Source organism: Oncorhynchus keta, chromosome 12 (genome assembly GCF_023373465.1).
Source record: "Oncorhynchus keta strain PuntledgeMale-10-30-2019 chromosome 12, Oket_V2, whole genome shotgun sequence".
Classification (NCBI taxonomy): Eukaryota; Metazoa; Chordata; class Actinopteri; order Salmoniformes; family Salmonidae; genus Oncorhynchus; species Oncorhynchus keta.
Window position 1 is genome coordinate 21,585,750 of NC_068432.1, and position 125,223 is coordinate 21,710,972.

General features: G+C 42.3%; 4 protein-coding genes across 4 annotated transcripts in view; 1 reads left to right on the plus strand and 3 right to left on the minus strand.

The window, feature by feature from the left end:
- Positions 1-713, minus strand: part of LOC118391677 (proline-rich protein 7-like) — a 23,368-nt gene extending 22,655 nt beyond the window's left edge. Inside the window, exon 1 of the mRNA XM_035783182.2 lies at positions 322-713. The gene's annotated coding sequence lies outside the window, so the exon portion shown is untranslated. The remainder of the gene's footprint in view (positions 1-321) is intronic.
- Positions 714-14,770: 14,057 nt separating this feature from the next.
- On the minus strand, positions 14,771-76,260 carry LOC118391130 (G protein-coupled receptor kinase 6-like). The gene is made up of 16 exons (XM_035782181.2): positions 76,049-76,260; positions 71,566-71,661; positions 54,383-54,495; positions 48,474-48,551; positions 48,127-48,233; positions 47,390-47,482; positions 45,608-45,671; positions 45,147-45,287; positions 40,099-40,289; positions 39,555-39,592; positions 38,750-38,839; positions 37,532-37,740; positions 36,337-36,474; positions 22,325-22,462; positions 21,747-21,881; positions 14,771-21,420 (listed from the first exon to the last, which is right to left on the minus strand). The coding sequence occupies exons 1-16, from the start codon at positions 76,098-76,100 to the stop codon at positions 21,370-21,372; spliced, it is 1,734 nt and encodes a 577-aa protein (XP_035638074.1). The 5' UTR covers positions 76,101-76,260; the 3' UTR covers positions 14,771-21,369.
- Positions 76,261-81,565: 5,305 nt separating this feature from the next.
- Positions 81,566-85,449, plus strand: nop16 (NOP16 nucleolar protein homolog (yeast)). The gene is made up of 5 exons (XM_035782182.2): positions 81,566-82,729; positions 83,999-84,107; positions 84,197-84,266; positions 84,574-84,680; positions 84,850-85,449. The coding sequence occupies exons 1-5, from the start codon at positions 82,623-82,625 to the stop codon at positions 84,991-84,993; spliced, it is 537 nt and encodes a 178-aa protein (XP_035638075.1). The 5' UTR covers positions 81,566-82,622; the 3' UTR covers positions 84,994-85,449.
- A 5,931-nt stretch (positions 85,450-91,380) lies between these two features.
- On the minus strand, positions 91,381-100,014 carry LOC127906270 (ADP-ribosylation factor-like protein 9). The gene is made up of 5 exons (XM_052457561.1): positions 99,767-100,014; positions 99,484-99,600; positions 94,052-94,266; positions 93,493-93,668; positions 91,381-93,095 (listed from the first exon to the last, which is right to left on the minus strand). Exons 1-5 carry the CDS (start codon positions 100,012-100,014, stop codon positions 92,928-92,930), a joined length of 924 nt encoding a protein of 307 aa, XP_052313521.1. The 3' UTR covers positions 91,381-92,927.
- Positions 100,015-125,223: the final 25,209 nt, after the last annotated feature.

Sequence of the window (125,223 nt, forward strand, 5' to 3'; positions counted from 1 at the left end):
TGTAATCCGGATTGGATTTTACATTAAATGTTAGAGCAGCCTGATAACAAACTTTGGTAAACTGAATCAACAAATAAAATGTACACTCACACTTTAAATGTTTTGTATAATCTATCTTGGAATGATAATGCCAGTGCCAAGCTTCACCAAAACGCATACGAGATGGACAATTAAAATGATGCAACAGATATGCAGCACTTGTGATTTAAAAACCTAATTGTCTTCTTTCGCATGCGCACCTGATGAATGTCAGGTAGGGAGACAGCGCGCCATTTCCATAAAATCTGACCATAAAAAATGCAAATACAATTCGTTGTTTACCTTTGTTGCCAGGACGTCTTCCTGATGGATCAGAAACACGACTCGCTCCGTTCCATTGAAATGTCAGCTGAGCGCACAGTTTATGACAGCAAGGAAATCGGTAAACCAAGGTGTTTCGGGTTTATTTAACAATAAAGTAAATACAGATTTCATGAAGTATTTTATGTTGCCTTGACCGCAATTTAAGTGAGTAATGCTACTCGTCCGTTTCACGCTAATTTCCTCTGGTTTCTTGGTATCGCCTTTAATGAACGATGTGCGGCAATCATGAGCGCGGTGTCGTGTTTAGTAATGAGGTCTGGATTATACCGTAGAGTAGACAGTAGTCTACATTCACCTTGGCAACCTGGCTCCTCCCTTCCTATCTATTTGTCGTATAGTCAGTCAATCTCTTCTCATTTCCCTCCATCGTAATCGTCGTGACCCACACAATCAATGCGGATAGGGGTTTTCCAAGGACGCAGGACACAAGTGCGTAATTGTTGTTGCATTGTGGCTGAGGCTAAAGCGCACAAGTAGGCTACATTGAAAAGGTTTCATCTTTGATATAGCAGGGTATGATTATCTAACTTTTTTTGCTTTCTCACATTTTTTTGAATAATATTTGGCGTGATATTGTATAAATATGCTACCGCATTATCCGGACCTGCAAATGGCACCATTGTGTGCGTTTGACCATGTGTTTTGTCCGTGGCTTTGTTTTCAGGATTGCATACTTTAGGGAGTTTAAAGACAAAGTTGTGAGCCCAATTATAAAACGTGATTCTGCTCATCTGCAATACATTGCATTGTAACACGCCATTGGAGAATCCCACTATTCTTCAATGACTGAGAGAGCCAGCCCGTTACATTACTCACCATTTCCACTCTAACAATACAGCCATTGTGTGTTCATTGATCATTGCTTAACACTTGGTGTCTTTTGGGACATGTGCCGATTTAAATTGAGAGGTACGCCACACAATACAGCCTCAATAACCCCCAGAACAATGCAATGAATTATCATTCAATTATAATTCTTTGTCAATAGTGGTTTGACATTTTTCTGTAGATGGCTCTCTCTCAGAGAGCAGTCTTTTTCTGTGGTCCTGTCAGAAACCAACCTCTGTGGCCTCCTTTCTTTAGCCGACTCCACTCTTGGCACTGCAACATTTGATCTCCTAATAGTCTCCAGCCATTCTACAGTTCATAACAATACTATACACTAGACCTCTTGTCTTCATCCAGCTTCTCTATCATAAAAGATGCATTTGTTTCCCAAAAAGTGATTTCAATTGGACATTTGGCCTAGCTCAATCAAAAGTAATTTCCTCTGGCTATTTTCCTTTGCGCAAACCTCACCCATGTTTTAATATGCCGTTTAAAGCTCTCTCTAAAACTCCAAGGCCATGTCAGAAGTCTCCACGACTGTGTCACAGGGTAATGAATTAGACAAACACTACATGAGGTTATGAGGGAGAGATTCTCCACAACCTCCTTAAAGCGGCAATCAGCAGTTAAAACAATAAGAAAGCATCCTCCCGCCCCTGTTTCGCTAAAAAACGGACTTTAAATGTCAATCATGGTGTAACGCTACATTTCCGCGATATAGATTGAATAGAGCCCTTAACCATGTTTTGGTGTTATCTAGTGTTTTTTTACATTTACTTTGTTTACAAACATTGGAGTAAAACAATCTTATATTTTGAGTTCTGATGGGGGTACGACAGTTGAACTACGTAAGCTGATAAGTTATATTCTTCATGTATCAATGGGTACATAATCATTAATTTATACATCCAAAAATTGATTTTGAGGCTGATCAAGATTGAGGATTGAATGTTCAACTTCAAATCTTCAAAACAGAGTAAATCTTGACTGAAAACTGGATTTTGTCAGTTGGTCTGCTGTGCAAACTCAGAGTGGTACATAGAGATGATGTATCAGGTCATTGTCAGATGAGTGACTCTCCAGTGAAATTCACAACTGTTATTCATTTTGCAGATCAAGTGTCCATGTTAGGACAACCTCAGTCTCAATATGAACACCATATAGACAATATTTAATGTAACTGAGAAAATGCTGTAGCATGTACAGGAGTTATGGATTTTTTTACAGGGACAGCTAGGCTCTCTCCCCTGCTTGTGTTCAGTGGCTTATGTGTCAGACTGGATCTGCCAAAGTACTTGTACGACATTTCTATAAATATTAATTGACGTAGTGTCCTCCTTTACCACATCTACTGTTGAATGGTATGACTAAGGCCAGAATTAAATCCAATTGCGCTTTCTGAACAATGAGTCTTTTAAAGGCAATGTTCCTGCGTTCACGGAGACCGCATTCACGGTAAATGCTGCAAATGTCGGCTCAATTGGAAAATTACCTTTAAATGGCACATTGTCAACAAAACACGATCAGATTGAATCCCAGCCTAAATCATTCTGGTAATAAAGAGAAGTGTGTTGTTGTTTGAAATATACCTAGACCACTAGATTCTATTCTAGACCATTTTATTCCAAAGTAAGGGAATCTGACTACTATAGAAGTTCCAAACATGGTCAAACAGTTTTCCTGCTCTAAACTAACAATCTGTGGTTGGGTGACCTATCATTCAATCTGGAATCTGTACAACATCACCATGAAACAATACAGACCTGAGTATCACATTGCTATGACAACACTCACAGCTGAGGGATATTACAGTACTAAAGGCTGTGAATGATCTCTCTCACTTCACCTTTTTTTTGAGCGATAACAAACATACTAGAGAGCATGCAGAGCCAAGAGGAAAGGTCACCGGAGCATTGGCATCATAAAGATGCTGTATGTTGCCTCATGGTGATTTAGTGACATAATAGCAACAGTATGCAGCAGTAATGTAGTTCTCTGTCTAGGTTTTGTCCTGCATTCGGATTGATTCATCTCGTCACTACAGGGGTAGCAAAATAAAAACCCTGGCACACTGCGTTACAGAGTATAACAGCGTTCGAAACATCTCGTTTCTAGCAGTTTCTTCTGACAATTTGTTCCATATGCCTGAGAGCTAACTTAGCTTACCTCGGCCTCGTGCGTCGTTTGAACACACACACATGCATAGTGCACACACAGGGGCGTACACACACACACACACACACACACACACACACACACACACACACACACACACACACACACACACACACACACACACACACACACACACACACACCAGCTCTTACTTAGTTCCTCTGTAGTTCACTTGTGAGGCACACTGTGCTTGGCGTACATCAGTACCCTCTTGGTTTTTAGGACCCTGGGCGAAAAGCTCCTTGAAATAGTGTCTTTGTTCTGATCTGAAAATATGCATTCTTCTTGTCGGCTTTGACCTTCGCTTTGCTGAGGGAAACCAGAGTTCAGAGGAGGGACTTGACACTTTTTCTAATAGAGGCCCATTATAAGAGAATACTAACACATTATAAGCAGTTCATAGATACTTTTGACAAGGCATATAGGGGCAGATTCCGACTTAGGTCATTTACACTTTTCCTAACCACGCCTTTCCTACGCACTTCTCAGTAGTTGGCATTGAGACACCTTATGCAGGTGCGTAATGGGCTTTGCAGGTGTGGTTATATTGAGTGCGCTGAAAACATTTAATTCAACCGCTGAAAACCCTCCCACTTGCTGGCAACAGATTTTCTCCTGGAGTTTTCATTCAATAGGGTTTTCAGTACATTTTTCTTAAGCCATCCCTTTAAATATGGTGTACCTTTTTAATTATAATTTTGGCAACAGGCTCACTAGAATACATCGAGAGAACAAGTTCAGAATATAGGAATCAATTAAAGAAAGCCATAAAAATACATTAATATTGGTCCCCTTTTCAGCACCAACTGGTAGATTTAAAAATACTCAGTCCAGTCATGGTGTACTGTGCGCCAGGCTCCAGGTTTAACCTGCTACGTGTGGTCTGAGTTCCATAATGATTCAAATGGCTACATGCCCCAAAGTATTCCACAACGTTAGCCTATTATGACCCACTAATGCTAGCGACCCTCAGGAAACACACGAGCATGACAGAGTAAAGAAAGTTAAACAGAATGAAATGGAATGATGCAAAATGTAAGCTACAAATTGACAGAATGTATGTGGGTATTACTGACGGTGGCTCATGATAGTGGCTAATATATAACATGTTACAAATTGTAAAATAAAATGGAGAAAAGTCTGGGCATATAATTACAACATTCTAAAGCGCATTCATCAACTTGGCAAGTTCAGCCCTACAGAAGCTTATTGCTTGGGTCTCCAAATTTCATCCACGCAAATTAAGAAGGAACACAATACAAATGTTGAATAACGGCACATCTATTTATAGCCTACTTCACTGTGGAAAAGGGGCCGCAATAGGTCTTGTTGATTTTTTGTTTGCCTCCATATGACAGGTTTCACATTCGTCTCCAGGGATCCTAATGAAAAATTATCCAAAAAAAGAGCTATGTGTATTTACAATCCCCTTCTCCAAATGGATTACTCATTTACCTAGCTTTTATCAATATATACACTGCTCCAAAAAATAAAGGGAACACTTAAACAACACAATGTAACTCCAAGTCAATCACACTTCTGTGAAATCAAACTGTCCACTTAGGAAGCAACACTGATTGACAATACATTTCATATGCTGTTGTGCAAATGGAATAGACAACAGGTGGAAATTATAGGCAATTAGCGAGACACCCCCAATAAAGGAGTGGTTCTGCAGGTGGTGACCACAGACCACTTCTCAGTTCCTATGCTTCCTGGCTGATGTTTTGGTCACTTTTGAATGCTGGCGGTGCTTTCACTCTAGTGGTAGCATGAGACGGAGTCTACAACCCACACTAGTGGCTCAGGTAGTGCAGCTCATCCAGGATGGCACATCAATGCGAGCTGTGGCAAGAAGGTTTGCTGTGTCTGTCAGCGTAGTGTCCAGAGCATGGAGGCGCTACCAGGAGACAGGCCAGTACATCAGGAGACGTGGAGGAGGCCGTAGGAGGGCAACAACCCAGCAGCAGGACCGCTACCTCCGCCTTTGTGCAAGGAGGAGTAGGAGGAGCAATGCCAGAGCCCTGCAAAATGACCTCCAGCAGGCCACAAATGTGCATGTGTCTGCTAAAACGGTCAGAAACAGACTCCATGAGGGCCCGACGTCCACATGTGGGGGTTGTGCTTACAGCCCAACACCGTGCAGGACGTTTGGCATTTGCCAGAGAACACCAAGATTGGCAAATTCGCCACTGGCGCCCTGTGCTCTTCACAGATGAAAGCAGGTTCACACTGAGCACATGTGACAGTCTGGAGACGCCGTGGAGAACGTTCTGCTGCCTGCAACATCCTCCAGCATGACCGGTTTGGCGGTGGGTCAGTCATGGTGTGGGGTGGCATTTCTTTGGGGGGCCGCACAGCCCTCCATATGCCCGCCAGAGGTAGCCTGACTGCCATTAGGTACCGAGATGAGACCCCTTGTGAGACCATATGCTGGTGCGGTTGGCCCTGGGTTCCTCCTAATGCAAGACAATGCTAGACCTCATGTGGCTGGAGTGTGTCAGCAGTTCCTGCAAGAGGAAGGCATTGATGCTATGGACTGGCCCGCCCGTTCCCCAGACCTGAATCCAATTGAGCACATCTGAGACATCATGTCTCGCTCCATCCACCAACGCCACGTTGCACAAGACTGTCCAGGAGCTGGCGGATGCTTTAGTCCAGGTCTGGGCGGAGATCCCTCAGGAGACCATCCGCCACCTCATCAGGAGCATGCCCAGGCATTGCAGGGAGGTCATACAGGCACGTGGAGGCCACACACACTACCGAGCCTCATTGTGACTTGTTTTCAGGACATTACATCAAAGTTGGATCAGCCTGTAGTGTGGTTTTCCACTTTAATTTTGAGTGTGACTCCAAATCCAGACCTCCATGGGTTGATAAATTTGATTTCCATTGATAATTTTTGTGTGCTTTTGTTGTCAGCACATTCAACTATGTAATGAAAAAAGTATTTAATTCATTCAGATCTAGGATGTGTTATTTTAGTGTTCCCTTTATTTTTTTGAGCAGTGTAAATTACAATGCATGGATGCTGTTGTTTCTGTCAGGAAAAAAGGAAAGTAGATCCTTTTTCCACTTGGAAACAGTAGGTTCGGCTCAAACATATTAATGGTTTCCTTGTGTGGAATTATGAGGGAATTAAGTCAAGATCAGAATATGGCACATATGTAGACACGCTTCCACCACATCTTCATTTCTTAGATCCCCACCTGAACTAATAGCGGGTGAATAGCATGCTATTCTCATGCTTAAGTTCAAGGTCTGAATATGCATTGAGAGAAAAGTGTATAACAAGGGAATTAAGTTCCATTTACACACACTTAAATAGGGTCTGAATCGGCCCCTTAATGCTTCATCATGCATTATACCTACCATTGTACCTGTACGCCTTAAGTAAAGTGTTATCCAGTATTTTGTAAACACAAACATCTAAATCATGACATATTGAGTACAGCACGTTCACGAGGAATCACGGCCATCAGCCATTGAGAGTACAACCAAGGAAATAAACAAATCTAATTTAATCCAAAATAATAATTCTCTCTCAATTGAAGCGGCTTTATTGGCATGGGAAACATATGTTTACATTGCCAAAGCAAGTGAAATATATATTTTTTTAAATTAAAGTTAACTTTAAAAAATAAAAAAGTTTAAAGTTAACTTTATACTCCCGAACTTCCAAAAGAATAAAGACATTTCAAATGTCATATGTCTATATATAGTGTTGTAATGATGTGCAAATAGTTAAAGTACAAAAGGGGAAATAAATATGGGTTGTAATTTACATCTTGCACGTGTGATTGCACACTGGTATTTCACCCAATAGATCTGGGAGTTTTATCAAAATTGGATTAGTTTTCCAATTCTTTGTGGGTCTCTCTCCTCCCAATGGATAGTGTTTTGACAGATTGACTTACACTGTGGGCTCAGTGGTCAGATGCAGTGAAGGAAACCCATTTCCTAAATATTGACAAGTGATATTTTTATTTCACAGCAAGGGTTAACTGTTCTGGGTGTGAGATGTGACCTAATGGTTATGTCCAGTGTTGTTCTATAGGGAACAGGAGAATGGGGGTTGGTCATAATTATGTGTGTGACTCAGGAAAATGTGACCTTGTGAGTGAGAGAATTGAAAACACCTTAACAGTAACTTTTTCCTAGTCAGAGACGTGAGCATATCATGTGCTCACTGGAGTGACATTCAATTCACTCTGTCCATTGTGATTGGTTGTTGTGACTCAGTGTGACTGTGACACGTGGCACACAGAGGTGTAATTCAGATTGATAGCATCAGTGACACAGCAGCATCACGGAGGCCAGGCCGGGGCACAATGAAAAGCATTGTGTCGTTACGTCGGGTCCCGCTCACTCTCTCTCCTCGAGGCATTCTTAGGTATTCTCTGGAAGTGGACTCAAGTGAGGTCCTAATTTTCCAGTAATTAGAGAATACTTCAGGGACACAAGACATGCGGTGTGCGTGATGCCTGTAGCCAATGAGAGGAGATAAAGCTATAATTCCTCCATGGCCCTTGCTGATGAACCAGCTGAGAGTTGGCAGCATAGCATCATCTCTGGCTAATACAAATAGACAGAGAGGAGGGAAACAGCTGTCTTTCTCACCTTGTGAACTTCCTAGTATCAAATCACATTTTATTTGTCACATGCACCAAATACAACAGGTGTAGACCTTACTGTGAAATGCTTACGTACAAACCCTAAACAAACAATGAAGTTCAGGAAGTAGAGTTAAGAAAATATTTACTAAATAAACTAAAGTAAAAAAAATAAATACAAGTAACACAATAAAATTACTTGACAATAACGAGGCTATATACAGGGTGTACCGGTACCGAGTCAATGTGCGGGAGTACAGGTTAGTTGAGGTTAATTTGTAAAGTGACTATGCATAGATAATAAACAGTGAGTAGCAGAAGTGTAAAAACAAAGGGGGGTCAATGTAAAATGTCTGGGTGGCCATTTAGTTAATTGTCCAGCAGTCTTATGGCTTGGGTGTAGAAGCTGTTAAGGAGCCTTTTGGTCTTTGACTAGGCACGCCGGTACAGCTTGAGGTACAGTAGCAGAGAGGACAGTCTATGACTTGGGTGACTGGAGTCTTTGAAAATGTTTTGGGCCTTCCTCTGACATCGCCTAGTATATACAGTGGGGCAAAAAAGGTATTTAGTCAGCCACCAATTGTGCAAGTTCTCCCACTTAAAGTGAGAGAGGCCTGTAATTTTCATTATAGGTACACTTCAACTATGACAGACAAAATGAGAAAAAAAATCCAGAAAATCACATTGTAGGATTTTTAATGAATTTATTTGCAAATTATGGTGGAAAATAAGTATTTAGTCAATAACTAAAATTTATCTCAATACTTTGTTATATACCCTTTGTTGGCAATGACAGAGGTCAAACGTTTTCTGTGAGTCTTCACAAGGTTTTCACACACCATGCAGATCTCCTCTAGAGCAGTGATGTTTTGGGGCTGTTGCTGGGCAACACGGACTTTCAACTCCCTCCAAAGATTTTCTATGGGGTTGAGATCTGGAGACTGGCTAGGCCACTCCAGGACCTTGAAATGCTTCTTACGAAGCCACTCCGTCGTTGCCGGGGCGGTGTGTTTGGGATCATTGTCATGCTGAAAGACCCAGCCATGTTTCATCGTCAATGCCCTTTCTGATGGAAGGAGGTTTTCACTCAAGATCTCACGATACATGGCCCCATTCATTCTTTCCTTTACACGGATCAGTCGTCCTGGTCCCTTTGCAGAAAAACAGCCCCCAAAGCATGATGTTTCCACCCCCATGCTTCACAGTAGGTATGATGTTCTTCGGATGCAACTCAGCATTCTTTGTCCTCCAAACACGACGAGTTGAGTTTTTACCAAAAAGTTATATTTTGGTTTCATCTGACCATATGACATTCTCCAAATCTTCTTCTGGATCATCCAAATGCTCTCTAGCAAACTTCAGACGGGCCTGGACATGTACTGGCTTAAGCAGGGGGACACGTCTGGCACTGCAGGTTTTGAGTCCCTGGCGGCGTAGTGTGTTACTGATGGTAGGCTTCGTTACTTTGGTCCCAGCTCTCTGCAGGTCATTCACTAGGTCCCCCCGTGTGGTTCTGGGATTTTTGCTCACCGTTCTTGTGATCATTTTGACCCCACGGGGTGAGATCTTGCGTGGAGCCCCAGATCGAGGGAGATTATCAGTGGTCTTGTGTGTCTTCCATTTCCTAATAATTGCTCCCACAGTTGATTTCTTCAAACCAAGCTGCTTACCTATTGCAGATTGTCTTCCCAGCCTGGTGAAGGTCTACAATTTTGTTTCTGGTGTCCTTTGACAGCTCTTTGGTCTTGGCCATAGTGGAGTTTGGAGTGTGACTGTTTGAGATTGTGGACAGGTGTCTTTTATACTGATAACAAGTTCAAACAGGTGCCATTAATACAGGTAACGAGTGGAGTACAGAGGAGCCTCTCAAAGGAGAAGTTACAGGTCTGTGAGAGCCAGAAATCTTGCTTGTTTGTAGGTGACCAAATACTTATTTTCCACCATAATTTGCAAATAAATTCATTAAAAATCCTACAATGTGATTTTCTGGATTTTTTTCCCTCATTTTGTCTGTCATAGTTGAAGTTTACCTATTATAAATTACAGGCCTCTCTCATCTTTTTAAGTGGGAGGACTTGCACAATTGGTGGCTGACTAAATACTTTTTTGCCCCACTGTAGGTCCTAGATGGCAGGAAGCTTGGTCACAGTAATGTACTGGGCCATACGCAATACCCTCTGTAGCGCCTTACAAGCAGTTGCCATGCCAGGCAGTGATGCAATCGGTCAGGATTCTCTCGATGGTGCAGCTGTATAACTTTTTGAGGATCTGGGGACCCATGCCAAATCTTTTCAGTCTCCTGAGGAGGAAAAGCTGTTGTTGTGCCCTCTTTACAACTGTCTTGGTGTGTTAGGACCATGATAGTTTGTTGGTGATGTGGACACCAAGGAACTTGAAACTCTCGACCCGCTCCATTTTAGACCCATTGATGTTAATGGGGGCGTGTCTGGCCCTCTTTTTCCTATAGTCCACGATCAGCTCCTTTGTCTTTCTCACATTGAGGGAGAGGTTGTTGCCCTGGCACCACATTGCCTGCTGTCTGACCTCCTCCCTATAGGCTGGCTCATCGTTGTCGGTGATCAGGCCTACCACTGTTGTGTCGTCAGCAAACTTAATGATGATCTAGGAGTCATGCTTGGCCACGCAGTCGTGGGTGAACAGGGAGTACAGGAGGGGACTAAGCACGCACCCCTGAGGGGCCTCAGTGTTGAGGATCAGTATGACATATGTTTTGTGAAGACAATTGCCAGTTGGTCCACTCATGCTTTGAGTACACAACCTGGTAATCCATCTGGCCCTGCGACTTGTGATAGTTGATCGGTCTAAAGGTCTTGCGCACATTTGCTGCGGAGAGCGTGATCACACAGTCGTTCAGAACAGCTGGTGCTCTCATGCATGCTTCAGTGTTGCTTACCTCGAAGTGAGCTTAAAAAGGCATTTAGCTCGTCTGGTAAGCTCGCATCACTGGGCAGCTCACAGCTGAGTTTCCCTTTGTAGTCCATAATATTTTTCAAGCCCTGCCACATCCGACGAGCATCAGTGCCGGTGTAGTAGGATTCAATCTTAGTCCTGTATTGACACTTGACCTGTTTGATGGTTCGTCTGAGGGCATATCGGGATTTCTTATAAGTGTCTGGATTAATGTCCCGCTTCTTGAAAGCTGCAGGTCTAGCTGTTAGCTTGGTGCGGATGTTGCCTGTAATCCAATGCTTCTGGTTAGGATATGTATGTATGGTCACTGTAGGGACGACGTCGTCGATGCACTTACTGATGAAGCCGGTGACTGAGGTGGTATACTCCAATGCCATTGGATGAATCTCAAAACATATTCCACTATGTGTTATCAAAACAGTCCCGTAGCGTAGCATCACGTCAACTGACCACTTCTATATTGAGCGAGTCACTGATACTCCCTGCTGTAGTTTTGGCTTGTAAGCAGGAATCAGGAGGATACATTTATGGTCAGATTTGCACGCATCTCTGTGTGTGGAGTAAAGGTGGTCTAGAGTTTTTTTCCCCCCCTCTGGTTGCACATGTGACATGCTGGTAGAAATTAGGTAAAACATATTTAAGTTTGCCTGCATTCAAGTTCCCAGCCACTAGGAGTGCCGCTTCTGGATGACCATGTTCTTGTTTGCTTATGGCCTAATACAGCTCGTTGAGTGCGGTCTCAGTGCTAGCATCGGTTTGTGGTGGTAAATACATGTCTACAAATAATATAGATGAGAACTCTCCTTGTAGATAGTGTGGTCTACAGTTTATCATGAGGTATTCTACCTCAGGAAAGCAATACCTTGAGATCTCTTTAATATTAGACATCGCTCACCAGCAATTATTGCCAAATGGGGACACACCCCCTCCCCTCGTCTTACCGGACGTAGCTGCTCTGTCCTGCCGATGCACCAAGGAGCCAGCCAGTTATATATTATCAGTGTCGTCGTTCAGCCACTTCTCGAGAAACATAAGATATTCGTTTTTAATGTCCCATTGGTAGGTGTTTGGTAAAACTAACCTGTCTCACGACGGTTAATCGTAGATCGTCAAATTTGTTTTCCAAGGATTCCAATAATACGGAGGGTAGTGGTGGTTAATTCTTACAAGGTACCCCTCCCTCCCCCCTTTTCTCTGTATTTTCTATGCGCCGATGACAGGAATTTGGGCCTTGTCTTGACAAAGCAGTATATCCTTCACTTCGGACTCATTAACAAAAAAAATATTCATCCAGTTCGAGGTGAGTAATTGCAGTTCTGATGTCCAGAAGCTCTTTTTGGTCATAAAAGACAGTAGCAGCAACATTATGTACAAAATGAGAAAATAAAATAGCAGTTGTTTAGGAACTCGTAAAATAGCAGCCATCCCCTCCGGCGCCATTATACTTGAAGAGAACGTTCTAAGATCCACATACTGCACTCTTCTATGATGACAAAAAGTACCTGAACATTTTAATTAAAGGTGCTAATCCAGACACAGGTGATCCAGATCTATGTGATTAAATAAATTATTTTTTGTAAAATTAGTGTTGTACCAGCATTGTTCAAAAGCTGTAAAGTTGTTAAGGTAGCAACACTCTCTATACCTGAAGGAACAGTAGCTAAGCCTAAACATTTGTTTTCTGTGCTCTACATCATCGTAGTCACCTGTTCTAATCAGCAACTGACCACCTTCAAACATAAGCCATCAGTGGTTGAGAGGGGGTTGGAAGAGGGGAGAGGGGGTCCTGGTGTTACATGCTTCAGGAGACTTTTAGAGTGATGAAAAGAGTGAGAGAGGGAGGCTCTGAGAGAATGAATGAAAGAGGGGCGCCAAATAGCACACTCCCAATCAGCTAATGTCCACGTAAGAACAATACATTCAACGTCCTTGGTGATCCACGACTGGGTGAGGAAAAATAGAAAAACATTGTGTTGTCTAAGCACCCTCTATCTCTCTCCCTCACTCCTGAAGCATGCAACACCCTGATGATACATTCATGCCATAAAGACAGTCTGCACTGGGCACCCTGTGCCTCCTTTCAATATAAAAAAACAAGTCTATTTGCAGCATTATTTATTTATTTAAAATTCCTCTTAAAGAGAGTTGCCAGGCAACAGAGGGGAGGCTAGTGAGGAGTGAGAGGAAAGAGAGATGTGAGGGAGGGAGAGGCATAGATTATGGTTTGGAGAGTAGGATAGACTGTATCAGCCCTGTATGGTGAAAATAAGTGCTGAAGACAGAGGCACTCTGGTAGAACAGAGGACAGGGGATATGCAGTGCTGTGGGTGCTACACATCACGAGCCTACGGGGGGTAAAAGTTCAAATGGATGGTGGTTACCAACATGTGAGCAGTCAGACTGTTATAATGTCAGGTGATGCATCTGCTGCACCAAAAATGTGTCACATGCGCCGAATACAACAGTTGTAGACCTTACCGTGAAATGCTTACTTACCAACGACTTAACCAACAATGCAGTTAAGAAAATAGAGTCAAGAAAATATTTACTAAATAAACTAAAGTAAAATAACAATAATGAGGCTATATACAGGGGGTACAGGTACCGAGTCGATGTGTGGGGGATACAGGTTAGTTGAGGTAATTTGTACATGTAGGTAGGGGTAAAGTGACTATGCATAGATAACTAACAGTGACTTGGAGCAGTGAAAAAACAAAGGGGGCGGGGCATTTGATGAATTGTTCAGCAGTCTTATGGCTTGGGGTTAAAAGCTGTTAAGGAGCCTTTTGGACTTAGACTTGACACCACTTGCTGTGCCGTATCAGAGAGAATGGTCTAGGACTTCGATGACTGGAGTCAGACAATTCTTTGGGCCTTCCTCTGACACCGCCTAGTATATAGGTCCAGTGATATACTGGGCCGTACGCACTACCCTCTGTAGCGCCTTACGGTCGGATGCTGAGCAGTTGCTGTACCAGGACGTGATGCAACTGGTCAGGATGCATTCGATGGTGCAGGTGTAGATCATTTTGAGGATCTGTGGACCCATGCCAAATCTTTTCAGTCTCCTGAGGGGGAAAAGGCGTGTTCCCTGTTCACCCTCTTCATGACTTTCTTGGTGGGTTTGGACCATGATAGTTTGTTGGTGATGGAACATGAAACTCTCGACCCTCTCCATTACAGCCCCGTCAATGTGAATCAGGGCGTGTTCGTCCCTCCTTTTCCTGTAGTCCACGATCATCTCCTTTGTCTTGCTCATGTTGAGGGATGGTGTTGGACTTGTGCTTAGCCACACAGGCGTGGGTGAACAGGGAATACAGGAGGGGACTAAGCACGCATCCTTGAGGATCAGCGTGGCAGATGGGCTGCCTCCAGGTGGTAAGGGTAGATAACATCAGGAAGTCCAGGATCCAGTTGCAGAGGGAGTTGTTTAGTCCCTGGGTCCTTAGCTTAGTGATGAGCTTTGTGGGCACTATGGTGTTGAACGCTGAGCTGTAGTCAATGAACAGCATTCTCACATATTCTCCTTTTGTCATCTGTGGATCTGTTGGGGTGGTATGCGAATTGGAGTGGGTCTAGTGTTTCTGAGTGGGAAATCAAATACCTAAAGGAATGCAGGTGTAGCGGAAATTATTTAAAATCACACTGTGATTGCTAGCTCTGCCTGAAACGCATAAGCCAAATAGTTCCCCCTTGGACCAGGGGATTTCTCTTTAGTCTACTGGTTGACTTAATTTAGATTCTTGAGCTACCAGGTACGAATCCCACCTGTTAGTCTGTCATCTATATTCTCCTGGCTCCTCCTATCTTAATTTCAAACTGTCATAAATCTCTGTTTGCAAGAATTACATAAGACAAGCCAAAGCTAAAGAAAATGTTTTATTGAAGTAAAATTCTTATGCAAAAAAATAATGTTACATGGAGGTCCAGTATGACTGTCCATGACTAATAAAGTTTCACAGGCACCTATGGAGACGGGTCAGTCAGACAGTATGAGTTGATTTCAGAGGAGAGCGAGAGAACCAAAAGAGCTCAAACAAACACATCACAGTGATACATAGCATGCACATGGCACATTTACATATCCACATGATCATCACCTCCAGGACATTTATGGCACTTGGTGTCAAAGGAAGGCCAAGAAGATCATTAGGGACCTCAGCCACACGAGCCACGGTCTGTTCACTCTGCTACCATCTAGCAGACAGAGAAGGTACAGGTGCATCAGAGCCAGGACCGAGACAATGAGAAAGCTTCTATCACAAGGCCATCAGACTGTTGGACAGCCATTACTAGCCGTCTACCTGCCAGGTACTCTGCATGGTGATACTAATGCACCATGTACAGAGAGACATTGAACACGGGTCAATTCATATACTGTTGTTTACTCACTATGTATATATTGTATTCTTGACATAGCTCATCCTAATATACCTAATACTTTACATACCATTTTATTTTCAAAATTATAAACTGTCTATACACACCACTTATTAATATTTATATTCTGGATTCTGACACTGCTCACCATCTACTTTGGATTGTTAATTGGACTCATTCTGACATTTATTTGTATACTTGAATTATTTGTGTATTAGTATTGTATTTGCTAGACATTCTACTGCACTGTTGGAGCTAGTAACATCAGCATTTCACATCTGTACACGACCAACACGTTTTTATTTGATTATCATCATTATCGACTCCTTTCATCAATCATCATCTCGGTAGCTTCCATTTGGCATATTAACACAGTAGGACAACAGACCTAATGGTCTCTAGAGACACACACAGTATGACATGGGGCCTAGCAGAGGACAGGGTGGGAAGGCAATTGAGTAACAGAAGATGGTTACATGAATGAAGTCTCCAACCTTCCACACGGAACGCCAAAGCAGAGCTGCATTACAATGCAACGTTGCAACAAATTTGACATGGATTCAGCTACAATTAATCAGACAATGAAGACTAGTGCATGGTTTAATATGGTATTTAAAAGGATATGGACATTGGACACAATATAATTTCAAATACATTTTTTTCACCTCATACACTTTTCAATTCTCTCCTCGTGAACTGTAACAAAGCGTACCTCCTAATTGTGAGGGCTTAGTGCAGTCTGAACATAGTTGGCAAAATGTGAAGAGTATGGCAACATCAAAAAAATGACTGAATATTTGAACTGAAACCAACAGTGTAAGGTAAAAACTTTAAGCACATGGTCAAAAAATAAATACTGAAATAAAATGCAGATGTACAGGTAGATAATGTAAGGAAGCACCTTAATAAGGACATGGCAATTTTGAATGCCTAGCATTAGCATAACCTAGCATTACAGTCTAGACTCACAGAAGGCTATAAAATAGTTAAGAGCGCAACATAAAATAAAAGCAACATAAATATTAAAAGGGTAAGCAAACGTCCCTGAATCCTTAAAGTCAATGTACTGTAACGTGTGTGACACATGAACCCGACTTCATTATCCAGCGCTAGCAGATGCTAACCGCCATTTCCGCTTCACAGATAGAGCCTTTTTACAGAGGAAACAGCTCAGTCCATGACTCAATACAAGACAAGCACTTCATTAGTTTTGACCCATTATTGTGCGCATACATTACATGGCCAAGAATATGTGGACACCTGCTCGTCGAACATCTCATTCCAAAATCATGGGAATTAATATGGAGTTGGTCCCCCCTTTGCAGCTATAACAGCCTCCACTCTTCTGGGTTGGCTTTACACTAGATGATGGAACATTGCTGAGGAGACTTGCTTCCCTTCAGCCACAAGAGCATTATTGAGGTTGGGTACTGATGTTGGGAGATTCGGCCCGGCTCGCAGTCGGCGTTCCAATTCAGTCCAAAGGTGTTTGATATCAGGGCTCTGTGCAGGCCAGTCAAGTTCTTCCACACCGATCTTGACAAACCATTTCTTTATGGACCTCGCTTTGTGCACAGGGGCATTGTCATGCTGAAACAGGAAAGGGCCTTCCCTAAACCGTTACCACAAAGTTGGAAGCATAGAATCATGTAGAATATGCTGTAGCGTTGAGATTTCCCTTCACTGGAACTAGGGGGCCTAGCCCAAACCATGAAAAACAGCCCCAGACCATTATTCCTCCTCCACCAAACTTTACAGTTGGGACTATGCATTCGGGCAGGTAGCGTTCTCCTGGCATCCGGCAAGCCCAGGTTCGTCCGTCAGACTGCCAGATGGAAACCCATTTCATGAAGCTCCCAACAAACAGTTATTGTGCTGATGTTGCTTCCAGAGGCAGTTTGGAACTGAGTAGTGAGCGTTGCAACCGAGGACAGATGATTTTTACGCGCTGTGCGCTTCAGCACTTGGTGGTCCCATTCTGTGAGCTTGTGTGGCCTACCACTTCGCGGCTTTCCACAATAACAGCACTTACAGTTGACCGGGGCAGCTCTAGCAGGGCAGAAAAATGTCCTTACTGACTTGTTGGAAAGGTAACATCCTATGACGGTGCCCGGCGATTTCACTGGGCCATTCTAACGGCAATGTTTATCTATGGAGATTGCATGGTTGTGTGCTCGATTTTATACACCTGTCAGCAATGGGTGTTGTTGAAATAGCCGAATCAACTAATTTGAAGGGGTGTCCACATACTTATGGCCATGTAGTGTATATTGTACTTTGACTTATGTTGTATTCATCCTTTTCAGTGCTTTAATTGTTGGTACTCTACTGTATTAACTACGTCTTTCTTTACTGAGGTAAAAATTAAGTATGTGTTTGGTAAAATGTAACTGTTCTCATACCCACTGTCAAAACCTGTTGCTTAGTGCTCTCCTGTTGGGCTTGGGAAACTAATAGAGATTTAGACATCCTCCTGACATTCAGAGAACGTTCAGAGAACTCCCTTTAGTACAGTAGCATGTTCACTCATCATGAGCAGTACCTTACCCACTGGGCACAGACATCAGTTCAACATCTAGTTTTGAGTTAAATTTGGTTGAGTTGTCAACTAATGTGAATTCCACACCAAATCTCACCATGTCATTGGATTTAGAATAAATGTTGGGTGAAAAATCCACTCTGTTTTCCACGTTAATTCAACATCACGTGGAAACAACATTGATTTAACCAGTTCTTGCCTACGTGGGTACCCACTTTGCTCAACGTTGAGAATTCTAGAAATCGTCAGGGAGGTACTCAGATCCAGACTCATTGAAATAAACTAACGTTTGTGGGCATGGCGTTGCGTTTGGCTGGAGCAAAGGGTTTGGGTAGCCAGGCAAGAAAATCTCCACAGACCTGCGACATTTGCATGCTATCTTGAACATGCACACTTTTTATAATTACATAAGACATTTGTTGTTACAGTAACCTCAATGTGGCCAGGGATGTGATACTCATTTTACTGTATTACAAAAGAAATACAATTGTTTGGTTGACAATGCAAACAAATAAACATTTAAAGGAAATATCTGCTGCTTGTGTAGTTCCATCTGAGCCACTTGCTTAAATATATTCTCTAACTTCTATTTTCTGTTGACATGAATTGTGTGATTCAGGTCTCCATTTGTTAACTGATCGACAAGTTAATAGGATATTTAGGATATATAACCAAAAATAGACATATGAAGGAGATGTGTCCTTAGTTTCATCCGTGCCACTATCTGGCTTTAATTCCAGTTTGTCTACAAATGTATACTTACAATTTGAATTAATAGGGCTAAATCAGATAACATTAAATGCACTTTAAATACAATTTGATTTAATTTAGTCATTATTTAACTTACATTTTTGGTTGAGATGGAGACATGAATCCAACTTTATATTTTACTAACTTGTAGATTCCATTTGAAATCAACCAAAGCTTGAATCGTGTGTTGAATTGAAACAATAGCGGTTGATGACTTTAGAAATGCTATATAGGCCTAAATATCATCATTGATGATATATGGTCATATTTCATTTGCTCTGTTAAACCTACCCTTGACTTTGATGACAACGGTGAATATATCAACAATCATTCTCAGAATAGGACATTAGTAACAGTTGATGACATATCAAAGTTTAGCAGGGCTTGGTAAAAAAAATCCTTAAGTGCGTCAATCTAATTAACAAACAAAAAAATCCTGTTTTTTTTTGCATCTCTATCCGCCTATTTCGGCCTCCCGCCACTGCAGTAGAAAATGGCAGAGCTACGGTGCTGTTTGTCAGACCAGGACACATCTCAGAAATCTGTCTTCTTACAAAAGCGTCTGAACGGTTTGGCTTACTAAGGAATATAACAACTCTATGGAAAGATTAAACTAAAGAACACACTGGTTTTGCTCTATGATCCCCACAAGTGTCACAGGACTGGTCTGAATGTAAACCAGTACCAGTTTTAAAAAATGAACAGAAGGTTGGAGGTAGTTTTGTGCCAACAATAATAGGGGTTAAATGTGTGTTGAAAAAACAAAAATATTTCCTGAGCTTTCTTATATCTCCTATAAATAGGACAGACACATCAAAACCTTATTCCTTATGTCTGTTTTCCCACGTATGAATGCGTTACTCAATGCGCTATAGTGGTGAAGGCCAAAATCAAGGGGGGAAACCTACAGGGGTCCTAAAATTTCAAATCAAATAGTCAAATGATGGATCATTTAGCTAACTTAAAACAATTCCATATGTTCGCTTAGTAGAACCCCCCCCCCCCCCTACAGTTGTTTTCTTATAGTGGATATTACGTTGAAGATCTGATGTTTCAAAAGGTATAAATTCAACATATTTTGAAAATTGGTTATGATATATTCCTGTGGTTGAAATTACAACAGTTGATTACTTTTTTCAAATCCAGTGTATTTTCCACGTCACAATACGTTGACTTAACCAGTTTGTGCCAAGTGGGTACAGAGTCTAGTGGTTATGGTGATACATACGTGCCCACACAAAAAACGTCAGTGCATTGCAAAAAGAAAGTGTCAGAGGTGTTTCATGGATGCAGAGACAGACAGACAGAAGCCCTCCCTCTCAGTGTGTAAGCTTGGCTCAGGAGCACATTGTAAAGAGAAATCATACTCATCTTACTTTCAGTCCTATTCTAGTTTCATGGTGGAACTGTTATTGTTGTTGTAACTTTACACCGGTAAAAAAACATTGCAAAATAAACAAAAGTAGCATAACTTTACACTGTACAGTACGGTATAGACTGGAATGTAGGCAAGTTAATTTGAGAATCACATACGATAACATGATTTGATAATGAGAGACGGGGATGGTAGGAGTTTGAGAGTCTCTTCCAATTTCCGTCGGAGTGCTGAGCTTTACATTGAGATGGTGTGACCCCTCCCCTTTGAACCTTCTTCCTCAGTCTGATAGTCTCTGGTAAGGAGGGTTCAGAGGGTGATACCATAGTCCCATAGTCTGTCAGGGAGCTCAGTCCCTCAGTCCTATTATAGTCCCACATTTACAAGGAGAATCCCACTGAGTTATACGATGCAGAGGAACACATGAGGTTCAGCAGAGGGAGGGAGAGAGAGACGCAGCATGGTCTCAACCTAGACAGACAGCTTTGTTAGATTTGATAAAATATGGTAATTATATAGAGTACCATAAACTATCAAAGGAACCTTGAATGGGAAGGAATTAACCATAAAAAATATTTGGAGGATGAAAACAAACCGGTTTAGTCATAAGTGCATCGCTTAATTAAACTCAAGTGCTCCGTGACAAACGTGTAGCCATCTAGAGGATGTCATGGTAGAGGAAACTCCAGGCCATTCTCGGCTATCCACGTCTTACGAAAAAGGTCATTTCTTACAACTGAATTACTGTATTACAATGCAGTTTTTTTTGTTTGTCAATTCACTTCTCTAGCTCATAATATGGTTGGGAACTAACATGCTTTCTACCTAAACTCAGATTCATTGGAAGACACACTTCGGACGCGAGTGTCACAAATTATACACTTGTTTGCACTTACATATGCAGTGTTTAGTCATATCTATTTCGTTTATATCAAGTGTCTCGAGATTGAACCCTAGAATGTACATAATGTATCACCTCATACCAAAAGTTCACCTTAGTCTTCCATTTCCTTTAAGCCTAGAGTTCACACAACATTCCTAATTTGATTGCCTAGAATTACATTAAGTAAATAAAAATAAAATATAAATATAAAAATAGTTGTGAACGTACACTTTTCATTCATCCCCCATTCAGAAACACAGTCCGAGCACGGTCAACACTTTTTAAAAGAGAAAGAAAAGCTGACAACACTATCAACAGATTTGGGGGGGGGGACCACAGCAGTGTTAGGCTTACCTGTTGTTGCCTCCTATGATGGGTTCTGAATAATGATTACATTTAAATGACATGGACTTTATGGCTATATACTGAAAATATACATTCCAATATTTATATAGAACTATCTTAAAGATACAAATGTGCAAAATTTGTAAACAAATGAGATCCTTGGTGTAATTGGTTGGAGGGAGCTCAGTCACAGCCTGGTGGGCTCGTCGTCACTGTCGCTGCAGTTCCCACAACAGTCCTGACAGGGGGTGATACAGAACAGATTTATCAGGAGGCCCAATAAGAAGTTAATGAGGGAAACATTGGAGCATAGATAGACAGGACACCAATATGTATGCTTCAGGAGCATGATGTACTACAGTACCCATACTGCTCGGTGTGAGATCTTACACGGTGGGTGCATGGTGGGTTATGTAGTACATAACAAATGCTAAAATAGGTGTATTCTGGTTTATTAAAAAATTGCAGTCGTCAATAAGAATACATACACTTACAGCCAAAAACATGGAGAGTCAATGACAAACAATACTTAGGCTTTCAGTTTAATAAGGTTGAAGAGCTCACCTGTCTCCCAAAGAGCCTCTGCAGCAGCCCTTGTTTAGGTGGTGGCGAGGGCTGTCCTCTCCAGTCCAGGTCCGGGGGAACTGTCCCGTCTGTGTGAAACACATTGAGCTCCTGAAAGCACTCAGACTCGATCATCTGGAAACAGAAGAAACAACATTGATCGCAACGTCAAACCTAAAATCGTTTGATAAAGTGGCATATCAGGGTAAAGGGGACTTTGAGATGCGTACCAAATGGCACCCTATTCCCTACATTGTGCACTAATTTTGACCAGAGCCTTAAGAGCCCTAGTCAAAAGTAGTAGACTACATAGGGAATATGGTGCTGTTTGGGGCAGAACCCAAGTGGTTTTTTGCCAGGCCACTGACCAGCACATTAGTATGATAAAGGTGAAGGCCATCTTGATAGGACAGGGAAGTGAAAGCATTTAAAAATAGAGCTGATTTGCCCAGTGTCTTTGTCTGACATAGCTGATAGGAAAATAAATAAATAACTAAAAGTGTTTTAAAACAGGCTGATGACAAATCAAACCACGGCAGTCATTTTTCCTTTTGGTGCATGCGTGTGTGACCTCTGACCTCCATTTGCCAGGGGATGGACACGCTGCCTGTGGACACTTTACAGTAGAAGGAGTCATCTTTGGGCTCCAACTCCACCCCCTTGACCGTGGAGAACTGCTCGATGTCCAGTACGTCCTTACAGTAAATGGCCTGGGGCTGGGGAAGCAAACATTTTATGTCTACTGTATGCACTGTACATTTATGTGCTCTGACAATGCCTTCATTACTCTTGAGGGTATTAATGTCACATGGTATATACAGTGGGTATCATAATTATGAATCTCCACTGAATTAACATTTATGTCAATCTACACAAAATACTCTGTATACTCTGGAAGATTGTTATTTTTAAATGAAAAATACAACACTAATATACAAAAGTATGCGGACACCACTTCAATTTAGCAGATTTGGCTATTTCAGCCACACCCATTGCTATTTCAGCCACACCCATTGCTGACAGATGTATAAAATTGAGCACAAGCCACGCAATCTCCTTAGACATACATTGGCAGTAGAATGGCCTTACTGAAGAGCTCAGTGACTTTCAATGTGACACCGTCACCTTTCCAACAAGTCAGTTCATCAAATTTCTGCCATGCAAGAGCTGCCCCGGTCAACTGTAAGTGCTGTTATTGTGAAGTGGAAATGTCTAGGAGCAACAACAGCTCAGCCGTGAAGTGGTAGGCCACACAAGCTCACAGAAAGAGACCGCTGAAGTGCGTAAAAATCATCTGTCCTCATTTGCAGCACTCACTACAGAGTTCCAAACCGCCTCTGGAAGCAACTTCAGCACAATAACTGTTTGTCGGGAGATTCATAAAATGGGTTTCCATAGCCGAGCAGCTGCACACAAGCCTAAGATCACCATGCGCATTGCCAAGTGTTGGCTGGAGTGGTGTAAAACTTGCCGCCACTGGACTCTGGAGAAGTTGAAATGCGTTCTCTGGAGTGATGCCAGGAGAACGCTACCTGTCCGAATGCAGAGTTTGGTGGAGGAGGAATAATGGTTTGGGGCTATTTTTCATAGTTCGGGCTATGCCCCTTAGTTCCAATGAAAGGAAATCTTAACCCTACAGCATACAATGACATTCTAGATGATTCTATGCTTCCAACTTGGCAATGCCCTTTCCTGTTTCAGCATGACAATGCCCCCGTGCACAAATGCAAGGTCCATACAGAAACGATTTGTCAAGAATGTGTGGAAAAACTTGACATCCCTAGCCGCTTCCTCAGAGCAGGCGCAGACCAGCTGGCTGGTGTGTTTATACAGACATATTCAATCAATCCCTATCCCAGTGTGCTGTCCCCACATGCTTCAAGACGGCCACCGTTGTTCCTGTTACCAAGAAAGCAAAGGTAACTGAACTAAATATCGCCCTGTAGCACTCACTTCTGTCATCATGAAGTGCTTTGAGAGACTAGTCAAGGATCATATCACATCCACCCGACCTGTCACCCTAGACCCACTTAAATTTGCCTCTCACTCAATGTCAGAAAATAACCTCTCACTCAATGTCAGCAAAACAAAAGAGATGATTGTGGACAGGAAACAGCAAAGAGAGCACCCCCCTATCCACATCGACACGACAGCAGTAGAGAAGATGGAAAGTTAAGTTCATATCACAGACAAACTGAAATGGTCCACGCACACAGACAGTGTGGTGAAGAAGGCTCAACAGCACCTCTTCAACCTCAGGAGGCTGAAGAAATGTGGCAAGTCACCAAAAACCCTCACTCACTTTTACAGATGCACAATTGAGAGCATCCTGTCGGGCTGTATCCCCACCTGGTACGGCAACGCCCACAACCGCAAGGCTCTCCAGAGAGTGGTGTGCACAACGCATCACCAGGGGCAAGCTACCTGCCCTCCAGGACACCGACAACACCCAATGTCACAGGAAGGCAAAAAAGATCCAAGGACAATAACCACCCGAGCCACTGCCTGTTCACCCCACTTCCATCCAGAAGGCGAGGTCAGTACAGGTGCATCAAAGCTGGGAAAGAGATTGAAAAACCGCTTGTATCTCAAGGCCACCAGTTTGTTAAAACAGACACCACCAGCACAGGGAGGCAGCTGCCTACCTACAGACTTGATATCATTGGCCACTTTAATAAACGGAACACTAGTCACTTCAATGCCACTTTAAAAATGTTTACATATCTTGCATTACTCATCTCATATGTATATAATGTATCCTTCACTATCTATTCTTTACCATCTATTGCATCTTAGCTGCTCTGTCACTGCTCATCCATATATTTTATACTTACATATTCTTATCCCATTCCTTTACCAGATTGTATGTATTCAGTTTTGTTGTGGAATTGTTAGATACTGCTGCACTGTCAGATCTAGAAGCATTTCGCTACACTCGCAATGACATCTGCTAACCATGTGTATTTGACCAATAAAATTTGATTTGATTTGACTAGCCTGCACAGAGCCCTGATCTCAACCCCATCGAACACCTTTGGGATGAATTGGAATGCCGGATGCGAGCCAGGCCTAATAGCCCAACCTCACTAATGCTCTTGTGGCTGAATGGAAGCAAATCCCCACAGTAGTGTTCCAACATCTAGTGGAAAGCCTTCCCAGAAGAGTGGAGGCTGTTATAGCAAAGGGGGGACCAACTCTATATTAATGCCCAAGATTTTGGAATGAGATGTTCGACGAGCAGGTGTCCACATACTTTTGGTCATGTACGGTGATTAGATAAGTATTCACCCCCCTGAGTAACATGCTAGAAACACCATTGGCAGTGATTACAGCTGTGAGTCTTCATGGGTAAGTCTAAGAGCTTTGCACACCTGCAATATATATATATATTTTTCAAGCTCTGTCAAGGTGTTAGTGGTCATGCACCAACTCTGCACTGAAGTCATTTACCAATAAGACTGAATGTTCCTGAGTGGCTAAGTTAGTTTTGACTTAAATCTGCTTGAAAATGTCTGTCTTATCAAAATGAAAAGAATCAAATAAATACATTTACTCAATAAAATTGCATGTTTTAAATTGGCTTTCTCAAAAACATTTGTATATATTCCTATACAATAATCTGTTTTCTTAATATTCTTCTGTAGTTTAAATTTTGCTAACCCCAAAGCAGTTCTCCTGTCGCAAATCCCGACTTTGAATAACACTGCTTTGGAGAGACTGATGGCGTCGACGGAGATGGCAGCATCATGACTAGCTCTTAGGAGACTTTGCAGTATTTTGTTTTCTTATGTACTATTTTTTACGTTATTAGCTCAGGAAATGGGTCATACTACATACATGAAGGGCGCTTTTTGAGATTTGCTGTATGATCGATGAGAAATTCCATATTGCAATTGTACGGTCCCTTACTAGACGTTCGCGAATGTTTGTAAAACAAGGCCGTGCACCGGGGCCAGATCTTCCGGAAAATCATCGAACGAAGTCTCTCGGACCTTCGGTTTCCGTTTGATACTTTTTTCAAATTTTGGTCATTTTTCCACCAGATGGCGAATGGAATCTTATTGCAAATGTACAAAACATCACCAATCACGACATGGCTATTTCTCCTAAACGGAAGAGGCCTCGAAGACGAAACTTGGTGAGCATAGGTTTGGACTAATGGGCTGTTAGCCCCGACAAAGATGGCGTCGAGGACTCAACGCTTTTTGAGTTAAGGCCATTTTTCTGGGATTAAAAGGTCAAATGAAAATAGAGCGCTAATTTGACTGCGTCACATCAAAGTACATGAACCAACGGTGTCAGGAAAAAAAGAAGCAGCCATTTATCTATTGTAATTTAAGAGAAATCGTACAATGTACAATTGGTGATGCTAAAAAAAAATGTCCCCCCCCCAAAAAAAAAAGTAAGATCCAGTTAGGCGTGTTCAGACGAATCTGTTAAGGTGGGTTTCGGAGCTCTGCGAGATTTCTGTGATTTTCTGAAATCACACACACTCATTCAACCCTCTGTAAATCAGTCAGTTAACATAGACTTAAAACTCAAAATTCTGTAAGAGCCTACCCCAAAGAGGATATGTGTTCACTTTCAGCTTCCTGTGTCAACCGGAAGTGCCTTAAATTGGGGTCATCGGGGCTGTTTCAAAGGGTTAAAAAGGTCAGATCTTTTCAAAACTTCATATGTGTGATTAGGCAACCCTCATGAACTGTAAATCAGTAATTTCTCCCAACAGATGTCAAAGAAAAGCTCTCACACACAAACACAAAACAGCAAGGATGGAGTGACACAGTGAAGGGCTTAAAGACACAGAGGCTACAATGGCATTACCATAATCTCTCGGCTGTGCCGAGTTCAACGGGATGCCCCGCTTGACCGTAGCTCGCTCGGTCTGAACGCAGCGACCGTGAAAAAAAAGTAGGCCCATAATGAAGCCTGGCTCTAAATGTCAGGTGCTTTTGGGTGACAGCGGGAGAACCGTTAGGGTTAGAAGCACAATTCAACCACAGGAATGTTCCTAAGGTCCTCCCGATCTGTGCAAGCCTAACCTTGACCGTGTGGCATTAACCCTTAACAGATTACAATGACATCTCACCCTATAGGAATACATTGCCTGCTCCCTTAAATTCAACCTGGAGCCTAATTGGGTTATGAATGTCGTATGAACCTGTCTTCGATGACAATTCATCAGGCCACTATGAGCTCTACCTATGTTGATTCTAAGCTTCCTGGAGCAACCGGAAGTGGTTAAATTCACCCCGAAGGTGTTTCGATATACCCAACCTGCATATTCTGAAAACACTGCATTCAACCCTGTGTAAATCAGTCAATTCTTAACGTAAAGATTTTCACCAAATTGTCAGTCTGAAATCAACACCAACAAGCGATGGAGAGAAACCAGAATCACTGCCCGGCCATCCCGAGTTTATCGGGCCAGTCAATTTCGCATTCCTGCAGGATTTTTGAGCATGTCAAATTCGTGATGGTAAATGCCCATTGAAACATATTGCAAATGGACAGCCGTGCGGCTGGTGATTAAAAATGTGCTCCTGGTAACCCATTACAAACCTTTTTTTAAATGCCTTTAGGGAGGGGGTCTACGGTTGGGTAGGGAGCACGCCACACCTGTGCCCATCCAATAGGGGGCGCCCCTGGTCATTTTGGACATTTAAAAAAAAAATCATAAACAAACAACAGTCCCACTGCTCCCTCATCATACATGACAATTAGACCATCTAGGTTGATTCAAGGCTTAACATAGTGCTATATATCATTTGGGCAGTGTACATGCCATTTGGACATGGTTCACTGACCTTTGGGTTTGTAAACCGACTTCCTATGATCGTACATGGCAAATGGACATAACATCCTGATTTGGCACTTTCAATACTTTCCTATTGCATTTGGACATTTATGGCATTTGGCAATGGTTCACTGACTTTTGACTTCTTATGAAATCATATTGCAAAAGGACAAACCATGTCTTATGGACAATTAAAAGAAATATGACAGTATGTTCATACAGTTCTTATACATGTATAATTGACCAAATAAATAAAAAAATCTAAAGAATTTCTAAAAATGATCCAGAAAGCACTTTAAGAGCAATAAGTTTAAAAAAAATGTTCTTCTCAATTTTACCCTTTGGTCTTGACTTGATGTGCATTTGCAATATGAAAATTTACCGTGGAGCGCGCCCGCCATCTATTGGATTTTTGCTGTGTGACACTTGGCATTTGCAATAAGTTTTTGAATGAAACAACGTCCATTTGAGTGGTATTGTACATTGTGTATATGCTTCGTACGGTGCCAATAAGTTCCCATTCACTTTTGTCCATTTCATGGGAGTATTCCCTTACATACAGCCGGGAAGAACTATTGGATATTAGAGTGGTGGTAACTCACCAGAACTACCAGCATTATGATTTGAATGACATACCGCTTTCCCGAGAACAGGCTCAACTGCAAAATCTTATGCTTCACGGAGTCATGGCTGAACAACAACATTATCAACATACAGCTGGCTGGTTATACGTTGTATCGGCAGGATATAACAGCGGCATCTGGTAAGACAAGGGGTGGCAGACGATGTAAATAACAGCTTATGCACAATATCTAAGGAAGTCTCAAGGTTTTTTCTCGCCTGAGGTAGAGAATCTCATGATAAACTGTAGACCACACTATCTACCTAGAGTTTCTGTATTTTTCGTAGCTGTCTACATACCACCACAGACTGATCCTGGCACTAAGACCGCACTCAAAGAGCTGTATTCCGCCATAAGTAAACAGGAAAATGATCATCCAGAGGCAGAGCTCCTAGTGGCGGGGGACTTTAATGCAGGTAAACTTAAAGCTGTCTTATCAAATTTCTATCAGCATGTTAAATGTGCAACCAGAAGGAAAACAAACTCTGGACCACCTTTACTCCACACACAGTGACGCATACATTTGCAATTTGGCAAATCTGACCATAATTCTAGCCTCCTGATTCCTGCTTACAAGCAAGAATTATAGCAGTGACTAGATCAATCAAAGGTCAAATAAAGCAGATGCTAAGCTACACGACTGTTTTGCTAGCACAAACTGGAATATGTTCCGGGATTCCTCCGATGGCATTGAGGAGTACACCACATCAGTCATTGGCTTCATCAACAAGTGCATTGATGACGTCATCCCCACAGTGCCTGTACGTACATACCCCAACCAGAAACCATGGATTACAGGCAACATCTGCACTGAGCTAAAGGCTAGAGCTGCCGCTTTCAAGGAGGGGGTTCTAACCCGGAACCTTATAAGAAATCCTGTTATGCCCGCTGATGAACCATCAAACAGGCAAAGCAGCAATACAGGACTAAGATTGAATCGTACTACACCAGCAATGATGCTCGTTGGATGTGGCAGGGCTTGTAAACCATTAGACTACAAAGGGAAGCACAGCCGAGAGCTGCCCAGTGACAAGAGCCTACCAGACGAGCTAAACTACCTCTATGCTCGCTTCGAGGCAAATAACACTGAAACATGCATGAGAGCACCAGCTGTTCCGGAAGATTGTGTGATCACCAGCCGATGTGAGAAAGACCTTTGTACAGGTCAAAATTCACAAGGACGCAGGGCTACCAGGACGTGTACTGCGAGCACGCGCTGACCAACTGGCAAGTGTCTTCACTGACATTTTCAACCTCCCTGCTCAAGTCTGTAATACCAACATGTTTCAAGCAGACCACCATAGTCCACTAAGGTAACCTGCCTAAATGACTGTGCTTCTACACCTGCATTGCTTGCTGTTTGGGGTTTTAGGCTGGGTTTCTATACAGCACTTTGAGATATCAGTTGATGTACGAAGGGCTATATAAATAAATTTGATTTGATGACTACCGGCCCATGGCACTCACGTCTGTAGCCATGAAGTACTTTGAAAGGCTGGTCATGGCTCACTTCAACACCACTATCCTAGACCCACTCCAATTTGCATACCGCACCAACAGATCCACAGATTATGCTCTCTCTATTGCACTCGACACTGCCCTTTCACACCTGGACAAAAGGAACCCCTACACTGCCATTCAAAAGTTTGAGATCACTTAGAAATGTCCCTGTTTTTTAAAGAAAAGCTTTTTTTCCCATTAACCTCTCTGTGATCGTTCGGGACGCTAGCGTCCCACCACGCCAACAGCCAGTGAAATTGCAGGGCGCCAAATTCAAAACAACAGAAATCTTATAATTAAAATTCCTCAACCATACAAGTATTTTACACCATTTTAAAGATACACTTCTCATTAATCCAACAACAGTGTCCGATTTCAAAAAGGCTTTTCAGCGAAAGCAGAACATATCATTATGTTAGGTCAGCAACTAGTCACAGAAAGCATTCAGCCATTTTCCAACCAAAGAGAGGTGTCACAAAAAGCAGAAATCACTAACCTTTGACGATCTTCATCAAATGACACTCCCAGGACTCAATGTTACACAATACATGCACGTTTTGTTCGATCAAGTTCATATTTATATCCAAAAACCTCAGTTTACATTGGCGCCATGTTCAGAAATGCCTCCAAAACATCCGGAGAGCCACATCAAATAACAAATTACTCATCATAAACTTTGATGAGATGTTTTTCATTTTTCACTTGTTCTTAATGCAACCACTGTGTCAGATTTCGCAAAAGGACAATATTTCATCATCTGAGAACAGCGTTCAGCCACGAATGCAAGCCATACAGTTACCCGCCAAGTTGTGGAGTCAACAAAAGTCATAAATAGCATTATAAATCTTCACTTACCATTGCTGATCTTCGTCGGAATGCACTCCCACAAGAAATGTTTGTTTTGTTCGTGCGTTTAGTTCACTATTCCAAAGGCACAATGCTCGAGCACAAAATCCAGACAAAAAGTCAAGAGTTCCATTACAATTTGTAGAAACATGTCAAACGATGTTTACAATCAAGGGGCAATAAAGACCCTTAGACTATTTTTATAATAAATCTTCAATAATATTCCAACTGGACAATAGCGTATTCATTAGATGAAAAAGAAGGCACGGCGCACCCATGTTACCACGCAGTAAACAACTGATTGGCCTCAGCCTAGTCCACTTAGCTCTTATTCGACACCCTTCCACAATAGAAGCCTCAAACAATTTTCTAAAGACTGTTGACATCTGCTGGAAGCCTTGGGAAGTGCAATTTGGTCCCATAGACACAGCATATTGGATAGGCAATCAAGTAAATGAAACTACACTGCTCAAAAAATTAAAGGGAACACTAACATAACACATCCTAGATCGGAATTAATGTAATATTCTTATGAAATACTTTTTTCTTTACATAGTTGAATGTGCTGACAACAAAATCACACAAAAATGATCAATGGAAATCAAATTTATCAACCCATGGAGGTCTGGACTTGGAGTCACACAAAATTAAAGTGGAAAACCACACTACAGGCTGATCCAACTTTGATGTAATGTCCTTAAAAAAAAGTCAAAATGAGGCTCAGTCATGTGTGTGGCCTCCACGTGCCTGTATGACCTCCCTACAACGCCTGGGCATGCTCCTGATGAGGTGGCGGATGGTCTCCTGAGGGATCTCCTCCCAGACCTGGACTAAAGCATCCGCCGACTCCTGGACAGTCTGTAGTGCAACGTGGCGTTGGTGGATGGAGCGAGACATGATGATGTCCCTATAAGCACAACCCCCACCTGTGGACGTCGGGCCCTCATACCACCCTCATGGAGTCTGTTTGTGACCATTTGAGCAGACACATGCACATTTGTGGCCTGCTGGAGGTCATTTTACAGGGCTCTGGCAGTGCTCCTCCTGCTCCTCCTTACACAAAGGTGGAGGTAGCGGTCCGGCTGCTGGGTTGTTTCCCTCCTACGGCCTCCTCCACGTCTCCTGATGTACTGGCCTGTCTCCTGGTAGCGCCTCCATGCTCTGGACACTACGCTGACAGACACAGCAAACCTTCTTGCCACAGCTCGCATTGATGTGCCATCCTGGATGAGCTGCACTACCTGAGCCACTTGTGTGGGTTGTAGACTCCGTCTCATACTACCACTAGAGTGAAAGAACCGCCAGCATTCAAAAATGACCAAAACATCAGCAGGAAGCATAGGAACTGAGAAGTGGTCTGTGGCCACCACCTGCAGAACCACTCCTTTATTGGGGGTGTCTTGCTAATTGCCTATAATTTCCACCTGTTGTCTAATCCATTTGCACAACAGCATGTGAAATGTATTGTCAATCAGTGTTGCTTCCTAAGTGGACAGTTTGATTTCACAGAAGTGTGATGGACTTAGATGTTACATTGTGTTGTTAAAGGGAACACTTAATTTTTTTGAGCAGTGTACAAACCTCAGATTTCCCACTTCCTGGTTGGATTTGTCTCAGGTTTTCACCTGCCATATGAGTTCTGTTATACTCACAGACATCATTCAAACTGTTTTAGAAACTCCAGAGTGTTTTCTATCCAATACTACTAATAATATGCATATATTAGCATCTGGGGTAGAGTAGCAGGCAGTTTACCCTGGGCACCTTATTCATCCAAGTTACTCAATACTGCCCCCGTCACCAAGAAGTTAAAATAACAGCAAATTGTTTAGAAATACAGTGTAGACATTGATAATGTTGTAAATGACTATTGTAGCTGAAAACGGCAGATTTTTTATGGAATATCTACATAGGCCCATTTTCAGCAAACATCACTTCTGTTCCAATGGCACGTTGTGTTAGCTAAACCAAGTTTATAATTTTAAAAGGCTAATTGATCATTAGAAAACCCTTTTGCAATCATGTTAGCATGCTGAAAAGAGAAGCAATAAAACTGGCCTTCTTTAAACTAATTGAGTATCTGGAGCATCAGCATTTGTGGGTTCGATAACAGGCTCAAAATGGCCAGAAACAAAGATCTTTCTTCTGAAACTCAGTCTATTTTTGTTCTGATAAATGAAGGCTATTGCATCCGAGAAATTGCCAAGAAACTAAAGTTCTCGTACAGCGCTGTGTACTACTCCCTTCACAGAACAGCGCAAACTGGCTCTAGCCAGAATAGAAAGAGGAGTGGGAGGCCCCGGTGCACAACTGAGCAAGAGGACAAGTACATTAGTGTCTAGTTTGAGAAACAGAAACCTCACAAGACCTCAACTGGCAGCTTTATTAGATAGTACCCGCAAAACACCAGTCTCAATGTCAACAGTGAAGAGGCGACTCCGGGATGCTGGTCTTATAGGCAGAGTTGCAAAGAAAAAAATCTCAGACTGGCCAATAAAAAGAAAAGATTAAGATGGCCAAAATAACAGACACGGACAGAGGAACTCTGCCTAGAAAGCCAGCATCACAGAGTCGCCTCTTCACCATTGACGTTGAGATGGGTGTTTTGCAGGTACTATTTAATGAAGCTGTCAGTTCAGGACTTTTGAGGCATCTGTTTCTCAAACTAGAAATTATATTCTTCGTGTCAGACTCATTAAAAAACAAATCTTCGACCAGGTCGAGGTGAGTAATCGCTGTTCTGATTTCCAGAAGCTCTTTTTGGTCATAAGAGAAGGTAGCATCAACATACTGTACAAAATAAGTTACAAACAATGCGAAAAAACACACAAAATAGCACAATGGGTTAGGTGCCCGTAAAACAGCAGCCATCTCCCCTCCGTCACCATTCTTCAGGTTGAAACTACAAGATCTGTACACCTGTATTTGAGGATTTTCTCCCATCCTTCTCAAGCTCTTTGCTAATAAGCTATTTTTGTCTCTTTTTAACCATTTAAAAAATAAATTAATAAACAGTAAGGACCTTCATTGTTACCGAGATAGAAATGGCTGCCTTTAAAAGAGATATTCAATGACTGATTTGATCTACCAATCACTGCCCTTTATGAGGCTTCTGAAAAGCTCTCGGGTCTTTGTAGTTTAGTCTGTGCTTGAAATGCATTCGGAAAGTATTCAGACCCTTTGACTTTTTCCACATTTTGTTATAGCCTTATTCTACAATTGATTAAATCATTTCCCCCCTCATCGATCTACACAAAATACCCAATTTTGACAAAGCAAAAACTGTTTTTTGGAAATTTTTGGAAATGTATTTTTTAAACTGATTTTTACATTTACATAAATATTCAAACCCTTTACTCAGTACTTTGTTGAAGCACCTTTTCAGCGATTACAGTCTCTTGTCTTCTTGGGTATGATACTACAAGCTTGGCATACATGTATTTGGGGAGTTTCTCCCATTCTTCTCTGCAGAGCCACTCTAGCGTTGGATAGGGAGCGTCACTGCACAGCTATTTTCAGGTCTCTCCAGAAATGTTAGATCGGGTTCAAGTCCGGGCTCTGGCAGGGCCACTCAAGGACATTCAGAGACTTGTCCCGAAGCCACTCCTGCGTTGTCTTGGCTGTGTGCTTAGAGTCATTGTCCTGTTGGAAGGTGAACCTTTGCTCCAGTCTAAGGTCCTGAGCACTCTGGAGCAGGTTTCCATCGAGGATCTCTCTACTTCGCTCTGTTCATCTTTGCTTCATTCCTGACTAGTCTCCCAGTCCCTGCCGCTGAAAAACATCCCCACCACATGATGCTGCCACCACGCTTCACCGTAGGGATGGTACCATGTTCCCTACAGACGTGACACTTGGCATTCAGGCCAAATAGTTACATTTCTTATTTTATTCAACCTTTAATTAACTAATAAGCAAGTCGGTGGAGAACCAATTATTATTTACAATGACAGCCTACAACAGCCAAACCCGGCAATCATGGATTCATCAGACAAGAAAATCTTGTTTCTCATGGTCTGAGAGTCCTTTAGGTGCCTTTTGGCAAACTCGAATTGGGCTGTCAATGTGCCATTTACTGAGGAGTAGCTTCCGTCTGGCCACTCTACTATTAAGGCCTGAATGGTGGAGTGCTGCAGAGATGGTTGTCCTTCTGGAAGGTTCTCCTATCTCCACAGAGATCTCCACTGGAGCTCTGTCAGAGTCACCATCGGGTTCTTGGTCACCTCCCTGACCAAGGCCTTCTCCCCCGATAGCTCAGCTCTAGGAAGTCTTGGTGGTTCCAAACTTCTTCCATTTAAGAATTATGTAGGCCACTCTGTTCATGGGGAACTTCAATGCTGCATAATGTTTTTGGTACCCTTCCCCAGCTCTGTTCCGCAACACAATCCAGTCTTGAAGCGCAACAGACAATTTCTTCGACTTGTTGGGTTCTGAGAATATACTTATTCATGTCACTGATGGAATGCTGAGGTTTTGAGGGTTTTTACATCAGAAGTGAATAGTTATCTCTAGGAGCCTGATGGCGCTGGGTGGACAGGAAGAAGACACAGGATTGCTATAGGGGAAACGGGTAGACATCTGTGGATTAGGCAAATGAGGTGTTGAGGCCAGGTCAGATCCCCTTAAGGGAGAAATTATGGTTTATTACCCTATTACTTTGTCTTCCTGTCGAACCATACTAGATGTAAGGATTGGAGAGAAGGAGGAGTGTCTAAATTGGAGTATATATACTTGTGGTGGTGGAAACATGTTTTGTCTGAATGCAGCTATATTGACCCACTGGGCAGAATAAACTTGGTTAAGCTTTCATAATGTCCGTTGAGTGTTTTACTCTTAGAATTGGAACCTAATAGACATCATAGCTTGGTTTTTGCTCTGACATGCACTGTCAACTGTGGGACCTTATGGTGTGTGCTAAATTTTGAGTCTCATAGCAAAGGGCCTGAATACTTATGTAAATAAAGTAGTGTCATATCCAAGAAGACTCGAGGCTGTAATCGCTGCCAAAGGTGCTTCAAACAAAGTACTAAGTAAAGGTTCTGATTTCAGATTTTCTTTTATAAATGTGCACAAATTTCAAAAAAGCAGTTTTTGTATTGTAGATTGAGGCAAAATATATATTTTATCCATTTGTAACATAACAAAATGTGAAAAAAGGGAAGGGGTCTGAATACTTTCCGAATGCATATGGCATTTAGTAACCGCTTTTATCCAAAGTGACTTGGGGTCATGCGGGACCTTACAGATGTTGTATGTATGGCAGACAGAGTTATTTAATTTGTAAAAAAATATATATATATTTTCACTTTTAAGGGATACCTTGGGATTTTCTCAATGAGGCCATTATCTACTTCCCCAACTCGTGGATACAATTTTTGTGTGTCTGTGTCCAGTATGAAGGAAGTTAAAGGTAGTTTTGCGAGCCAATGCTAACTAGCATTAGCGCAATGACTGGAAGTCTATGGGTATCGGCTAGCAGACTTAAAAATGGTATCCACAAGTTCATCTGACTCTGGGGAAGTAGATAAAGGGCCTCATTGTAAAAAACCTGAAGTATCCCTTTGACATTATGGAGTATTTTGTATAGATCAATGACCGAATTACATCTATTTCAATCCTACTTTTTAATGCACTAAACACATGCACGCAGTCACATCAAGTGGAGGCAGCTCATTCATTCTAACCAAGACGACTACCATATAAAGACAAAAAGGCTAGATGTTTCATGTCATGACAGCATCACTACATGTGCCACTTAATCTAAATGATGCATTATGAAGGATGACATCTGTACAGTGAACAGATTGGACCACAGTGTGTTTCCTTACATCAGGGGTGAAGGGGGCCTTCAGCCTGCCAGCCTTCAGCCTTTTAAAGTTGATGGATCGGAAGATGTGGTGGGCCTTCACCTCCGTAGCACCCTCCCCCTGGCAGCCCAGCCTCTCACTGGGCTCTTTGGCCAGCAGCTGGGCGAAGACAAGAGTGAGAGATAGCAGTGTTACTAGGCAACAAAGTAAATATGTTATGCTGTTAAATTGATGAATGATTGACTGATCTGCTGTATAGACCCAGTCGGTAATAGATACAAATGTTGCAACCATGCCCATCTGTGGGGAAAACAACACCTAAGTTACCCCATTGGCTCACAGCAAAAACTTGACATTTTCAAAGCAATTTTCTTGTCTGCTTGTTTTAGTTCATTACAAAACTACATTTAAAGAAAAGTGTGTCTAAAGATTCAACATTGCCTGCTCCCTAGCATTCTCCCTACTTAGAAAAACTTAATATTGTACGGCTTCCCTCATGCCCCTTTTCATGACGATGCTAGCAGCCACTTGAGAGTGTGAGTGCTAGTTAGCTACCGACCGGAACATTAGGCTAGCCAAGACCAACAACACAAACAAACGGACTATACTGTACAAGTTAAATGTCTTACCTGTGATTAAATGTTTTCCACACACACACACACACATAGCTACGTGTAGCCTACGCATCCCCACATTTACCACATCGAATAGCCTCAAGCCACAGGGCTCTTCTCGCAGGCTCTATTTCCTTACATGGGAGCATTGCAAACTGTGGGTTGGGATTTTTGACCTGGTTACATGTACATTTGAACAACACAGCAGCTTCTCGGCATATTTGGTTGTTTCTGTATAACATCGACGATGAAGTTGCCTCTTACAATGAGGGTCAATAGGAAAGAATGTTGGTTTTCCCCAATTTATGGGCATGGTCGAGGAAAATTCCTTATTATTATGTGGATACTGACTGGGACTATGTGTTTGGAGTTCGTTTTCAAATCATCAAAGACAACCTTCTGTGCTTATATTAGAAGTCATAAAAAAAACTGAATAAAAGCGTCCTTCATCCACGTACGTCACGAATGCAAATGTTTTTTAAACATGACGCTGCCTTCACAAATAAAAGTCACTACTATAAAGATATATTTTGATATGCAAAGCAAATGCCTGTGCCAACAGACAAAGCATGATCTCATGTTGTTGATAATATGTCCGGTACCATTTTGCAGAGGGACTTGGTGTCCTCTGAGAACTTGTCTGAGTACTCCTCCTCCACGTCTCTGACCAGCCTCTCCACGTCCTCACGTTTAATCTTCTTCTTGCGCTGCTGGAAGGGAGACTGGCCCTCGATCATCTCATACAGCAGACAGCCCAGCGCCCACCAGTCTGGGCTGAATGTGTAGCGCTCATTCTTAACCACCTCCGGAGCTGACACACACACACATTAGGATGACAGGCAAGCATACATACGTATGCGCACACAAACAGACACATGATTACAAATCATTTTAGAAGCATTTACGTAGTACTTATGACTGAACGTTGTTCATTTATACTGAACAAAAATATAAATACAACACGCAACAATTTCAAAGATTTTACTGAGTTACAGCTCATATAAGGAAATCAGTCAATTTAAATAATTTCATTAGGCCCTAATCTATGGATTTCACATGACTGGGCAGGGGGGGGAGTCATGGGTGGGCATAAGAGGGTAAAGGCCCACCCACTTGACATTCAGGCCCTACCACTGGGGAACCAGGCCCAGCCAATCAGAATACGCTTTTCCAACAAAAGGGCTTTATTACAGACAGAAATACTCCTCAGCACAACCCCAGCACCCCTCAGACGATCCCGCAGGTGAAGAAGCCGGATGTGGAGATCAAGGTCTAGCGTGGTTATACGTTGTCTGCGGTTGTGAGGCCTGTTGGACGTACTGCCAAATTCTCTAAAACGAGATTGGAGGCAGCTTATGGTAGCAACAGCTCTGGTGGACATTCCTGCAATCAGCATGCCAATTGCACTCTCCCTCAAAATTTGAGACATCTGTGGCATTGTGTTCTGTGACAAAACTGCACATTTTAGAGTGCCCTTTTATTGTCCACAGCACAAGGTGCATTTGTGTAACGATCATGCTGTTTTATCAGCTTCTTGATATGCCACACCTGTCAGGTGGATGGATTATCTTGGCAAATGAGAAATGCTCAATAACAGGGATGTAAAGAAATTTGCACAACATTTGAGAGAAATAAGCTTCTTGTGCGTATGGAACATTTTGGGGATTTTTTATTTCAGCTCATGAAACATGGGACCAACACTTTACATGTTGAGTTTTTTTGTTCTGTGTATATTGGTACTGTTCATTATACAGTACAGGAACAGTATATGAAAACAATATGTTGAATATCTTTTGTTGAATGTTGTTGAATGTACTTACCCATGTACCCAACGGTACCAACCCGACCCTTGATAGTCTCTCCCTCGGGCACATGGACAGCCAAGCCCAGGTCTGATATCCGGATATGGCCTAAAGGAACACAACACACACTGTGTTACAGTACACTGCCTAATGCTGGAACAGTTAACCTTATGTCAAATGACATGCTATCCCACAGACGATGCATACCAATGGAGTTCCCCGGGTACGGCCAATCACGACACAACAAGACACATACAGTATTACTTAGCATACCCTTCAATCCGATGTCATTTGACAGGCTATCTCCAGTCTGGAGTCTGGACAAGAGACTATGTATATCAATAGAGGGCTTCCTTTGGTCAAAGCAGATCTCATGAAAGCCATGTACTGTGGAAACCTTATCTATTTTGTTTTGCTAAAGAGCACCATTCAGTGGTAGCAGGCTTCACTGACAACCTTGAGAAAGCAGGAGCCCCTATCTTGAGACAAGTCTTTTCATAGACAATCTGCTCCCTCTATTGGTGAATAACAGAATGGCAGCATTGGTTCACACAAGCAGTAAGGTCTGGTTACAGAGAGCTACAGTGTGTGTGCAGGCTTTTGTTCCAGCCCATCACTAACACACCCGATCTATTAATCAATTAATCATCAAGACCTAGATTAGTTGAATAAATTATTTTAAAGTAGTGCTCAGCTGGAACAACAAGGTATACAGGCTATTGTTCCAGGACCATGGTTGGTCTCTAAGACCAGGGTTGGTCCATTAGAATATTTATTTACTTGTATACAAGTGGGCATTCATATTATTGCTATCTCTACTCACCATGGTCATCCAATAGTATGTTCTCAGGCTTCAGGTCCCTGGAAGAAGAGATAAATACCAGGAGTTATGAAACTAAGAACTAACTTTTATCGCCTCCAACAGCATTGTGAGCAGCTGAGCGACAGATTTACAAAACTTTGACAAGCTCTCCATCGCTCCTTCTCTCTTTGTTTCTCTCTACATCTTACTACTTATTGTTCGCCATCTCCCCCCCTTTCTTTCAATCTACATCTTGCTAGCCATCATTCTCCATCTCTCTCTCTCCCTTTTGAAAACATGAAGCGCTCTCTCTCTTTCTCTCCATCCTCCCTTGTAAGCTGATACTTGTGTAAACACTAAATATGCTCCATAAAGTTCCTGCAGCCTTGTAAGCAGAAAGCGGAGTACCCGCTAAACCATTCCCCTAGAACAGCCTTGTGTGAGAGAGTGAGTGAGAGAGTGAGAGAGTGAGTGAGTGAGTGAGAGAGTGAGTGAGTGAGTGAGTGAGTGAGTGAGTGAGTGAGTGAGTGAGTGAGTGTGTGAGTGTGTGTGTGTGCAGCCTGACCTGTATACGATCCTCTCTCTGTGCAGGTCCTCAAGGCCACAGGCCAGCTCGGCAGAGTAGAACACAGCCCTCTTCTCCTCAAAGCCGGCGTCTCCCATGTGGTAGATGTGGAACTTGAGGTCTCCTCCGTTCATCAGGGTGAGCACCAGACACAGAGCATCCTTAGTCTCATAGGCGTACGCTAGACTCACCTCCATGAGAGACAGACAACACGGTCATATTCATTAGGCACCAAACAAAAGAAAACAGACTTAAACAGGGAGGGACTACCTGAACTTGTACAATAAGCGCTTGTTTTCGCTACATTCTGTTACGGTGTGCCCTAATGAATACGACCCTGGGCTTAGAGACCAGTTTGAAGCTATGAGTTAAGAGAAGTAGAGGAGTGTGTGTGGGAAACAGAATGAACATCTAAGTCCACTTTTGTCCAGAACATTGGATCACTGACTGATGGATGTCCAAATAAAATTCTAAAATGGATTGTGTGGGGTCACTTGAAATGAAAACAAACCCCACTGAACCAAACCCTGGTGTTATCTTTTAATTACTAGTGTTGTTTTTATTATTATTACGAGCTATCACACAGTCGTCTGGAAGAGCCATCTAGACTCAACTGGTCAAAAAGTGTTTATGTTGCGGTCAACAGTTGAATTCGATGAGTTCAGACATCTTGACATCTTTGGTCGAAATATGAGTAAGTGGTGCAGCATAATATATGAATGTAGATAATGTACTGTATACATTAAATATATTACATATAGTGTACATACAAATAGGATTTTTAGCCCAATTTATTTTTATTTTTTTTCAAACTTATGAGCGACTCAATCTATTTTGTTCATCTTTTCTCTAAATAAGCTTTGTTGGACAATTTAAGGTCAATACACTGCATTTCAAACAGTTAGGAATAACATAATGTAATCTAAATCAGGGCTTGAAAAATTATACCAAGGCTAAATATAAGCCTTCCACAAACAAGGCCTACTAATAATTACATTATTTTATCAAAATATACTGAACAAAAATATAAACGCAACATGTAAAGTGTTGGTCCCATGCTTTATGAGCTGAAATAAAAGATCCCTGAAATTTTCCATCCACACAAAAAATCTTATTTCTCTCAAATGTTGTGCAAAAATGTGTTTACATCCCTGTTAGTGAGCATTTCTCTTTTGCCAAGGTAATCCATCCACTTGACAGGTGTAGCATTTCAAGAAGTTGATTAAACAGCATGATCATTACACAGGTGCACCTTGTGATGGGGACAATAAAATGCCACTCTAAAATGTGCAGTTTTATCACATAACACAATGCCACAGATGTCTCAAGTTTTGAGTGTGCAATTGGCATGCTGACTGCAGGAATGTCCACCCGAGTTGTTGCCTGAGAATTTAATGTTAATTTCTCTACCATAAGCCGCCACCAATGTCATTTTAGAGAATTTTGCAGTACGTCCAACAGGCCTCACAACCACATACCACGTTTTCCCATGCCAGCCCATTATTTCCATATCCTGCTTCTTCACCTGTGGGATCGTCAGACCAGCCACCTGGACAACTGATGAAACTGAGGAGTATTGTTGTCTGTAATAAAGCCCTTTTGTGGGGAAAAACTAATTATATTTGGCTGAGCTTGGCTCCCCAGGGGGCATATTCTTGTTCGGTATAGTTTAACATGCTTTTTTTTTTTTTGCAATAATCACTGATCTGGCTTTCATGTCTGTCGATGAAAATGCTCTTTTTGTTACAAATTTAACCAGAACCATGCACATCCACTAATAATGACCAACTACTTGTGGATGTCTATCGCCTCCTTTGAATTCCATGCTGTCACAGTTACCAGCCCTTTCAAGCTTAACATCCTTATCATTTATCGCCCTCCAGGTTCCCTCGGAGAGTTCATCAATGAGCTTGATACCTTGATAAGCTCCTTTCCTGAGGACGGCTCACCTCTCACAGTGCTGGGCGACTTTAACCTCCCCACGTCTACCTTTGACTCATTCCTCTCTGCCTCCTTCTTTCCACTCCTCTCCTCTTTTGACCTCAACCTCTCACCTTCCCATCTCTTCCCTCTGCTCATACCTTCTCCAACCTATCTCCTGATTCTGCCTCCTCAACCCTCCTCTCCTCCCTTTCTGCATCCTTTGACTCTCTATGTCCCCTATCCTCCAGGCCGGCGCGGTCCTCCCCTCCTGCCCCGTGGCTCGACGACTCATTGCGAGCTCACAGAACAGGGCTCCGGGCAGCTGAGCGGAAATGGAGGAAAACTCGCCTCCCTGCGGACCTGGCATCCTTTCACTCCCTCCTCTCTACATTTTCCTCCTCTGTCTCTGCTGCTAAAGCCATTTTCTACCACTCTAAATTCCAAGCATCTGCCTCTAACCCTAGGAAGCTCTTTGCCACCTTCTCCTCACTCCTGAATCCTCCTCCCCCCCCCCCTCCTCCTGCCTCTCTGCAGATGACTTCGTCAACCATTTTGAAAAGAAGGTCGACGACATCCGATCCTCGTTTGCTAAGTCAAACGGCACCGCTGGTTCTGCTCACACTGCCCTACCCTGTGCTCTGACCTCTTTCTCCCTCTCTCTCCAGATGAAATCTCGCGTCTTGTGACGGCCGGCCGCCCAACAACCTGCCCGCTTGACCCTATCCCCTCCTCTCTTCTCCAGACCATTTCCGGAGACCTTCTCCCTTACCTCACCTCGCTCATCAACTCATCCCTGACCGCTGGCTCCGTCCCTTCCGTCCTCAAGAGAGCGAGAGTTGCACCCCTTCTGAAAAAACCTACACTCAATCCCTCCGATGTCAACAACTACAGACCAGTATCCCTTCTTTCTTTTCTCTCCAAAACTCTTGAACGTGCCGTCCTTGGCCAGCTCTCCCGCTATCTCTCTCTGAATGACCTTCTTGATCCAAATCAGTCAGGTTTCAAGACTAGTCATTCAACTGAGACTGCTCTTCTCTGTATCACGGAGGCGCTCCGCACCGCTAAAGCTAACTCTCTCCCTCTGCTCTCATCCTTCTAGACCTATCGGCTGCCTTCGATACTGTGAACCATCAGATCCTCCTCTCCACCCTCTCCGAGTTGGGCATCTCCGGCGCGGCCCACGCTTGGATTGCGTCCTACCTGACAGGTCGCTCCTACCAGGTGGCGTGGCGAGAATCTGTCTCCTCACCACGCGCTCTCACCACTGGTGTCCCCCAGGGCTCTGTTCTAGGCCCTCTCCTATTCTCGCTATACACCAAGTCACTTGGCTCTGTCATAACCTCACATGGTCTCTCCTATCATTGCTATGCAGACGACACACAATTAATCTTCTCCTTTCCCCCTTCTGATGACCAGGTGACGAATCGCATCTCTGCATGTCTGGCAGACATATCAGTGTGGATGACGGATCACCACCTCAAGCTGAACCTCGGCAAGACGGAGCTGCTCTTCCTCCCGGGAAGGACTGCCCGTTCCATGATCTCGCCATCACGGTTGACAACTCCATTGTGTCCTCCTCCCAGAGCGCTAAGAACCTTGGCGTGATCCCTGTCGTTCTCAACTAACATCAAGGCGGTGGCCCGTTTCTGTAGGTTCATGCTCTACAACATCCGCAGAGTACGACCCTGCCTCACACAGGAAGCGGCGCAGGTCCTAATCCAGGCACTTGTCATCTCCCGTCTGGACTACTGCAACTCGCTGTTGGCTGGGCTCCCTGCCTGTGCCATTAAACCCCTACAACTCATCCAGAACGCCGCAGCCCGTCTGGTGTTCAACCTTCCCAAGTTCTCTCACGTCACCCCGCTCCTCCGCTCTCTCCACTGGCTTCCAGTTGAAGCTTGCATCCGCTACAAGACCATGGTGCTTGCCTACGGAGCTGTGAGGGGAACGGCACCTCAGTACCTTCAGGCTCTGATCAGGCCCTACACCCAAACAAGGGCACTGCGTTCATCCACCTCTGGCCTGCTCGCCTCCCTACCACTGAGGAAGTACAGTTCCCGCTCAGCCCAGTCAAAACTGTTCGCTGCTCTGGCCCCCCAATGGTGGAACAAACTCCCTCACGACGCCAGGACAGCGGAGTCAATCACCACCTTCCGGAGACACCTGAAACCCCACCTCTTTAAGGAATACCTAGGATAGGATAAGTAATCCTTCTCACCCCCCTTTAAGATTTAGATGCACTATTGTAAAGTGATTATTCTACTGGATGTCATAAGGTGAATGCACCAATTTGTAAGTCGCTCTGGATAAGAGCGTCTGCTAAATGACTTAAATGTAAAAAATGTACTTGTAGCAGGCATTACAGAAAAGGAACACAGATCTCAAATAATCTCTAGTGAGTAGCCAGCTAATCTTTGTATTTCAAGTCTAGCCAACTTGGATCTATATGCTCGCTAACAAGGTAGAACAGCTGAACTATTATGAACACACGCTCCTGTCCGTCTCCAACTGTTTGAACAGCAGCCTGTTCACTTTGTTTAGATCAAATCAAGTGGCTAACCTGGATTAGATGCTTACTTCTCAGAATGAGAACAGTTGCCAATTCCTTACATAAATGCTTATTTTTATGCTCATTGCACATTTATAAAACACAGACTAGAGAGCTAGCACATAATAATATGTAGCTAAAATGCTGCTTACTGTACTGCAGAAACTGAGCATTCATTTTCCACAATCATGTTCATTGATAACTCCCGTTTTAGTAGGGTCTACTCTATTCTACATTTTGGAAGTTGAGACATAAAAAGGGTATCGTTAGAAGGGAAAAATCGACCAAACCTCAAATGCAAATAGCGAGTTGAAACTGTTTGTTTTCAGACAGGAAGAAGTGATCTTTTATCTTTGTTGCTGTGAGTGGCGAAGGGCGGGGCTTGGTGTCTGTGTGCGAGTGGGAAGGTGCACAAGACCAAATAAAAAAAACCTAGAGACTTGCAATAAAGGCATTTGGAATATTGCGCTAAAACATATATTCAAATTATTTTGATATCGCACAACCCTACATACAGTGCATATCTTATACATACGTGACAAATGGTATGTGGTAAATAGGTAGCTTGAATACTTACTACAAACCTACTGTTGACTTTCTCTAAAATCTGCTTCTCGTTCAAGGCCATTGACTCTCCTTTCCTCTTCTTAATCCTCTTCTTCTCCAACTTCTTACACGCATACATCTTTCCTGTGGCTCGCACCTGGCAAGCACACACCTGATGAGAGAAGTGGATGAGAGAGAGAAAGGGAGAAGAGGAGGGTAGTAAATATAATGTAATGGTGGCATGACTCATTTCACACCACAAGATGACACCAGCTAAATGGCAGTTATTTCCCAAACACACAGTTTATAATTTTATAGGCCCATCAAATTACATCCAGACTGAGATCCTTGTTGGACCTTGTTGATCATTTACAAATTGATGAAGAGACTAACTTTGATGAAGAGACTAACTTTAGACTAACTTCACTTTTAAAATCTCCTTCTAAATGAAAGTATGCTTTAGTTAAAGAGAGAAACAGAGAGAGTCCTTACCTCACCAAAGCCTCCCTTTCCTAATACCCTGTACTGTCGGAATGTGTTCTTGGTGACTGGCTGCCTATGAGGACACAGAGAAGAGGGTCAATACAATAGAAAACAACTTTATTGTCCAATGTGGGGGAAATTTGCTCAACTTCATGGACATACACTGACTGTACAGCAGGAATGCACAGGAACATACACACCTGACTTTGTAAGTAAACGGCTTGACCATTACACTTTAACAATGTTTTTGCTTTAAAAATACTATTCTGTCAAATGTTCTGTTTTACCTTGTAGAGAAAGACTTGAGTTTGGCCCAGCACCAAGGACAAGATGAGACAACTTTCTTAAGGCCTTTAACAAGTGTTGGCATATTTACTGTGAGTCAAAGGATGCGTCCCAAATGGCACTCTATTCCCTACATAGTGCACTACTTTTGACCAGAACTCTATGGGCCCTGGTCAAAAGTAGTGCACTAAAGGTGCCATTTACAAAAGAGCCGAAGTGATGAAAGTGTGTGGGTAAACTTAATCTATGACTATTATGGGAAAGGCATTGCACAAGCCTTGCCACTCTGCTAGGCTGATGAGTGGAGACATGTTCTCTTTGCAAATATAAATAAATATAGAGACCATTCCATGTATGATAGGCCTGCTGGGCTAAAGGTCTTTAAATGGCCCATATAGGACCAGACGGAGAGAACGTATTACACCAGTTTTAAGGTGTCTGCACTGGCTGCCTGTGAGTTTTAGAATACATTTTAAGATTCTTCTATTGGTTTTTAAAATCAATCCATGATTGTGCACCCCAATACATGTCAGACATGAGTTTAAGTTATGTGCCCAGTAGGTCTCTCAGGTCCTCTGGCACTAACTATCACAAAGCCTAGGACCACGAGGCAGGGAAAGGCAGCCTTTAGTTATTACGCCCCCAGCATCTGGAATAGCCTGCCAGAGAACCAGAGGGTGGCCGAAACTGTAGTTATATTTATATGAGATCTTAAAACTTAGCTTTGCTTTTACTTAGGGTGCTTTTTAGTTTTTCAGTCTCTATTGTTATTCTTTTGCTTTTCATCCTCTTAGGTTAATTATGTAGTAAATATTTCAGTTGAGTTTTTTCCTGTGAAGCACATTGTTAATCATTCCATGTCTGAAATGTGCTGTATAAATAAAGCTTGATTTGAAGTATGAGTACGAATGTAAACGAAACCAAAAGTGTAGGTTATACAGTACATCACAATGCCACTATCCTGAACACTATCAATCGCTTCATAACATTATATGTGCGTTGTGTAGAGCTTTTAACAAATACTTTTGTCACAAAGCTCTTAACGGTAAACTGGCCTAAAAACCCATGAGACCAAGTTGAGGAACAGTTGATAAGAATAACTCTAGATAGGAGGAAACCTTGAGAGCCGCTAATATATATATAAATCACATCAATATTAGAGAATTAACAGCAGAGCATATCAAAAACACAGCCCCATTGAGAGTTGAGTACACGTGACTAGGAGGATACTATGGAGTGGTGTGAAGTTACTGTAACATGTAATCACTCGTGCTGTGTTGAGGTGAGGTTCTCAGGCTGATAAGTGTGTGTGTGTGTGTGTGTGTGTGTGTGTGTGTGTGTGTGTGTGTGTGTGTGTGTGTGTGTGTGTGTGTGTGTGTGTGTGTGTGTGTGTGTGTGTGTGTGTGTGTGTGTGTGTGTGTGTGTGTTCATAAGTGTGGGAAGCAGCAAAAGGGTGTGTGTGAGTATGTCATTTTTACTTTGATTTCCACTAGTAGGCTACCATACCTCTCCAGCCACTTCCACTGCAGGAATCGGTTATAGTACATGCTGTCGAGGTAGTCTGCGAAGGGAGCCACACTCAGGTAGTCATGGATCAGTCTACAACAGAGGACAGAACAGTCAGAACACATACAGCCCACTACATGACCTAAACAGGAAATACTCTGGTCCCTCCCTAAGGCCTTGAGTTTTTTATGGTCAGGTCACATGGCCAGGAAAATCTCCAGGCCCTACACATGTACCATGCTGCCATAGGCCCATCTCTCTGTCTACTATTCCCAAACATCAGTTCACATCTAAACATTCATTAACCCCAACCAGATGGAGGAATGACAAAGAGTCTGTTCATGTTGTGAGAATGTTCTAGAATATAAATGTTGCTGAATGGAATGGCGGGTGATTGAAGTTGCTAGGGTTGATTGATTAGAACTATTTTCATCAGCCGCCACATACACTCAATGCTGTTGACATGCCCATACAACAAGTGTGAACAACCTTTCACAGGATGTTGCACAATGTAGGAGACAATTTAAATGAAAACTCAGAGATTCTGCCTCTTGGCATATTTTATCACTGAAAATGACCCTTTATTCTTAACTGACTTCCTTCGTTGAATAATGGTGTGATGATCGTAAAAAAAAATTTTTTTAAATCAACCTTTTCCAATCTTGAATATATCCCATATGCTAAGTATTGATGTTAGTTTATTCTCTGTGACTGGGTTTCTGTGTTAACAGACTCACTTGGTGCACTCATTGAAGAGTTCTTTACAGGGCTCCTGCTCTTGCTCCAGTCTCTCTGTAAACTGACCCATCATTTCCTCCCCCAACTCGGGGACATGATCCTCTGACTACAGGGGGATGGAACACAATACAGCGTGAATTTCATATATATATATATATATGACATCATAGGCCCAGATTAAGCCCTCTCCTGAATTAAAAAGCATGCTCGATGGAGTATCTTAATTGAAATACATTTTTAGACCGCGAATAGTTTTAATCTGGGTCCGGGAAACCACACGTCACCATTATTGAATAGTTGACATCAAATCACTCATTGGCTGAAAATAGGGGTTCTTCTACTGTACCTTTGGGCTGAAGTACTTGTCTAGGAGCTCCTGAGCACACTCCCTCCTCTTCTCATCTGGACTGACCTCATACTCTGCCTGTGGGGGGAAGAAACAGTAACATACATAATTCAACATACACCTGCTCTAACAGGTCAGTTCTACTATTTCCACATAACAGTGGCCTACAATCTAGTACTTTCTGTACAACCTCTGATGGTACCAAATTACCACATCACTGCAACCACAGGGTCGTGTTCAGTAGGCACGCAGTCGTAGAACACTATTTGAAACGGAAGAAATACTACCCGAGTATGTTCATTAAACAAGTTTAATATGCATACTGAACACAACCCAGTCCTACTGTAAGTAGTACATCCCTTCACTAAGGCACAGTTCTACAGTGCCACATGCCTGGGTCCCACTCCCAAAATCATTTTTATTTTAATATTTCTCTCTGTTGTTGATTCCTGAATCCTGCTAAGTACAAAAGCATCAAGCCCATGTGCCATGCCATCATCCAGCCATCCAACAGCATGACTTACAGTAAGCTAAGAGCCTCACTCTAAAGTGCTTCCGATGGACTCTCAACACAACTTGTCCATAATGGTTAATGACAGTTGAGAAGGTTCAAATCTCATTTGCTCCTTCTCATGTAGCCCAGGCTCTGTGCGAGGCAGGAAGGAGACAGTGCAGTAAAAGGACATGATCACTACTTACAAAGTTTGAGAAGACTGCTTGATAAAAGCTGTTATGACTGTCTGCTCTCTCTTAATTCATAAAGTCAGCCACCTATTCATAATTTTACTGCCATTGACTATTTTCATTATGCTACTAGCTATCATCCCATTGAGCCTTTTTCTACTTGGCTTTTGCGTTTGTTAAATCAACCAGAGAGGATCTAGCTACAAGGACACTTCCTCATATCAATATTAGCGTGTGTGAGTAATAACGTGTTAGAGAGAAGGAGATAAAGTGGGTGGCTCAACTGAGTGTGTGTGTGCGTTAGTTGGATCTGTCTGAAATGGATCCATGGCTTTCCCACCCAACCAGATATAAATACGAATTTAAAAAAGGAAAACAGAGACCTGTTCAAATGGACCCAAAGACAATCAGACCCGTTTGGAAAAGGCCTGTGGAAAAACAGACCCAAACAGACCAGTGCCGGTTCGGATTTGAGAGACCCGTTCATATCCAAGAGTAGAAAGAGAGATAAAGAAACCCTCCGACTGGGCAGCGCCATCAATCAACAAGCAATATTGGCCAAGTTTGTGTTCTTAACAAATGAAAGAAAAAACTATTCGTTGTATAGCATAATCAACATTTTGTAGCCTATTGTTTTATTGGTTTCTACTTTTCAAAAACAATATTTGTCCACTTCACAGATCAGCAGTCGGAGATGAGAGCTAAATGCATCATGTCATTCCTATAGGCCTAGACGTCCACTGTATGATTTGAATATTTAAACAAATGTATATATAAAAAGGAAGAAGCTTAGGCCTAACCCTAGAGAGACAGAAATGTCGGTACCATGTTCACATTCTACATTTGAGTTCTGACACAGATATACATTTCTTTGTACTTGTCTTTGTATTACTGTACAGATAGAGCCCCACAGGGGAGGTGTCATAATATTGAACAGAGGCTGGGAAACACACAGTATTAAAATAGAGCCATGAATACATGGAACCATGCCACAATGGGTAACTCAAGCAAGCAAAAAAAAAAAAAAGAAAAACAGTTTAAAAAACACCTAACTGCACAAAGGGAACTGTGAAGAGACACAGCCATTTTAAATATCCTGTATTGTAATTTACACTGTACTATGTACTAGACATTGTGTGTATGTTCTGGAATGTCGGCTGTGTGTGGCGTTTTTAAATGTATGTATTTCAGTCCTTGGCTAATGCATTATGTCATGTTTCATATGGAACCACAGTAATAGTAGCTGATGTGTTTACAGCGGCTAATGTGGATCCTAATAAATACCAAAATATCAAATATCCATCAAATCTAGCAGTCAAAGCGTGAAATGGTTCCAATTGTTGTTCCACCATTCTTTTTTCCCACGTGGTATTTTATAAAAACTTAAAAGAAAGGGCTGTGTTTCGTAGGCCTACCCTAGCATGACGTTTTGATAACCATGTAAATCTCTCTCGGACAAAGTGACTTTTATCAATATATTCGGCTCTATTTATTCCGATTCGAAAATGCTAATTAGCATCAAAGTAGACATCATGCATGGCTATAAATCCCTGCAAGCTCCTGCATGTCATCTAGCTGATACCTTTGCTAATGTCATCTAGCTGATACCTTTGCTAATGTCATCTAGCTGATACCTTTGCTAATGTCATCTAGCTGATACCTTTGCTAACAGGTATTGTGTCAACTTAAAACTTGCACAAGATAATTCAAAGAATTGTCATTTAAAGAAATATAGACCATTTATTCATTACTATATGTAGCTCAAATTAGATAGTTAATCCTGCCTCAGTGGCAGTCTCGTCCAGATCATGGCATTTGTAGTTCTTTATGATAGCCACATTAGCATTTAATTTTGGGGGTAAATACGGGAGAATATATTGATGTCACCTTAACCGTGTAAATCTCTCTAGGACAACAAAACATCACACCACGGTAAGCCTACATGAAACAGCCATCATTTTAAGTGTTTATAAAATCCCCTATGGGAAAAATGTATGGTGGAAAAACGATTTGAACAATTTCCTTGTTTGACCGCTAGGTTTTATGGGTATTATGACATACGGTGATACTCTATAGGCGTACAGACAGAGGCTAATTCGTACATTTTTTATAAGGATAAGCATTATATTGTTAGATTAAAGGGGTAACTCTGTTGCCTGGCTACCCAGACTCCTTGCTCTGGCCAAACGCTGCACCACTCCAATGGACGTTAGTTTCTTCTCCGCAATAAGTCTGGACCTGAGTACCTCCTCCAACATTCACCCTCGTAGGCCCAAAACATACTTCCTCACCTCAAGTTCAACTGTAGGAGTCAGTTGGAACGCTGGTGCGCTCTGCCTTCATAGGCCTGCATAGCTAAGCCTAATAATAGCCACACCCCACCATACCTTCACAAAAGTTTGACTTTAGTAGTAATATCAAAAGTAATTCAAATCATTGTTTATAAGGAAAATACAAACATGTTATTATATTGTGGCATTAAAATAAGTTTTGCATCTTGCCCTCTTTGGTTTTTCCTCTTCGTGGTTTGAGTGCGAGTAGCACTACCGGTAATTCTATTATATTGCGGAAAACACAACATTAACTTAATTTGGCCAAAGAAAATGTCTCAACAGAAAGAAATAAACACCCATTTCAACCTTCACAAAAGTTTTGAACAGGCTTATGTTGCAGAAATTACCAACAAAAGTGAGTGCCTACCAAAGGCCCACCCAACAAATTACCGCAAGAGTCTAATCCTACAGCAGGCCTACTTTTAATCTATATTTAATTAAATACAGAGCACAAACATAAAAAGACAGTTTGAACTTCATTTAGCCAAAAATAATATCTCAGCAAAATGAAACAAAAAACACTTTTTGCCTCATTTAAAAGAACTGGCTTATATTTATTAAATAGGCCTACAATAATAATGATATACAAAAACAAATGACAAATATGAAAATGAATGAATGTTAGAAAATTGCATCAAACCTGAAAAGCGAGTTGCACACAGTCCATTTGACTGCGCCAACATTCTTCTCATCTTTGTTCACTAAAACTTGTCCTTGAAGACATTCCCCTTGTTGGCTTCTTTAACATACATTTCAATTGCACATACCCGAGATCCGTGGCAATTACAGTGGGGCAAAAAAGTATTTAGTCAGCCACCAATTGTGCAAGTTCTCCCACTTAAAAAGATGAGAGGCCTGTAATTTTCATCATAGGTACCCTTCAACTATGACACACAAAATGAGAGAGAAAAAAATCCAGAAAATTACATTGTAGGATTTTTAATGAATTTATTTGCAAATTATGGTGGAAAATAAGTATTTGGTCAATAAAAAAAGTTTCTCAATACTTTGTTATATACCCTTTGTTGGCAATGACAGAGGTCAAACGTTTTCTGTAAGTCTTCACAAGGTTTTCACACACTGTTGCTGGTATTTTGGCCCATTCCTCCATGCAGATCTCCTCTAGAGCAGTGATGTTTTGGGGCGGTTGCTGGGCAACACGGACTTTCAACTCCCTCCAAAGACTTTCTATGGGGTTGAGATCTGGAGACTGGCTAGGCCACTCCAGGACCTTGAAATGCTTCTTACGAAGCCACTCCTTCGTTGCCCGGGTGGTGTGTTTGGGATCATTGCCATGCTGAAAGACCCAGCCACGTTTCAACTTCAATGCCCTTGCTGATGGAAGGAGGTTTTCACTCAAAATCTCCCGATACATGGCCCCATTCATTCTTTCCTTTACACGGATCAGTCGTCCTGGTCCCTTTGCAGAAAAACAGCCCCAAAGCATGATGTTTCCACCCCCATGCTTCACAGTAGGTATGGTGTTCTTTGCATGCAACTCAGCATTCTTTGTCCTCCAAACACGACGAGTTGAGTTTTTACCAAAAAGTTCTATCTTGGTTTCATCTGACCATATGACATTCTCCCAATCTTCTTCTGAATCATCCAAATGCTCTCTAGCAAACTTCAGACGGGCCTGGACATGTACTGGCTTAATTTACTCATTTTGACCCCACGGGATGAGATCTTATTATCTTATTATTATCAGTGGTCTTGTATGTCTTCCATTTCCTAATAATTGCTCCCACAGTTGATTTCTTCAAACCAAGCTACTTACCTATTGCAGATTCAGTCTTCCCAGCCTGGTGTAGGTCTACAATTTTGTGTCTGGTGTCCTTTGACAACTCTTTGGTCTTGGCCATAGTGGAGTTTGGAGTGTGACTGTTTGAGGTTGTGGACAGGTGTCTTTTATACTGATAAGTTCAAACAGGTGCCATTAATACAGGTAATGAGTGGAGGACAGAGGAGCCTCTTAAAGAAGAAGTTACAGGTCTGTGAGAGCCAGACATCTTGCTTGTTTGTGGGTGACCAAATAGTTATTTTCCACCATAATTTGCAAATAAATTCATTACAAATCCTACAATGTGATTTTCTGGATTTTTTTCCTAATTTTGTCTGTCATAGTTGAAGTGTACCTATGATGAAAATTACAGGCCTCATCTTTTTAAGTGGGAGAACTTGCACAATTGCTGGATGACTAAATACTTTTTTGCCCCACTGTATATCAGACCCAACCCAAATCAAAGACAAAAGTCATAATTTAGGACTGCACTGGTCCCGGGTCAGATCTCAGAATTTTAGGCCTGTTGGACACGTGAAGACCTCTAGCGTGCATGCATGCGCGAGTGTGTGTGTGTGTGTGTATGTGTGTGTGTACCAGAACAATATTTTAGAAGAATGCCACACAATGCTATGGGGGTAAGCCAGGGTGGAGAGAGGAAGATCAGGTTTATCATTGAGTCAACAGGTAGGGGCTCTGAACAACACACTGGTAGGCTAGCTAACCTGCTGCCCCCCCTGCACCTCCACCTAACACTGCCCCTTCCCTCGCGGGTCTGGGTGGGTAGAACCTAAACATTATTCTACAAGAGCGTAGTGCGGGGCATATTCGCTGAAAAAGTAGAGTAGAGGAAAATTGACACAGATTGCAACCCTTTGCTCCCAGAACTCAAGAGATCCTATATTTCATGAGGGAAAGGGAAGGTGGATACCTAGTCAGTTGTACAACTGAATGCCTTCAAATGAATGATTTCCCCTCTCCTCTCCTTCCCCCTAACACATGAGAACTTGATACATTTGGACAAGCTCATTCAGAGTCCTTCAGAAGATGTGCATCTCGAGGAAAAACAAACACAAGTGTTTTAATCCTGCCTATCTGTCTTTCTTGCTTACCACAGTGTCCAGGAATTTGACACAGCGCCTCAGCTCAACCCGGGTTTCACAGAACTGGCGAAAGAGCATGCGTCCGATTGGCTGCCGCTCACAAAGGCTGTTGTAGTATTTCTCTGTGGAAGAACACAAGACAGGGATGTCAATGAGGGCCTCTCTCAGGGTATAATTAAAACACTCAAGCACAAAAACATGTTAGAAGTAAACCAATATATACTGTACTGTGCATAACGCACATGCTCATGCCTACACAAAGGCGTGTGCACTTAAACATCTTGTATAGACACAGGGCACATTAGCAAATGTACTGTGAGTACTATCAGTATCAAACTATTCCCACACACCTCTGCCTAACCACCCTTTGTAGACGGAGAAAGGGTTATGAATGAGGTCTAGACGTACCCTACACACAGCCCAATCTCATCTTCAACTAATTAATCAGAAACGGTCCATCGTCTCTCCACATGTGTAAATAACTATGAAGAGGTATTTTACATTTATGTATCCAAGTTATTAGGCCCCATTTCCCTGTCTGTCTGTATGTGTGGTGAACAACAAATTGACAGAGGGAAACTGCGATTTGCATCTGCGGCTCAGGTAGATGCAAGAGGACACAGGTGGCTGTATGACCCAAACAAAACAATGTGAGGATCCAGCCGAGCCTAAGGAGGACATGTGTAGGTGGCCGTTATTGAGTAAATACATTTGAGAGCTGCTGCAAGCTCCTCTCTGTAACCGGAGAGCAACTTTAGACACACACCAACGCACAAGCATGTGCACAGTGCACACACAGCTATTAGCTAGGTGTTAAAATTTTTCTGGAGCAGACATCATTTTGGAAGTGTTAGGCCTATGCATGTGCGGTATGGTACCTTACATGCTATCTGCCAGGGCTGTTGCGGTGACCTTATTACGGCCACACCGGAATCTCATTTTAATCTCACTCTGGACATGCTTTGGTAGTACCCAACTGTCTAACTACCATCAGGTCCTAATGGGCTGGTACTCAGACATCTGTTGTCCCTCTAACTACTCTGATATCAATGCATATGTAATCGAAAAACCACAAACACATAAAAACAAGAAAAAATGATGATTGTGCTGTTATAGAATATATAGCCTACCGCATTTTAAGCATTGCAGAAAAAAAGTATCAAATGTAAAACTGATTTAAGAAGTGTTTGGTACATAATTGGTATAGCTTTTGAGTGTCGACTGTATTATTATGGATACTGGATGGACTGGTTACCTTATGCTATGCCCCAAAATGTATACCCATGAGTCTGGTAGAGAACGTATAGCCAGCCCTAGGCGATGCTGTTGGTTCACTGATTGTGCAGCGCAGGCTTACAATTAGTGAATTTGGATTTGATTTTGAATAGCCTAGTAATAGGGAATTTTTGTATCACCGGTCAGGCAGAGAGAACATGCGCCTCAAACAGATGTTGATGCGTGGAGTGAAGTAAGTTTTCTTACATGTATTTCTCAGCTACTCATTAAGCACATGCTCTGCTATAGAACCGAAGTAGCGTGAAAGCACGCGGCCTCCATTCGCTATTCGAGGGCATATAGATTACATGTCTTTTTCCCCCTGCCCATTTGATCATTCTAATTTGGCCATTCCATTGGGCCATTCTAAATCGAAAGACAAGATTCAATTGAAATGTTGTCTGATGGATGAAAATATGATCACATGATGAAAGAACAGCTGTGCAGCCTGGTGCAAGGAACAGATCGCAAGCTTTTTTGCTACTTTCTCAATAGCCTATAATCACACCATGCCCATATATGTGTTGATTTCTAAGACATTCAAAGGTTGGTATAGTTCACAACTAAAGTTGCCAAATACCTCAAAATGTAGCAAATCTAGTGTTTCGAATGATCACTTTTACGCTCAACATAACCACTTCACATGCGCACTTGCTCTGTAATGGGAAAAATATCCTTTCCATTTTATTCAGCTAAGTTCAATTATATTCTATAAAATCCTATAACATAATGGCATGTGACTTATAAACCGATCTTGTCAGCTAAATAAACAAGCCTAGAGCTTATAGTACTGATTTATTTTACTTTTTAAAATGTATTTGTTCAAAAGGCACATCAGCAGCTTGTATGCATGGAGGCCTGGAGATGGTAACATAAACACATTTAGCATGAGTCCGTAAGCTTTTGCATGATATTAAACAGGCTGACAACATTGCATAACAGCCACAGCCCTACTCTCTACTAAAAAAAAAAAAAAAGCTCTACTGTGCCTTAACCGGTGGCGACCCATCATTCAAAACCTGTTTTGAGCCCCACCTGTTTAGCTAGAAAAAGAAAAAAAAATGTGAAGGTAAAAAAAACTAGTGTTGCCTGTTTTGCATGTTATTTTGGCATTAATATGTGTCACGTATCAGTTTGCAAGCAATGTTAAAAATATATGTAATTGAGTTAATAATGCCACATACAAACATGGTCTCTTTTTGCTCTCTTGAGTAAGGCAGCTCTAAAGTGCAGGTGTTTCAGCCTAGCTCAGTACTTTGTATGGTGGTGGGGCAGCCAGCATAACATAAGGTTTGCACTGTGATTGACTCAGTGTTCTATCAGTCATGGGACACTACTCACCACAAACTACAGGGAGAGCTCAAAATGTCAAGCCCCTTGGGGGCTGCCATGGATTTACATTAGAAGTGCCCATCCAATAAGGCTAAAGGTCATTGGCCACAGATAAAATGACGTCAAATCACGCTATATCTACCGTAGCTTTAATTGGACTGATAATGTCAACATCATACTTTCTAAATCTTAGCTAGCAAGCTAGACAAGCAGTCATCATCATGAATCAAGTCGACAATCTACTGGCAAATCCTTGTATTATGAAAATAAATTATAGATAAAATGTATCGGTGCTGAACGACCATAGAACATAAACATTACACAACAAGTTGGAAATCGCAAATTCAACAGTGAGTGGTTAGGAAGGAATCAGTGGCTAACTGCAAGCATTGCAAAGCCATCAGTAGCCTGCCATTCAGTGAAGAGGGTGTGTGGTCCAAGTCTGAGTTTAAGGGTCTATTTTTCCAAGCTTAAAATAATAAACATTCACATATTGCATGAGCTTTCATTGTTTGCTTATATGCCCCCTTTATTTATCCTACTGTTCTGACTTGGTGTACAGGGAGAATACTGTAAGAAAGGCCCATGTTCTGAATTCAGTCGCTGTACATTTCAAAAGTGCTGAACAAATACCGCTGCTACTCTCTGTTGTTATCATCTATGCATAGTCACTTTAATAGCTCTACCAACATATACATATTACCTCAACTAACCGGTGCCCCTGCACATTGACTATGTACCAGTACCCCCCTGTATATAGTCTCGCTATTGTTATTTTACTGCTGCTCTTTAATTACTTGATTCTACTTTTTATTCTTATCCGTATTTTTTTAAATTGCATTGTTGGTTAAGGGCTCGTAAGTAAGCATTTCACTGTAAGGTCTACACCGGTTGTATTCGGCGCATGTGACTAAAATTTGATTAGAATAGTTATATTGACTACGTCTGTCTTAGCTCGCTCATTACTGTCTTAATCTAAATTACGGATTGCCTCTTATGCCATAGTTTGTACATCTCAATTGTCAGTGGAAACCACATGTTTGTTTTTTTAGGCAGTAAATGAGCCAGAATGAACAGTTTTACTGCCAGACAAGGCTCTACTGATAGCCAGGTGTAGCAGTTGTAAGGATTCACTCCGTGGTGCTGAAAAGAAAGCTCTGTAGGCCCTAACAGTTTGTGGGCACCGATTGTCACCATTATAGCGCAATTAATGCATTGTTTAGTGTTGTGTAGTGGCTTTGTGGCATGCATCTAAAACATGTTTGGGGGTTTGCCCCACCAAGATGTACTGCTAAAATCACCACTGGCTTTAACTAAATTAGTTGCTAGAAGTGTTATGCGCATGTTATGCGATAATAGTGTAGAGATTTCCAGTTACAGGTTGTAGCATAATTTAGCAACATGCTTGTCTTATGTGTATGTCTTATTTGTCTATCATAAAATTGCAGATTTGCCCTTTAATGACACTATAAATAGTAGTACTACCCATTTCTTTCCAATAAATCATTTTGATAGATTTTCATGAGCTGTCGGTTGTTGTGGGTCTGTTGTGTATCTATAGGGCCCTATGTGCTCTGCCAGTGGCCTATGCTAGGTGGTCTCTGATTGGGTTGTACAATGAAACGATGAGGAGGACAAACAAGATTTGACCCACTAATGGCCGTTTCATGGAGATAATCGCATTAGTTACAATGCAATTTCATTTAGTCCCTGACAGAGGCTCTATTGACAGGAAGACAGTCGGAAGAGATCATGCAGCTCCCCCCCCCTTTGAGCCCTGGCCTTTTCACATCTATTGTTGCATCCAATGGATGGATTGTTTTGGCCCCGCTACAAGAGCACCTGATTCAACCAAAATGTGAGTCAGAAGATCGAGAGGTGAATTTAAGTCAGCCCCAAAAAAATGTATCACTGTATTTGGTGTAATTTAATACATCAACATATACACTTGATTCCATGGGCTCTTAAACAATGTGTAGTGATGTTCCAATTGTGAAATTAATCCCACAAGATCACAGGCATTAAAACTAGGAAAACTGTAAGCTATTTGCATTCAGCAAATCTGTGCCATATTGCATTGGGGCTGATAGCCTGATACTGCACCCTGCCCTGTTCAATCTCCTCTCTCTCTCGTCGCTGCTCTGACTGTCAATGGGGGCAATTCTCAGATAACAGTAACAAAATGTATGGAGAGAGGAGGGAGGCAGTGAGCACAGGCGCTATATGTTAAACCCGAAGCCAGTGCTCATTAGCTAACAGAGTGCACAAAGCTTTATTGACCACCGGACGATTGGACAGCCACTCCAGGCCGAGCATGAAGACCAGAGGGTCCCTCATTAGGGCTGAAGCCTGGGAGAAGGAGGGCAGTGGGGGAGAGGAAGAGGGGCGGCCTGGGCCTTTCTAAATAACCAGGTCATTCAGGAGATGAGAAAAGTCATTCAGTCAGTGACAGTCCAGTCATCCTTTGCCCCGTTGGGTGGCACAGTGGCGTTAGCTCCCTGGGAGACTGGAAGGAAACTGGGGGTGTACATAGGTTTTCTCCTGCCCCACTTTAACAGAGGGTAGCAGACAATTTCTCTGTCAGGCCTCGGCGGTAAACACGGAAGTTGAGGGTTTCCTGAACCCCACGCACTCCCCCTCTCTCTAGACTCTCTTTGCAAACTGCAGGCAGAAGAAAAGCTTTGAGTTGGTGCTCAGACAACGACCTGTTTTTATCCTGCACAATCTCAGTGGGAGGTTGTCTTTCTCTGTCGCTGTGTATCAGACAGCATCTGGTGAAGGTAACAAGCAGTAAACAATGAGAGATATCCAAATGTCAGCCGCTCAGGCCTGTAATGATGCCCCCTGTTGTAATGTGCCTTCTGAAAGTATTCAGACCCATTGACTTTTTCCACATTTTGTTACATTACAGCCTTACTCTAAAATTGATTCAATAATTTTTCCCTCATCAATCTAAGCACAAAACACCATAATCACAAAGCAAAAAATAGTTTTTTTCCAAATGATTTTAATTTACATTTACAAATGTATTCAGACACCTTTGGCAGCGATTGCAGCATTGAGTCTTCTTGGGTATGACGCCACAAGCTTGGCACACCTGTATTTGAAGAGTTTCTCCCATTCTTCTCTGCAGAACCTCTCAAGCTCTGTCAGGTTGGATGGGGAGCGTTGCTGCACAGATATTTTCAGGTATCTCCAGAGATGTTCGATCGGGTTCAAGTATGGATTCTGTCTGGCCACTCAAGGACATTTCATCAAGGAACTCTGTGCTGCCCTTACAGACTCTGTTCATCTTTGCCTCGATCCTGACTAGTCTCCCAGTCCCTGCAACTGAAAAACATCCCCACAGCATGATGCTGCCACCACCATGCTTCACCGTAGGGATGGTGCTACGTTTCCTCCAGATGTGACAATTGGCATTTAAACCAAATAGTTACATCTTGGTTTCATCAGACCAGAGAATCTGTGGGCTGTCATGTGCCTTTTACAAAGGAGTGTCTTCCGTCTGGCCACCCTACCATCAAGGCCTGATTGGTGGAGATGGGAGAACCTTCCAGAAGGAAAACCATCTCCACAGAGGAACTCTAGAGCTCGGTCATAGTGACCATCGGGTTCTTGGTCACCTCCCTGAAGGAGCATATAGCACTGGCTCCCGGGTCATCATCAGTTAATTGTTTAACTTCCAGATGTCTTTCCAACAACAGCCTCTCTGTGACAGCCTGGTCTGAGTTTGTAGCTTAAAGCATGAACATTATGGTGAGAATATGACACAAACAAGACCTCTTCGCAACACTGTCAAGCTTTGTGTTGTGCCATGGCTTTTTCCTGGAGGACAAAAAGAAGATTGCGTCGTCTGCATTGACCTTCCACTACGTGGGTCGTTTTAGTTTGGGGCAACATGAATACGACAAAGTGGATCTCAAGCGGAGCTTTAGAAAATAACACTTAAAGGAACGCTCCGAAGCCTTAGGAGTCGGTTTCAGCGTTGATGAAAAGCTAGTCAAATTTATATTTGCAATTCACCAGGTCATAACACTGTGCCGATGTCCTTTGAATTTTTTTTTAAAAACATGATGATTAAGAAGACTTTACTGAGCGTGTGTGTGTCTGTGTATGTATGTATATGTGCGTATTAGAAGGAAAATAACATCTAGGAATAGGCCTAGCCATTGGGGTGCGTTTTTAAATAAACCAAAGACCTTAGGGCAGTCCTGTTATCTTCTAAGCTCATCTTAACAGCTTATTCCTGCTCACAATGTTTACATTGTTTGGCTCTTGACAACCATTATCGTTCATAACTTCATAAAGGGACATTTTCAAGAATTGTGAGAGCGTACAGAATGCCATTGACTGTCTGAGGACCCATGACTATGATCGACATTAAGTGAATGAACAAACCAACAATTCAGAACCGTTTAAGCCTGTCCTTGTTTCCCCCGCCCCTAAATGCACCACTTGCACGAAGTGCTGTTTTCACTTCCTGATTGAAGCAAGTTGAGCCTCAGTTGAAGTGGAAAGCACTGTACCGTTAGGCTCTTGGTGCTCCACTGGAGTCTAAGTGAACAATGCACCACTAGACTCAAGACTACTTCACCCGCATGTTTCTACCACTACCATTCCCATGTTTCAGCACGACAACACTGTCTGACAATGCTGAGATGTAGGCCAAGCAGCCTAGTCTATAGAGCTAGCTGTTGTAGCTTCATTCAGAAAGCACAGTAAAGAAAAATGCATTTGTTCATAACCTCAAGGGAAAATAAAACATTTGAATGATCAGGGAACAATCAATGTGTCTATTGTATGTATGGAAGGCCACCATGGGAGCTGGAGTCATAACCCAGAAGGCCCTTGGCCAGATGGAGCCTCAGCCCAGTGGATGCATCTCAACAATGTATTATGGAGATAAATCATGACAATTAGGCAATCATATGATTCCATTTAACCTTAATAAGGGACTGTTTCGTTCTTTGTCCACCACCCACTACCCCCAACAACCTACTGAATGAAACCTGACTCAAATCCATAAAATTGTGCTGCCCTTACAGACAAGATGGGTAAGAACTAGGAACAGGAACCACAATACAATTGTTTGCCCCTAGTTTCATGACACTTTCATGGACAGGAAGCGTAGTGAGATTTTGCAATGAGTAAATGGTGTCAACGTGGTGTTGTAACAAACTGCTCCAAACTGGGTGTAGGCCATCGACTGTACTGACACCCTTGAAAACAGCCATCTCATCCTAAAAGTTGGGCTTTGATCTTCCACTATATACAGTGGGGAGAACAAGTATTTGATACACTGCAGATGTTGCAGGTTGTCCTACTTACAAAGCATGTAGAGGTATGTAATTTTTATCATAGGTACACTTCAACTGTGAGACGGAATCTAAAACAAAAATCCAGAAAATCACATTGTATGATTTTTAAGTAATTAATTTGCATTTTATTGCATGACACAAGTATTTGACACATCAGAAAAGCAGAACTTAATATTTGGTACAGAAACCTTTGTTTGCAATTACAGAGATCATACGTTTCCTGTAGTTCTTGACCAGGTTTGCACACACTGCAGCAGGGATTTTGGCCCACTCCTCCATACAGACCTTCTCCAGATCCTTCAGGTTTCGGGGCTGTCGCTGGGCAATACGGACTTTCAGCTCCCTCCAAAGATTTTCTATTGGGTTCAGGTCTGGAGACTGGCTAGGCCACTCCAGGACCTTGAGATGCTTCTTACGGAGCCACTCCTTAGTTGCCCTGGCTGTGTGTTTAGGGTCGTTGTCATGCTGGAAGACCCAGCCACGACCCATCTTCAATGCTCTTGCTGAGGGAAGGAGGTTGTGGGCCAAGATCTCGCAATACATGGCCCCACCCATCCTCCCCTCAATACGGTGCAGTCGTCCTGTCCCCTTTGCAGAAAAGCATCCCCAAAGAATGATGTTTCCACCTCCATGCTTCACGGTTGGGATGGTGTTCTTGGGGTTGCACTCATCCTTCTTCCTCCAAACATGGCGAGTGGAGTTTAGACCAAAAAGCTCTATTTTTGTCTCATCAGACCACATGACCTTCTCTCATTCCTAAACTGGATCATCCAGATGATCATTGGCAAACTTCAGACGGGCCTGGACATGCGTGCGCTGCAGGATTTTAATCCATGATGGCGTAGTATGTTACTAATGGTTTTCTTTGAGACTGTGGTCCCAGCTCTCTTCAGGTCATTGACCAGGTCCTGCCGTGTAGTTCTGGGCTGATCCCTCACCTTCCTCATGATCATTGATGCAGAGCAAGGTGAGATCTTGCATGGAGCCCCAGACTGAGGGTGATTGACCGTCACCTTGAACTTCCTCCATTTTCTAATAATTGCGCCAACAGTTGTTGCCTTCTCACCAAGCTGCTTGCCTATTGTCCTGTAGCCCATCCCAGCCTTGTGCAGGTCTACAATTCTATCCCTGATGTCCTTACACAGCTCTCTTGTCTTGGCCATTGTGGAGAGGTTGGAGTCTGTTTGATTGAGTGTGTGGACAGGTGTCTTTTATACAGGTAACGAGTTCAAACAGGTGCAGTTAATACAGTGGAGAACAGGAGGGCTTCTTAAAGAAAAACTAATAGGTCTGTGAGAGCCGGAATTCTTACTGGTTGGTAGGTGATCAAATACTTATGTCATGCAATAAAATGCAAATGAATTACTTAAAAATCATACAATGTGATTTTCTGGATTTTTGTTTTAGATTCTGTCTCTCACAGTTGAAGTGTACCTATGATAAAAAATTACAGACCTCTACATGCTTTGTAAGTAGGAAAACCTGCAAAATAGGCATTGTATCAAACATATATATATAGTGGAAGATCAAAGACCAACTTACACACACACACACACACACACACACACACACACACACACACACACACACACACACACACACACACACTTGAAGTCGGAAGTTCACATACACTTAGGTTGGAGTCATTAAAACTCATTTTTCAACCACTCAACACATTTCTTGTTTAAACTATAGTTTTGTCAAGTCGGTTAAGACATCTACTTTGTGCATGACACAATTTTTCCAACAATTGTTTACAGACAGATTATTTCACTTATTACTCACTCCATCACAATTCCAGTGGGTCAGAAGTTTACATACAAAGTTGACTGTGCCTTTAAACAGCTTGGAAAATTCCAGAAAATGATGTCATGGCTTGAGAAGCTTCTGATGGGCTAATTGACACAATTTGAGTCAATTGGAGGTGTACCTGTGAATGTATTTCAAGGTTTATCTTCAAACTCAGTACCTCTCTGCTTGACATCATGTTGAATATCAAAAGAAATCAGCCAAGACCTCAGAAAGACAATTGTAGTCCTCCACAAGTCTGGTTCATCCTTGGAAGAAATTTCCAAATGCCTGAAGGTACCATGTTCATTTGTACAAACAATAGTACGCAAGTATAAACACCATGGGACCACGCAGCCACCATACCGCTCAGGAAGGAGACGCGTTCCGTCTCCTAGAGATTAACGTACTTTAGTGCAAATCAATCCCAGAACAACAGCAAAGGACCTTAATATAATAAATAATAATAATAATATATGCCATTTAGCAGACGCTTTTATCCAAAGCGACTTACAGTCATGTGTGCATACATTCTACGTATGGGTGGTCCCGGGAATCGAACCCACTACCCTGGCGTTACAAGCGCCATGCTCTACCAACTGTGCTACAGAAGGACCACACACCTTATGAAGATACTGGAGGAAACAGGTACAAAAGTATCCATATCCACAGTAAAACGAGTCCTACGAGTCCATAACCTGACCTCTATGGTCCTTCTGTAGCTCAGTTGGTAGAGCATGGCGCTTGTAACGCCAGGGTAGTGGGTTCGATTCCCGGGACCACCCATACGTAGAATGTATGCACACATGACTGTAAGTCGCTTTGGATAAAAGCGTCTGCTAAATGGCATATAAAGGCCGCTCAGCAAGGAAGAAGCCACTGCTCCAAAACCGCCATAAAAAAGCCAGACTATGGTTTGCAACTGCACATGGGGACAAAGATCATACTTTTTGGAGAAATGTCCTCTGGTCTGATGAAACAAGAATAGAACTGTTTGGCCATAATGACCATCATTATGTTTGGAGGAAAAAGGTGGACACACCTACTCATTCAGGGGTTTTTCTAAATTGTAGAATAATAGTGAAAACATCAAAACTATTAAATAAAACATATGGAATCATGTAGTAACCAAAACCGTGTTAAACAAATAAAATTATATTTTATATGAGATACTTCAAAGTAGCCACCCTTTGTCTTGATGACAGCTTTGCACACACTTGGAATTCTCTCAACCAGCTTCATGAGGTAGTCACCTGGAATGCATTTCAATTAACAGGTGTGCCTTGTTAAAAGTTAAGGGAATACATTTCACAAATTGTATTTGAGACAATCAGTTGTGTTTTGACAAGGGAGCGGTGGTACACAGAAGAAGGTATTTTACCAAATTGGGCTAAGTCCATATTATGGCAAGGACAGCTCAAACAAGCAAAGCGAAACAGTCCATCATTACTTTAAGACATGATGGTCAGTCAATACGGTACATTTAAAGAACTTTGAAAGTTTGTTCATGTGCAGTCGCAAAACCCATCAAGCATTATGTTGAACCTGGCTCTTATGAGGACCACCACAGGAAAGGAAGACCCAGAGTTACCTCTGCTGCAGAGGATAGGTTCATTAGAGAGTTACCAGCCTCAGAAATGGCTGCCCAAATAAAGGCTTCACAGAGCTCAAGTAACAGACACACCTGGAACATCAACTTTCAGAGGAGACTGTGTGAATCAGGCCTTCATGGTTGAATTGCTGCAAAGAAACCACTACTAAAGGACACCAATAAGAAGAGACTTGCTTGGGCAAAGAAACACACGCAATGGATATTAGACCGGTGGAAATCTGTCTTTTGGTCTGATGAGTCCAAATGTTTGGTTCCAACCGCTGTGTCTTTGTGAGATGCAGAGTAGATGAACAGATGATCTCTGCATGTGTGGTTCCCACCATGAAGCATGGAGGAGGTGTGATGGTGTGGAGTTGCTTTGCTGGTGACACTGTGATTTATTTAGAATTCAAGGCACACTTAACCAGCATGCCATCCCATCTTGTTTGCACTTTGTCCTGTTGAAAAATAAATTATACTATGACCCAACACACCTCCATGCTGTGTAAGTGCTATTAGACCAAGAAAGAGAGTAATGGAGTGCTGCATCAGATGACATGGCCTCCATAATCACCCAACCTCAACCCAATTGAGATGTTTTGGGACGAGTTGGACCGCAGAGTGAAGGAAAAGCAGCCAACAAGTGCTCAGCATATGTGGGAACTCCTTCAAGACTGTTGGAAAATCATTCCAGGTGAAGCTGGTTGAGAGAATGCCAAGATTGTGCAAAGCTATCATCAAGGAAAAGGGTAGCTACTTTGAAAAATATAAAATATCAAATCTATTTTGATTTGTTTAACACTTTTTTGGTTATGACATGAGTCCATGTGTTATACACACAGTGGGCTCCAAAATTACTGGCACCACTGACTGGCTACGCACAATAAAACAATACATTAAAAAATATAAACAATATTATTAAAGAGAAACTCAAAATACCAACATGTGAGAAATACTGTACTTTATTAATGTTTCAATGGAACCCACCAAAATCATTTCTTGATTTAATTCAAAATCAATGTCCTCCAAATCAAGGTTTCACAATGAATGGCACCCTAAACGATTATAAACAAGGAATTAAATTCCCCTTATTTAAGTTTATTTAAGTCTTAAGGAACTATATTGAGCCATTATATCACTTCATGTTTCAATAGGGTATAAACATGCGGTAACACGCATGCAATATCCCTTTGTCATCCAACACCATGAAGAAAACTAAAGAACTGGTGTTTCAAAAGAGACAGATGGTCGTAGACCTTCATAAATCTGGTAATAACAACAAGAAGATCCACAAGCAATTGAATATACCACTGAGCACTGTCAGGGAAATTATTTAAAAATTCAAAAGATATGGAACAGTTGAAATCCTCATGGGTAGAGGACGCAAATGCATTTTGTCCCCCAGGATAGGGAGGAGGATGGTGAGAGAAGAAGGTGCTCTGGTCAGATGAGACCAACATTTTGGTCAGATACAGCATCGGCATGTTTGGCGTCGAAACAGAGATGCATACAAGGAGAGGCACCTCATACCCACTGTTAAATATGGAGGGGGGTCAGGGATGTTTTGGGGCTGTTTTAATTCCAGAGGTCCAGGGGCACTAGTTAAGATTGATGACATAATGAATTCCACCAAGTATCAGGCAATTTTGGCTGACAATCTGGTTGCCTCCGCCAGAAGTCTGGGACTTGGCCGTAGGTGGACTTTCCACAGAAATGGTTCTGTGACAACAAAGTCTGCCATGGCAATCTCAGTAGCCGGACCTCAATCCAATCAAAAACCTGTGGCCCGAGTTGAAGAGGGCAGTTGATAAGCACAAACCCAAGAATGTGAAGGATCTTGAAAGGATCTGCATAGAGGAATGGTCCAAAATCCCTCCAAATTTGTTCCTTAAACCTGTCAAACATTACAGGAAAAGCCTCCATGCTGATATTATTGCCAGAGGTGTTTGCACAAAGTACTAAATGAGGAGTGCCAATAATGATGAAACCTTGATTTTGGTGTAATGTATTTTGTATTAAATATTTGTATGATTTTGGTTAGTTCCATTGTAACATTAATAAAGTACAGTATTTCTCACGTTGGTAGACGCCTCACAAGTCCTCAACTGGCAGCTTCATTGAATAGTATCCGCAAAACACCAGTCTCAACATCAACAGTGAAGAGGCGACTCTGGGATGCTGGCCTTCTTGGCAGAGTTGCAAAGAAAACGTCATATCTCAGACTGGCCAATAAAAAAGAAAAGATTAAGATGGGCAAAAGAACACAGACACTGGACAGAGAGGAACTCTGCCTAGGCCAGCATCCCAGTTGGGGAACCCTGGTGTATGATGATTGGTGGTGGCGCTTGTGCTTTCTATCACTCAGAAGTTATTTAGCAAGCTATGGTGACAATGCCTGCCATGGAATATTTCCAGTTGCTTTGAATGTTCAAAATCATAGGGTAAGAACTGTTTTAAAATCCCTCAAAGGATAACAGGATAACATGCACAGCAGTCACCTGTCTAGCTAGGTAGCTGTTTAGCTTTCTAACACATTCACTAATTGGTTTGTAAACCATTCACAACAAGCTAGTTAGCTACCTACCACATGTTCTTGTCACAGAGTAGCTAGCAAGCAATAAGATGAATAACAGTCTAAAAACCACTAGTTCGCCAGTTTGTGACAAAACAAGCAGGTATAGTGTAGAAAATCATTGTACCATCTAAACCGCTGTGATATATTTTCCAGAATCAAAAGTATTGTATTTTCAGCTGTTTGAAGCATATAAATAGCGCACATAGAACAGATCTACCGTTTCTTAGACTTGTTTTCAATTAGAATGATAGATCTATAACTTACATTTCTATAATCATTTGGTTGGGTCATCCAAAAAGTTCCATATTGCAGCTTTCAGGATCCCAATTTCGTTTAAATATTTTTTTAACATGTAAATGTTCACACCTCTACAGGCAACCCAATTCTGATATTTTGTCTCTAATTGGTATTTTGCCAATCAGATCAGATGTTTTGCCACTAATGGGGCAAAAGATCAGAATTGGGCTGCATTTACGTGGTTTATAATAAAGGGAACTTCATTGAATATAACTGGCTTTTCAAATTCAATATTGGTGCACAACTTCTAATTGAGGCACTCATTTTAGAGGAACAACCCACCTTTGTTTCCTTAGTTTAGATTGTGTTTTGTATTAAACTAATGCAATCTCTTCAAACTGCTGCAGAACATACACTCAAATATGCAACAAACCTATTTTGACCGTTCTAACGTCTACTTATTGTACGAAACTTCAATAATCATGAGTGAAATCTCACAGTAAAACTGTGTGTGTGTTCTGTGCCTACTTTGTGTTCCAAACCATTGATCTATAAACATTTGTGTCACCATGTTCTTTTTAAAACGACAGAGTGAATTCAAGTATACATGCGAGTCAGCTTCCTCTTTCTGCCCAGGCCGCAGTTTCCTCTGTGGTACAATTGAAGCACGAATACAGTATGTCTGCCTCTGCTTCATGGCTGAAGTCAATGATAACATGCACTCAGCATTTACAGCGTAAACAGGATTCATTTCATAAACATCCCAAATAGGGCTGGTACAGTTACCATGTAACAGTTGGTTATGGATGATGACGGTCATGAAAATAAAATAACTGTCACGAACAGCTGACTGAAGACAGGATGGCAGGGCATTCATGTGGTTGAGTCACAGAATGAATAGAACGGACCTCTAACCCAGACAATTTGACTGGTATACTCATGGGTACCGTCGCAATGGCTTACTGGTATTGTGACGCAATCATTTTCATGGTAATATAGAATGTTCATTCAAATTATTTTAAAGATGAACTATTTCCTGGTTGCTAAAATTATAATAGTTTGCTTAATTTTAGTTTATGTGACAAAACAAGCAAGTATAGTGTAGAGAATCATTGTACCATCTAAACCGCTGTGAAATACATTTTCCATAACCAAAAATATTGTATTTTCAGCTGTTTGAAGCTTTGTACAAAACCAAAAGCAAAAGCTTTAACTGATGTGGCTCATGCAATGGAATATATTTTTGTAATGTCAGTTGAGTTGAATCAACAAATTACAGCACATATTGATGGGTACATTTCCTGCTTTTACTTCCTGCTTTGCTCCAATGGGTACAGTCCACCCATTATGCCCTCATTGACTTGAACGGGGATGCCCGTTCTATTCATTCTATTTCTATGGCAGCACATGAAGTCAGGAGCAGAGGAGAGGACAACATGTGCGTCTTAAATGATCATTTGGCTGGCCAATAACTGTCATCCAAAATTCCATGACCATCACAGCCCTAATCCCAAACTCATCCATCTGAGAGAGTGATGGATGAGAGGGATTTATAAACCCTCTCTGTGCAGCTGTAGAGGAACAGCCGACAATGCCTCTAAATCATCGGGAAAGGTTGAGAAAAACAGAAGTTACCACAGCAGCCTATCTTCATCATTCACGTGTTCCACAGGATGCAATGCAAGCCCCATGATTACAAAAGACCATGCAGTGAGCTGATCTGCATTGGTGTGACTCCATGTTCAACAACTCCTGACTACCACCAGCAGCACCAGCCACAACTGCCAAAAAACACAAAGCCAATACATGTTGCTTTGTGCACAAAATTGACAATAACTGATGTACTTCCTAAGGAAATAATGGGATGATAGAATAATGACTCCTGATTAGACAATGAGAAAACTTATACATATTATACAGACCTGCATTCCAACTGTACTAAATTATATATGCTTCTTGTCTTGAGAGGATGGGGTGGGGATTTGCTCCACCATTGAAAGGACAGTATGGTCAACTGCCATCAGACTACTTCATAACAGTCTGTCACCACCAACCCCACCTTGACTTCTGTCAGACCACACCACAGTGAACGTCACATTGAATTGCATTTTATAAAGAATCTCAGTGCCTAGTTATTGTTTTGTGTGAATTTTCACCTCGAGTGTGGATTGCAGGTTCTCCAATCTTGTGTTTTTGTTCAGACTTTTAGTACCATGGTACACTATGGTACACTACAAAGGTATGTGGACACCCCTTCAAATAGTGGATTTGGCTATTTCAGCCACACCCGTTGATGACCGGTGTAAAAAAAAAAATGGAACACACAGCCATGCAATCTCCATTGTCAAACATTGGCAGTAGAACGGCCTTACTGAAGAGCTCAGTGACGTTCAACGTGGTACTGTCAGTCTGCAACCTTTCCAAAATGCCTCTGGAAGCAATGTCAGCAAAAGACCTGTTCGTTGGGAGCTTCATGCAATGGGTTTCCATGGCCGAGCAGCCGCACACAAACCTAAGATCACCATGCGCAATGCCAAGCGTTGGCTGGAGTGGTTTAAAGCTCCCTGCCATTGGACTCTGCAGCAGTGGAAACACGTTCTCTGGAGTGATGAATCACACTTCACCATCTGGCAGTCTGACGGACTAATGTGGGTTTGGCGGATGCCAGGAGAAAGCTTCCTGCCCAATGTTTAGTGCCAACTGTAAAGTTTGGTGCAGGAGAAATAATGGTCTGGGGAAGTTTTTCATGATTCGGGCTAGGCCCTTTAGCTTTAGTGAAGGGAAATGTTAACGCTACAGCCTACAATGACACTCTAGACCATTCTGTGCTTCCAACTTCGGAATGATCTTGCGGCTGAACGAAAGCAAGTCCTCGCAGCAATGTTCCAACATCTAGTGGAAAGCCTTCCCAGAAGAGTGGAGGTTGTTATAGAAGCAAAGGGGGACCAACTCCATAATAATGCCCGTGATTTTGGAATGAGATGTTCGACAAGCAAGTGTCCACATACTTTTGGACATATAGTATATCTAGTCATGAGCATTCGGTGAGCTAGCGGGCAGAGGAGAGGTAGCGTACCTGTAGTTTGCCGGAGCTCCTCACACAGGCTGATGTGGGGGAACTGAAGCATCTGTTTCCATTTCTTGCTCTTTCCTTTTCTGTTTCCACCACCTCCTGCAAAAGAACAGTGGTTGATTAATCAAATAAAGGGAACATTTAACACATGGGGAAACACTAAATAATACCTGATACATACAGTAAATAGACAGACTTGAGCGATCCATAAAATACATACAGCTCTCTTAAAAACACTCAGAACAAAAGTGCTGTTGTACATTGGCCAAGATAAAGAGGAGGGTCAGGGTGATTAAAATAATGGATGTCCTGGAGTGTGTTTCAAGAAGACAGTGCTCCATTGTTGACATAGAAAAAGCATACTTACTTTATTACTGTCTATGAGATAGGGTTAGTAATACCCAACCACAATGCTAACAAATAGCCTACAGCTTTTGAATTTCTTTAAGGTCTTGACACAAACATTGACCTTGAATGGTGACCTGGTGAGACCCTGACCCACACCAAGGTCATGGGGTCTGAAAGAGCCAGGGGGACTACAAAATCCAGATGCCAATCTTCCAATAGATGATAGAAAACAGTACGACATAAAAATACAACTTTGCTCAACTCCACAAAGGTTACTGGAGAGAGAGTGAACCGTTTCTGTTTTCCTCAAGGGAGACTGCCCAGCCTAAGGCTCCACTATTCCCTTCCCTCCCACCACCTTCCCTCCCACAGGCCTATGGACTGCAGGCGTCCTGGAGTGGCTTCAGGAAAAGAATCATGTCAATGCCATGAGAATGCCCCGCTGTCCTAACGTCTGTGAGACCCACGTCACACGCTGCAGCATTCACACACAGCGAGCAGGCAGAATGGCTGGTCCAGGTGGGAGGCCCTGCTGCTCCCTCCTTATTAGAAAAGCTGGCTTGTCAACATGCCGTCCAGGGAAAGGTCACAGGGCTGACTGTGTGTGTGTAAACTGGAGCCTACAGTACACACTGAGGCAGGAGGGTTGAGGCCCTTTGTCTTTAGTGGTAGAGGAAGGCAGAGGAAGGGAATGGGGAGGGAGGGTTTTAGTGTAGTGATATATAGCTTAGCTAGCATACATGGACTCAGGGCAGCAATGAGGAAATTGTTAACGTCTGTCCCGCAGACAAAGAACATAAGGAGAGAAAATTAAGTCAGTTCCTCATCTTCGTTTCAACTAAGTGCCAGTTAAAAAGCTAGGGGTTAACTTGTTGCCTTATGGTAATGGTGTGCACCTTAAAAAAAAAATCAACAGAACCCAGATTCAAAACAAGGCTTTGCACAGCTGACCATTATCCTGCTTTAACTTTCACCAGTGCAAATAAAGGACACCAACTATCCAAACATCCTCACCCAATCTGACATTGGTCAAGGGTAGCTACAGTATGACAACAAACAAACTGACATGCAGAATATGCCTGCTGCCTATGATGTAAAGTTTCCCATCTTGGTTGGATGGGAAACCAACTCTATAAGGGGCACGAGGAGGAACTGGATGCCATGCAAAGTAACATTTGCTATTCAAATAGTAGTTGGCAGAGAACATATTGACACTATGTGTGGCTAACAATGTTTTATCACAATGGGAAGTGGACAGGATGCAAATAACACGCTGAGTACATTGTTTATACCTGGCAAATAGATGTACAAGAATGACAAATGACAGTATATTATGTGTACAGTATATTATCACTAACCCAGTATTGTTTGATGGAGATATACTCACTGGTGTTGAAAGAATGAGATCAGACCTATTCACATCCTGCATTAGTGCAAATGCAAAGACAAAATGGAAAATGGAACACACAGCCATGCAATCTCCATTGTCAAACATTGGCAGTAGAATGGCCTTACTGAAGAGCTCAGTGACGTTCAATGTGGTACTGTCAGTCTGCAACCTTTCCAACAAGTCAGTCAAATTTCTACCCTGGTCAACTGTAAATGCTGTTATTGTGAAGTGGAAACATCTAGGAGCAACAACAGCTCATCCACGAAGTGGTAGGCCACACAAGCTCACAGAATGGGGCTGCCGAGTACTGAAGCACGCAGTGTGTAAAAAAATAATTTCTCCTCAGTCCCAAGACTCACCACCAGGTTCCAAAATGCCTCTGGAAGCAATGTCAGCACAATAACTGTTCGTCGGGAGCTTCATGAAATGGGTTTGGTGTAAAGTGGTGTAAAGCTGTGGTGTAAAGCTGTGGTGTAAAGCTTGCCACCATTGGACTCTGCAGCAGTGGAAATACGTTCTCTGGAGTGATGAATCACACTTCACCATCTGGCAGTCTGACGGACTAATGTGGGTTTGGCGGATGCCAGGAGAACGCTACCTGCCCCAATGTTTAGTGCCAACTGTAAAGTTTGGTGGATGAGAAATAATGGTCTGGGGAAGTTTTTCATGGTTCGGGCTAGGCCCTTTAGCTCTAGTGAAGGGAAATGTTAACGCTACAGCCTACAATGACATTCTAGACCATTCTGTGCTTCCAACTTCGGAATGCTCTTGCGGCTGAACGAAAGCAAGTCCTCGCAGCAATGTTCCAACATCTAGTGGAAAGCCTTCCCAGAAGAGTGGAGGTTGTTATAGAAGCAAAGGGGGACCAACTCCATATTAATGCCCATGATTTTGGAATGAGATGTTCGACATACAGGTGTCCACATACATCCTGCATTAGTGCAAATGCAAAGACAGACAAACAGTATGGAAATAATATTGCAAATCAGAGACTCTTATTCTTTCACTCTACCGCCCTTTTCCATTTTAAACTGTTGTTTGTGACCGAAAGTATAAAGCTATTATTAACTACTTTATCACTATTTGATAATAATAAGATACTTGCAGTGTTATTACCACCACCATAAACAACAAGAGTGGAAATAAAGTAGAGGAGCTTCTATTAGAACACCATATTGGGGTGTATCAGATACAAGATGGCTGGTTTGCAGTAATAACTAGTGTTATTCTCCTTGTGGAGTTGATCATACCACTTCACTTGGCTACTGAGTAGGGCTCGGTCTCTCAGATAACTACTTTTATCATTTCGAATTAATTGATTCATATTTCTACATTCTGCTACAAAACACATCCTATTTAGTCCCTGATGGCTGAAATAAGACTTGCAATCTTAAGAGATTGTAAGTAAAACTTAGTGTTGAGGTGTACTATACCGAACTATAATAACACTACACAGTGGCATTGGATGTAGATTTCAATTGCATACAACCTGACCAGAGAGAGGCGACATGACAACAGAAGTCTGTAATGTCCATGGCTGATTCAATACTTCTCCTCTATCAAACAGAGCCAGCACAGTAGACAGAGCCAGCAGTGGTTCATTACTGATCCTACCACAGGACAATAACATTTTGAACCCTGGGTTTTGCTATAGACTACCACAGTACAATTGTTTTTTTTTTTGCCATTATAAAACATTTAACTAATGAAAAACTGATTGATTGATTGATTGGAAATAAACACATTTACAGATCAGTATGAAAAGTTATTATATTACTTTCTATTCTACTTTATATATCCACTACTTTCTATTCTACTTTATATATCCACTACTGTCACGATCTGCTAGAAAGCTGTGCACGCCATGAGACTGATACAGCCAGAGTGAGGTTCATGAGATTGGGGTCTACCACCCTGTGAACCGAATGATTCTGTAAATAGTTTGAAGGAAAAACATTCCTTAGTTCTAAAACAAGATATTTGTTTATTGTGTTTGCACTAATTGATTTAGTAGGAAAGAGTTACAACAGATACATCAATGTCTTACTTTTGCAGATAATCTGTGATTGGGTGGTAAATTGATATACATTGTTGCAATTTGTGTTTCAGGTGGACACATTATACAGTTATTCGAAATGTGCATCCTGCCTGTTACAGTTAGATAGTACGCTAGAGCCTATAGTGCTGCTTAATCAGTCATAATCTTTGTTGTCGTTTCACAAATTGACAATGTTGACACCCTTGTCAACACCACTATAATATTCTTGCAACCATGGAGTGCACTGACATACGCTGTCAATGCCAAAAAGAGGTCCACAAAAGCATGTGTACTGGCATGAGTGATGAGTGTTGCTCTTTTTATTCTCATTGAATATGGTATTCTGTTCAACATCCTGTATAAAAAAAAAATACCGAAGGACGCTGTAGTGTACAAAGCGGAATAAGGGGAATCAAACGTCTCGCGCAGTCAGATTGACACTCGTATCTTTTCTGTAGCCTACCACTGTCCAAGGTTAAACTCGGATAAATATTGTGTGACGAAGGCCACAGCGAACATATGTGATGTTAATATTTATCTTAACGCTTCAGAGGATTTGCAAACAATAAAGAGGGGCAGCAATCATCCAGTGCCTATCTCTATGGCCTGGACTTCCTGGGGGAATCCCCGGATTCAGAGTTGGTTCTGGCGGTGCAGAGAGAGGAGCTGTCAAGCTTGTCACCCGTCCCTTGCCCTTCGACGTCTCTTACCTTCTCTTGCTTTCAACAGGACTGTGTTGGCCACGATATTCTCGAGCTCCATGTTTTCCTGGGTTGCAGGCACCGCAGACCCAACCTTGTCACTGGGTTGGCAGTGAAGTATGTCCTCCCCCACCCCCCAAGGCGGAATATTTTAACCCTGAATGACTCTCCGCTCCGTCGTTCTCTCCCCGTAGTACCGCCACCCCCGAAGCGTCAAACTGCGTCGATTCCAACTGGGACTATTTTGTGTTTACCACTAGACCCCGCCCACACGTGAACTATTGGTGTATTCTGACAGTGTAAATAGTTGTGTTTTTTTCATTGGACTCTAGTGACATAACCACTCCCATTTTAATACCAAACTTGGATAAAATCTTCATATTCATATTCAGTTATTCAACGCATGACGTAAGAAGCGCAAACCAATGCTGCATTCATAACCAAGTGGACGGTGGTATTTACCACATATGACTGGGAACCATACACATGAACGCCCCTCCAAATCGTAAATACAAGTGGGAAACTCCACAATCATTCCTGAGTTTCGACTTCTCCCACATCCTGACCTCTGACGTCACCTACTAAGGAAATGACCTAGATTACACACTTGTCAGCAGTTAAATGTAACACAAAACATTATTTATGAAAAGCAATCTAATAAGTCATTTTTTAATTCATTTTTTTTGTGTGTACTTTTTCCCCAATTTCGTGATATCCAATTGGTAGTTACAGTCTTGTCCCATTGCTGCAACTCCCATACTGACAAGGTAGAGGTGAAGGTCGAGAGCCATGCGTCCTCCGAAACACGACCCCACCAACCTGCACTGCTTCTTGACACACTGCTCGCTTGACCCAGAAGCCACCCGCACCACTGGTGACCGTGTCCGCGTACATGTGCCCGGCCCGCCACAAGAAGTCTCTAGAGCGTGATGGGACAAAGACAGCCAGCCGGCCAAACCCTCCTCTAACCCGGACAACGCTGGGCCAATTGTGCGCCGCCTCATGGGTCTCCCGTCACGGCCGGCTGTGACCCAGGTCTGTAGTAATGCCTCTAGCACTGCCGATGCAGTGCCTTAGACCGCTGCGCCACTTGGGAGGCACATAATATTTTTTACACCATAATCTGTTTAAAAGCACTGAGATAACTGTACTTTTAGTTTAGGGTTGATGCAGCTTGTTGGCCAGTCAGCGTTTCGAGTTCAAATCACTGGAATGCATCCAATTGGTATTTACGACTTCACAACTGGTAATTACCACTTCCCCACTTGGTTATGAATGCAGTCTCAAATGAAGGCCAACTAGTAACAAAATGTTGCCATTCACATTTTAGGGGAGGCAATATAACACTTTTTACCTGATGACCATTCAGTTGAATGCAATGTCTGAATAAAGAAAATGAGCATGAAGAATGGATTCTACAGTAAACTGATATTTTGCTTGGTTACAGGGACATCTAGAGGCATGGCATTGCATTAACAAGAATTCCCCTGTCCCATCTGCTCCTGCTACACCCCCTAGTGGACATCTGGAGTCTCATTGACCTGCAGCCATTCCCCCAGTTCTCTCCCTCTTCTTCGCTCTCTCTGTGTGCGATTGTGTGGTTGGAGACAGGTGTGCTGGAGTCAAAGCAGTTCCCCACCACCTGCAACCCGTTCCATAATCAAGACCTCTATAAATACTCAGTCCTGCCACTGCCACTCTGCCAGATCGTAATCGCCGTTCAGTCAGTCGTGCTTCTAGCAATTTATTGTTATTTAATATCCTGCTGTGCCTATTTCCTTGCGTGACACTGTTTCTCCTCTCGCTGCTGTTTTGCCATTCTGGTTCCTGTCTCCTGTTACACATCTCACTACCCTGTTCTGGACTCAACACACCACCACTCCCTTGGATTCCCCTACAGACCTGTTTACCCTGTCCCAACCCAGCTCACTCCAACCTCAGCCTCCACATCTGGTTTGCTACAACTCATCCAAGCCTCCCTGGATCTGCACCTCAGCTCTCCATGTGTTACAATAAATATCTTGGTTCATTAATCCCTGTTTCCTGGTCTGAGTCTGCTCTTGGGTTCCCCTGTGCTGTGCCGCTTAACACCCCTTTGACCATTGCGTGTCTTTTTTTTTTGTCATGCACGGAGTCTGGCGAGAGAGACTATTTGTCTCTCTGAGATTAAAATATGGTTACCAACGTTTTTTTAAACTAACACATTCATAGATAATGTAATAGCATAAACTATGTATAGATGTGTAATAGCATTGGGTCTTGTTTCTCATATTGGCTCTCGGGTTGATATGCTTTATAAAACTAGATATCGTAGTCTATGCTGAAAAAAAGTGTGAATGGATAGAAAGAAAAAGGAATTGAAAGAAATGTTATTTCACATCCAAAGAAAAGCTCTCTTTTGGTAACCTAGTTGTTACAGTCTCAGTGAATGTGGGTTGTTATGATGGACATAAGAGATCTCCTCTGAGAGTAGCAGAATCCTCCATTAAGATGAAAGAAATGGAAACAGTTATATACCAAGGTCCATTTGGAGAGTATGAAATCGAATCAACGCTCCTGAGAACACACTAATCCAACGGTTCAAAAAAGTGAGATCTCTCCTCCTCAGTAAAATATGTGTGCCCTTACACCCCTGAATGCGGTTTGATGCTGGCAGCCTGGTTACCATGGTCCCCAGAAGACAAGGAATAAAAAATAATGATACCACTACAAGCCTCATTTTATTTTTGTCCTCAGAATGAGATGTAGAAATCCTCTTGGATGTTCATATCTTTGAGGCTATTGTCATCTGGAATAGATTTTGCACAGAGGTGGCGAACTCTCTCTCTCCTCTTCCTCTCTCTCTTTCTCCAATGCTTGTGTACATCCTTTCTAATTTGTTAAGAAATATATTCTGAAAATAAGAAAGACAACCAATTTCAACTCAATCGTTGCTAAAAGTCCTTGCCATGTTTGTCATTGTCTATCAATTGAAATGAACCCAGATGGAAAAGTATAGCTTTCTGATCTTTGCGCAGTAGGCTAGGTGGGTGGAACCTTTGTGTTGACACTGATGAAGAATGACAACTCTTGGGTTATATTACAGTGCCTTGCGAAAGTATTTGGCCCCCTTGAACTTTGCGACCTTTTGCCACATTTCAGGCTTCAAACATAAAGATATAAAACTGTATTTTTTTGTAAAGAATCAACGACAAGTGGGACACAATCATGAAGTGGAACGACATTTATTGGATATTTCAAACTTTTTTAACAAATCAAAAACGGAAATATTGGGCGTGCAGAATTATTCAGCCCCCTTAAGTTAATACTTTGTAGCGCCACCTTTTGCTGCGATTACAGCTGTAAGTCGCTTGGGGCATGTCTCTATCAGTTTTACGTATCGATAGACTGACATTTTTTCCCATTCCTCCTTGCAAAACAGCTCGAGCTCAGTGAGGTTGGATGGAGAGCATTTGTGAACAGTAGTTTTCAGTTCTTTCCACAGATTCTCGATTGGATTCAGGTCTGGACTTTGACTTGGCCATTCTAACACCTGGATATGTTTATTTTTGAACCATTCCATTGTAGATTTTGCTTTATGTTTTTGATCATTGTCTTGTTGGAAGACAAATCTCCGTCCCAGTCTCAGGTCTTTTGCAGACTCCATCAGGTTTTCTTCCAGAATGGTCCTGTATTTGGCTCCATCCATCTTCCCATCAATTTTAACCATCTTCCCTGTCCCTGCTGAAGAAAAGCAGGCCCAAACCATGATGCTGCCACCACCATGTTTGACAGTGGGGATGGTGTTTTCAGGGTGATGAGCTGTGTTGCTTTTACGCCAAACATAACGTTTTGCATTGTTGCCAAAAAGTTCAATTTTGGTTTCTTCTGACCAGAGCACCTTCTTCCACATGTTTGGTGTGTCTCCCAGGTGGCTTGTGGCAAACTTTAAACAACACTTTTTATGGATATCTTTAAGAAATGTCTTTCTTCTTGCCACTCTTCCATAAAGGCCAGATTTGTGCAATATACGACTGATTGTTGTCCTATGGACAGAGTCTCCCACCTCAGCTGTAGATCTCTGCAGTTCATCCAGAGTGATCATGGGCCTCTTGGCTGCATCTCTGATCAGTCTTCTCCTTGTATGAGCTGAAAGTTTAGAGGGACGGCCAGGTCTTGGTAGATTTACAGTGGTCTGATGCTCCTTCCATTTCAATATTATCGCTTGCACAGTGCTCCTTGGGATGTTTAAAGCTTGGGAAATCTTTTTGTATCCAAATCCGGCTTTAAACTTCTTCACAACAGTATCCCGGACCTGCCTGGTGTGTTCCTTGTTCTTCATGATGCTCTCTGCGCTTTTAACGGACCTCTGAGACTATCACAGTGCAGGTGCATTTATACGGAGACTTGATTACACACAGGTGGATTGTATTTATCATCATTAGTCATTTAGGTCAACATTGGATCATTCAGAGATCCTCACTGAAATTCTGGATAGAGTTTGCTGTACTGAAAGTAAAGGGGCTGAATAATTTTGCACGCCCTATTTTTCAGTTTTTGATTTGTTAAAAAAGTTTGAAATATCCAATAAATGTTGTTCCACTTCATGATTGTGTCCCACTTGTTGTTGATTCTTCACAAAAAAATACAGTTTTATATCTTTATGTTTGAAGCCTGAAATGTGGCAAAAGATCTCAAAAGTTCAAGGGGGCCGAATACTTTCGCAAGGCACTGTACTTGCAAATTAATCTATAATTGTATTTCATAATGAATCCCTCATCATTCATCATAATCATCACCAAAAACAGCAAGATCAGCACCACCAGAAGCAGAATAGGTCATTGTCACACCTTCCCTGTTATCAAATTATCGCCCATAATTGAATGGATTTAAATTAGATTTTAATAGTAATATTATCTTGATACTTTTATTTAATCTGCTACTACTGTAATAATATTTATTTCTTATTTTCTTTACTACAGAAAGGTCAAAGATAAAGGGGCGATTATTCCACCCACGTGACACCAAACACCAGGCGTCCGAACTACGAAGAGAGGAGGAGGGATGTAACGGATGTGGGAAATGGAAGATGGCGGAAACTGAGGTTTTGTTTCAAACTGCTACTGAGTAGAGTGACGCTATGGGTACAGCAAGTGAGAATGAGTGGGTTATAGTAGCGAAGAAAATGGAAAACAAGAATAGTCAAGCTATGTTGGAAAATAGGAACCACTAGACTTGAGTCAGGGTATTGGATCAACGCTACTTGGGAAATCCGCTTAATAAAATCGGGATTTGTTTTATTTAACTAGGCAAGTCAGTTAGTATTTACAATGACGGCCTACACCGGCCAAACCCAGACGACGATGGGCCAATTGTGCGCCGCCCTATGGGACTCCCAATCACGGTCGGTTGTGATACAGCCTGGAATCGAACTGGAGTGTCTGTAGTGATGCCTCAAGCACTGGGATGCAGTGCCTAAAACAGCTGCGCCATTCGGGAGCCCGAATGTATTGTAAGTAAGTGTGGAGTCGGTGAGCGTCACAAGAAGTAGTCTTATTTTGATGTTTGTGTCTGCGGAGCAGAAGAAACGTGTTTTAAGACACAAAATAATATCCGAGTGGAATGTTTCCTGCATGGATTTTCGTAGCAGGGCGCATATCAACGGTGTTATGTCTGGGATGGTGCGAGATATAAAGGCAGAAGATGTAACTGAAGACCTCTGCACATCTATAGGCCTGTACGGTGGACGGAGAAAATATTTAACTTCATTCATGCTACTGTTCTTTGATGAAGTCTCTCCCTTCTCATATAAAGTTAGGATTCATGAGATACATTGTAAAAGCTTTTGTGCACAAGCCCCTTCAGTGTTATAAATGTAACATATTTGGTCATGTGTTAAGTGTGTGCAGAAGTGACGAATATTGTTATGCCAGATGAAGGGAGATGCTGCAACTGTGGAGGTGAACATGCGCCTGGATTCTTGGAGTGTCCTGCAACGATAAGGAGTGTCCAAAGTGTCGCCTATCTGGAGGCGGTGAGAAAATTGGAAGGAACAAGGACGAATCAATGGTAGTAACGTTAGAGCCACCACGACCAGTGACGTTTACTCATCAATTGAGGGATAGTTAAATGCTACATGCTGAAAAGGTGGACTTTGTATTTATTGCAATACTCAAACTGTACAGCACAAGCGGAGAAGAAGTCTAACAAACTCGGAATCTTTGAATGCTGATGTTTTTTGGGGTCTAAGTCATTTCACAGCCGAGGCTGTGCAATAAATCCTGTCTGTGAATGTAGCCCCATCACAGGCCCCTGAGGCTGTGTGAGGATGTATTTAGGAGTGAACTGTGATTTAAGAACTATGATATTTTATTTAGTAAACCTTTTTTGCAGGTCGTTTTCCCCCTTTCACGGAAAGTGTTTATTTTTTATTATTCAATACCCCGTCCAGCTGGTGGCGGTAATGCACCATTAACATTGTATGTCAACCGCCGCTAAACCCCATCGAAGAAGAATTAGAACACATGCGTCCACACTTGCTTCCTGCTCAGTTCCACGCGTTGTTCAGAATCAAAAGGGAGCTCGTTTTTAAAGCAAACTAACAATGCCTAAAGCCAAAAAGAAAAGGAAAGGAAACACTTTTGACTACAGTAAAGACAGAAAGAAACTTAAAAAGCAGTTTAAGAAAAGGGAAACCCCGAGAATAGAGTGGTAAGTCGAATATTGTTGATGAAAAACAAACTATGCTAGCAATGCTAACGTTAGCTCATCTATCCTGGGTGGTTGTTTCTATTAACGTTAGGTTTGCTAGCAATCAAAGCAAACTATATAGATCGGTAACTACTAGCTAGCGAATCGTTACAATTTGAATTATTGTATGTAGTCTATGTTCTTATTTTATGGCAGTTTGCTAGTCCTGCAGTGGTTTAGCTGATTAAACAAAACCACGATTTACAATGGAGTTGAGCGGCGACTATTGTCGGTGGACAGGACCCCGAAGTCACGTAAAATTACCTTATCAAAAACGATTGATTTAAACACCCGCAATTATACGTTTTTGATCATGTCATTTTATGCGAATTCGGAAATCCTGAGTGGGCTCCCGAGTAACGCAGCGGTCTACGGCGCTGCATCTCAGTGCAAGAGGCGTCACTACAGTCCCTGGTTCGAATCCAGGGAGAATCACATCCGGCCGTGATTGGAAGGCCCATATGGCGGCGCACAATTGATCCATCGTCGTTCGGGTTTGGCCGTGGCAGGCCGTCTTTGTAAATAATAATTCGTTTTTTATTAACTGACATACCTAGTTGAATAACAACATTCCCCCCACATTAGTGTCCATCATAAATCGTTGAGTTTAGTCTGCTAGATGTGTACATGCAGTGGAAAGCATAGCCATTGGGACTATGTGATAAGTGTTCCATGAAATAATCATAGGGGAATTTTGTTTAATGGTAGCACAAAGGTTGGCAGATGGTGATCTGGTATTGATGGTTTCATCTTACTGACCAAATGCATTGTATGCAGCCTGGAATATTTTGTTACTTCTACCAGATGGGTGCAGTGAAATGTGTTGTTCTACAGAGTCAACCACAGTAGTACAGCGCCCCTGGAGCAAATTGGGGTTAAGTGCCTAACTCAAGGGCACATCAGATTTTTCACCTTGTCGGCTCGGGTATTTGAACTAGCGACCTTTGGGTTACTGGTGGCTAGGCTGCCTGCCGCCAATACTCTTATTTCTCTGTGGACCGGTTCGCACCCAAAACATTCTCCGTTCAGGCTGCAACGGCATTGATTTCCTCAACTAGATTTAATGGCTAGAAGGCAGAGAAAAACAGGAAATATTAGTAATTTCTTCATGCCAAGAATGTGCAAAGCTGTTAAAGGCAAAGGGTGGCTACTCTCCAGACATGCAATACTTCACCCACTTATCAGAATCATATGGGTGGCTATAGTTGTGTAACAAATGTTCATTCCAAGTCCTCAGATCCGAAATGCCTGGAGTGACAAAAAGTCTGTGGCAAGAAACTTGCGAGACATGGGTCTGGCATTTGACCCAAACCGCGCCCTCCCAATTAAGACACCAGCCGTGAGTATATCCTGTCCATCGTGGTGATATGCTATACTTTCAATAATTAATTAATCGAATTGAGTCACTTATAATTGATATGTCTGCAGATTGCTGCTGTGGGGAGAACTGAAGATGCTCCCGCTCCCAAACTTGTAAGGAAGCCATATGTACTCAATGGTAAGTCACCAATCATATTTTCTTGTTTGACATAATGTTTGTGTTCTTCACCCAGCAGGATGTTAATATGCCATTTAGCAGACACTCTTATCCAAAGCGACGAAGTCATGCGTGCATACATAATGCATATGGGTGGTCCTGCAAGTACCATGCATGCTCTACCAACTGAGCTACAGAGGATCATTACACCTACTGTATACACATTCCCTGTGACAGTAATATGACTAGTCATATATAACGCTTCACCTATTACATTTGATCAGAAGATCTGTTCATGTGAACTCATGTGTCTTCTTGTTTTCAACAGAGCTGGTGGCTGAGGCCAGTCTCCCAGAGAAAGACACAAAGACCTTATCCACAGACTTGATTGAGTATGTGCAGTACATGGTCAGGGAACACAGTGAGAACTACAAGGTAAGAACAGCTGAGGAGTTTCACCTTACTTGACAACTCTTTACAGTAGTACTATTTCAAAGGTTGCGCTGGTATTATTGTAGTTGCAGTATATTGCCTTTTGGGTCATTGCAATAATTACTGTATGTTCTTCTGGGCATTGTGAGACAAGATTTTTCTCTTTCTGTAGGCTATGGCCAGAGATGAGAAGAACTATTACCAGGACACTCCCTCGCAGATCAGGAGGAAAGTGGACCAGTATAAACGCTGCCATCCAGAGGAATACACCACCTTCATGGAGTCTCTCAAAGGGGGGAAAGCAGTTTCCACATAACTGGCTGTCTGTGGTGGGAAAAGACTTTCAATGTGAAGGGGGGAAGAAACCACTCCTCTTCAGCAAGTATTCTGTGACTGTGGTGAAGATGAACAGGAGATGGGGGTCAAAGTGCACCGAGAAACACAAGCTTTCTTAATTTAGAATAGACGTTCAGTTGGGATTTTAAAGAACTGTAAACATTTGAAAGACAAGACAAGATTTAACATGCATAAAATACTATTTTTTTTTCTCTTCATACTTCTAGTATGTTTCCCCAAAATACAGTTATAAATTATATACAGTAAGAACATTTAAGTCTGCTTTTGTAATGATGTCAACATATCTTTGTAAGTTTCATTAATGCATTTCCTCTTTGGATTTTTATTTTGGAAGATGTATAAGCATAGTCATTTGCCAAGCTTGTACAAAAGGTTGTAACAATGTCACTGTAAAAAATAAAAGTGAGAAACCTTACAGCAGCATGTAAAAGTATTACAACTCAACACAAAAAAAATAAGAAATATGAGGAACATGCTCTAGGGCGGCTATTCCCAAACTGGAGTACGCCTAAAATGCTGTCGAGGGTATGCAAAATAAAAGTCTATTTAGATTTTCGAACGGGACTATACATTTAGGTGATGTTTTTTTCTCGCCTGAGTAACCTCGTTTCACTGCCAAAAATAAAATTAAACGATCTACTGTTCAGCGGAATAACCACACAATGTCAAATACGGGTAGCATAGTCAAATAATTAACATCAATCACATTAACGGTTGCTCTCACGGGAATTCTACTAATGGCCCGTATGTAGCCAAACGTAGCTGCAGCTCATTCCGTTTGCTCGACATGGCAGGAGATGTTTTGAAACAATTACTGCTTCGCATACAAGCCAGTGAATTATAATGCGTTACAGCTGGATGAGTCAACAGTTGTGGTGGGCCTGGCACAGCTCCTGGTATATGTCCGTTACGTTTATGGGGGGGCAATTAAGGAAGACATCCTCTTCTGCAAACCGGGACAACATGAGGATATTTTTAAAAGTACTGGACTGCTTTGTGACATCAAATGGACTGGTCAAGATGTGTTTATCTGTACTGATGGCACAAAAGCCATATGACAGGGAGACATAATGGAGGGGTAACGCGCGTGCAAGCAGTTGCTCCTGACACCACTTGGGTACACTGCGGCATCCACCAAGAGGCTATTGCTGCAAAGGAAATGCCTGACAGCTTGAAAGACGTTTTGGACACTACAGTGAAAATGATTAACTTTGTTAAAACCTGTTAGACCTATAGGGGCAGTATTTCATTTTTGGATAAAAAGACGTGCCCGTTTTTAGCGCAATATTTTGTCAGGAAAAGATGCTCGACTATGCTTGGAATTGATAGTTTTGGAAAGAAGACACTCTGACGTTTCCAGAACTGCAAAGATTTTCACTGTGAGTGCCATAGAACAAAATCTACAGGCAAAACCAAGATGTTTGAGTGACCAGGAAATCAACAGGATTTCTGGAGGCACGTTTTCCATGATCTCCTTATATGGCTGTGAATGCGACAAGCACTTTGAGATATCAGCTGATGTACGAAGGGCTATATAAATACATTTGATTTGATTTGAACATAACCCCTGGCTTCTCCGCAGTCCAGATTATGCCTTGAGAAGATGTCTTCATATTTTGTGATGGTATTCACAAGCTTCTCCTTCCACTGGTCAGTTACCTGGCATCCATCAATGTCAATGTCTACTAATCCTAGATCAGACAGTCTTTGTTTCAGATTGTGGCAGCCATTGTCATCCTGCTTCGGTTCCATTGGGTTTTTCTCACTTCATGAAGGCCCTGAAAGATTGTTGCATCCTCAACAGCCAAGCATGTAGACACATCGGCCAACTTCATGTTACGTCTTAGGGTGAGATGTTTGTCAGAACAGTTTACTACCTTTATAGGGACCCAGCCATCTCCCCACATGGGTGTAATAACTCTACCCACGAGTATGTTTCTGGGCATGACCTTTGATCTGGTAGGTTCGATTATTACAGTGCTGCCTGGAGACAATGCCACATTTTTAGGAAGTTTACCCCAAACTAAGTGTTCAGTCTTGGGCGAAAGAGTCACAGCTTGAGTGAGCTTCACTGTCCCAATCTTGTCATTGACTTGCTGTCCCTTCCATCTTGTGACACTTGTCATCATCTGCAGAAACTGCTCACCCTCTGGTGAGTGGGTCTGGCCATCCATGTTGTTGACGAGCTTCCAGTATCCGTCAGTGCCTTTCATCTCATGCAATAGATGCTTAATGACATTCGATCCCAGGATGAGATCATCACTCTGTCCAGGAACAACTAGGGTGGGCACTTTAACATCAATCCCATAGATTTGCATCTCCAAATCAGAGAAACACTTTGTTGAGGTCTTCTTCCCCCTACACCCCACTAATACTAACTCTGTGGGAGGCTGATAATGCTGAGGAAGGGCACTTGCTTCCAAAAGTCTTCCAAGTTTTGGACAATTTGACTTCCAATGATCTGGGGAAAAGCACCAGAGGCACAGGTTCTCATGTCTACAGTGCATCACAGTGGAGTGATCTGTTGAGCCACAAACCCTGCATTCCCTACGCCTGAAGGGTTGGGCGGGGAAATATGTTGCCTTGGCCTGTGTCTGTGAAACCATAATGGGTGGTGTACTCTTCTCTAAGGTACGTTCAAGCAGGTGAATGAGTCTCTCGATACTTGCACTCTGCCCATCTTGTTTGGTGCTTGATGTGAGAGAAGTGTCACTGCATGCACCAGCATTGACCCCGCCTTCACATGGAGTTATCTGGGGATGTACTGCTACTTGCTTTGAGGATACAGATAATCGACTAATCATTGCCAGATAATCGACTAATCATCTCATCTGGCCTTCCTGCGGCGTTCATGTTCATATATTCTCTTTTAATTTTTTTACGTTTTACCCCTTTTTCTCCCCTATTTCGTGATATCCAATTGTTAGTAGCTACTATCTTGTCTCATCGCTACAACTCCCGTACAGGCTCGGGAGAGACGAAGGTTGAAGGTCATGCGTCCTCCGATACACAACCCAACCAAGCCGCACTGCTTCTTAACACAGTGCGCATCCAACCCGGAAGCCAGCTGCACCAATGTGTCGGAGGAAACACCGTGCACCTGGCAACCTTGGCTAGCGCGCACTGCGCCCAGCCCGCCACAGGAGTCGCTGTTGCGTGATGAGACAAGGATATCCCTACCAGGATGACGTTAGGCCAATTGTGCGTCACCTCACTGACCTCCCGGTCGCGGCCGGTTACGACAGAGCCTGGGCGCGAACCCAGAGTCTCTTGTGGCACAGCTGGCGCTGCAGTACAGGGCCCTTAACCACTGCGCCACCGGGGAGGCCCGTTCATAGATCTCTCCTGTACTTCACTCGCAGTCCATTTCTCAGCAGTTTGGGGTCAGGGCAGTATGTTACAAACATCCTGAATGACATCGGAGTTGGAGCTGTCAATCTTCTTACCTTGTCTCTTAAGGCCCCGAACCCAGTACTCCATAACAGCCTCTCCGGGTACAGGTTTAGTATTGTAAAAATCAGCCTAGGGCATGCATGAATAGGCCAATTCTCTGAAATTCTGTTTCAGAATGTCAAATACAATCTCTGGCTTCTCTGTAGGATCAACTGTTGTCTCATTGTGTACATTTATCTTTACCATGTCTCTTGCTTTGCCAGATAATCGACTAATCATCTCATCTGATTGTTCCGCAACAGGACATCCCTTCCTCCTCAAGTATATTCTGGGGCGGCAGGGTAGCCTAGTGGTTAGAGCGTTGAACTAGTAACCGAAAGGTTGCAAGTTGCAAGTTCGAATCCCCGAGCTGATAAGGTACAAATCTGTCGTTCTGCCCCTGAACAGGCAGTTAACCCACTGTTCCTAGGCCGTCATTGAAAATAAGAATTTGTTCTTAACTAACTTGCCTAGTAAAATAAAGGTAAAATAAAATAAAAAATCAACTCCTCCCATTCATGAATGGAGCATTTGCCTGTACCATCTCCTTTGTAGGATGATTGCATTTATGTCTGATTGCATTATTAACTTAATTTTACTGAGATCTACATATCCTACTGATTCTGAATGATGATCACTTATCTTTTCAATACAACACAAGCCCCTTATTGCTATATTCAGCAAGCTTCTTCTGAATGCCCCAAAACGACTGCAGAGCATGCTACTGGCCCTAAAAAACTACAACCTTAAGGTGGTGTATAAGCCAGTGTCACGCCTTGGTCTTAGTATTTTGTGTTTTATTTGTTTATTTGGTCAGCCCAGGGTGTGACATGGGTTTATTTTGGTGTGTTTTTGTATTGGGGTTTAGTAGGTATCGGGATTGTGGTTGAGTAGGGTTGTCTAGCATAGTCTATGGCTGCCTGAGGCGGTTCTCAGTCAGAGTCAGGTGATTCTCGTTGTCTCTGATCGGGAACCATATTTAGGTAGCCTGGGTTTCACTGTGTGTTTGTGGGTGATTGTTCCTGTCTCTGTGTTTGTTTTCACAAGATAGGCTGTATAGGTTTTCGCGTTTCGTTTGTTGTTTTGTATATTAAGTTATTTCATGTATCGTTCATTTTTCATTAAAGAACATGAGTAACCACCACGCCGCATTTTGGTCCGACTCTCTTTCAACAGACGAACGCTGTTACAGCCAGGGCCAGAGATGTATGTGAGTGACACGCTCAGCAGGGCTACTGCATCAGGCACTCACACACGCTCCATGCATGAACAACACGCAGTGTGCAGCTTACAAACAGAGCAAGTGGATATTGAACACATCAACCAGGCTGACTACCTCAATGTTACGGACCAGCGACTATTCAAATCAGACAAAGACTATGTCAGTAAATGCAAAATCTGCAATGAATATGCCATTGAGCAACAGAGAGAGACGATGATGTCCCACGAGCTACCGATGCGCCCCTGGCAGATAGTAAGTCTAGATCTCTTCCAGCACAGTGGCAAAGACTTTCTGCTGGTAGTCAATCATTACTCAGACTTTTGGGAGATTGACCTCTCAGCAGAGACAACGATCAAATGCTGCAAGGCTCAGTTTGCCCGCTATGGCCAGCCAGATAGGGTAATTTCAGACAATGGACCCCAATTCTCCGGAGTTGAGTTCTGAAAATTTTCTGCAGGATGGGAATTCGAGCACGTCACTTCATCACCACGATACCCAAAAGCTAATGGGAAGGCGGAGTCCGCAGTAAAAATCGCAAAGAACCTCTGCAAAAAGAATCTGCGAGAGGGCAAAGATGCCTGGAAAGCAATCCTGCAGTGGCGCAATACCCCGACAGAAGGCATGGATAGCAGCCCGGCACAGCGCCTCATGGCACGGCGCTTAAAAGCAGCTCTGCCAGTAGCCATGTGTGGTGACAGACGTGCTGGTGAAGCTACGTCACAGAAGACAGGTCTCCAAGTTCATCTACGACAAATCAGCAAAATACTTGTCTGAGCTCAGGGTGGGTGAAATGGTGCGAATTAAGCCCCTACCAGGGGACCGGACAGGCCTCTGGAGACTCGGATCCTGTGTACAGAAAGTGGCACCACGCTCCTACTTGGTCGAAGTGAATGGATCACTGTGTGTGTGCTGAGCCAGCACCTACTCAGAACCCTGATGGTCAAAGGGGTCGCATGACAAAAGACAGAACCCCAGCAAGTCACATGGGGCCTGAGGCACTGGGCGAGGAGCCAGGGGATCACAGGTCGGCCGCTCCCTCGCCCATCAATTCTCCCCTTAGACAGGCAGGTGACATGCCTGTGCGGGAACCTGTAGTCCTCACAGACAAGCCCTCTGTCTTTTCACGCTGCGGGCGTCTGTCCCAGCCACCAAAAATACTTAATCTGTAGGTTTCCCATCAGGGATTGTTGACAGACAGAGATAAAAGTTAAGAGAATATCAAAATGTGTTGTTGTTACCTGAGAAAATAAAGAAAATACTAAACTGTTCATGTTGGAAATTATTACTAGGTTTGTTTTGTTAGTGAATTGACACCTCCTGTCCTATTTTATTAAAGGGAAGATGTTATGGGTGTAAGATGGCACAGTGATGCCATCTGTTGGTAAATGTTCATTACTGCAACTTGTGTTTTACCGGGGTGCTTGAGATACCTGGATGTGTTGTGATGTACTGAACAAGACTGGTTACTCGCATCAATGCCTCTGTCTCGTCATTTAACATTCAAACAGATGGTAGGGATGGGTGGAAAAACAGTGTAAAGAAAAATAAAGTGAATTAGAAATGATGAAAACAGTTAAAATGATAGAACCCACAATCTATCTGATATTAAAGCTGATCTACCCCCATTTTAAAAAAAGAGCCTCTATCCCACTATGTCAAAAAACCTAAGATTTAAACAAATAAGGCCACCACTTTAATAATCACACTTCACTTTAGCAGTCAAACAAAGGTGCCACTGCAGTAGAAACATGGCATTACAATTCATACATGATTAAGGAATGACTGGTCATTGATAACAAGGTTGAGGATCAGGCGATTGAAAGGTATGTTTCAATAAAAGCCGTCTGCAAAACAACTGCCTCCTAAAAGTTAAAACATACAAATATTGAATAACTCAAACAGAGCATGAATTTGTCAACAACAACAAAGTCCATACACCTTATTTATATTAATCTTACATCAATTTACATGCTTAACTTATATTAACTGGGTCATTCTATGAAAATGGTGGCTTCTTGAACAGCCAACTTTTTACAAATTGTAATAATAAAATTAAAAAATCTAAACTTAGTCAGATAATAGTTAACCCCTTAACATTATAAATCAACAAATGACAGCTTAACATTTGTATATTTTTACTACATTACATTTTTAAAAAATGCTTGTGCTGCCTTTTTTGGCACTGGTGTTAACTATATTTTAGATGACAATTCAGGCTTTCTAGAATGTAATTTCAGTCTTTACTTTGCATATATAGTCAAAGACAAACATTGATGGTAATACTAAGAAATTGTTTGGATTGATCATTTACTTTAAACATGCATGTGTAAAGTTCTATTGTCTGACATTTTTCCATTTATACTAATATTTTTTTGTAACATAAAAAATTAAGATTGAGTTGTCAAAATATCCTTAAAATGTTTACTAATAAATGTAGCAACAGTTAGGTAGATACAAAAACCATATTAAGTTCAATTGGGCAACTCTGATGCCAGAACACCAATATGCCATATGACAATGTGAAACCAATGACAAACTATTTCAAAGAAATTGTATCAATTTATCAGTAATTTTTAATGACACATTTCAGGTTTCATGAGATGGGTTGATTTAATATGAACAATAAAATTAGGGTTATTGGTCAAAGATTAAGACCAAAAGATTGATTGACTAAAATGTGTCTTTCATAACACAACAGATTCGTTGTCTGTAAAGATGTAATATATACAGTGGAGCAGAAAAGTATTTAGCCAACCACCAATCGTGCAAGTTCTCCCACTTAAAAAGATGAGAGGCCTGTAATTTTCATCATCAAGATCCTTCCTAATGTGTTCTCCAATCTCATAAAGTATTTTTAAAGAGGCTCAGTGTCGTTATCCTCGCAAGGGTACTGAAAACAGGGGTGCCGATAATTTGTCTATTTAAAAAATATATTTTTTTATTACTTGTTAAACAAAATTTATTTGAGCAACTTTATTAGTATAAAGTATTTATTATTTTATACCGTCTTTTGTGCTCATCTTTATCAAGGGTGCCAATAATTATGGACCTGACTGTATCAAACCATTTTCGCTCCCTGCATTCCAGATGGCCCTGAAGGATCTACTCTAGTTCAAAAGTATTCACACACAGTCATGGCCAATTGCCACTGGTCCTTACCACACGGGCACATCAATGGACCACTTTCCCCATCCCACATGCCTGGTCAACCCACTTTTCACTACTCCTGCCCTGGGGCATCAGACGAGCTGTAGGAGCAAGTCCTGGAAGGCCTGCAGATTACGGGAGACAATCAGGCCATCTGAGCCTAGCTGGGCAGCCAGTAGGAACAGCCTCCTCTTGTCGGCCACCGCCTCCAGAGACAGGGCCTCATGGTGCTCTGACACACTCAATGCGTCTGGCTTGTCCTAGAGGGGACACAAGACGGACAGTGAAGTTTACTATCAAGTCACACTGGGTGTGATGAGCACCTGTTAAAATGACTAAATCATAAATAAAACAGTTTGACAATCTAAACAGCGATGCATGGATGTATCACAATACTGGTCATGACAGTTGTAACATCACACTTATAAAAGTATCTTTATAACACTGCTCAAGTGAGAGGTTACTAACAGTATGTGCTCACTGGAGAGCATACATGTATCCAGTATAGGTCTATACATATCCGAGACACTCATATTGCCCACACTAAGATCAACATGTTTCGATAAAAATTGAATACGTTTCCATTCTCTTGGTCTTTCTATCTCCGATGTAAATCTGCCCATAGACAGTATAAGCCCGTATAATAGTCAAGGTCACCTGTTTGTTCCCCAGGACCACCACAGGAAGTTGTGAGTGCAGTCTGAGGAGGCGATGCAGCTCAACCTTGGCCTGTGGGAGACGTGGTCTATCAGAGGAGTCAACCACGTACACCAGGCCATGCATCTTCCCCAGGTACTCTGCCCAGTACATACGCAAATCCTCAGCCCCTCCAACTGGAAGACAGCAGACAGAGGTAAGAAGGTAGGTTACTTGAGAGGTGTTGCTAGGCAATAAGGAAGATGTATGAACTTATGTTTTCTCCTTTCTTATAAGTTTGACACGCTACAAGAAGGCCAAATGAATTATTCCACTCAAGAAAAGGTAAATGATGCATGTTGTTCAAACATATAAGTGAGTCTAAGCAAAGGCACATGATTATAATGCTTTTGGTAAAGTCACTGGCATTTTCAGGGCCAATCTGATAGTTTAAAATCCATGTGACAAGATTAAAAAGGTGATAGAGAATGCTTAAAGCACTCTGCATGGAGTCTTACAGGCCGGTTGAATTGCCCTGCAAGCATATGCAAAAATCTGTTGTGCAAACTGTATAGCTTACTTTCTAGGAAATCCAGCTGACGGGCAGGGGCACTGAGGCTCATAAAGTTGAAACCCCTGGTGGGACGGCAGTGCCCTCTCTTGTCTCCGTCTGTAGCTGTCAACCCCTGAAGCATACTGCTCTTCCCAGCTCCGTCTAGGCCAAGGACTAGCACCTGGCGCTGTCCACCCTCCTCCTGCTCAACATGCAGACACAGCAGGATGCCATCAGAACACCTGTTCTCTCACAACAGCAACATGAAGTTATCTTATCCCATTTTTCTTTTCAAAGGTACAGATACATAGATCATTGTTACTCCTGTAAAGTGCAGAACTTCAATATGTTTTGTTTACATACAGTGCATTCGGAAAGTATTCAGACCCCTTGACTTTTTCCACATTTTGTTACAGCCCTATTCTAAAATGGATTGAATACCAAAAAAGCGAGAACACGTTTTTAAATACAAAACAGAAATACCTTTGTTAAGGGATTTTTTAAAAATCAATAATGACTAATTATGTATACCTTTCAATCAGGACTGACTAATCAGAATACTATTATGTTATTGTATAGATGTATGAATTTTCTTATAATCCTAGTACTGAATATAATGTGTGTAAATATAATCAAGAAGTAGAACAATGACTGTCTGTTCCTTGGTAGAAATTAATGAATTTATCGTCAGACTGGCTGGAATGCTTATCTACCCAGGCAGACCTAGGCTCGGTCATAAATCATCTAAGTTGGGAGAGATGATGTGGGTAGGCTTGAGAACTATACAGCCATTGTACTGGAGTGGAGATGAGACGGGGTAGTACGAAAACTAATGATGTCATTTTCAGTTTATAACCTGTGGTAAACTGTATCATGTTCAGTACTCTCGAGAATAAACGCTGCTGATTGATTTTGAGACTGGTCTCTGTCCATTTTATGCAAATAAGAGTCTTACAAATTCTTAGGAATTGACAGAGTATTTAATTTTGATTGGGTATTAAAACATGTAGGAATGTAATTCCTGTAACAATCTTACATAAGTTTTCAGCCCCTTTGCTATGAGACTCAAAATTGAGCTCAGGTGCATCCTGTTTCCAATGATCATCCGTGAGATCTTTCTGCAACTTGATTGGTGTCCAAATGTGGTAAATTCTATTGATTGGACATGATTTGGAAAGGCACACACCTGTCTATATAAGGTCCCACGGTTGACAGTGCATGTCAGAGCAAAAACCAATCCATGAGATCGATGAAATGTTCTGTAGAGCCCCGAGACAGGATTGTCGAGGCACTGATCTGGGGAAGGGTACCAAGAAATGTCTGCGGCATTGAAGGTCCCCAAGAACACAGTGGCCTCCATCATTCTTAAATGGACGATTTTTGGAACCACCAAGACTCTTCCTAGAGCTGGCCGCCCAGCCAAACTGAGCACTCTGAGAAGGGCCTTGGTCAGGGAGGTGACCAAGAACCTGATGGTCACTCGGACAAAGCTCTAGAGTTCCTCTGTGGAGATTAAAGAACTTTCCAGAAGGAATACCATTGTACACCAGGGCCTTTATGGTAGAGTGACCAGACGGAAGCCACTCCTTCGTAAAAGGCACATGGCAGCCCGTTTGGAGCTTGCCAAAGGGCTCCTAAAGACTAAAAATAAGATTCTCTGGTCTGATGAAACCAAGATTGAACTCTTTGGCCTGAATGCCAATTGTCACGTCTGGAGGAAACCTGGCACCATCCCTGAGGTGAAGCATGGTGGTGGCAGCATCATGCTGTGGGGATGTTTTTCAGAGGTAGGGACTGGGAGACTAGTCATGATCGAGGGAAAGATGAACGGAGCAAAGTACAGAGAGATCCTTGATGAAAAACTGCTCCAGATCGCTCAGGACCTCAGACTGGGTCGAAGGTTCACCTTCCAACAGGACAACGACCCTAAGCACACAGCCAAGACAACATAGGAGTGGCTTTGGGACAAGTCTTTCAATGTCCGTGAGTGGCCCAGCCAGAGCCTGGACTTGAACCCGATCTAACATCTTCGGAGAGACCTGAAAATAGCTGTGCAGCAATGCTCCCCATCCAGCCTGACAGAGCTTGAGAACATCTGCAGAGAAGAATTGGAGAAACACCCCAAATACAGGTGTGCCAAGCTTGTAGTGATATACCCAAGAAGACTCGATGCTCTAATCACTGCCAAAGGTGCTTCAACAAAGTACTAAGTAAAGGGTCTGAATTCTTATGTAAATGTGATATTTCAGTCTTTTTCTATTCTATAAATTAGCAAAAAAAAAACGATAACGATTTCCAATAAAGTATAGATAATGCTGCAATATTTCACAATCACTTGCATTTTTGTGCGCAATGCAGGCAAGAGCCTCTGTTGTTGTGACCCCACGGTACTCAAACCAAAAACAGATTTAATGAATCACTCACTTATGTATAGAGCCATGTCATCATGGAATGCTCTGCCACCAGAGGTTACTCAGGCAAAATCCAAGTTTAGCTTTACAAAACAGATGAAAAACAATGTATCACAGCTCATCTCCTCTTTCTAAAGATCTAATTTAACTGTACAGTAAATAAGAATATAAATATGTATATGAATAGTGTGTAAATAGTATGTTGACTCTGTGTCTTTCCTATATATAACTCTTATTTTTATTTTGAATTTAATGTAATATCTTATGATGTTCTTGTCTCTTACTGTTCTGTACTTTGTATGTTTTTTTGTGGACCACAGGAAGTGTAACTGCTGCATTTGCAGTAGCTAATGGGAATCCTAATAAACTAAACCGCCAATAGCTGTCTACTTGTGCCACGATAGATGCATTTGCACTTTGACCCCTATGTAATGTTGTTATGGCACCAATATTAGTTACAACAACTCTATACCATCTCATTGGTTTGTGAGAGGCAAATTTGAGGAGTCAACAAGTTTCTCAGCAATTCTCCCTCGATTACATTAACTGTAGACTAATCTGGCCTCTTTGTGTGAATCAAGACCAATGAGCTCCTGGAAATCATATTAGTTCATTTCAGGTAATATTCCCATGTCCGTATAGGGCAGGCTATAGTCAGAGGAAATGATTCAAGTATTATTATGACTGTGAACCTACCTCATCACCATACAGTATTTATTTATTTATCTTGCTCCTTTGCACCCCAGTATCTCTACTTGCACATTCGTCTTCTGCACATCTACCATTCCAGTGTTTAATTGCTATATTGTAATTACTTCGCCACCATTGTGATAAGGTGCGTCTCGGTGAGAGATGTAGGAGTCAGGCACAGGAGAGCAGGGATTTCTGAGAAGCATGTTTAATATATATACAGTGGGGCAAAAAAGTATTTAGTCAGCCACCAATTGTGCAAGTTCTCCCACTTAAAAAGATGAGAGAGGCCTGTAATTTTCATCATAGGTACACTTCAACTATGACAGACAAAATTAGATTTTTTTTTCTCCAGAAAATCACATTGTAGGATTTTTAATGAATTTATTTGCAAATTATGGTGGAAAATAAGTATTTGGTCAATAACAAAAGTTTATCTCAATACTGTTATATACCCTTTGTTGGCAATGACAGAGGTCAAACGTTTTCTGTAAGTTTTCACAAGGTTTTCACACACTGTTGCTGGTATTTTGGCCCATTCCTCCATGCAGATCTCCTCTAGAGCAGTAATGTTTTGGGGCTGTTTCTGGGCAACACAGACTTTCAACTCCCTCCAAAGACTTTCTATGGGGTTGAGATCTGGAGACTGGCTAGGCCACTCCATGACCTTGAAATGCTTCTTACGAAGCCACTCCTTCATTGCCCAGGCGGTGTGTTTGGGATCATTGTCATGCTGAAAGACCCAGCCACGTTTCATCTTCAATGCCCTTGCTGATGGAAGGAGGTTTTCACTCAAAATCTCACGATACATGGCCCCATTCATTCTTTCCTTTACACGGATCAGTCGTCCTGGTCCCTTTGCAGAAAAACAGCCCCAAAGCATGATGTTTCCACCCCCATGCTTCACAGTAGGTATGGTGTTCTTTGGATGCAACTCAGCATTCTTTGTCCTCCAAACACGAGTTTTTACCAAAAAGTTCTATTTTGGTTTCATCTGACCATATGACATTCTCCCAATCTTCTTCTGGATCATCAAAATGCTCTCTAGCAAACTTCAGACGGGCCTGGACATGTACTGGCTTAAGCAGGGGGACACGTCTGGCACTGCAGGATTTGAGTCCCTGGCGGCGTAGTGTGTTACTGATGGTAGGCTTTGCTACTTTGGTCCCAGCTCTCTGCAGGTCATTCACTAGGTCCCCCTGTGTGGTTCTGGGATTTTTGCTCACCGTTCTTGTGATCATTTTGACCCCACGGGTGAGATCTTGCGTGGAGCCCCAGATCGAGGGAGATTATCAGTGATCTCGTATGTCTTCCATTTCCTAATAATTGCTCCCAAAGTTGATTTGTTCAAACCAAGCTGCTTACCTATTGCAGATTCAGTCTTCCCAGCCTGGTGCAGGTCTACAATTTTGTTTCTGGTGTCCTTTGACAGCTCTTTGGTTTTGGCCATAGTGGGGTTTGGAGTGTGATTGTTTGAGGTTGTGGACAGGTGTCTTTTATACTGATAACAAGTTCAAACAGGTGCCATTAATACCGGTAACGAGTGGAGGACAGAGGAGCCTTTTAAAGAATAAGTTACAGATCTGTGAGAGCCAGAAATCTTGCTTGTTTGTAGGTGAGTAAATACTTATTTTCCACCATAATTTGCAAATAAATTCATAAAGAATCCTACAATGTGATTTTCTGGATTTTTTTTCTCATTTTGTCTGTCATAGTTGAAGTGTACCAATACAAAAATGGCACAGACGAAAATCCAAAACTACGCTCTCGAAGGATCAGAAACTCGTGCCAACACACGGAGGAACAACCACAGTTCCAACACTTACATATACGTGCCTAAATAGTGAAAACAATACAGAAACTTTGCACGGAGGAACAAACTCAGTTCCGAAACTTAACTACACGTGCGTAATAGTGAAAACGATAAACATCAAAGATAATCGAGCGTAAATACACACAAGCTTAATCCTGCACGAACTAAGGCAGGCAACAGGTGCCCTATATACACACAGAAATAAACGCAAATGAAACCAGGTGTGAAAAGCAACACAGACAAAACAACCAGAAAAGGAATCGGTGGCAGCTAGTAAACCGGTGACGCTGAGCGCCGCCCGAACAGGGAGAGGGGTTACCTTCGGTAGAAGTTGTGACAGTATACCCCCTCCCCCGACGCGCGGCTCCCGCAGCGCAACGACGCTGGCCTCGAGGACGACCCGGAGGACGAGGTGCAGGGCGATCCAGATGGAGGCGATGAAACTCCCTTAGCATAGGTGGATCCAGTACGTCCTCCAACGGCACCCAGCATCTCTCCTCCGGACCATACCCCTCCCAGTCCACGAGGTACTGAAAACCCCCCACCTGACGCCTCGAGTCCAGTATGGACCAAACTGCATACGCAGGCACCCCCCGATGTCCAGGGGGGGCGGAGGGACCTCCCGCACCTCATCTTCTTGAAGCGGACCAGCCACCACCGGCCTGAGGAGAGACACATGAAACGAGGGGTTAATACGGTAACAAGGGGGAGCTGTAACCTATAACACACCTCGTTTATTCTTCTCTGGACTTTGAATGTCCCCACAAACCGCGGACCCAGCTTCCGGCAGGGCAGGCGGAGGGGCAGGTCTCGGGTCGAGAGCCAGACCCGGTCCCCCGGTATGTACACCGGGCCTCGCTGCGGTGGCGGTCGGCACTGGCCTTCTGCCGCCCTTCGGCCCGTTTAAGGTACCCGTGGGCGGCCTCCCAGGTTTCCCTTGAGCGTCTCACCCAATCCTCCACCACAGGAGCCGCAGTCTGGCTCTGATGCCATGGTACTAGGACCGGCTGATAGCCCAACACACATTGCAAGGGCGACAGGTTTGTAGAGTAATGGCGGAGTGAGTTCTGGGCCATCTCTGCCCAGGGGATGTACTTCGCCCACTCCCCTGGCCGTTCCTGGCAATACGATCACAGAAACCTACCCACATCCTGGTTCACTCTTTCCACCTGCCCATTACTCTCGGGGTGAAACCCAGAGGTAAGGCTGACCGAGACCCCCAAACGTTCCATGAACGCCTTCCACACCCTGGACGTGAACTGGTGGACCCCGATCAGAAAGAATATCCTCAGGCACCCCGTAGTGCCGGAAGACGTGAGTAAACAGGGCCTCCGCCATCTGTAGGGCTGTAGGGAGACCGGGCAATGGGAGGAGACGACAGGACTTAGAAAACCGTTCCACAACGACCAGGATCGTGGTGTTGCCCTGTGATGGTGGCAGATCGGTCAAGAAGTCAACCGACAGGTGTGACCAAGGCCGCTGTGGAACGGGAAGGGGTTGTAACTTCCCTCTGGGCAGGTGCCTAGGAGACTTGCACTGAGCACACACCGAGCAGGAGGACACATAACCCCTCACGTCCTTGGCTAAAGTGGACCACCAGTACTTCCCACTAAGACATCGCACCGTCCTACCGATCCCCGGGTGACCAGAGGGGGACGTGTGAGTCCAACAAATTAGCCGGTCTCTAACCTCCAGCGGAACGTACACCCGTCCCGCTGGACACTGTGGTGGAGTAGGCTCAACACGCGATGCTCGCTCAATGTCTGTGTCCACCTCCCACCTCACAGGTGCCACTAGACAAGAAGCCGGGAGGATGGGCACAGAATCGATGGCCCGCTCCTCCGTATCATATAGTCGGGACAGTGTGTCTGCGTTAGTGTTCTGGGAGCCTGGTCTATAGGAGATGGTAAACCTAAATCGGGTGAAAAACATGGCCCACCTTGCCTGACAAGGTTTCAGTCTCCTCGCTGCCCGAATGTACTCTAGATTACGGTGGTCAGTCCAGATGAGAAAAGTGTGTTGGGCCCCCTCAAGCCAATGTCTCCACACCTTCAGGGCTCTGACAACAGCCAGCAGCTCCCGATCCCCCACGTCATAGTTTCGCGCCGCCGGGCTGAGCTTCCGAGAAAAGAAAGCACAGGGGCGGAGCTTCGGTGGCGTACCCGAACGCTGGGAGAGCATGGCTCCAACCCCAGCCTCGGATGCGTCCACCTCCACTATGAATGCCAAAGTGGGGTCCGGATGCGCCAGCATGGGAGCCGAGGTAAAAAGAGCCTTCAGGCTACCAAAAGCCCTGTCCGCCTCAGCCGACCATCCCAGACGCGTCGGCCTCCCCTTCAGCAATGATGTAATGGGAGCAGCCACCTGCCCAAAACCCCGGATAAACCTCCGGTAGTAATTGGCAAACCCTAAGAACCGCTGCACCTCCTTTACCGTGGTTGGAGTCGGCCAATTACGCACGGCTGCAATGCGGTCACACTCCATCACCAACCCCGATGTGGAAATGCGATATCCAAGGAAGGAGACGGCCTGTTGGAAGAACAAGCATTTCTCAGCCTTGACGTACAGGTCATGCTCCAACAGTCGCCCAAGTACCTTGCGCACCAGAGACAAATGCACGGCGCGTGTAGCGGAATAGACCAGAATATCATTGATGTAAACCACCACACCCTGCCCGTGCAGGTCCCTGAGAATCTCGTCTACAAAATATTGGAAGACTGCTGGAGCATTCTTCAACCCGTACAGCATGACGAGGTACTCATAATGGCTGGATGTGGTACTAAACGCTGTCTTCCACTCATCTCCCTTCCGGATACGCACCAAGTTATATGCACTCCTGAGACCCTTTTTTTTTGTAAACCCGTGCTCCGTGAAATGACTCAATCGCTGTGGCAATGAGAGGCAAGCAGGTAACTATACCCCACCGTGATGGAATTTAGACCTCTATAGTCAATGCAAGGACGCAGATCTCCCTCCTTCTTCTTCACAAAAAATAAACTTGAGGAAGCAGCTGAGATGGAGGGCCGAATGTACCCCTGCCCCAGAGATTCAGATATGTATGTCTCCATAGCCATCGTTTCCTCCTGGGAAAGGGGATACACATGACTCCTGGGAAATGCAGCGCCTACCAGGAGATTTATCACACAATCCCCTCGTTGATGAGGTGGTAATTGGGTCGCCTTCTTTTTACAGAAGGCGATAGCCAAATCGGCATATTCTGAGGGAATGCGCACGGTGGAGACTTGGTCTGGACTCTCCACTGTTGTAGCACCGATGGAAACTCCTACACACCTGCCCGAGCACTCCTCCGACCACCCTGTAGAGCCCTCTGTTGCCACGAAATCCTGGGGTTGTGACGGGCCAACCAGGGGATACCCAACACCACCGGAAACGCAGGAGAATCAATGAGGAAGAGACTAATTCTCTCCTCATGACCCTCCTGCGTGACCATACTCAGTGGAGCCGTGGCCTCCCCGACTAGCCCTGAACCCAATGGTTGGCTATCTAAGGCGTGCACTGGGAAGGGTTTGTCAAGCTGAACAAGAGGGATCCCTAACCTGTGTAGTAAACCGCGGTCAATAAAATTCCCCGCCGCGCCTGAATCTACTACCGCCTAATACCGGGAAAGAGGGGAAAATTCAGGAAAAACAATCCATGTGACCAACAGGGGGCTCTGGGTGAGCCTGGTGCCGACTCACCTGAGGTGTCCGAGCAGTGCTCGGCTTGGCGTCTCGACTCCCTGGAGGACCCCCTCAGCACCGGTCAGCAGTGTGCCCTCTGCGACCACAGCTGGCACAGGAAAGGCCCCCTCCTCCGGTCGCCCTCGCTGCAGCACCTCCTAGCTCCATGGGCTTTGGAGTGGTGGAGCTGGGGGATGGAACTGACAGAGTCCGATCTGGACGTCCGTGGGTCACCAGCAAGTTGTCCAACCGAATGGAAATGTCGATCAACTGGTCCAAGGAGAGGGTGGTGTCTCTACAGGCCAGCTCCCTACGGACGTCCTCAGGCAAACTACACCTATAGTGATCGATCAAGGCCCTGTCGTTCCATCCCGCGCCAGCGGCCAAGGTCCGGAACTCTAGAGAAAAGTCCTGAGCACTCCTCTTCTCCTGCCTCAGATGGAACAGCCGTTCACCCGCCGCTCGACCCTCAGGTGGGTGATCGAACACAGCCCGAAAGCGGCGGGTGAACTCTGGGTAGTGGTCCCTCGCTGGCCCACTCCAGGGCTTTACCTGAGAGGCAGGAGACGAGGGCGTTCACGCTCTCACCTCCCGAAGGAGCCGGACGAATGGTCGCCAGGTATAGGTCCATCGGGAGTAAGAACCCCTAGCACCCGGCCGCCGTCCCATCGTACTCCCTCGGGATGGCGATTCGAATCCCACTGTGCCCAGGCAATGAAGGAGAGGGTAGTGGTACTGGTTGGGGTGTGGCTGATAAAGGTGTGGGAAGGCCACCTCTCTCCCATCTCTCCATCGTCGCCATCACCTGATCCATGGCGGTCCCCAGCCGGTGTAACTTTGCCCTGTGGTGTTGAACTCGCTCCTCCACTGACCCTGGGAGTGCGTCCTCTCCGTGCTGACTCCATAACTGGTGCGGGATTCTGTGATAAGGTGCGTCTCTCTCGGTGAGAGGTAGGAGTCAGGCGCAGGAGAGCAGGGATTTCTGAGAAGCGTGGGGAACAAACTCAGTTCCGAAATTTAACTACACGTGCATAATAGAGAAAACAATAAACATCAAAGATAATCGAGCGCAAATACACACAAACTTAATCCCGCACTAACTAAGGCAGGCAACAGGTGCCCTATATACACACAGAAAAAAAACGCAAATGAAACCAGGTGTGAAAAGGAACACAGACAAAACAACCAGAAAAGGAAAAAGGGATCGGTGGTGGCTAGTAAACCGGTGACGCCGAGCGCCTTCGGTAGAAGTCGTGACAACCATGGCCTATTTATTGCCTTAGCTCCCTTATCTTGCCTCATTTGCACTCACTGTATATAGACTTTTTGTTTTCTTTTGTTGTACTGTATTATTGACTATGTTTTGTTTATTCCATGTGTAACTCTGTGTTGTTGCTATGCTTTATCTTGGCCAGGTCGCAGTTGCAAATGAGAACTTGTTCTCAACTAGCCTACCTGGTTAAATAAAGGTGAAATATGTTTTTTTTAATTTATTATTACTTTGGAATGATTTGCATTTTCTCCTTTAACATTAGACGATTAGTGTGTATTTTCTTATACTGTAGCTTTCTTGGACCGTAATCCTGTATGATTCTCATTATGTGCATCATTCTTTATCAAAACCCTTCATCATTATCAACGTGAAGTCAGATTGTCAGTTTACATGTTCTGAGATGAACGCGCATCATTGTCATATGCATTCTCTGGGCTGGAAGGCCCCATGTCGATACATAAGTGATTCGTTAAATCATCTTTATGCCTGCATGCGTTCGATTCCACTGGCGGGGGGGGTAAATGCCGAGTATGAAATCCTTTTTACATAACTTATTTTTGCTATCGTTCTTTTTTTTTTTACATCCGTTATTAATGTAACTGGTCCCCCAACAGTACAACTAGCCCCAGCTTGCCCCCCTCCCCGAGTTGAAATGGTCTAGAACCGCCACTACCTACATAGCAAAGGTAAGAGCTTACCTCTTTGTTCATATAATATTCCGCTTGGGGAGACCATATTCGCCTTCTATATAAATAATTTAACGCGATAAACATCGCGGACCCGAATGCAGCCACCGCTGCAGTTAGGGCGATGGATATGTGCCGAAGCAGAACCATGTGGAACTTCTGGAAGGCCGGATAATGTTGCGTTCCAGGACACAACAGCTAGCCAACGATTAAATGATCTAATGACTTTCACTGTGGACAGTGCACCTGATCTCTCTGCTTTGTTTGTATTGGAAAGAGCCCCGTCAGCACCCACCTTGTACCCTTCAGTCGGTTACGATTCGTGTGGACAGCAGAGGGTGTGGGCTGCGCAACAACAGCTACTGACTGTACTTTGTGGACGAAGCCTCTGAGTTCACTTTTAATGTAATTGCAAAAGGGCATGTCAGTTCCCTTGAAATAAAAAAAATATTATCTATATAATATGGCCTAAATATTAACCCTGCAGTGAAATGGAATATCACTGATGTACTGTTTTCTTTTGGACTGTAGATCATAATGACCTATATTTAAAACACTTCTCGTTGTGAAATTAGTAAATATTGAAAACATTTGTAAACTACACTAAAGTAACCAGTGAACAGTGAAATCATTGTCAATAAAATGAGGAACACCTCAGTCGGAGGGGGACCTCCGACTGGTCAAATCCAACTTGGAATTCCAAGTCCGAAACTCTGGCATTTTTCTAGAACTCAGACTTTCCGACCTGAAGATCATGATATGACCTCGTTTTTTTCAGTTCCCAGTTGTCTTGAAAGCACGTATAGATCTGACAGAACTGGAGTAAGCAACCAATAATACCAATTCAATACTCTGTGCTACTCTTGTGCCTATTGGCAAGGGGTCAGTTTGCAATAAAGCATGCATATGCCAGTTTTCACGAAAAAGTTAGCATTTATAAAACATTTACTTGACCAGTTATCTTAGGTCTCTCTTTGTATTGTGTTCTCTCTTGTCATGATGTGTGTTTTGTCCTATATTTTATTTTTATATATATATATATATAAAGCCCCGCCTTATCTCAGCTCACTGGTCACCATCTCTGCTGCCCATGACTGGAACGAACTGAAAAAAATCACTGAAGCTGGAGACACATATCTCCCTCACTAGCTTTAAGCACCAGCTGTCAGAGCAGCTCACAGATCACTGCATCTGTACATAGCCCATCTGTAAATAGCCCGTCCAACTACCTCATCCCCATACTGTATTTATTTATTTATCTTGCTCCTTTGCACCCCAGTATCTCTACTTGCACATTCATCTTCTGCACATCACTATTCCAGTGTTTAATTGCTATATTGTAATTACTTCGGCACCATGGCCTATTTATTGCCGTACCGCCCTTATTTTACCTCATTTGCACACAATGTATATAAAAACAATTATACTGTATTATTGACTGTATGTTTGTTTATTCCATTTGTAACTTTGTGTTGTTGTATATGTTTCGAACTGCTTTGCTTTATCTTGGCCAGGTCACAGTTGTAAATGAGAACTTGTTCTCAACTACCCTACCTGGTTAAATAAAGTTGAAATGTAAAAAAACTGCAACAATTTGCCATAGTTTGATTTCAGAAATAGTCACTCCTTTGCTGAATACTACAGTGAAAGACTGAGTCACTGCAAAACATTCTGGCAACACCTTCAATAACTTTATCATCTAGTTTGCCATGGCTCTCTATTTTAGAAACTTTGTGGCCTAATTCCAAATCAAACAACAAACTAGAGAAGTACATTTCCTTAAGAAAATGTGTGTGCTTGCTAGCTTTTACAAAAGTATTTATGATTTGAAGTAAGTTATAGTAGTGGTGGTGACTACAGTAGGAAGGGTTATACTGTTGAAAAAGTAGGTAGATGGAAAAATGTATTAATTTGCTGATTGATTGGATAGGATAGCCTGAACACGAGATCATTGGTTTGGTGTCTCTACCTTAAACGGTTCAAGAGATACTGTTGGATAGTTATTTTATGCTAGTTTATATAGTTATATATTGCTACAAGTTCATTATTTGAAGTTAGCCTGAAAATGAACAAATTGGTTTGGTGTCTAGCTTGAACAGTTCAACAGTTACTGTTGGCGAGTTATTTTATGCAAATGTAAATGGTTCAATCGAGTACAAGCTTAACTGAATGACAACAGAGAGAATATAATAAGGAATGTTATTGAATAGTTTGGGGTAGGCCTCGTCTCCAAGGAAGGCTCCTCAGAGCCAGATGCTGATGACCTGTTGTCCTGTGCTGGGCATCTGGCATTGAACCCCCAATTAAAAATAAATGCAAATAAGTTACTCAACAGGGAGAAGGGACATGGCGGAGCAATAATTTGATCTAAAGACTAAAGACAGGATAAATAGATGTAAAAGAGATGCATGTGAAGAATAGACAAAGTGCAATTCTTCTGTAATGGAAAGTATCATATGGAATGTTTTTGGTTGAAATGAGACATCTGTGTGTACATCTACCCAGCCACGGATGCAGTAAGAGACATGCACGATTAACATGAAACACTTACCTAGAATTGAATCCAACAATGCATGCCGTAATGATTGACCTGAAACACTAACCGAGCTTTAGTGCACACCAAAATGCAGGACGATATGGGCATCTGCCCGAGTCCCGGCCCAATGCGGACTTGCTAAATGCATTGTTACTCTGAATTATTTAGAATAAATGTTATGTATGATGGTACAGTTGAACTCTGAAGTTTACATACACCTTAGCCAAATACATTTAAACGTAGTTTTTCACAATTCCTGACATTAAATCCTCGTAAAAATTCCCTGTCTTAGGTCAATTCGGATCACCACTTTATTTTAAGAATGTGAAATGTCAGAATAATAGTAGAGAGAATGATTTATTCAGCTTTTATTTCTTTCATCACATTCCCAGTGGGTCAGAGGATTACAATAACTTAATTAGTATTTGGTAGCATTGCCTTTAAATTGTTTAACTTGGGTCAAACTTTTTGGGGAGCCTTCCACAAGCTTCCCAGAATAAGTTGGGTGAAGTTTGGCCCATTCTTCCTGACAGAGCTGATGTAACTGAGTCAGGTTTGTAGGCCTCCTTGCTTGCACATGCTTTTTCAGTTCTGCCAACAATTTTTTTAGATAGGATTGAGGTCAAATCAAATCCAATTTTATTTGTCACATACACATGGTTAGCAGATGTTAATGCGAGTGTAGTGAAATGCTAGTGCTTCTAGTTCCGATAATGCAGTAATAACCAACAAGTAATCTAGCTAACAATTCCAAAACTACTACCTTATAGACACAAGTGTAAAGGGATAAAGAATATGTACATAAAGATATATGAATGAGTGATGGTACAGAGCGGCATAGGCAAGATACAGTAGATGGTATTGAGTACAGTATATACATATGAGATGAGTATGTAAACAAAGTGGCATAGTTAAAGTGGCTAGTGATACATGTATTACATAAAGATGCAGTAGATGATATAGAGTACAGTATATACGTATACATATAAGATGAATAATGTAGGGTATGTAATCATTATATTAGGTAGCATTGTTTAAAGTGGCTAGTGATATATTTTACATCATTTCCCATCAATTTCCATTGTTAAAGTGGCTGGAGTTGAGTCAGTGTGTTGGCAGCAGCCGTTCAATGTTAGTGGTGGCTGTTTAACAGTCTGATGGCCTTGAGATAGAAGCTGTTTTTCAGTCTCTCGGTCCCAGCTTTGATGCACCTGTACTGACCTCGCCTTCTGGATGATAGCGGGGTGAACAGGCAGTGGCTCAGGTGGTTGTTGTCCTTGATGATCTTTATGGCCTTCCTGTGACATCGGGTGGTGTAGGTGTCCTGGAGGGCAGGTAGTTTGCCCCCGGTGATGCGTTGTGCAGACCTCACTACCCTCTGGAGAGCCTTACGGTTGTGGGCGGAGCAGTTGCCGTACCAGGTGGTGATACAGCCTGACAGGATGCTCTCGATTGTGCATCTGTAGAAGTTTGTGAGTGCTTTTGGTGACAAGCCGAATTTCTTCAGCCTCCTGAGGTTCACGATGCTGTCTGTGTGGGTGGACCAATTCAGTTTGTCTGTGATGTGTACGCTGAGGAACTTAAAACTTACTACCCTCTCCACTACTGTTTCATCGATGTGGATAGGGGGGTGTTCCTTCTGCTGTTTCCTGAAGTCCACAATCATCTCCTTAGTTTTGTTGACGTTGAGTGTGAGGTTATTTTCCTGACACCACACTTTCCTGACACCATACATACTTTTGTACCTGTTTCCTCCAGCATCTTCACAAGGTCCTTTGCTGTTGTTCTGGGATTGATTTCGCATCAATGTACGTTCATCTCCAGGAGACAAAATGCGTCTCCTTCCTGAGCGGTAATGATGGCTGCGTGGGCACATATACTTGATTACCATTGCTTGTACAGATGAACGTGGTACCTTCAGGAGTTTGGAAATTGTTGCCAAGGATGAACCAGACTTGTGGAGTTCTACAATTGTTTTGCTGAGGTCTTGGCTGATTTCTTTTGATATTCAACATGATGTCAAGCAAAGAGGCACTGAGTTTGAAGGTAGGCCTTGAAATACATCCACAGGTACACCTCCAATTGACTCAAATTGTGTCAATTAGCCTATCAGAAGCTTCTCAAGCCTTGTCATCATTTTCTGGAATTTTCCAGGCACAGTCTACTTAGTGTATGTACATTTCTAACCCACTGGAAATGTGATACAGTAAATTATAAGTGAAATAATCTGTCTGTAACAATTTTTGGAAAAATGACTTGTGCCATGCACAAAGTATATTTCCTAACCGACTTGCCAAAACTATAGTACAAGAAATTTGTGGAGTGGTTGAAAAACAAGTTTCAATTACTCCAACTTAAGTGTATGTAAACTTCCGTCTTCAACTGTATGTGGAACCCAACCACACATTCGGTAATGCGATTTGTCAAATATGAGACCTTTTCTTCTTCGAATCCAGTCGCGCATGCAGTAAATGAGTGATGGGGACACAAAATGGTGACTGACCCAAAAGCTGGGTGCAATATGATTGACCGCAACATACAGTACATGCGTATCTTTAGAAACTCGGCAACTAAATTAGCTATGGTAAGCAGCCATTGCTGAGAAGAAGTCAAATAGATTGAGCCTAACAAGTGAGGTGTAGCAGAGCATAGCCGGTGACCTAGTTTCTAGAGAGTGATGGTGGAAATATACCTCATGTAGCTGCAGTGGTTACTGCTCCAGTTCTGAAAGAAATACCAGTGTAGTTCAGAGGAGAAAGATAACACCTTTATATTATTTAATAAAGGATAGGAATGAAACAGAGGGTTGAATAGGAAGGATGAAAAGAGAATGAATGATAAGGACCGGAGTAGGGTTGAGCGTCAATAAATATAAACATAAAGCAAGAGAAATGTTAAGTGTAAGTGCGAGCCATCATGATAGTACCGCTGGAGCCCGATTTAGAATGCGTAGGAATGAGGCTTGTGATTAAGGTGAAAAGACCACATCAGAAAGCTTAATCACATGAAGAAAATAAGTAATAGGAGTTGTGAACATTGAAGGAACCATGAAAAACCAGTAAGAAGACGACATCGGAGACGACATTCCTCAAGCTGAGGAAACCGCCTTGTCTGAGGCTGCGAGTATATGCTGGAAAATAGGAAGTAGCAAGTCGTTTGTCTTGTTGCGATGAACAGTCGTTCTGATGAGATAAAAATAGGGAAAGATGGCACAAGACAACATAACTAGACGTAGTAGATTCTGACTAATGTCATTCGCCTAGTGTGCGACATGCTGACTCTAGGCTTATGAGTGAGGCCCACTAAAGATGAACCAAGTATCACTAATATAAAAGGTAATAACTAATGCCTAAAAAATTCCCCAAAAGTACACGGATGGGAAGCGTCCGTAGTAAACCCATACTCAGAGCCAACTGTCTAACCTATAATGAGATCTGAAATCAGGTGCTATTGCTACATGACCATAGAAACGGTGGCACCAGCTGTTAAAAAGGCACTTGAGTAAAAGTGTTATTAAAAACGGAGTGCTACCCAAACCCGTGCAGGTGCCAGATGAACCTTGTACTGTAGCAGTAAAGGAAACAGCGTGGTAAACCCATTGCTAGGTAGCCTTCATTTGTAACCAGAAGGTGGTGGCTATGGGACCAAACAGTTGTTAGTAGGGTATGATGTTTGAAGCTTGCAAAAAGAAGAATTTCCCCAGATCAGTTCAACAAGTTGTCACACATTCTTAAGATACTGAAGCTCCACCTGTAATAAGAACAAATTGTTAGAATGATGACAAAACCATGAAATTGCATTTAATAAGCTACAGGCAACATAACTGAAGCTGAAAGCCACAGTTCTTGATTGATATATTACTGTCAATGGCCACCCTACCACAGTTTGCTGCTGGAAAATATAACCATTATTCAAGATAGAACTGATTGCAGGGACCGACGTGACCAATCATGTAAATGGAAAACATTTAGTTTATGACGAGATGAAATACAAAATGCCAAGAGTGATGAGCGTTGAAAGCAGTATTAGGTCGACTGAGCTCATAAAGCATGAATTACATTCCATTTGAATCACTGATGAATCAATGGGGTACTAAGCTAACATATGGAATTGTTTTAAGATGGTCACACCATGGATCATTTAGCTATTTGAATTAGAATTTTAATGCCCCTTTAGGTATAAAAACAAATATTTAAAAAAAAGATTTGGTAAAATATTGTATTTGGCATTTACTACTATAGCCCACAGAAACACATTGAATAAAACATTCATAAATAGCAAAAAAGCGCTTCATAAAATAAAATATAAGGAAAAAGGTTTTGAAGTGTCTGTCCTATATCTAGGAGATACAAGAAAGCTCAGGAAATATTTTAGTTTTTTGTTATTTAACCCCTTATTTTTATTGGCACAAAACTACCTACATACTTAATTTGTAAGGGTTACCTGAGCGTCTCCCCTTTCCATAGAGTGGTCATAATACACTGAACAAAAATAAACGCAACATGCAACATTTTAAAGATTTAAAGATTTTAAAGATTTTAAAGATTTTACAGTTTATATCAGGAAATCAGTAAATTGAAATAATTTCATTAGGCCCTAATCTATGTATTTCACATGTATTTCACATGATATGCATCTGTTGATCACAGAAAGTAGAGACATGGATCAGAAAACCAGTTAATATCTGGTATGACCACCATTTGCCTCATACAGTGCATACTTCGCATAGAGTTAATCAGGCTGTTGATTGTTGCCTGTGGAATGTTGTCCCATTCCTCTTCAATGGCTGTGCGAAGTTGCTGGATATTGGCAGGAACTGGAACATGCCATCGTATACGTCGATCCACAGCATCCCAAACATTGCCAATGGGTGGCATGTCTGGTGAGTATGCAGGCCATGGAAGAACTGGGAAATTTTCAGCTTCGAGGAATTGTGTACAGATCCTTGCAATGTGGGGCCTTGCATTATTATGTTAAACAGGAGGCGATGGCGGCAGATGAATGGCATGACAATGGGCCTCAGAACTCATCACGGCATCTCTGTGCATTCAAATTGCCATCGATAAAATGCAATAGTGTTCATGGTCCATAGCTTATGCCTGCCCATACCATAACCACACCGCCACCATAGGGCACTCTGTTCACAACGATGACATCAGCAAATCGATCGCCTACACGATGCCATAAATTATGTCTGCCATCTGCCCGATACAGTTGAAACTGGGCTTCATCCGTGAGTATTTGCCCACTGAAGACGGTTACAAAGCCGAACTGCGGTCAGGTCAAGACCCTGGTGAGGACGACGAGCAAGCAGATGAGCTTCCCTGAGACGGTTTCTGACAGTTTGTGCAAAAATGATTTGGCTACGCAAACCCAGTTTCATCAGCTGTCCGGGTGTCTGGTCTCAGATGATCCCGCAGGTTAAGAAGCCGGATGTGGAGGTCCTGGGCTGGTGTGGTTACACATGGTCTGCGGTTGTGAGTCTGGTTGGATGTGCTGCATAATTCCCTAAAACGATGTCGGAGGTGGCTTATGGTAGAGAAATGAACATTCAATTATCTGGGAACAGAGAATTGTATGCCAATTGCACGCTCCCTCAACTTGAGATACCTGTGGCATTGTGTTGCATGTGGACGGGAGTGGCTAACGGCCTGCGTGGGACGACCATGAATTAAAGATGTGCCTGTGTTATGGTGTTCCATACATTCTAAAACATTTATAGAGAGGAGAGAGCAATAGCGATGGAAGAGGAAACATGACCACATGTAAGGGGGAAAGAGTAGGCTTCTGGGCTACACACCGTAAACCAAACAAAGCCTCCACTGCAAACGTTCGCTAGATCAACATTACATAATAACATTGGCATAGCCCTATGATGTGTGAACAAGATTGGCACACGTAAGCATGTCATTGAACTCTGAAGCCTACACCACGTTTGTCCTGTACACATGACAATACAATTTGATTGTATGGATTTGTGCAGGCAAGATATCTGCTACAAAGTCTATACAGTATTATAAGGGCCATGCCTATGCATTGCATGCAGAACTTAAGAATGAAGTGTCAATAAGTAACGGTGAAATCATCAAATAATAGGCTAAGCATGGATTATACTTGCGAGCCACTACCAGCTGCACATATGTGCCCTTGTCTATGCAGAGGATAGATTTGGATATATCTCTGTGTACTTCCTGCAAAAAAAGTTTGACACAAGACAACATATTGTTTACCAAACAGGCCTAGTGGGTCTAAAAATGCCAGAGACTATGCATAAAGTGCATTTACAATGATCCATCCGGATCTGATAGTTGAATTGAATTCATTTATATTAACATGGGATGATGGCGAGACGTAGGAGCATGATGGGGGAATCAAAATCCCGCCAAGGACATGCGATGCAGTGATGAGAAACAAAAATAGCCTACAGTGATATCCTACTTCAGTGGCAAACGTCGGCTGTGAAAATACCCTGTAGCTGTGTGCTTAACTGAGCTGGGAGATGAGAGCTATCCCCTGCAAATCGAAATACAGAGGATAATGATAATCCGTTCGAGTGTCTGAGGTCACCGCTTGAATCGATTTGTGCAACTAATTCCACATGTTGAATAGCGGCTCATGAATTCTAAAATAACCCACGGATAATTAAATGCGCTGATCGAAATGAGTAACAATTCCCAAGCAGAAATGCCCTCCAAGCGCATGCTGAAGCCTGAGGTAGACTACACCATTGCCAAGATGGGAAAGCATGGTGGTGTAAATCACCGAGATGATGTGGCTGAGTTGTCGAAGACTGTTGCTGTAAAAGAACAAGTGGGAGACAAGGTTTGAGTTGAAATATAAATACTCCCCTAGATTCATTCCCATTGGTTGAATGAAAGGAAAGCGATTATTGCATGAGTGAGCCAATAGGTTCTGTTCTGGTTAGTGTTTATTGGCTTATTTCACTGTAGAGCCTCTAGTCCTGCTCACTATACCTTATCCAACCTATTAGTTCCACCACCCACACATGCAATGACATCTCCTGGTTTCAATTATGTTTCTAGAGACAATATCTCTCTCTTCATCACTCAATACCTAGGTTTACCTCCACTGTATTGACATCCTACCATACCTTTGTCTGTACATTATACCTTGATGCTATTTTATCGCCCCCAGAAACCTCCTTTTACTCTCTATTCCAGACGTTCTAGACGACCAATTCTTATTGCTTTTAGCTGTACCCTTATTTTACTCCTCCTCTGTTCCTCTGGCGATGTAGAGGTGAATCCAGGCCCTGCAGTGCCTAGCTCCACTCCTATTCCCCAGGCGCTCTCTTTTGACGACTTCTGTAACCGTAATAGCCTTGGTTTCATGCATGTTAACATTAGAAGCCTCCTCCCTAAGTTTGTTCTATTCACTGCTTTAGCACACTCTGCCAACCCGGATGTTCTAGCTGTGTCTGAATCCTGGCTTAGGAAGACCACCAAAAATTCTGAAATTTTAATCCCAAACTACAACATTTACAGACAAGATAGAACTGCCAAAGGGGGCAGTGTTGCGATCTACTGCAAAGATAGCCTGCAGAGTTCTGTCCTACTATCCAGGTCTGTACCCAAACAATTTGAACTTCTACTTTTAAAAATCCACCTCTCTAAAAACAAGTCTCTCACCGTTGCCGCCTGCTATAGACCACCCTCTGCCCCCAGCTGTGCTCTGGACACCATATGTGAACTGATTGCCCCCCATCTATCTTCAGAGCTCGTGCTGCTAGGCGACCTAAACTAGAACATGCTTAACACCCCAGCCATCCTACAATCTAAACTTGATGCCCTCAATCTCACACAAATTATCAGTGAACCTACCGGGTACCTCCCCAAAGCCTTAAACACGGGCACCCTCATAGATATCATCCTAACCAACTTGCCCTCTAAATACACCTCTGCTGTCTTCAATCTCAGCGATCACTGCCTCATTGCCTGCATCCGTAATGAGTCAGCGGTCAAACAACCTCCACTCATCACTGTCAAATGCTCCCTGAAACACTTCTCTGAGCAGGCCTTTCTAATCGACCTGGCCCGGGGTATCCTGGAAGGATATTGATCTCATCCCGTCAGTAGAGGATGCCTGGATATATTTTTTAAATGCCTTCCTAACCATCTTAAATAAACATGCCCCATTCAAGAAATTTAGAACCAGGAACAGATATAGCCCTTGGTTCTCCCCAGACCTGACTGCCTGATATGCAGCTGTTCAGGGAAGCTAGAAACCATTATACACAGGCAGTTAGAAAAGCTAAGGCTAGCTTTTTCAAGCAGAAATTTGCTTCCTGCAACACTAACTCAAAAAAGTTCTGGGACACTGTAAAGTCCATGGAGAATAAGAACACCTCCTCCCAGCTGCCCACTGCACTGAAGATAGGAAACACTGTCACCACTGATAAATCCACCATAATTGAGAATTTCAAGAAGCATTGTTCTATGGCTGGCCATGCTTTCCACCTGGCTACTCCTACCCCGGTCAACAGCACTGCACCCCCCATAGCAACTCGCCCAAGCCTTCCCCATTTCTCCTTCTCCCAAATCCGTTCAGCTGATGTTCTGAAAGAGCTGCAAAATCTGGACCCCTACAAATCAGCCGGGCTAGACAATCTGGACCCTTTCTTTCTAAAATTATCTGCCAAAATGGTTGCCACCCCTATTACTAGCCTGTTCAACCTCTCTTTCGTGTCGTCTGAGATTCCCAAAGATTGGAAAGCAGCTGCGGTCATCCCCCTCTTCAAAGGGGGGGACACTCTTGACCCAAACTGCTACAGACCTATATCTATCCTACCATGCCTTTCTAAGGTCTTCGAAAGCCAAGTCAACAAACAGATTACCGACCATTTCAAATCTCACCATACCTTCTCTGCTATGCAATCTGGTTTCAGAGCTGGTCATGGGTGCACCTCAACCACACTCAAGGTCCTAAATGATATCTTCACCGCCATCAATAAGAAACATTACTGTGCAGCCGTATTCATTGATCTGGCCAAGGCTTTCGACTCTGTCAATCACCACACCCTCATCGGCAGACTTGACAGCCTTGGTTTCTCAAATGATTGCCTCGCCTGGTTCACCAACTACTTCTCTGATAGAGTTTGGTGTGTCAAATCGGAGGGTCTGCTGTCCGGACCTCTGGCAATCTCTATGGGGGTGCCACAGGGTTCAATTCTTGGACCGACTCTCTTCTCTGTATACATCAACGAGGTCGTTCTTGCTGCTGGTGAGTCTCTGATCCACCTCTACGCAGACGACACCATTCTGTATACTTCTGGCCCTTCTTTGGACACTGTGTTAACAACCCTCCAGGCAAGCTTCAATGCCATACAACTCTCCTTCCGTGGCCTCAAATTGCTCTTAAATACAAGTAAAACTAAATGCATGCTCTTCAACCGATCGCTACCTGCACCTGCCCGCCTGTCCAACATCACTACTCTGGACGGCTCTGACTTAGAATACGTGGACAACTACAAATACTTAAGTGTCTGGTTAGACTGTAAACTCTCCTTCCAGACCCATATCAAACATCTCCAATCCAAAGTTAAATCTAGAATTGGCTTCCTATTTCGCAACAAAGCATCCTTCACTCATGCTGCCAAACATACCCTTGTAAAACTGACCATCCTACCAATCCTCGACTTTGGCGATGTCATTTACAAAATAGCCTCCAATACCCTACTCAACAAATTGGATGCAGTCTATCACAGTGCAATCCGTTTTGTCACCAAAGCCCCATATACTACCCACCATTGCGACCTGTACACTCTCGTTGGCTGGCCCTCGCTTCAAACTCGTAGCCAAACCCACTGGCTCCATGTCATCTACAAGACCCTGCTAGGTAAAGTCCCCCCTTATCTCAGCTCGCTGGTCACCATAGAATCTCCCACCTGTAGCACACGCTCCAGCAGGTATATCTCTCTAGTCGCCCCCAAAACCAATTCTTTAGTTCATTTTATTTATTTATTTTGCTCCTTTGCACCCCATTATTTTTATTTCTACTTTGCACATTCTTCCATTGCAAATCTACCATTCCAGTGTTTTACTTGCTATATTGTATTTACTTTGCCACCATGGCCACCTTTGCCTTTACCTCTCTTATCTCACCTCATTTGCTCACATTGTATATAGACTTGTTTATACTGTATTATTGACTGTATGTTTGTTTTACTCCATGTGTAACTCTGTGTCGTTGTATGTGTCGAACTGCTTTGCTTTATCTTGGCCAGGTCGCAATTGTAAATGAGAACTTGTTCTCAACTTGCCTACCTGGTTAAATAAAGGTGAAATAAATAAATAAAATAAATAAAATGTTAAATCAGCAACCGTGGTGGAATTGCCTTAGTGTGCCATGCTCATAGGCTTAAGTCAAATCAAATCAAAATCACATTTATTTATAAAGCCCTTCTTACATCAGCTGATATCTCAAAGTGCTGTACAGAAACCCAGCCTAAAACCCCAAACAGCAAGCAATGCAGGTGTCTAAGCTGGGTGGCTAGGAAACTCTCCTTAGAAAGGCCAGAACCTAGGAAGAAACCTAGAGAGGAACCAGGCTATGAGGGGTGGCCAGTCCTCTTCTGGCTGTGCCGGGTGGAGATTATAACAGAACATGGCCAAGATGTTCAAATGTTCATAAATGACCAGCATGGTCAAATAATAATAATCACAGTAGTTGTCGAGCAAAGTTGGTGAAGATTCTGAACGGACAACAATAGTGTTGAAAAATGTAACAAAAAGGAAATTGTCTAAAATTAGAGTGGAGGATACGTGTATGAACGACAATTAATAATTTCTTGTTGGGATGCGTTTGTTTTAAATGGTTATTGTTAAAAAATTATATGTATGCAAACAATCTAAGTTAGTCAGTCTGCACATTACAAAATGGTTGTGGAGAAGACATCTTAAACGGTTCAAGAAGAGTAAGCTTGTCAATCTTTTCATTTTATGCAAATGTTTAAAAATATATCTATTTTTTAAATTTAACCAGGTCGGCTAGTTGAGAACAAGTTCTCATTTACAACTGCTACCTGGCCAAGATAAAGCAAAGCAGTGCGACACAAACAATAACACAGAGATACACATGGAATAAACAAGCATACAGTCAATAATACAATAGAGAAAGTCTATATACAGTGTGTGCAAATGAGGTAGGATACGGGGCAATAAAAAGGCCATAATGGCGAAATTATTTACAGTATGGCAAATTAAACACGGAGGCGATAGATGTGCAGAAGATGAGTGTTCATAGATTCATAAGTATAAATAGTATCAAAAAGCCATATGAAATTAATGTAAGGTGGGTCAGTCTGCACATTTTAACATTGTTTAATGTTGATAGCTTAAACGGTTTAACAGGAGTAGCATTTAGACGTTTTTACCATTAAAATGCACTGCATGGCAAGCGGTACCGGAGTGCCAAGTCTAGGACAAAAAAGGCTACAGTTTTTACCCCCAAGCCATAAGACTCCTGAACAGGTAATCAAATGGCTACCAGACTATTTGCATTGTGTGTTGTCACTTCATTGTCACTTCAATCAGTGTAGATTAAGGGAAGGAGACAGGTAAACAAAGGATTTTTAAGCCTTGTGGAATTTAAACATGGATTGTTTAAGTGTGTCATTTGGGTGATTTAAGTGCCTTTGAATTCGATATGATAATAGGTGACAGGCGCACCGGTTTGAGTGTGTCAAGAACTGCAAAACTGCAGGGTTTTCAATCAACAGTTTCCTGTGTGTATCAAGAATGGTCCACCACCCAAAGGGCATCATGCCAACTTGACACAACTGTGGGAAGCATTGAAGTCAACATGGGCCAGCATCCCCATGGAACGCTTTCGACGCCTTGTCCATGCCCCGACCAATTGAGGCTGTTCTGAGAGCAAAAGGGGGTGCAACTCAATATTAAGGTGTTCCTAATGTTTTGTACACTCAGATGATGAAACACAGAAAAATCACGTTTTTGACTGCAGTGGGCCTTTAAGCATGTAAGTTGCTGTTTGCACATTTGAAAGTTGGTTTCGTGCTTATAGCTTATAGGGTTAAAGAGTTGTGGCGTGTGTTCTAATATGCAAGTGAATTCATATTAAAACTGATTAAAAGATGGAGCAATGACAATCTATGAATCTTAGTGTTTCCATCATCCTAATGTTGGTTTGGAGTTTCTAACTTGACTGGTTAAAAGCAGTGGCACTGTGAATATCTACCTCTCGTTGTTGCCATTTACTCTTCTGTAAATATTGCACATTTTAAATCATTATAGTTAAAAAGCATAAATAGTATACACATTCTGAATGCAAGCAATCTCAGTAGGGTCATTCTAAACACCTCAACATTGGTTTGATGTTGATAGATTAAACAGTGAAAGAGGAGATGTCTCCATTTTTTAAAACCATTTAAGTCTATGGCAATTGATTTGCATGGAGTTTTATGCAAATATGGTTGTAGTATAAAAAGTTTAATAGTATCAAAAATATTTTCTCAAGCAAGCTAAATTAGGGATGTCTGCACATTTGAAAGTTGGTTTCATGTTTATAGCCTAAATCGTTTAAGTTCTAGAGCTGCTCAGTAATAACTAGATCGTCATTTTATGTTAAGTAAAATTGTGGGACTTTAGCGCTTTAAAAGTATTTTTGTGGTAGTGGAAGGAGTGTTGTGATTTTATATTTGAAAAGCAGAGAGGTAGATTAAGATTTCAGTGGCTCTAGGTTTTTGACTTAGTTGTTGTCATTTTTTGGTCTAAATGTCAGTTGAGATAAAAGGTAGTTGATGCAGTTACTAAAACAGCTGTATCGTTTGAGCTGTATAATATATTTCTGTTCTGATTTCAGATTTGAATAGCAACGAAGTAGACTCAGATCTCATATGTTCTAAGATTTGTTTTGCTTGCTGCAAAAGTGGTCAAAACTGCAGTTGTTTTAAAAAGTTCAGATGAAAAGTAGTTGATGCAGTTACTAAAACAGCTGTCACTTTTGATTGGTAGAAGATAATTATATTCTAATTTCAGATTTTAATAGTATAGAAGTTGTCTAAGTTGTTGGGAAAGTGGTCAAAGTAGCTGATTTCGTCAAAAGTCACAATAGGCCCACTGCACTGTTCTTAGCCCTGGTCTGTCCTTAATATTGCCTCAAGAAATTACTAGTGTATCATCATCTTAAAACTAGAAGCACCAAGATGGTAAATCTGATAATTTTCAATTTTGTATTTTCAATAACTTAATTTCAATAAAAACATTGAACCCATCTGTTCCTGACTTTTTGTAAATATGTGGATTTTACACTCGAGCAGTACTTTCAGACAAATATCATTACAAAACAAAACAATTCTGAGCATTTCATCTTCAAAGCGCCATGACGGTCAAAATGCATATTTAACAGTAGAATAGCTGGGCCGTGAGGAATACCATTAGCCATCAGTCTAATAAATCAATTTAACTAGAACATATTTAAAAATAACATAATAGAATTTATTAGTTTATGTTACTGTGGGCTATATGTAAAAACAAAATACAAAAAACATAATTTCAAGTGTAATAAATTGTATTTGTGGAATGGCTTTGTTATAACTATGAAACTAAATGTATGTGCGTTGAAACATAGTAAAGCTTATTTTTATAATTACAAAACAAATAAAAATACCCAAATCGCAAGACACGTAGTCAATTCAGAAAATTTCAGTAGCCTAAACATCAGTATAGGTGCCAAGGGTGCTTGTGAATAGTGAAAATCATTACCAGATAATTATATTCTGATTTCAGATTTGAATAGCCGAGAAGTAGAGGAAGATTTCATATGCACAAACTTTTTTTCTAAATTGTTGGGAAAGTGGTCACAGTAGCTGAAGTCAAAAAGTTGAATTGTTGCATTTACAGTGAACTGGATGTTGTGATGTCACAATGGGGTCTTTGGAATGCTGAGGAAATCCCATGAAAGTGGATGGAGGACAGAAAGGACACAAACTGTCATCGTTTAAAAAGTATCTAATAAGTCAAAAAGCTGTATGCAAGCACACTATACCAGACCAGTCTACACATTTTAAAGTTTTATGCTAGTGTGAAGGAAAATGTTATGTTGGTGCTTTTCTAATAACCAATTTGACTGGGTTCAAGCTAGTGACTGATTGATTGTGCCTAGGAGGAATCCTCACTATCAATATAAGCAATTTGGCAGAATGCCCAGAACATTGTTTTGAGAACAGAAAGGGATGTCTCAGTTTCAAGGTCTCAGCTTGGAAAGAAGAGGCCTCGTGAGGTATTGGTCGATCAAATGCATGAACCAAACATGAATTATGAATAGGCTAAATCATGCAAATATAACTTGTCTGTGTAAGCAGTATATACTGTAAGATAACTAAAAGGACTGTCCAGACGGAGCTCACAACCGACATGTACTATGGTGCATTAAGTTTGTTGGAACCTCTCCAACTTTCTGATAATAAAGAACAATTAATTTAATATTAACTTCAGGTGTCCCTGGTGTTGAATTTCCACGACACTAGAAATGCAGTTCAGCGGTGTAAGAGGAGTAGCATTGTAAAGAGAAAAATAAATAAATAATCATAACTAGATGGTATTTTTCCATGAAGAAATATTGGTGGAACTTGCTTTAACTCTTTACCGTATATTTTTGTGGTCGTGGAAGAAGTTTAAAATGTTTTACTTAAGCCAAGAAGTTAAATATAGTAAAATAATTGATCAGATTATTTTGATAGACTACACTATCAAGTGTGTTACTTTGGATTGTGAGGTAGTTAGATCATAATGTTTAAACTACAGTTGTGTGTGAACTAAAAGAAGAAAGCAATCTTCTATCAGAACATGGGAATAAAAAGCAGGATTTCAGATAAATAGATGCATGATTTACACTTGTAAAACGTTCAGTGCAAATGAAGTTTGAATTTGAGTTGTATGATGATGTAATGATTATAAAGTTGTTGGCAATTATTTGGGAGAGAAATATAATGGTGCATTTAGTAATGACAGCTCTTTAAAAGTATTTTTGTGGTAGTTGAACTATTTAGAATAGGTTTGTATGTAGACCTACTGGTAGCTAGCTGTAGTTCTATCTAATAAATCAAATCTTTAGGCTAAAAGTACATTTCCTGAAGAAAATGTGGTGTGTTTGCTAGCTTGTTTTAAAGTATGTATGGTTTTGAAGTACGTTATAGTGTCTGCAGTAGTAATGGTGGTGACTGGTTATAGTTTAAAAAGTAGTTAGATGAAAAGTTAGGATAGCCTGAACAAATTAAAGTTGGTTTGGTGTTTCTAGCTTGAACCATTCAGAAATACTCTTGGTGCGCTATTTTATGGAAATGTTGCAAATTGATATATTTATAGTTGGTGGTTACGTTGGTGGGAGTGTCTCGAGTAGTAATGGTGTTTACTGGTTATGGTAGAAAAAGTAGGAAAATCAAAAGATTGATTGGTTGATATGATAGGATAGCCTGAACATGTGAAAGTTGGTTTGGTGTCTCTAGCTTGAACAGGTACAATTATTGTTGGTGGGTATTATATGATAATTATTCGTCATTGAAGTAGTTGTAATTTATAGTGCAGACCAGAGCTAGACCAGAGCTAGTGCGAACCAGAGCTAGCTAATTGTAACCAGAACAGGAGCTAGTGCAGACCGGTCAGTAGATGTGTAGTTGTGTTGCCGGTTCTTTGGGCCCTACAGTATGGACATGGCCAGTACTTGTGGTCAATAATTGTGGTTAGCAGTTGTGTTGTTGTGGTCATTAGTTATGTGGTTCAGTAGTTTTGCGAACAGTAGCTGTGTGGTTGTAGTCAGTCGTTTTGGTAAGTAGTTGTGTGGTTCATTAGTTGTGGTCAGTAAATGTGTGGTTCTGGTCAGTAGTTGTGGTCAATAGTTTTGGTCAGTAGTTGTAGGGTTGTGTCCAGTAGTTGTAGTTTTGTAGTTGTGTGGTTGTGATCAGTAGTTGTGGTCAGTAGTTTTGTTTGTGGTTATTAGTTGTGTGGTTCAGTAGTTGTGTGGTCAGTAATTGTGTGGTTATTGTCCATGGTTGTGTGGTCAGTAATTGTGTGGTTGAGGTCAGTAGTTGTGTGGTACATTAGTTGTGTGGTCAGTTGTTGTGGTAAGTGGTTTATTGGTTGTGTCAGTATTTGTGGCCAGTAGTTGTGTGATTGTGGTCAGTAGTTGTCTTCCGTTAGTAGTCAATGGTTGTGGTAAGTGGTTTATTGGTTGTGTCAGTATTTGTGGTTAGTAGTTTTGTGGTTGTGGTCAGAAGTTGTGTGGTTGTGGTCAGTAGTTGAGTGGTCAGTAGTTGTGTGGTTGTGGTCAGTAGTTTTGTGGTTAGGATTTTTGGTCAGTAATTATGGTCAGTAGTTGTGTGGTTGTGGTCAATATTTGTGTGGTTGAGGTCAGTGTTTGAGGTCAGTAGTTGTGTGGTTGTGGTTAGGAGTTATGGTCAGTAGTTGTGTGGTTGTGGTCAGTAGTTGTGGTCAGTAGCAATGTTCCTTCTAATGTTTTTCAGCACTGAGAAAATGTCAGGTCTGCTCAGCGCAAACTTGAACATTGTGAAGATTCTGTGCAACTTCCAGTGCGCATTTACTGTGAACACTGAGGCTGTACCTGCTTTAAGTTACAGTTTCAGACAGTGGTCAAGTAGCCTACTGTGGCTATTTGATTATAATGTAGGCCTACCAGAGTGGCCTACCATAAAAAACAATGGAGAAAATGCACCCCATAACATTATAACATGGATAAAGCTGTTCTATCATTCACCCGAGTAGAAACCACTTTGTGGTGTTCAATGTAGGTCTACATTCCATGAGACTTTTGATAAAAACATGCATGGCTTGACATTAACCTGTTTATCCGCTTATCCATCAGACAAGGAGGGGACTTAACATGCTGTATTTGATGCAAGAAACCACTTTACAAAATAAAAATGTGACTGACCAGCTCGATTTGGTCTTATGTAGAAAAAATTGAAATTGTGTTTTTTTGATTGGATACAATTAGAGACTCTGAATTAGCAAAGTATATATCATACACTGCAGTTAATGAACAATGAGAAAGTAATTATGCTTTAAAAGTCCAACTTTTTGAGAGAATGGCTTGTGAATGTTTTGGTACACCTACTGGAGAGCTCTTCTTTGTCTACACCCATAAAGCATTGTTCTCTTAAGCCTTAATTTTCTTGTTTTTTTAATTTACGGATAGCCAGGGGAACACTAACACAGACATAATTTACAAACGAAGCACTTGTGTCTCTGGTAAACACACACTATATCAAACCAAATATATGGATTTGATCTATGGATCTGGTCAGTAGTGTTGTGGTTGTGGTCAGTCATTGTGGTCATTAGTTGTGGTCAGTAGTTGTGTGGTTGTGGTCATTAGTGGTCATTAGTGGTCAGTTGTGGTCTGTAGTTGTGTGGTCATTAATTGTGTGCTTGTAGTCAGTAGTTGTGTGTTTTTGTCAGTAGTTGTTGTAAGTAGTTGTGTGGTTGTGGTAAGTAACCAGATGGAATCATTTTCTTGTTTTTTAAATTTATGGATAGCCAGGGGAACTCTAACACAGACATAATTTACAAATGAAGTACTTGTGTTTAGTGAGTCTTCCAGATCAGATGCAGTAGGCATGACCAGGGATGTTCTCTTGTAAGTGCGTGAATTGGACAATTGTTCTGTCCTGCTAAGCATAAAAAATGTACCTTTGGGTGCCAGGGAAAATGTGTGGAGTAAAAAAATCCCATGCAAGTGGATGGAGTGCAAAAAGGTAAAAAAGTTGTATGCAAACAACCTAGTCTACACGTTTTAAAGTTTGAATGGCGTTTCCACCTTAAACGGTATAAGAGTAGAAGTGTTGAAAATAATAATAATATGTCAGAAATAGTTTTTACAATATTGAAGTGTGGCTGCTTTCGCAAGCCACACAATAACTATAAATCAGAAATAATTTGTACAATTGTAGAGCGTGGCTGCTTTTGCAAGCCACACTATAAAGTCCGAAGTACAAGTATGCTGAATATTTAAACAGGGACTTTTGCTGTCACAAGTCCCATTAATAAGATAATGTAATAAATCAAGAGTTGTGCTTTGCCTTCAGCAAGCGCACATCTAATAATATGGGCGTTATT

Excerpts from the sequence above, each read along its gene's own strand:
- LOC118391130 (XM_035782181.2), bottom strand. The coding sequence starts at position 76,100 with ATGGAGCTCGAGAATATCGTGGCCAACACAGTCCTGTTGAAAGCAAGA. Across the intron at positions 39,593-40,098 it reads AGAGAGAGGATCGTATACAG|GGACCTGAAGCCTGAGAACA; the intron begins GTCAGGCTGCAC and ends CTCTTCTTCCAG. Across the intron at positions 21,882-22,324 it reads CCATCCCCTGGCAAATGGAG|ATGATCGAGTCTGAGTGCTT; the intron begins GTCAGAGGTCAC and ends TTCTGTTTCCAG.
- nop16 (XM_035782182.2), top strand. The coding sequence starts at position 82,623 with ATGCCTAAAGCCAAAAAGAAAAGGAAAGGAAACACTTTTGACTACAGT. Across the intron at positions 82,730-83,998 it reads GAAACCCCGAGAATAGAGTG|TCCTCAGATCCGAAATGCCT; the intron begins GTAAGTCGAATA and ends GTTCATTCCAAG. Across the intron at positions 84,681-84,849 it reads AACACAGTGAGAACTACAAG|GCTATGGCCAGAGATGAGAA; the intron begins GTAAGAACAGCT and ends CTCTTTCTGTAG.
- LOC127906270 (XM_052457561.1), bottom strand. The coding sequence starts at position 100,014 with ATGGCCCAGAACTCACTCCGCCATTACTCTACAAACCTGTCGCCCTTG. Across the intron at positions 94,267-99,483 it reads TACTGGACTCGAGGCGTCAG|GTGTTCTGATGGCATCCTGC; the intron begins GTGGGGGGTTTT and ends GTGAGAGAACAG. Across the intron at positions 93,669-94,051 it reads TCAGCTGGATTTCCTAGAAA|TTGGAGGGGCTGAGGATTTG; the intron begins GTAAGCTATACA and ends GCTGTCTTCCAG.